This window comes from Acomys minous (genome assembly GCF_964271855.1).
Source record: "Acomys minous genome assembly, chromosome: 12".
Lineage (NCBI taxonomy): Eukaryota > Metazoa > Chordata > Mammalia > Rodentia > Muridae > Acomys > Acomys minous.
This window is the reverse complement of record NC_140493.1, coordinates 6,808,168-6,952,346: the sequence shown is the minus strand read 5'-3', so window position 1 is coordinate 6,952,346 and position 144,179 is coordinate 6,808,168. Positions and strand designations below refer to the sequence as shown.

Genomic DNA, 144,179 nt, shown 5'->3' with positions numbered 1-144,179 from the left:
GAAAACCCCCACAAATAACAGCATATCATTTTATTTATCATAAGAGTATATAATCTGTCATCTCATTAAATTATAGAATATGGACCTTAAACATTAAATGATTATACATTTTATTTTTAAACTAATGCGTGGGGTTGGGGAGGAGTTTGGCTCAGTCAGTAACTGTTTCTGAGAACACTTGAATTTAATCTCCAGACTCGCGTCACCAGGTGTAGTGGTGCACTGTGGAAATCCGTGTGCTGAGGAGGACAAGAATGCAGGGCCCGAGGCTCACAAGCTAGCTGACCTAGCCTAACTGGGGAGCTTCGGGCCGGAAGGAGGCATGTGAGGATGGCACCTGAGGTTGTGTGCTGGTCTCCACATGAGTGTGTGTACACCTTTCCCCATGCAAAGATGTGTAAACAGACACGTTAAAAAATCTGATGCCAGCCAAGGCTACACAGAGAGACCCTGTCTCGAAAAACCAAAAAATAAAAAATAAAAATTCGGATGCATGCCTAGCTTTTAAATTTGGTTTTGCTATTTCTTCAGATGAAAATTTTTGAGTGTAAGCACTTTGTATCTTAATGAGCATTCCATCAACATACCAATATATACTTTATAGCTTCATTATCACTAGTTACTAAATATCAGTACCAATAAGATTTTGATACTGAAATCCTGTGCAAATTTGGATTAAAAGAGACTTGATCTAAGGATTAAAGTAGTTACCTAATGTCGTTGGGGCTAGTGCTGTTTTACTTAAAGGGACATAAAATGGGTTTGTGTCTAAGTAGCTTAGTATATACCAAGCTGTAAAAGTTTTAAAACAGATAGTATAAGATTTTTTTTTTTTTAAGATCTTATTATAAGCAAAAAGCTTCTGGTTTCTCTTGTGACAAAATTCAGTTTTCAGTTTTAGGTAACTAAACTACTTATAAGGTCCCCATAATCAAAAGTATTTCATGAAAAGTTCTATTATGAAAGAAATTTGATGCAATCCAGCCATCTGCGTTCTGTACATGATATATCTTTTTTTTATATATATACAAAAGTTCTGTCTCGGGACCAGAGAGAAATGGCTCAGTGGTTAAGAGCACTGTCCTGAGTTCAATTCCCAGCGACCACGTGGTGTCTCATAACCATCTGTATTTGGTATCTGGTGCCCTCTTCTGGCCTGTAGATATACAGGCAGACATACAAGTATACATAAAAATATAGGTATACATATAAGTCTACATAATATACATAATTGAATCTTTTTTTTAAAAAAAATCTGTCTTTGCCGCCCACTGTGTACCTTGCTGCTTACTTACAAGCATCTCTTCTCCTTAGACACTTAATGGCCACTTATATGTGTTTTTATTTAATTATTCAACAGGGTTGGAAATATAACTCAGTTGGGAGAGCGCTTGCCTACCATGCACGGGAAGGTCTCAGATCTATCCCTAGCCCTGCATAGAGCTGCCAGGGGGAGCCCTCTCGTCCCTTGTGATTCTAACACTCAATAGGTTTGGGCAGAAGTTCAGGATCATCCTTGGCCACATAAAGAGTTGGAAGCCAACCTGGGCCATGAGATTCTGTTTACAAAAAAAAAAAAAACAAAAACAGAAAAGTTGGTTTGAAGAGTTAGCTCACTTGATTGTTCACAGTAAAATATATGTGCATGCATAAATATATAATGTTCATGTAAGCAATCTATACTGTCGCTAGAACAGGCTATTCCTATTTTCCATTGTTACATATTTTTTGAGTCAGGGACTATATCAGTTATTTTGAAGACAAATACACCTCGTCAATTGGCTCTTGTTCATGTTATTATTAAATAAAATATATACTTTCAAAATGCTAGGCCTAATGTTACATAAAGTTTTGTATAATGGATTATGAAATAATTTTTTTGAGGCAGGACCTCACAATATTGCATTGTCTATTCTGGGACTCATTAGAGACCAGTCTGGCCTTGAATTCAGAGAGATCCACTCACCCCTTTCTCCTGAGTGCTAGAATTAAAGGCGGGTACCCCATATCTTTCTTTATACGATACCTAATTAAAACTATATAAGAATTAGCTTTAAATTCCCTTTGCTTTCAAGGAAGACTTGTCAATTTTGAAGCATTTTTTAAAAATCACTTTGCACATTGATCACTTTATTTGACATATATTTACTAATCATATTCTGTGAGCTGAGATATTGAGAAAATATCCTGCTGAATTTCCATTCTATTGCAGGAAGACACAAAATTAAAGTAATTTGAAGTTTTGGCAAGTGTTGTGAAGAAAGAAAAGCAGGTTCATATGGCACAGCTTTAAGATACATTTGAGTCCGTGTTCACATTAGACAGTTCCCAATAAAAGTCTTTTCTCAGGAGGTAATAGCTGGTGATTTGGGGAAAGTTTAAATGATAATAGGGAAAACAGTATTTTGGATAAGAAGATTTCAGACTGAAGAAATAATACTACATTCAAATGCTCTAAAGCAGGAAGCAATCTAGCCTTGGGTGTGTACCATATGTCTATGGGGTAGCACCCGGGTAAGGCCAGGGAAGCAGCTTAGATACATGTGTCAAACGTGTGTAGTTGACTGCATTCTAACTAAGGTTATTCTAAAAAATATAGTCATCATGTAGCTGTATGCATTAAAGTTAAATTCTATTTACATAAATTGTTTTTCTTTACTGTATTAACTTTTCCCAAGCTCTTAGTTCAATTTTACCTCACATGTAGAAAAGCACATAAAGATACAGCTTAATAAATGCTCAGTCATGGGGAGGAAGAGGTGCTGTGAGTTCAAGGCCAGCCTGGTCTACAAAGTAAGTCCAGGACAGCCAAGGCTACACAGAGAAGCTCTGCCTCAAAAAACCAAACCAAAACCAAAACCAAAACAAAAAAAAAATGCTCAATCAGGAATGGCATCGTGTTGTTACCCAAATAGACAAACTTCTGAAGCCTGCTGTCCGTGCTCCTTTCTGTTGGTCTCTTTTGTCTTTCTTTTCTTTCTTTCTTTCTTTCTTTCTTTCTTTCTTTCTTTCTTTCTTTCTTCGAGACAGGGTTTCTCTGTCTAGCCTTGGCTATCTTTGGATTCACTTTGTAGACCAGGCTGGCCTCAAACTCACAGTGGTCTGTCTGCCTCTGCCTCCTGAGTGCTGGGATTAAAGGCGTGTACCACTACACCCGGCTCCGTTTGTCTCTTAACTGTCCTTTCTTGCTTTGTCAAAATTATGCCTGTGAAGAAAACTTCATGTTATTGCTTGTATTAGAATTTATTTCCACTGCTTTATATCCTTACACAAATCTATAGAAATGTCTTTTCTACTTCAAATAATAAATGAGTTATTGCAAGTTTGGAAACAATGAAGTCTATCCATAAGGACTCTCTGCTTATGTTCTGGTGCATGTTGATGACACGCCTGTGAGATGATTCGCTAGATTACAGTGGTGCTCTCTGTCTCTGTGTGTGCATGTGTTCAGCATTATTAGATTCTGTTAAACAGATTATCAGCATGGTTGTATGTTGGTCGTCCCCCCCCCCCCCAATCTCTCCCTCCCTCTCTCTCAGTTTTTCGAGATAGGGTAGGGTTTCTCTGTGTAGCTCTGGCTGTCCTGGAATTCACTCTTTAGTCCAGGCTGTCCTGGAACTCAGCAATCCGCCTGCCTCTGCCTCCCGAGTGCTGGGAGTAAAGGCGTGCGCCACCGCCCAGCTGGCGGTTGTATGATTTTTCAACAGCAATAACCTAGAGTTTCATTTGCTCATTGTTGTCACTTTCAAGTTGTTGGTCTCTTTGATTATGACCATTTCTCTGAATATATGGTGTCACTCTGTGTTTTAACTTCTATTTTCCCCCTAATGACTGATGAAAATTAAAATACCAGAAAAAAAAAAAAAAGAAAGAAAGAAAGAAAAAAGAAAAAGAAAAAAAAGAAAATTAAAATACCTTAGGCTATTTTGATACCTTGTTTGAGTTAATGCCCTTATTTTGTGTGTTTTTAAATTGCGATTATTAACATTACTGATTTTTAGAAGTCTGTGTATGTTTCCTGGTAAAGTTCTTTTTAAAATGTGTTTTAAAAATAATCTCTGTTGGTTTTCTTTCTTTAAAGATGTTCTTTGGTGGAAAGGTTTGCTGTTCTTTTATCTGGTTGTTGGTAGGTTGGTTGAGGCAGGGTCTGCTCTAAGCCAAGCTTTCTTAGAACTTACTGTAATATATCCTAGGCTGGCCTCAGACTTGGAGCAGCCTTCCTACCTCAGCCTCCCAAGTGGCTGGCAGTGTGTGAGCCTCTGCTATCAGCTGCACGTGGTGGCTCAGTCTGAATGTAGTCCAGCTTATCCACTTCCTGCTCTAAGCTAACCTTTGTGTGAGTCCTTTTTACAAAATTCTGCCTGCTTTTAGGTCACAATTACATTATATTTACATACATGTGTGTAATATATGCATATAGAACTATACAGACTGTATATGTAAATGTGAAGGTCAGACAGTTCACATTTACATATACAGTCTGTAGAGCATTTGTGTCTAAGTTAGGACTCATTTCATTTTCTTTTATTTGTTATACTTCTTATTTAATTGCAATTTCACCTTTTTCATGAGTTTGATGATTGTATATGTAGGGACTGTTTCTGGACCCTTCTATCCAGTTGGTTGGTTGGTTTGGTTAGAGGTTGGTGTGTCACTGGATTTCTCAGCTGGAGAGTTGGTTTCAAAGCTAAAAGTGCTTACTGCTCTTACAGAAAATCTGGTTTTGATTCCCAGCACCCGCATGGTGGCTCACAACCACCTGTGACTCCAGTTCCAGGAGATCTGAAGCCCTTTTTTAATTCCTCATGCACTAGGCACACACATGTTGAGCATACATAAAAGCAGATAAAAACATTCATATATCTAACAAGGTATATACGTGAATTAATTTAAAAAACAGATATTACTAATATATTTCTAAAATACTCATTTGTCTTTTATTATTCAGGGCCCATTGCTAAAGATATGCTCTCTAATTTCATGTTTCAAGTGTAATTTGAAGGCCAGGAAAGCAGGCTTTTCATCTGCTTGTTGGTCCCTATTTTTATGTGCATCTCTCCTTTTCCTTTTGAATCTATGTACCTTCCATGTTATAAAGAACACCCTGGAGGAAGGTGGTGGCGGTACATGCTTTTAATCCCAGCATTTGTGAGGCAGAGACAGGTGGACTATACAGAACACCGCCCCCCCCCAAAAAAAACCCCACCCTGAACTTGGCCTGTTGGTGGAGATACTGTATTCAAATAATAACTCATTTTGTCTTTATTTTACCAATATTATAGTCATAGAGTTGTTCTTTTATTGTTGCTCTCTTGCTTTCTTTCTTTTTTGTCTTTCTTTCTTGTATAATAACACAGATGATGTTGTTGGTTTGTGACCATTTGACAAGAAAACTTCTGGAATCCCATAATTGAAGTTTTGGTGTCTTTTTGTTGGTTTGTTTTAGGTCTGTTCTGCAGCCCTGGCTGACCTGGAGCTCCCTCCATAGACCAGGCTCAAAACTCATACAAATCAACCTGACTCTGCCTCCTGGGTACTGGGTTTAAAGGAATCCTATCTCTGCATTGGTTTTTGTTTGTTCCTTTTTATATTTTCTGCTTAAATCTTTTTCTAATTGTGTCTAATATGTCACTGAACTCAGTTGTTAAAATTTTATTTTAGCAATCACGTTTTAATTTCTAAGGTCTCTTTTGTACAATTAAGGTTTCTCTTTGTATTTTCTGCTTTTAATAATTTGAGCAGATCTTTCTTTCTTTCTTTCTTTTTTTCCGAGACAGGCTTTTTCTGTGTAGCCCTGGCTGTCCTAGACTCACTTTGTAAACCAGGCTGGCCTTGAAATCACAGCGATCTACCTGCCTCCACCTCCTGAGTGCTGGGATTAAAGGCATGTGCCACCACGCCCGGCTATTATTTCATATATTTTAAAAATATCTCTACATAAATGTATACACTTTAGGTGTAGCTTATGTAATACACATATATCTGGCATCTTAGTTACTGTTCTGTTGCTGTGAAGAAACACCATGACTGAAGCAACTGTTATGACAGAAAGCATTTAACGGGAGAGGCATGAGGTGCTTGCTTATGGGCAAGGAGCGTGGCAGCATTCAGGCAGACGCTGGAACAGCAGCTGAGAAGGACATCCTTGTAGACATACAGTTATTGTATAGTTTAAATGCTGATTTATGTACACCCCTCTCCCATGTCTGAGAATTTACTGTCTAAATGTTATGTAAACTCTACTCCCCAAATGTCCCTCTGATATGTCAATAAAGCAGTTTACAGCCAATCCATTAGCAGGGGAGAGAGTAGGGTTGGATTTCCTGCCAGCCATGGATAGAAAAGTTAGGAGAGGAAGTAGAGGATTCAGCCAGGGGATTGAGCCACAGGTAGAGGTCCAAGGAAGATCAGGAGGAAGGAGCTGCAGCCAAGGAAAGCTACAGAGTGCAAGTATTGCTGGGCTGTTTGCTGGAGTAAGACAGAACAGCACAGAGGGTTAAGAGCCGACTTAAGCTGCTCAAGATTGTGTTGTGAAGCCTTGTGTTATAGGAGTCTCAATTATTTGTGTGGTTGCCAGGTTAAGAAATAAGCTAAGAGAAACAAAAACTGTAATATAAATATAAATTAAACACATCCTAATCATCTGTAGGCAAAGAGAGCAACTCTGGGCTTGACATGGCCTTAATAACTTCAAAACTCACCCAGTGGCACAGTTCCTCCAATAGGACCGCACCTCCTAATCCTTCTAATCCTTTCCAATAGGGCCGCTCCCTGGTAATGTAAGCATTATGAGCCCACCAGGGCCTTTCTTACCACCACACCTGGAAACCCTAGTAAAAGCTGAGCTCCTGATGTTACTGAGCGACTCACAGGGTTGGTTCCTTGATTTTATCTCAGCTTTATCACTCTTGTTTTATTTGTTTTTGTACTTCATTTATTTGTGCTACCTTAATACATTTGCAAGACATTTAAAAACAAATGCTGTTCTGGTATTACTGTTTTGGTGCCCATTGGCTCAGGTAGTGGAAGCCAAGCCCGTGGACACTGCAGAGGAAACTGGTAGTGGACAACTTAGGTCGTGGGTTATAAACCTGGGCAGGGCAAATGTCTCCCCGTGATGGAGCTGCACTCCTGATTCTTGTTCTCAACTAAACAAAGATCCCAAAATGAAAACAGTAAGTTTGAAGTATAAAGAAACAGAAAGGCACAAGAACCAAGGCCCATTAAGAAACAGCACCTCGCCAGGCACAGGGGTGCACATCTTAATCCCAGCACTCAGGGAGGAAGAGGCAGGAGGATCTCTGTGCATCCTGTGAAGAATAAATCAAGATCCAACTACAAGTTATCAAAAAGAAACACTGAATTTGAGGAAGGAAAAACTATGATACAATATCATCAGCCATAAGAAAGCTGCTGTGGCTAACACAGAATCAGACAATGTCAAATTCAAGGCAAGAGAACTAAGCAGAAGTGCTAGGAAATATTTCATAATGAGACAAAGAACCCATCAGGAAAACACAGCGATTGCAAACATAGATGTGATTAATAAGAGAAGTTCAAATACATGAATCAAAACAGACAGAAATGAAAATAAATACAAACATTTATATCATAGTTGGCAATTTCATTCATTCATTTTTCATTGAATTTATTAATAGATGCCATGTTCAGTATAGCAACATAAAAACTCTCAAGGCTCATAGGAACCACTAATGAACAAAGACCATATACTGGACTGTAAAGCAAATCTTTATGAATTTTAAAAGGCCTGAATCATAAAAAACATACCCTCCAAAAACAATGGAATTTGACTAAATCAGTATTATTAATGATAACGAGAAAAGTTAGTAGGAAAATCTATTTTGTAGAAATTACAAGTGTAATCGTCTATGTAACTTAGGAGTTAAAAAAGACCAGAAAAAAGAAAGGGGGAAAAAAAAAAGACCAGAAACCCAGAAACTGTCTTAAGCTAAATAATAATGAAAGTGATTAAGAAAAAACAAAAAAAGAAGAGAGATGCGACTAGAGCAGCTTGTACAGTGAAGTGCAGAGTGTAGGAAGATATTAGATAACAGAAAGGCAAACTGATAACCTAAGAGAAAACGTTAACATATATAGTATGTAAATAACAATTGTACATAGAGACGGAATTGTTCTAGGATTCCTGATTTACCCGAGAAGTGGTAAAAACAATTTACTAAATGAGTTAATATGCAAATTGCTCTAGTATAAACAATGAGATAATAAAAAGGGTATACAACTTTAAATTATGAGTTAAACATTTGGACAATTAACAGTATTTAAAGGTGGATATGGTGCTGTATGCCTGTAATCCTGTCACTAAGGAGGTGATTCCAACAGCACACTAGGGAGGCTGAGGCAGTAGACTGGGTACAGTGTTAAGAGCCTGCTACAACAGACACACACCACGATCCATACTCAGTCCTAGGGTGACCCAAACACAACCAAAACACACTATAAATTTTAAAAACCTATCAGGAATGTGGTTCACTTAAACAACAACGTTATTTGGTTTCTAGAACCAAAAAAATCGTCTTCTAAATAAGCCAGAGCATCAAAATAGAAATGAAAAAGAATTGTAAGCTGAACTGTAATTAAAACAAGACATCACAAATATGTATCAAAAGGTAAAAATGTACACAGAGGGCATTTTGCTGCCATAAATGTATTATAATGTATTCATTAGAAAACCAAACATTAAGCCTTAACTTGTTAAAAAGGTGCAACATACTAAAGTCTAGGAAAACAGCAGAAAGAAAAAGGTATGAACAGTGGATATTCATGAAAAGAAAAACAACAGTGCAGTTTATCAAATCTCCAATACATTTAATGTTGTCCTGTTTGCATGGGATTAGTAATTACACTGCACTCCCACTGTGACTGTATGTATAAATGATTATTTTGTCTAACTTAAAATTTCAGCATCGACTTTCCTGAATTAAGGAAATTACCTAATTCTACAAGTAAAATGTCTGATGTGTGTGTGTGTGGGGGGGTGTTGTTGTTAGTTGTTAAATCTATCCCTTGAAATTTTAAGCTCGGGTATTGTTTTCTTAGTTCTAGAGTTTCCTTTAGTTTCCATTTCTTTGCCAAAATGTTCAATCTTTTATCTCTTCGGACCTGCTATCTATGATCATTTGACTTTCACATCACTATCTTTATTATTTACTGTACTTGTGGCTCTGATTTCATTGGCTATTGAATATTGTCTTTCTTTAATAACTTAATTTTTTTCTATTATTGCCAAATACCATAAGACTTTTTGTGTGTGCAGTAGACCCTTTGGCCCGGTGCAGCCTGGGAACCTTTGTTTTTACTAATAGCCCAAACTCAAAGGAACTTTGTCCCCAGAACTCAGTTATCTTGATGTGTGCCTCTCGTTTTATTAGTGGGAACCATGGGCCACTCCCACTGTTACACTCAAGCTGCAGTCACCGGCATTGACGAACTGGAGCTTTGTAAGCTACAGCGGTGTCAAGGCATTGTTAGATCTTACCCTGAAAAAGGCTTTTCTTTAAAGTTTGTAGGTTTTAACTCATATCTTTCTACTTACGGTTCAAAGACAGTTTGGAAATACTGGAAATCAACTTAAACATCTGCCCCACCAATGTACTCTTGTGTGTCAGAACGCCTGTAAAGAGGGATACTGTGATTATATACAGTTTATAGATGAAGTCAGTGCTCCCATAGTTTACATGTATTGATTTGCATAAGCCATAGGTTCCATAGTTGTAAGATAATCTGAAAACATGTGTGATTCCTGTGGGTGACAAATCACAGGAGCTTCCAGTCTCATAAGGTTTGCTATATAATACTTATAAGTAAAGAAACCACTTAATTTAGTGAATATAAAGATGTCATTTTCCCACCCAACTTCCCACAGTACCGTACAAGGTTCTGTGGACCCAGATTAAGAACCACTGGTTTAGCCGGGCATGGTGGCGCACGCCTTTAATCCCAGCACTCGGGAGGCAGAGACAGGCGGATCGCTGTGAGTTCGAGGCCAGCCTGGTCTACAAAGGGAGTCCAGGACAGCTAAGGCTACACAGAGAAACCCTGTCTCAAAAAACCAAAAAAAAAAAAAAAAAAAAAAAAAAAAAGAACCACTGGTCTATAAAAAGTTTATGTTAAGTTGTGTGAAAGGAAAGCGATTATGTCAGAGCTTTAAATTGGTAGATTGTAGCAGTATCCACAGGAAGTGAGAAAAACAGTATAGAAATTTATAGCTTTATGTAATGTATAATTATCAAAGTAATATAATATTTTTTTTAAGTCATCAGCATTTAAGTTATTTCTCATTGCAGTTTTGGAAAGACATTGTTGATGACACTGAAGTGCGTGACCTCATTTCTGACAGAAACAAGGCTCATGGTAAGTCAGCACAAGTCAGCTTATTGCCTGCTTTTAGAGTAACAGTAAGTGAAGTAGCAACTTAAGGGAAGTTTCTCTTTTCTGCTGCAGAAGATACATCAGGAGAATGGATTTGGGAGTCTTTATTTCACCCACCTCGAAAGCTGGGCATTAACGACATTGAAGGGCAGCGGGTTCTTCAGATTGCCGTGATTTTGCGGAACCTTTCCTTTGAGGAGAGCAACGTTAAGCTCTTGGCAGCTAACCGCACCTGTCTTCGTTTCCTCTTGCTCTCTGCACATAGCCATTTTATTTCATTAAGGCAATTAGGCCTCGACACGTTAGGAAATATTGCAGCTGAGGTGAGCATGTGGCACTTTCTTAACATGGCTTTTATTTTTACCCACATTTACTTTAAAAGTTTTAAGTGTTGCATCCTGTATCTGCCTGTATTTGCCAGATTTTAAGTGTGTGTGTGTGTGTGTGTGTGTGTGTGTGTGTGTGTGTGTGTGTGTGTCTTAAAGGTGATGTAGAAGCATATTTTTATGGGAAAAAAGCCAAACCAACCTACCTTTGAAATAATAGTTGAAATTTAGTGGTAACTGTCCCCAGATATACAACATTGTCTGGTTCACTTTTATTACATTTGAAACGCACAGTTTGGGAAGAAGCACAGCGCAGTGATGGTGTTCTTTCTTTCTTCCAGCTTTTATTGGACCCTGTTGATTTCAAAACTACTCATCTGATGTTTCATACTGTTACAAAATGCCTAATGTCAAGGGATAGATTTTTAAAGATGAGGGGTGAGAACACACATTTTTCATTTTTTCACATGAGCAAACTTTGTCATTTATTTCAGATAACAAAAAATGTGTATGTTTTTGCAGGCATGGAAATTTTGGGAAATCTTTGTAAAGCAGAGGATAATGGTGTTTTGATTTGTGAATATGTGGATCAAGATTCATATAGAGAGATAATTTGTCACCTCACCCTGCCTGATGTGCTGCTGGTCACCTCAACACTAGAGGTGCTGTACATGCTCACTGAGATGGGAGATGTTGCCTGCACAAAAATTGCAAAAGTAGAAAAGAGCATAGGTAAGACAGAATCAACACTTAAAAGTTTTTAAATTTCTATTTTATTTTTTTGAGACAGGGTCTCATGTAGCCCAGGCTGGCCTCAGATTTGCTATATAGCCAATGATAGTCCCCCTCCCATCATCTCCTGAGTGCAGGGGTTACAGATGCAAGTCACCCCGTTTGGTACAGTCCTGGGAATCCAACCCAGGCCTTTCTGCCAGATGAGCACGTTCTCCCAGCAGAGCTGTAGCTTCGGCCCAAGTGTTTTCCTGATGGAAGAAGACTAGTCCTGAACTGTGTGAGAACTTGGCTTTCTTGTGCAGTTTTGGAGAACTGTTACTCAATCAGACATGCCACTGGGCACCACCCTTCTCAATAAGGAGATCTGCTGTGTAACGCACGTGGCTTGTAGCTGTCAGCAGTCCGTGTTCTGCTCATATTTCTTGTTATATTTCAAATCTAAGCTAGCAGCACTACTAGACCTGACGCTCTCCTTCTCAAATGGTCAGAGTATCGAGGTTTAAGTGACTGAAGCTGAGGTGCTTCCTTTGGCTCTGCACACTGTTCCTGTGGGGGTGCCTGAAGCCATCACATCACCATGAAGCCTTGCAGTTTAGGTACACTCACTGAGGCATGTCTTGTTAGCATTTTCTTCAGGAACTAGAGTGATGCTTTTTTTTTTTTTAAAGATTTATTTATTATTATGTATACAGTGTACTGCCTGCATGTACACATGCAGGCCAGAAGAGGGCATCAGATCACATAATAGATGGCTGTGAGCTGCCATGTGATTGGTTGCTGGGAACTGAACTCAGGACCTCTGGAAGAGCATTCAGTGCCCTTAATCTCTGAGCCATTTCTCCAGCCCCCAATGATGCCTTTGTTAGGTAAAAACACTCCGGCCAAAAGTAACAAAGATTTAGCATGAAGTTTCTATTACTGGGAAATTAAAAGGTCACTTTCCATGTTGATGTTCCCCAAATCTGAATACATGTCAGAATTATCTTGAAAGCATTTAAACATAGAGACATTCAGACTCTACCTCAGAGATCTGGCTGCTTCTCTTCTAGTAGTTCTGATATACTGTGGTTCACAGACTGGCCAGATGTGCTGAGATGCCGGGCCGGCGCTGCTTTATAGTGCTGCTAACTAACCCTCTTCTTAACTTTTAGATATGCTAGTGTGTCTGGTTTCTATGGACATTCAGATGTTTGGCCCTGATGCATTAGCTGCCGTGAAACTTGTCGAACATCCGAGCTCCAGTCATCCAGTTCTATCTGAAATTAGGCCACAAGCTATAGAGCAGGTCCAAACCCAGACCCATCTACCATCTGGCCCAGGTTAGTGTTTCCATGTTGCTCTTTTTCAGTATGCTTATGGGTGTGTATAGAACTTAATGCTGAGGGTAATTCCAAATGTGCAGTACAAAGAAGTAATGTTTTACCAAGCAATTGGCTGAAGAAGACTTACATCACTCCTGTTTTCATAGCTAGCCTACATTGTAGATACAGCAAGATCAAGGTGAGCTCAGAGGAAGCACTAGGTAAGACAGGAATCAGGTTCAGAACAATTAAGGAAACATGAGAATGAACACACGATTAGTGCTTATTGTGTATGATCTAGTCACAGGATCTGTACCTCCCAGAGCAGGTAAATCATGCGTCACCTTCTCGTTCTCTTGAGTGATCAAGGTATATGTATTTGGTACCTTTAATATTCTGGGGGTGGTGGGGTTCTGTGTGTGTGAGTGTTTTGCATGCAGATGTGTCTGTGTACCAAAGGATTGTTAGAAGCTAGAAGAGAATTAGATCCTCTTTTTCTGGAGTTCAGATGATTGTAAGATATTGTGTGGTTGCTGGGAATTGAACCTGAGTCCTCCAGAGGAGCAGCTCATGGTGAGCCCTCTCTCTAGTCCCTCTCCCCTGCTGTTCGTACATTTCAGCTCTAAGATCATGGGATCAGACAGCTCAGGAATAGACGTGTGTGCAGCATGTGTACACCTGCACAGACGCACAGCATGCGTGTCTGTTTTGTGGCATTCTTCTTGGCGTTCCAGGGTTCAGTTCTGTTTAATTTGAATATATTTGATTATAGGGCAGACCTAATAACTAGCCTTTTCTTTTAGACTTCTGGCTAATTCTGAGTCATCATTTTTTATTTTAGCACATCCAGCTTTTGGTCAATTCTCTGTTTATTTGTCCTAACAAAGCATTTCATCTTTCACTTTCCCTGCCATATGTTGTCTCCAAGGTTACTGCTCCTTTCTTCCATTCTTTGAATGGAGGTGGCCATCTTCACAGTTAGTATGCAGGCTGTGTAGCATGACTTTTCTCCGTGTCTTCTTTGTTTATAAACTTAGTAGCACATCTGTTTATTGTTAGAGCTGCTAACTTCCGAATCTGTACTAGATAGCAGCTTTTCCCTTCTTGTTCTTTTATCTTCAGTTTCTTGTTCTTTTTTCCTCCTTTCCTGTACAAGTAAATTCAGGTCTTTCTCATCCTCCCTCATGATTCCCAAACAACAAAACAAAACAACAAAAATCTCATAGGACCGGATATGGTGGCAAGCAGATGTCTGTCTATGAGTTCAAGGACAGTCTGTTTACCAAGTGAGTTTCAGACCAGCCAAAGCTACATAGTGGGACCCTGTCCCCCACCCCGAAAACACTCCACTTCAGTGTTCTTCATGCTGTCACATGTTCGTTAAGCCATCTCTGTGCCTCCTCGTGCTGGTGGCTTGATGCTCTTCACATTCAGTCAAGGTTTCTGTCTCTTCATTGGAACTCCGAGTATTAAAATTGTTTTCTGTCTATCTGTGTGAAGTATGTAATTCCTGTCTCATGTTTTACTGTGTTCTCCTCAGGGTCTGGCAGTGTGGTAGTGTATGTGCATTGCACCTACCTGCCAGAACTGAACAAATATACTATAAAAAGCAAAACTAGGGAGTGTTGCTGTATCCATGGGGAGCAAATATTCAACAGCGGGGAGTTATCCAGGTGTATTGGCTTAACCTGTCATTCCAGCACTAAGGAGGCAGGGGCAGGAAGCTCTTGAAGCAAGGCCAGTTTGGGCTACTTAGTGAGACTGGTCTCTAAATACATAGGCCCATTATATGTAAATTGGAGAAAATTTTAATCAGTGTATAACCATTTATCAAAAGAAATAGAGAAACTGAAGATTAGATGAGGCCATGGAGAGGTGGTTTCTTACAAAGAGTAGCAGAGTTGGCAGATCCACAGTGAGTAATGTTATATTTAGCAGTCACTTTAATGTTGGGTACTATTTTTGCCTTTGAATAGCCTTTAATCTTAGTATTTCTTTTGGCCTCAGCAGATGAACCTCACCCTGATCTAAGCTTTGGTTCTCATTTGTCTAATGAGTACAGTTAAGCATTAAGAATCTGTAGGCTAGGGGCTAGAGAGATGGCTCAGAGGTTAAGAACACTGGCTGCTCTTCTAAAGGCCCTGAGTTCAATTCCCAGCAACCACATGGTGGCTCACAACTATCTATAATGAGATCTGATGCCCTCTTCTGACAGGCAGGCAGGACACTGTATATATAATAAATAAATAAGTCTTTTTGTTTTTTAAGCAAAATGTTAAAAAAAAAAATACTCTGTAGGCTGTTCATTTAGGTTGTAATTCATTAACAGAGGTAGATGACCTTGAGACACATCCAAAAGACTTAATTTTTGACCTGGAGAACATTCAATTAGTTATTCTTTGTAGTTGGACTTTTTTTCGTATTTCCACTTACTACTACTCTCTTAAGGAATAATCATCTTTAAACTCCATGGTTATGAAGCCTTTATATGTTTTTAGGTCAGCATTTAAATTTAAATTTCATCATAATTTAAATGGTTGCAGACATTATTATTGTTGTTGTTGCTATTATTTAGTGGCTGTTAAAATGACTTAAAAATAATACCATTTCTTTATAGTTGTTAGAAATTCGATGCCGTAATCCATTTTTTTCAAATGTGTGTGGACTAAGAGTGTGGGTCAGTGTTGAAGCACATCCGTAGCATACACAGCCCCGAGCACCACTACCACAAAGACAGAGACTCTTTAGCAGTGTCCGAAGCTGTATAAAGTCCTCCTCTACTTTGTAGGAGGTCACCCTAAGGTCACGCATTCATGCCTGAGCCCCTTTCCTCACCTCCTGCCGTCCCTTCTCTGTCGTAAAATAAATGTCCAAAGTTTGTTCCTTTATGAAGTTCTGTTTAGAAGTTTGTTCTATAATTACAAGTTTTAGTAATAAATAGTACATCACGCAAGAGTAAATACGGGTTTTTCTAAATAATCATTAAGTACAAAGTAAAGTAAAGTGCTTGGAAGTGTTTTCAGTGTCCAGAAGCCATGGGAGAGAGGGTGGGGAGAGGGAGGGAGAGAGAATGCATGCTATTTATTGCTAGAACATAACCAGCCTCAGTCCTGTTTTACCTCATTTTTAAAACTGAAGACAATTTCCAACATGTCTACAATGTATTCTTATTATTTGCTCTTCCCCTCATTTCTCTCCCTCCATCCCTTCACCCCTCTCATCAGCATCACCCGTGTTGGCACTGCAGCTACCTAGTGACCGTCTAAATCGTGTCAATAAGTGGACAAGAACAGAAGTTGTAACTGAACTTTTTTAACAACCATCCAAAAAGTATTAAGCTTATTTTGATTGCTCATCTGGCAACTAGAAATCTCTGCTGGTTTTGATTTTCTTTCCTCCTCTTCCTCCTTGTAGTCTTGTTGTTCTTCTTCTTCTTCTTTCTTTTTCTTCTCCTTTCTTCTAGTTAAAATCAAAGAATTATGAAATACTTGACTAGCTACTGCCTCTTAAGATAGGGTTGTTTCTGAAAAAGTGTTTTGCTGAAAACGATGCTTGTTACTTAGCACACTGGTTCACAGACTTGACAGTACACCACCATCGTCTGATGGCACGCATCCAGCACAGGTTCCTGAGTTTTATAGTCTGACTTTCTACTCAGGTTGGACTTGAGAGCTTTCATTCCAACAAGCTCTGTGAGTTGCTGATGCTGTTGCTCATGACCACTGGGCTAATACATCTAAAGTAGGATTTAACGTTTGAGCATATATTGCTTTCCATTAGTACACTGCTTCTGGTACTCATAAACTGCTTTGTATCATGTGTTTTTATTTCATTATTGTGAGAATCTAACAGTACAGATTTACTCATTTAATACATGAGACTGTCTGCCACAAAACTGAACTAATAAGGCGGGGGCAGTGGGGTTGTCCTCGGTGTGAGGAGTGGAGCACAGGCCTGGGAGGTGCCAACCTTGCAAAGCTGATTGTTATTATTTATATAAAATAAAATTCCTTTGCTTGTTTTTGGGACAGGCTCTTTTCCTCAAATTTCTTATCCTAGAAATGGCTATAGAATTAATATTGACCTTTCAAACTTAAAAATGAATTTATTGCTTCCAATGCATTATGTAAATAAGCTGACATGGTTATCGAGTTGGTGACCTTAGCCTGTTTGCGTGTTCATTTGTTTATTTGTTGGTTACAATGCTGGGGTTTAACGTAAGGCCCTGCACCTAGGTTAGGCAAGCATGCTGCCACTGAGCCTCCCTCCCGAAGCTCTGCTCCTTGCCTCGGATGAGGCTCTATTTCAATCATTTGATGGTTGATTTATTTTCCTTCTTTCCTTCCTTTCTTTTCTTTCTTTTGTTTTTTTGAGACAGGGTTTCTCTGTGTAGCCTTGGCTGTCCTGGATTCACTTTGTAGACCAGGCTGGCCTCAAACTCACAGCGATCTGCCTGCCCCTGCCTCTGCCTCCAGGAGTGCTGGGACTATAGGTGTGCACCACTGCGCCCAGCTTGTGGCTGATTTTTTTTTTTTTTACCTGTACCTACACAGCAAAGAATTGGGAAACAACAAATATGTAAAGTAGTCAATCAATTTGTAAAGATGGGGGAAATAGTTTATATTGTTAGTAGCTAAATCACCCATTTTATTGTTTTTTAAATTATTATGATGCTAAGCAAAAAAGGAAGACTCTAAATCACAGCACCTGGTCGCTTTGCTCTGTTTCTCTGGTGTATCTTCATGTGTTTCCATACTTTGTAGAAGGCATTCTTTACATAAGAACTGACTCGGTGTCCATGGCTGTAGCATGTAGTTACTGTTCTCTAAGTGGTGTAGCTAACGCATCTTTTTCCTCAGCTTGCAGAGCAGTTGTAGCCCAGCATGGCCTTCCACCTCCGGGCATCGTGGAGATAGACAGTGAGAAGTTTGCTTGTCAGTGGTAAGTCCTCGCTTCTCCTCAGGGTTTGCAGAAAAAGAAGCAGGTCCAGCAGCCACCTGCAGTGGTTAGCAGGGAGGACCAGAGGTGTACAGCAACTTATCTCACCTGTACTTTCCTGTGGTTTCAAAGAAAAGAATTCATCAAAACATTTTACATTAAAACAGCCTAATGGATGTCATTTAATTATGCCATTTAATGCCTCTGGAATAACATTTGTGTTAAAAAGTTATCTTTTGCTTTGTAGAAAGTCATGTTTGTCAGCTTTCAAAGTCTGTTCTTGCTGAATGATTTTGCTAAAACTGAATTGGACTAGTAATAAAGTAAAACCAGGATTTGTTGTTAAATATTATCTTTTCCATTTAAAAGAAAATGTGTTCTTTGTTTGGTTTTTTGTTTTTGTGTTTGAGACAAGTCCTTACTGTGTAGCCCAGGCTGACCTTGAACATAGCCTCTCACATACAGAGTACAGGCTGGCACCAGCACCCCTGGCTTAAAGCAAAACATTTTATTCAAAGGTATTCATCTTTCCATGACTGGTGAGGGGAAATTAATCAGGTGATAGAATAACCCAGGTATAGAGCTTGAGATAAACAACTTGACAATAGTACTGTTTCTTGAGAAGACTCTGCCATCTAATGTCAGCCACCTGAGCAAAGCACATGTACAGCTGCTGAGGTTCCATGCTGGGGAGTTGTTCAGGTGCGGCTCATGAGACCACCTGAAAATTCCTTGTCCATTTCCCAGCCTGGGCTCCTGCCTCTGTGTTCTCAGTTTGGTGTTTTCATGTCTGTTTTTGTGGGAGCTTCCTAGACTCCTGTGCTGTGCTCTGATCAGGGTTTTCTTTTAAGTGTCTTGATTTGCTTCTTCATCTTCTTAGGTTTTATACTTTAACCCTTTATCCTTGAGGATTCTCCTTCAAATGCTAGCTGGGTCTGTTAGCCTCCGCACTGCAACTTAAATGATGTGTTTTCTGTCTACTCTTGAGCTCTGAGACCATAGAGGATTGGGAAAATTGAAAAGAGCACAAACCACCACCACATTAAAACGTGGAGTGTGTGCATGTGCGGACTTCTTCACATCCTAATATGCTCCTGCCACTTGTGACAAGGAGGAAAGGAAACTGTTATATCATTACTACTGGGTTAAATGTATGAGAAATAGCCACGGTAGCCTGTTTTGCACAGTGAGTTGTAAAAAGAGATTTCACAAAGCTAAGTTGCTCTAAAAAGAAATATGTGTTAGTTTGGTAGGAAGTAGCAAACGGAAGTGTTCTGAGGTGAGAGTGGTGGGGTGTAGCATGTTATTGCTGTATGGCATAGGTGAAGACATTGGTAATTCTTGCCTGAAGGGATTTGATCAAAGAGCAAAGAAAGATTTAGTTCAGTTTTCCACTATTTCCTTGACTTTGGTTGATTATTATGTTTCCTATGATTAGGAGTTATTGCAAGACAGATCCGCCAGCAGGTAACCACTGGTGACACTGCTTCTTAAAGAACATTTGTTGCTAATAGACCATCCTTCCTCTATTTATAATACTGTAATAACTCTGATAAGTAATTGTTCTATTTCATTAAACCTGTCTAAAACCTACTGTGTATTTTTACTACTGACATACAAGGTAGTGAAACTTGATTAGTTGAAGTAATTATTAGTATAACATGTTATCTTTTAATATGGTTAAACAGTGTCCCATGGTATATAATGTCTGTATTTCTCTTTTTTAGGCTAAATGCTCATTTTGAAGTAAATCCAGATTGTTCAGTCTCTCGGGCAGAAATGTATTCCGAATATCTCTCAACCTGTAGCAAGTTAGCGCGCGGTGGCATCCTCACATCGACTGGGTTTTACAAGTGTCTTAGGTAACGTGCAAGGCTCTTCAGAGCGAAAGCCCTTGTTTTGGTTGCTCTTGTGTACTAGAGAAAACACCATTTCTACTTTTGCCTCTACTACTTGAATGCTCCCATATGCTGGCATTAGTGCAGTAGAAGCTTAGGGAAAGGTAATTGATTAATCTCTATGTTGAGGCATGATGAGGTTTATCGAAGAAATAAAAGTAAGATATCAAAGTCTCTTTTCCTTCTACCTACATGGGCATCTTGAATATGTTCTGTTTAAGTCTTAAATATTAATATGCAATTAATACACATCTGACTAAAGATGAGACTTTTTGGTACTTGATACTTGATAAATTTGTAAAATGAATGTTTTTAAATTGGTTATATATGAGATTCTTAACTCAATGTTATTAATAAATAATGTTCTTTTAATCTTGTACATATCTTTCTTGGCATTCCACTTTTGCAGAATATGACGTTGTGGAGCATATTGGTCGTGCATAAGCAGCAGTGGCCATGCTCTAAGCATTAGGAGAGGCAATGTTGTGTTCTTGTGTTGGTTTTCATAATTGAGTGTGTGTTATTTTACAGAACAGTTTTTCCAAATCATACAGTGAAGAGAGTGGAGGATTCCAATAACAGCGGGCAGGCACACATCCATGTAATAGGCGTGAAACGGAGGGCTCTTCCTCTCCCCATTCAAATGTACTACCAGCAACAGCCAATTGCCACTCCTGTTGTTCGCGTTGATTCTGTTGCTGATGTATCTCCAACTCCTTCACCTGCAGGTATTAATTTTAAATTTTTTGTTTGTTTGTTTGTTTTTGTTTTTCAAGACAGAGTCTCTCTGTGTTAGCCTTGGCCGTCCTGGACTAACTTTTGTAGACCAGGCTGGCCTCGAATTCACAGCAATCCTCCTGCCTCTGCCTCCCGAGTGCTGGGATTAAAGGCGTGCGCCACCACCGCCCAGCTTGGGCATTAATTTCTTTACACCCTTCCCCCTGTATTAAATAAGATAATAAGACATTTGTCATTTTACAGTCACTTGACTTAAAACTTTCCTTTCTCCCCATATATACAGGAATCCCTCATGGATCACAAGCTGTAGGAAATCATTTTCAGAGGACTTCTGTTACCAACCAAACTTCAAATGTGACTGCAACTCAAATGTCTTTTCCAGTACAAGGTGTTCATTCTGTGGCACAGACTGTTTCTAGAATTCCACCAAATCCTTCAGTTCATACCCACCAGCAACAAAATTCCCCCGTGACTGTCATTCAGAGTAAAGCTCCGATTCCTTGTGAAGTTGTTAAGGCAACAGTAATCCAGAATTCTCTGCCCCAGACAGCAGTTCCTGTCAGCATTGCTGTGGGAGGAGGACCTGCACAGAGCTCTGTGGTTCAGAATCATAGTTCAGGGCCACAGCCTGTGACAGTTGTGAATTCTCAGACGTTGCTTCACCATCCATCCGTGATGCCACAGCCAGCGTCATTACACACAGTCGTACCAGGACAGATCCCTTCAGGTACTCCTGTTACAGTGATTCAGCAAACTGTACCGCAGAGTCATATATTCGGACGAGTACAGAACATACCAGCATGTACGTCTACAGTTTCACAGGGTCAACAGCTAATCACCACATCACCACAGCCTATGCACACTTCATCTCAACAGGCAGCAGTTGGTAGCCAGCCCCAAGACACTGTTATCATAGCTCCGCCACAGTATGTGACAACTTCGGCGTCTAATATCGTCTCAGCAACGTCAGTACAGAACTTCCAGGTAGCTACGGGACAGGTAGTTACCATAGCTGGTGTTCCAAGTCCACAGCCCTCCAGGGTGGGATTCCAGAACATTGCCCCCAAGCCACTTCCTTCTCAGCAGGTTTCATCCACAGTGGTACAGCAGCCTATTCAACAGCCGCAGCAGCCAACCCAGCAAAGTGTAGTGATTGTCAGCCAGCCAGCGCAGCAAGGTCAGGCGTATGCACCAGCCATCCACCAGATCGTTCTTGCTAATCCGGCAGCTCTCCCAGCTGGTCAGACAGTTCAGCTAACTGGGCAACCAAACATAACTCCATCTTCTTCACCGTCCCCTGTCCCAGCTACCAATAACCAAGTCCCTACTGCCATGTCATCTTCTTCCACCCTTCAATCCCAGGGACCACCTCCTACTGTCAGTCAGATGTTATCTGTGAAGAGGCAGCAGCAGCAGCAGCATTCACCAGCACCTCCAGCACCTCCAGCCCAGCAGGTACAGGTACAAGTTCAGCAGCCACAGCAAGTGCAGATGCAAGTGCAGCCTCCGCCGACAAATGCAGGAGTAGGTCAGCCTGCTTCCAACGAGTCTAGTCTGATCAAACAGCTGCTGCTTCCAAAGCGGGGTCCTTCAACCCCAGGGGGGAAGCTCATCCTCCCGGCCCCACAGATTCCTCCCCCTAACAATGCAAGAGCTCCTAGCCCTCAGGTGGTCTATCAGGTGGCCAATAACCAAGCAGCTGGTTTTGGAGTGCAGGGGCAAACTCCAGCTCAGCAGCTATTGGTTGGGCAGCAAAATGTTCAGTTGGTCCAAAGTGCAATGCCACCCGCAGCGGGAGTGCAAACTGTGCCCATTTCGAACTTACAAATACTGCCGGGTCCACTGATCTCAAATAGCCCGGCAACCATTTTCCAAGGGACTTCTGGCAACCAGGTAACCATAACAGTTGTGCCAAATACCAGTTTTGCAACTGCGACTGTGAGTCAGGGAAATGCAGCTCAGCTCATTGCTCCAGCAGGAATTAGCATGAGCGGAGCGCAGGCAGGAGCTGGGCTTCAGGTGCAAACGCTTCCAGCCGGACAATCACCGTGTACCACTGCGACCCCCCCATTCAAAGGCGATAAGATAATCTGCCAAAAGGAGGAGGAAGCAAAGGAAGCAACAGGTTTACATGTTCATGAACGGAAAATTGAAGTCATGGAGAATCCGTCCTGCCGACGAGGAGCCACAAACACCAGCAATGGGGATACAAGTGAAAGTGAGATCCAGGTGGGGAGTCTGTTAAATGGGAGAAAGTACAGTGACTCAAGTCTACCTCCTTCAAACTCAGGGAAAACTCAACACGAGAGCAGTCAGTGCTCACCAGTCAGCAATGGACCATCGCTGGAATTAGGTGAGAACGGAGCGTCTGGGAAACAGAACTCAGAGCCAGTGGATATGCAGGATATCAAAAGTGATTTGAAAAAGACCCTCGTTAATGGAATCTGTGATTTTGATAAAGGAGATGGTTCTCATTTAAGCAAAAGCATTCCAAATCACAAAACTTCTAATCATGTAGGAAATGGTGAGATCTCTCCGGTAGAACCACAAGGGACTTCAGACGCCACTCAGCAAGACGCTGCCAAAGGTGATCAGTTAGAAAGAGTATCTAATGGACCTGTGTTAACTTTGGGTGGGTCACCGTCCACGAGCAGTATGCAGGAAGCTTCCAGTGCGGCAACACAGCAGTTCAGTGGTACTGCTCTGCCTAACGGACCTCTCGCTTCAAGTTTGAATTCAGATGTGCCTCAGCAACGCCCAAGTGTAGTTGTGTCACCGCATTCTACAGCCCCTGTCATACAGGGCCATCAAATCCTCGCAGTTCCCCACTCAGGATCCAGAGTGTCCCCCTCTGCGCTATCGACTGATGCTCGGTCTACAAATGGCACAGCTGAGTGCAAAACTGTAAAGAGGCCAGCAGAGGACAGTGATAGGGAAGCAGTCCCGGGAATTCCAAATAAAGTAGGAGTTAGAATTGTTACAATCAGTGACCCCAACAATGCTGGCTGCAGTGCAACGATGGTAGCGGTACCAGCAGGAGCGGATCCAAGCACTGTAGCTAAAGTAGCAATAGAAAGTGCTGCTCAGCAAAAACAGCAGCATCCGCCAGCCTACATACAGAGTGTGGTCCCACAGGTGAGTCCTTCTGTCCTGTTTGTTTCACTAAGATGGCATCTGCAAACATGAAGCCAAATGAATTCCTTATGTCTCAACTTAAGCAGCTATGGTGTCAGGTCAGGTCTCCTCAGGCGTCCCTGCTCCTTGTCTGTTAAACAGTTTTCAGTTCTTCACTCTAGCATTCAAGGTAAGGATTCTTTCAGCTTTGTATATGCAATGCCCAGTTACACATGTTGATATTTTCACTTAAATGATGTAATGTTGAATGCAAAGTAGATATTCAGTAAGTTAAATTTTTACATTTTTACTGTATGTGAACTTCTCAATTCATCTGGATTACATATGTCTGATTGATTTTCCTCTTGGAGTCTGTTAGAAATCTGAATAAGGGGGCTAAGAGCGCCTGAGGGCCCAGGTTCAATTCCTGCCATACACATGGCAGCCCACAGTTGTCTGTAACTCCAGGCTCTGACAGCCTCACACAAGCATGAGTGCAGGCAAAATACCAACACACATAAAATAAAAGAGCTGGGTGTGGTGCAGCACACCTTTAATCCCAGTATTCCAGAGGCAGGCGGATCTCTGTGAGTTTGAGGCCAGCCTGGTCTACAGAGTGAGTTTCAGGACAGCCAGGGCTACACAGAGAGACCCTGTCTTGAAGAACAAAACAAACAAACAGATATAAATAATGATCCTGAACCAAGCTAAATTAGAAGAGAACTCTAACGAATTATTCCATTTACCCTCATGTTTGAGTGTTCTTAATCTTCCATTGGGATGGTATTCAGTAGGACGGCTTCAGCACCAGGAAGAATAACAACGCTTGCTGGCGTTGGGACTTGGCCGAGGACTCTACACTGGCGCCTCCTCTCATGGGACCTTCACTAATCCTGTTAGCACAGCATTGTTAACCCTGTGCTGAAGGACTCAGGTGTTAGAGCTCCAGGGTTGTCATTAGTGAGGTGGTGAGGGGACTGCAGCCTGCTTCAATCTGAAGCCGCCTCCTACTTTAGGAGAGCTTGGCTCTCCTACTCTAAACAGTTTCTCTGTATGATTCTAGAACACCTTTTGTCTCACATTTTAATTATTTGAACTATTGTGCATAAGATATTAGTGTTACGAAATACTCAGCCTAGGGCACTAATACTAAAACTCTAAGCATATTATTCATATACAGGTGGCTTGGACCATTAAAATCATACGTTTTGTAGCCAATTTGGAAAAGTACTCTAAACTGTCACTAATTTTCTATGAGAACACAGTTCACTCTTTTAAAAAAGAGCCAGAGCATAACTGAGCGGTAGAATGGCTGGCTTCGCTGGTGTCAGTCCCTGGCTTCAATTCTCAGTCGTCCCCGGATCCCCAAAGCTGCATCCTTTATCTCCCAAGTTGAACTTACTTGAAGGAGAGATGTGACGTCTGCCAGAGGTCTATGGAAATGAAACAGCAGCTGGGTTCCTTGGCATGGTGGTGAGCATCAGCAGTGGTCCAGGCCTGCGGGAGCTCGGGGCCGGCTGTCCGGGGCAGACTTTTCTGACGCAGTCCTCGGGCTCTAGCTGTCCATCCTTAAGAGCCTGCTCACCCCTCCTCTGCTGCCGAGATCCTTCAGTCTATATGCATCCCCAGGCTGCAGTTTTAGGCCTTGGGTGGATGCCATTTTGTTCACAATTTGAATTTGTACCTTACAGGGGTCTAAGGTAGAGCATTTTCCCCTCTGGTTATTTATACATGATATTGAATTGGAAACATATAGAGAATTTTTTAAAATTATATCTGCTTTAAGGCAGATTTCTTTCTTTATAGCTGCTCATTTAAAATCCAATATTTTGCAAGTTCCGAGAGCAGTTTATAGAGTACCATTTCTAGGTGGCCCGCCCTCTGCACTTTCCAAGAGTTGATGTCTGTTAGATGCAAAACTAACAAAAAGCTACACTAACATATTTACAAGTAAAAATGACCTCAAGAAACTTAAAAATAAATGGAGGTTGGTTTTTTTCACATCATGCAAAACACATATTAAATGTTCTATAACTGTTAATCCTGCAATCTGATAACTTGTGTTTTGTTTGTTTGGGGTTTTGTTTGTTTGTTTGGGGTTTTGTTTGGTTTGGTTTGGTTGTTTGGTTGGTGTTCTTTCCAAGACAGGGAGGGTCTCACAATGTAGCCCTGGCTGACGTAGTACTCGCTGTCTAGACCAACTTGGCCTTAAACTCCTAGTAATTCCCTGCTTCTCCCTCCTGCTGGGGCAAAAGGTATGTGCCAACGTGCCCAGATTTTGGTAATTTGTTTGTAAAAATAGTTTACTTTAGGTTGTAGCTAACAGGTTTCAAGTGTGTGGTCCTGGTTTCCTGTTCTCACGGGACACATTCTTAGTGTATAGTGCAGTGTTTTTTACTTCTTTCCTTTTTGGTCCCTTCCTGGCTTGGCTTGGTTTGGCTCTGTGTGGTTTGCTTTGGTTTGGTTTGGTTTGGTTTAGTATGGTATGGTATGGTATGGTATGGTATGGTATGGTATGGTATGGTATGGTACGGTTTGGTATGGTATGAGGCAGTATCTTACTATGTATGTAACCTCAACTGGCCTCTAACTCACGACCTTTTTGCTTCAAGTTCCAAGTTTACAAATATGATCCACGAAGCTCAATTTGTTCCTCCCTTTGAAAAGGAGCTTAAGAAATTGCTTCAGCCTGTTAAAAGGGGAATATTTAGCCTTTAGGAGAGTACATTTAGTGTTATTATAGGAAATCATTTTAACAAGCCACAAGGGTGCCATTTCAGTGTTTGTTTTAAACTGTTGTTCAAATGTGTGGTGTATTTGCTTATTGCCATAACTAACAAAGGGTCTACCAGGAAGCTTAATTATTCTTTTTATTGTATTTCTACAGGTCCTTAAAAACAGGGCTGATAGATATTAGATGTTACACATATTCATACTTAATAAGAGTAAAACGTTTAGTATGCAAGGTGCTTTAAACCAAACATTCTCCAGAGTTCATGTTTTCTCTTTTTTAATTTTGAAATATTTTAAGAACATATGGGATATCCTGAGGATACAAACTAAATAAAAACACAAAATAAGTTTCCTTTTTATATATCATATATAAGCATATGTTACGTATATGTTTGTACAATGCGTTTCCTGACTGTTCTGCATGTGGTACGAAGGGGTCACAGGAGGTGATTTTCCCCTTGTCATGCCGGGTGCTGGGAAAGCTTCAAATTTTAGAACTTACGTTTCAGATTGTCTGATTCAGTATTTTTAACCTATAATTAAAGAAAAAGGGAATAGTGGAGCTGAAAGGAAGTTAGTGTGTAGTTTCCATCCTCACACACACAAAGAAATGCCTTTCCAGGGATTAATTTTACCCTCTCAGCTCTGCTCTGGAAAGAGCTGCACACTCAGACGCGGTGCAGTCATGGCTTCCATGCCTGGGCGGGTTGGGAGAGTCTGCCCAGCAGTGCTAGTTCCGCTGTCAGGTGCTCGCTTCGTGACCATCCTGCTCATCTATAATGCACATTAAATCAAAGCTCATATTAGAAAGGGATTTAAGAATGTCATTATCAGCTGGGCGTGGTGGCACACGCCTTTAATCCCAACACACAGGGAGGCAGAGGCAGGTGGACCTTCCGTGAGTTCGATGCCAGCTTGGTCTACAAAGCAAGTCCCAGGCAGCCAAGGGATACACAGAAAGACCCTGTCTCAAAAAAAAAAAATGATGACACAAAATTCCTCTTATTATTCCTGTGCCTGAGTGCTGGCTATGGCTAGCTTCCACGTTCACTGGAAATGATGATGAGGAAGAGGAAACCAGCTGTGTGTTCTTGTGCAAAAGGCCTTTTAAGTATGATTGTTATCTATTTTATGAATGTGTGTGTTTTGCTTGCATGTGTGTCCTTCTACCATGGCCATGCCTGATGCCTGTAGAAGCCATAAGAGGGCATTGGATCTCTTGGAAATGGATTTAGAATGGTTGTGAGCATCATTGTGGGTGCTAGGAATTGAACTCCAGTCTTCTGGAAGAGCATCTCTGTAGCCCCCAAGACTTAATTTTTAAAACTTTAATTTACTTATTATATATGCATGTTCTGCAAAGACAGAGCCAGTTGCCTTCATATCCTAGTTTTGCTATTTCGGTTCCTCTGTTCCCTTCTACCTGCCCCTCCCCTCCAAAACAAATACAAACATCATTTCATTTCACTGCATTTCAGTTTTCTTTTAAATAGATACATGAAACTGTAAAACCAACTTGTACTTAGTGGAAGTAGTGGTTTCTTTACACTCCCTCATATCTCTTTATTCCAGGTTCCCATAAAGTGTGTGTTGTTTATGTTTGAATTTGGTTACTATGTTTTTATTCATTCTTAATTCACAACTTAGACTAGCTTCAGTCATCTTTGTCATGTCCCTTGTTAACATTTGGGATTAAAATGTCACATGTTGCCTATTGCTCAGTTTTCTATGACCCAGTAAGACTTTCACAATCGTCAAAAAGATAAAAAGTCTTAGCATTTGTGAAAGTTAAATCTTTATACCTGGACGTTCAGTAAGGCTTACAATTTAAATGGCAATAACCAGATCAGGAAAACTTGTTAGCCTCGAGAGTTGCTTCATTCAACAGAATCTGTAATACACTGTAGTTTCTCACGCTTGAGCTTTGTACTTGCTTCTCTTACTTCTCAGTTACGGAATTCACTGTTTTCTATTCACAACCCATATTTCGAGGAGACGATTTGATACTTCACACCACCCACCATTGGTGTTCTTTCTCCCTGTCAGCGATGGGCATCTGCTTACATGGCTGATCTGCATGTACGGTATTGTCCTTTTGAGAGACATCTGTAGTAGGTTCATGTCACCCAATGAACTCAAAACCTGCTTTTCTTCTGGATTCCTCTGTTACAATAGTAATAGTAACATATGTCATGGAGTGAGATTCTGGGCACTTCGTGTATGATTTCATCTCATCAGTCAGATTGTATTACCTGTACTTAAAAAATGAGAAAACCAAGGATCAAAGAAAGTAATGTGGTGCCCAGGTCACAGAAACTGTTGAAAAAGGCTACACTGAGGGTTAAGGGCGGGCAAGATGGCTTAGCACATAAAACCATCTCCGAAACCCATGGTGGTAAAAGCAAGGGAGCCTACTCCCCAACGTTGTCCCCTGCACATGCGTGTCACGCAGTAGGTGAGAACAGGCTGATCTGTGAGCTGGAAAGTCCTTCTGTGACATCTATGTCACTGTGTTGCTCATACATTTATTCTCCTGTTGTTACATTTATTCTCCTGTTGTTACATTTCAGAGATGCTGACCAGTCAAAGTAACAACTCGAGCTGTGTTCCCAGAGTAGGCTTCCCACTGAGCTTAGAGCTCAGCGTTTCTGTTTCCTTTGTTGTTTTTAAGAACAAGTGCTCCTGTGTCCCGTGCTGGACTGGGACTCATAGCTGAAGGTGATCTGGAACTTCTGATCACCTGCCTCTCCTCCCAAGTTCTAGGGTTCCAGTACTGCTAGCACGGGGAAGACCCGGTTAGCCCCCCAGCATTGCAGAGGGGCAGACTGGCTTCCTGTATGAGGTCCATTCCAGGAGCGTGCACAGGAGGCAAGCACTCTGCCAACCCAGCCCCAGCCCCAGCCCTCCACTCAGGACTTCCCATTTCTGCTAAGACTTTTCCAACATTTTATTTTCTTACTTGTTTCTTTGCACTGTTAAAGCCTTGTATGTTTTTGTTTTGGCTTAGAAAAATAATTGTGGTTTTTAATCACAGGGACCCAGCACTTTTAGTATTTGCTATCCTGTGCTGATACTACCAGTAAATGAGCAAATATATTCTCTATGTGACCAAACTTTTAAACAGTTCTTGATATGCTAGTGTTTCTATAAGAAATTTAATATGTTTTCTTTTCAGGTATTTCAAGAAAATGTGTGACCTAAAAATTTTAAGGATACTTTATTAATGAATTTCAAAGAGACAGAATATAACCAAGGTTATATTTAGAAGTCTGTATGTCTACCTTAGGCTGTGTTACTATCAAAGCTGTAACTGTGCCAGGCATAGAGGCATCTGAAATGTGGCACCAGAAAGATTGTGTTCCAAGCTGTCTGGGGCTGCATGGCAGTTGAAGGCCAGCCAGCTTGAGCAACATAACAGGGCCCTGTCTCAAAAAACTAAAGGATTACGGTTGGAGGTCAGTCTTGGTGTCCTTGGCTAGAATGGGGAAAGTCTTGGCTTGGATCCCCAGAACTGCACCAGGGCAAACGAGCTGGAGATAACTCTTTCTGATACTCTCCTTACATGGCCATGTTCATCATTAGTAAGTCTCACCTGAGGCTTGCTTTGGTTCATGTTATAACACTGATGAAACCTAACAGGAAAGAATTTCTTAAAGCAGTATTTTGCAGCTGATCTGTTCTTCAAGAGACAAGTAAATCATATGGCTTCATTTTCATTTAAAACTATAATTGAGTTGCTTCCTAAATTTCTTAATTTGAGTAATATAGTCTGTTGTCCATGTTTGTCAGTTCTACATTCATGAATTTAATTAACTTGAGTTAAAAATATCAGAAAAAAATTGTTCTTTCGTGAACATGAATTAGAAATACAGTGGAGCAGCTATTTGTGTTCATGCATTTACATTGTCTGCATTATTGTATATAATGTAGGAAGGACCTAAAGTGTACAGGAAGACATGCACTTTTTTTATACAAGCACTTTGCCATTGGTATAAATGTATACAAAACTTGACGTCCATGGGAATTTTGGAACCAAGCCCTCACAGGTGTCAAGAGGTAGCACAGTGTATACTCTTCCTTCTGTGGTTCCGGATTTTAAAAGAAGCATACTAAATTTTTTAAAATAAAAATCATCTCTTTAAATGTAATCATTAACTTAAAATTACAAAATGTAAATTTTATGTTGGAAATGTGTAACTATTATTAATGAGTTTATAGACTATAAAATGCCGTTTCAGTGTGCTGTCACAAACTCTATTTGTGCTTTTCTGCAGAACACTCCTATGCCACCCTCACCAGCTGTACCCGTGCAGGGCCAGCCCAGCAGTTGTCAGCCTTCACCGCTCAGTGCATCCAGTCAGCATGCGGATCCAGTGCGGAAGCCTGGGCAGAACTTCATGTGTCTATGGCAGTCTTGTAAAAAGTAAATGGCTGTTTTATTTGTTATACAAAAGTGTGATTCCATATTTAAATATGTCTTATATCATTTATAACATTTCCTTTTCTGAAGCCAATAACTTTTAATGAAAAGTCTTTTATGTTGAGAAGTTACACTTTCATGGAACAAGAGGCATGCCTCAGCTGAGAGTCCGTGTCAGTGCTTGGAAGGACTTCGCTGTTGAGTGGCATTAAGGAATGTGTCTGAGCATTAGTTTGTAATCAGTTAAGAATCTGATTGTAAGCCAGGCATAGTGGTACAATTTCTATCTCAGCACTCATGAGCAGAAACAGGCAGATCTCTGCATTTGGTGCCAACCTGCTCTACATACGTAGCCAAGGGCCGGGCCAACCATAGCTGCATGAAAGGTGGGGAAGAGGCACCGTAGAGCGACATGTGTGAACAGTTGTGCCTGTAATCCTAGCGCTTGGTCCCTGAGGCAGTAGGATTGCCGTGGGTTTGAGGTCATCCTATGCTACAGTGTGAGATCTATCAAAGAAAAGTAAACCCCAATTTGATTATGTGTTTTTTTAAGATAACATAGAGACAGCTATAAAATTGCTAGAAAAGCAATGACTTTTTTTTTTTACTAATTTAGTAATTACTAAAATTACTTAGAAGCAATATCATTTAGAAAATGAATTTTTGTCTTTCATTGGAAATTATTTTTGAAGTCATTCCATTTCACAATTTAGTAACTAATATGAGCAGCAGATAGACCTGAACTTACTGTGTGTGAGTAGTGTGTGTGCGTGTGCTATATGCACGATGCTTGGTATGAACCAGGAACTGACCATATGGCTTAAGCTGGCTGGCCAGAGGGCTCCTGGGCTCCTACTGGCTTCTGAGTGCTGACGTCACAGATGCAGGCCTACGCCTGGCTTTTATGTGGGTCAGCGGCATCTCCTTGTGTGTGAGCAGTAAGAGCTTTGCACAGTGAGCCATCTTGTAGCCCCAGGACTGAACTCTCTTTTTTCTTTTTGTGATGCTGGGTCTGGATAGAACACCGGGCTTTGCATACACTGAGCAGGTGCTAGAGCTAAGCTTCTATAGTAAAGTGTTGCTAGACTTATGGAAAACTTTATGATGCTGGGTAAAATTCAAGGTTTCTTTCCATCAGCAGAGCTGAGCCAAGACCCTTTGTCGTGAGTCACGTGAGAACTTTAAGCCTTGGGCCCTTACTTGGATAAGCAAAGTGGTTCTCATTTCTTAGGGAACAGAGATTCCATTTTCATAACTTAAAAAATTATTAGCATTTTTTATTTTTTAGAGATAAATATATTTGGTTAATTTAATATACAGGGTTTTGGTATAACCGTGAACTTTCTTTATAGCCGGAGGAGTGTTAATAGCATGCAAAGCCTGTGCTTATCAAACTTAAAATCTCAAAGTATCAGTGCTGCATGGTATCAGCTTAGTGTGTCTTGACCAGTTGTTTTGTTTTTTGTTTCTTTTCGATTAAAAAAAAAAAAGATTCTTCATGTTAGTAAGGGTAAGCATTGCTTTCTATTTCTGCGAGTCATGGTACATGGGTAGTACTTGATCATAATGTAGATCCCAGAAAAACGCTTCAGTTGTTTCTCTTACTCATGGAAACTGGTCTTTGTGCTGTGGTACTGATGGCTCGGGCCTCACACGTGCTCAGCATGACACTGCTGATGGCTAAGCCCCCAGCCCTGCTGTAGTTACTCATGTGTGCTGTTGTTTTAGCTTGTGTGGTAGGTAATCTGATGCTTTGTTTGCTAGTGTCTACTCTCTATTTGTTGTCAGATTTGGTTTGTTTTTCTGTTTTCTAGTGGTTAAAAACAGCTGACACAGTAGGTAGTCTATTAAAGCTGTTTGTTGACTTTTTAAAAGTTTAAGAGTTGGATTGCGGATTTAGCTCAGGGGTAAAGCATTTTGGGCTGTGGGCTCAGTCCTTAATTTCAGGGGGATAAATGAAGTTTAAAAGTAACTGCTTTAGATGATGTTCTTAGACTGTGTCAACAAAAAATTGGGGAAGATTTAATGAGCCTATATATGGAACACCACTTTCCATCTAGATAATATGTTCCATGTTACATAATTTAATGATGTGCTACTGTTATTTCTGAATAAGATATATGCAGTAATACTTCTTAAAGCTTGTTATTTTTTTCCAGGCTAGTTAGTTAGTTAGTTTGTTTGTTGAGTTTTGGTTTTTTTCAAGACAGAGTTTCTCTGTGTAACCTTGGCTGCCTGGACTTATTATGTAGACCCAGCTGGGCGCGAACTCACAGCAATCCACCTGCCTCTGCAGTGCTGAGATTAAAGGTGTGCGCCACCATGCCCGGCTTTTTTTTTTTAATTCTCATTAATAATAAATTAAAACTGAATCTACAAATACTTATCAAATGTTTTCTTAGTGCACAGTTCATGTGGTAAAAACTACAGGTACTAAGATACTTCTATCCCTGGAAGGAAACAGCCCAAAACGAGTAAATTACAGTTTAATAAATAAGTGCTGTGAAGAGATCGCCACAGCACTGTTAGCGCACGGTGGGTGTTGGGAGAGTTTCCCTTCAGACCTCATGTTTGAGTCGGGTCTTGAAGAGTGGCGTTGGCCTTTGTCAGAGCGGCATGCCGTCCTCAGGAGTGAGAAAAGGCCCAGTAGACGGAGCGGAGCACCAGGGAAAAAGAAGAGCTGCTATTTCTTCAGATTCAAGTTCTGTTCCAAACGAAAAATTATATGTCATAGCCATTGTCCACTAAATGGTTAAGTGAGAGAATTAAATAATATTTTATCAAAATAGTATTTTCCAGAGTACGTACTCTGGTGCCTCATTTTTGACCATATCCTCTGGATGGGAAGACCTGGTGGCACTCAGAGGAAGGATAGCAGGCTACCAAGAAGAGACTTGATACCCTGTGAGCATATACAGGGGAGGAGGTCCCCCTCAGTCACAGTCATAGGGGAGGGGAATAGGGGGAAGAAGGAAGGGAGGGAAGATTGGGAGGATACAAGGGATGGGATAACCATTGAGATGTAATAAGAATAAATTAATAAAATTTTTAAAAAATAGTATTTTCTACTATATTTATAAACCAAAATTATTTAGTTCACTGGTTATTGTAAAATGCCTAGTATTTTTAGTTGAAATGTACTCACATCCTTTTATGGTATGAAAAGTGACTTTGAGTGTGCAATTGATTTGTGTGGCATCACCTCTCAGTAGCACACCTGAGTCACCCACTATCTCAACATATGTCAGCAAGGTGTAAGAATGTTTATAACAATTTGTTTTCTCTTCCATTTGCTTAGTATGACGTCCATCCTTTTATTTTCAGTCTCTCTAAAGAGAAGTACTATTTTTTTTGTTTTTGTTTGTAATTGTTTTAAGAATTCCATACAGTGTTTTTATCAGATTTAGCCCGTCTTTCCTACTCATAACTTTTGTCTCCTCCTCCCTCACCCCCGCACCCCCATCAAGTTCAGTTTGTGCTGCCCATATACTCTTGGACATGTGGCATTCCACCAGAGTGTGGTCAGCTTATCAGGGACAACGTTCTTGTTTAATTTTTTTTTTTTTTAACAGATGAGTGATTTGCCTGCATGCATGACATCTACCACATGTGTGCCTAGTAGCCAGAGAGAGCATCAGATGCTCTGGAAATGGAGTAAAGATGACTGTGAGCCACTATGTGGGTGCTGGGAATCAAACCCCAGTCCTCTGAAAGAGCAAGTAATGCTCTGACCCATCTCTCCACCCTCCTGGAATCAACATTCTTAAAGAAGACTGGCTCTGCATCTCCCAGCCATCGGTTGCCCGCACTCCTCAGCTAGAGGTGGAACTTGTGTTTCCCTCCCCTTTCCATGCTAGGATTTGGTCTTGCTTGAGTCCGCATGGGGCATCTGTACGCTGTCCGAGTCACTGTCAGCTCGTGTGTGCAGTTGCCCTGTGGTGTCTGGAGGGCACTGTTTCCTTGCCATCTTCCATCACCTTTGGCTCTTAGAGTCTCTTTGCCCCGTCTTCTGCAGTGTTTGCGGAGCCTTAGGAGGAACGGGTGTGATACAGATGTCCCAACTAGACCTGATCATTCCACGGCGTCTTATTTTGTGCGCCCTGGACAGCTGTGAGTCTCGATGTCAGTCCCCAGCTTCTGCAGATAGAAGCTTCTTTGATGAGTGTTGAGAGATGGGTGGGTGTGATAAGACATTTAGAAGTCAGTTAAACGCTATGTCGATGGTAGTAGTTTCTCCCTAGAGCTTATGACCTGCTTAGCCGCAGGCTCAGCCAAGAGTCGTACCAGGATAGCTTCCATCTTGTGGGGCAGCGCATAAATTCAAGCAGAAATGATTGGTTATTACTGGGACAGCCATGCCAGTGTTGCAGCAGTGGGCATATCCTGCGTGCACACGTTACTGTAGTTCATGGGGGCATGCCTTTCTTAATGCTAGGTAGAATCCACCAGTGACACCATCTTGTCTTGATTGTTTCTGCTTTGCAGAGTATTGATCTCATTTCTCTGGTAGTTTTAGGCCTGTTTCTCCTGTGACTTGTGGCCGATTGTCTTTCAAAGATAATTATTTGTCAGTTTGTGAGCATAGAAATATAATAACCTCTGTTATACTCTTTAATTTATTAAATTGATTTATTTGTGTGTGCACACATGTACACGTGCTGTGAAGCGAGTGTGGAGGCGAGAAGGTGTCTTCAACAAGAGCTGCTTCTCTCCATGTGGGTCTGGGGTGCAGAACTCAGGACATTTACCTACTGAGCCATAGAATCTGATGGTATATGCGTTGTGCTTCTGTTCTTTTTCATTCGTTGGAGAGTATTTTAGGATCCTGAATGTATTATAACTTGCGATGTCTCATGGGAGATAGGTAAGAATATCATTAGAGGAAATATTCTATAAATGTTAATTAGGTCCAAATGATTGGTGCTGCTGGCTGCTTCAGTTTTTGTTCTGCTTTTTCTATTTTGCTTTGTTTTCGTTTATTGATTTTTGCTTGTTTGATCTGTAGCTTACTGGTGTTAAAGTGCCCAGCTATGATATTTTATATGTCTGCTTCTCTAAATAGTTCTCATCTGTTTCTGCCTGACAAGCTTAGGTGTATACATTTTTCATTCAGAGTGAGTGTGTGTGTGTGTGTGTGTGTGTGTGTGTGTATTTCCCAGCACTTGGGAGGCAGAGGCAGGCCTATCTAAGTTTGAGGACAGCCTGGTCTACAAACTGAGTCCAGGACAACATGGGCTACACAGAGAAACCCTGTCTTGAAAGCCACCCCGCGCCCCCCCCCCAAATGATGCCACCATTTGCTCCCTTCACGTGACTTAGTCCTTTGCTCCTGTTTGTGTATTGCTATTAGGCAGTGTTGACTGTTAGTGCATAACTAAAATGTTTCAATAATGTGATTTTAAAGAAAGTGTGACCATTAAGAATTATGTCTTGTTATGCACAGTGGTTTTCATTAATGCTTTGCTTGAAGGTTTCTGTCGCCATAGAGGGTATTTGAAGGTCACTTCTCTAGGGTAGGTAACCCTGTAGGTCTTTTGCTACTCACTGCCAACACTTGAAAGTGTTTGAAGGAGACCCCCACACGGTGGGTTAGACACAACCACACCCAAACACCTGTTTTCACCAAGATATTTTATTAAACAGGGAGGACAAGTTAAAGTGGCTGTTTTTTGCCTGAGTCAGAAACAGCAGTAAATAACCTTGCAGGTGTCAGTTTTAGGAAGAGAAAAGGCCTATGTCTGTGTCAGAATGGGCTAGGGTACGCTTTGAGTGAGCACAATAATTAGGTGCACCAAAGAGGGCTTTTGATTGCTGGACTTAAGTATTTGGATGGCTGGTCCTTGGTAGTCAGCCTCAGGAGGAGGAAGTGGGCAAATACAGAATGGAGTTGGGGGCTGGGGCTAGGAATGTGGAAGTGAGGGTCCCTGGCCGCTTTGCTGATGCTTCGCTGATGACTAGAGCACAGGCACAACTGACCTCACACGAAGCTGCTATGGCAGCGCTAGCTTGGGAAGCTGGTGATGTGCACTGCCTGGCTGCCTGCCTGGTGATGTGCACTGCCTGGCTGGTGATGTGCACTGCCTGCCTGGTGATGTGCACTGCCTGCCTGGTGATGTGCACTGCCTGGCTGCCTGGCTGGTTTTTAACATGATGCCATTCTTACAACATTGAGCCCAATTACTTAGAGATTTACTAAATATCAAACTGTTCATATAGCATAAAGTTGATTGAGGTTAACATAGTTTTCAGTGTCAAATATTTAAAATGTTATAAATATCATTTCCTAGTTTGGTAATCTAGCCTGTAATTTACTAATATTTATTTCTTGGGAAATTATGCATAGAATACAGAGAATTGTCTTCAGAATTGCTGCCCGCATGAAAAGAAGTTATAGTATCAGAAACGCTGAATATAAAACTATGCCTTAGTTTATACCTAGTGATATGCCTCCGCATTTAAGGTATGTTAGGGGAGAAAAATCAGTCGTTAGTGTGAGACGTGTATGCCTGTATTCCTAGTTTGAAATCCCAGCTTTGGTACTTAGCTCTGATTCTGGAAAATGATGTTTGAAAGCCCATTTTAAAATATAAAGTGAGGTGTGACTGTGCATGTGCTGGTGTGTACTGAGCAACACTCAGATAGAGGCACTCTGTGCTGTGAGAAGCTTTCCAAGAACAGTGTGATGTGCTCAGTGCTAGATCTTTCTGGGAAACAAAGTTAGTATTCATGCTAAATTTTACTCAGATTGATTTAGATGTTTAATTTTTCCCATTAAGAATATGCACACAATTCTCTGCACCTAAGGCTCAGAGAACACTGCAGAAGAGGGGGCAGAAAGATCCAGGGGTTTGCTGTGAGATGTGTCTCTCTTTTTTTTTTTTTTTTTTTTTTTTTTTTTTTTTGGTTTTTCGAGAAAGGGTTTCTCTGTGTAGCCTTGGTTGTCCTGGCCTCTCTTTGTAGACCAGGCTGGCCTTAAATTCACAGCAATCCGCCTGCCTCTGCCTCCTGAGTGCTGGGATTAAAGGTGTGCACCACCAACACCCAGCTATGTCTCTTTATAATGTCAGGAGCTACAGCTATAAAATCTCAACAGTGTGACTCCTGAACGTGATGACACCAACAGACAGGCCGAGGTGGACAAGGATGAAGACCTGCGGGGCCTCCTCCTCCTCACACAAACTACTGTATTCAACTAAGGATTGCTGAGGTTGGAAGTCATACCGTATTTTTTGGACTGTTAAGACTCACCTGGCCATAAGATGCACCCAGTTTTTGCAGCAGTAAAACAAGAAAAACAGTAAAATCAGCAATCAGGCCAGAGAAGCACACCCTAATCCCCCCCTACACACACACACACACACACTTTTGAGTGGCAGGGGAGTGTGTCTTATGGCCCCAAAAATACGGCAGTTCTTCTCAGAGACGAGCACTCAGTTGGTTATCCAGTGCCAAATAGTCAGCCCCAAAAACATACATACATGAAACATTATATGAACTGAGCTGGTTATGTTTAGGAATGCATACGTGTATGTGTGCTGGGTGTTTCTTGATTCGGCCTCCCTCAGTGATGGGTGCTCACCTGGAAATGTAAGCTGAAATAAACCCTTTCCTCACTATGTTGCCTTGGTCATGGTGTTTTTTATTAAAGCAACAGAAACCCTAACAAGTGTAATGGGGTATTGCTGTGGCAGACGTGACCATTTTGTGAGGATTGTGGAAGGACTTTGGAACTACGGGCTAGAAAAGTCGTTGACATCGAGATCTCAGTGGCATGCTCTGTAGGCGCCTGGAAGATCCGGCTGTGCAGATGGTGGAGGCCCGGCTTGTGCCTGTCAGAGGGAAGCAAGGACTCCACCAGGCCTTCTGTGTGAAGACTGTGGTTCTGGTCAGCTGGAGCTGGCAAACCCGCAGTGATGAACAAGAGACCAGAACCACTAAAGTAAAACCTTTTTTTTTTACTTGGACAATTGATGCTGGTTAGTTGGGCCTGAGAAATTAGTGGCGGTAAAGAAGAGACCAACATTGTTGATGTGAAATCTTCTGGGAAGTGTTTCCTGAGAGCACACAGAAGCTGTGTTGCAGAGAAGCTCACGGGTTTTACCTCACTCTGGCCAGCCGGACTCGGTAGGGTAAGCGTCACCTAGGTGGTATGAAGGGGTCATGGAGAACAGCTGAGTCTTGGCACTGTGAGAGGCCAGGCGAGGCCTTTGGTGAAGGTTCAGCTGAAGGCCCAGGACTGACGGGGTCATGCAGAGAAGTTGAGGCTTGGCACCCGGGAGAGAATCTATTGGTGAAGGTGTAGCCCAGTTGCCCCAGAAGACCCCAGCATTTGGAGATGCCAGTGCCCTGGGGTGACCACCAAGGACAGCAGCAGCCGTGGCGTGGAGCCAGCCAGACAAGCTGTGTGCGCTGCAGAGGGCGGAGCTGGAGAGCTGACCCAAGCCCTTTGGAGGAAACCAGAAGATCAGGAGTGGATCCCAGACACCGGACATTGAGTTGTTTGCACTGTTGGGGTTTGGGTTTGCTTTCATCTGATTGTGACTGTGCCCTTGTTCTTCTCGCTTGAATTAAGAGTATATTTAACTTAATTTGATTTTTTTTTTTTTAAACAGAAACCCAGAGTTGAGAGATTTAGAACTTTTAAAACATATTTTGGATTTTTAAAGAGACTGGATATGTTGATGGGACTGAATTTTTAATGTGTTTGAATTTATGGAGACTATGGGAGGAAGGAACCTCAATTGATTAAATGCCTTCATGAGTTCAGACTGTAGGCAAGCCTGTAGAGCATTTTCTTAAATTAGTGATTGATTGGTGTCGGGGAGGGGCAGCCATGTGGGTGGTGTCATCCTGGGCTGGTGGTCCTAGATTCTATAAGAAAACAGGCTAAGCAGCCCCTTCCATGGCCTCTGCATCAGCTCCTGACTTGCTCAGTGATGGACCGGCACCTGGAAGTGTAAGCTGAAATTAATCCCTTTGCTCCAAGCTGCCTTGGTCATGGTCTTTTATCATGGCACTAGAAACCCTAAGTAAGAAAATATCCACAAACATGTAGACAAATAAAAATTATGAATGAAAAAAGAGACCATGAACTTGACTTTGAAGGAGGAGATAAGAGAAGATTTAGAGGGGGAAGAGGAAGAGGCAAAATTGCATCATAATAGTACAATCTCAAAAAAATAAAATAAACCATTTTTTAAAAGCATGCACGCAGATTTAACCCATAAATTATGCGAACTGTATGATAAGAATAAATTAGCACCTACATTGTAAACACCTTCTTCCAGTGGTACTTTCTCAGGTGTGGACTATTATTTTAACCTGCTGTTAATATTTTGTGGCAGTTATACATTTTTAAAGCATGTTTTAATATCTGTAAATGTTTGTTTGACACAGGTTTCACTACATACCTGTGATTGACCTAGAATTCACTAGAGCACTTGCAGAGAAATTTGCCTTTGTAGGGAGGATTTTGGTTTCTTTGTTTTTTGAGACAGAGTTTCTCTGTGTAGCTTTGGCTGTCCTAAACTCACTCTGTAGACCAGGCTGGCCTCAAACTCACAGAGAGCCACCTGCCTCTGCCTCCCTAAGTGCTGGGATTCCAGGCATGTGCCACCACATTCAGCTAGGGAGTTTCTTTTTAAAACACAGAAGTGTTACTGCAAATATGTTTTAATCCAAGGTGTGAGGGTAAAGGGCTGCTTTACATCAGGTGACTTTGATGGGCCTGATGCTCTAGCAGGGGTGTGTTTTTGCCAGCTGCAGAAAGTTTGAGATATGTAAATGTTAGGTTCTGTAGAGGCGGCTTCCCGTTGTTGGCAGTTGTTGCTGTGGGTTGTGGTTTGTCAAGGAGGTATATGCAAAGAAACAAGAAATTAGATACACTGACAGCGAAGATCAAACTCGCCCAAAGGAACTCAACTCCCACACCCAGCTGGGTGTCATCTTTGTTTGTTTTTTGAGACAGGGTTTCTCTATGTAGCCTCAGCTGGCCTGGACTCACTTTGTAGACCAGGCTAGCCTCAAATTTACAGAGATCCGCCTGCCTCTGCCTCCCCGAGTGCTGGCATTACAGGTGTGCGCCACCATGCCTGGCTCCAGCTAGAAGTCATCTAGCGATACCTTTGCCCTCTTTCCTTTCTATCCTTTTTTCTCTACTATCTAGAGTTAGTAAGGGTGGAGATTGGTGGGAGAGAGAAAAAGAAATCAAAGGCTGCCTACAACGGCATCCCTCATGGGTTGCTAGGTATAGGGTGACTTTCTTGGCCTTGCTAGGGGTTTAAATAACAACAGAGACTTTTATATAGTTTAAAGCTCAGCCCGTTTGCTGGGCCAGCCTCCCAGTTACCTTTTAAGCTTAGCCCGACTGTTCAGCCTCTGCCGCCATGTGGCCACTTCTGTGTTCCCTTCCGTATCTGCTGCTGGCTCTCCCGCTTTGCTCTCTTCTCCCAGCATCCCTATCTTAGAAGTTCTGCCTTCCACTTCCTGCCCCAGATCCTTGCCATCAGCTCTTTACTAAACACCTGACACATGTCTTAGATTGCCTGTATGCATGTAAGGAGGACAAACACCTGGGACAGGCTATGGAAACCACAGGGATGAACAACACCTCCACAGAATGCTTAATTACCCATCCATGTATAAGACTGTATTTGGGTATATGCACCCAAGTGCAAGTGCCTGCCAAAGGTAGGTGATTGTAAGCCATCTGCCATGGGTGCTGGGAATGGAAACTCTTGTCCTTTTAACCAATAAACAATCTCTCCAGCTCATAAATTGGTAACTTTAATAGTGAAATTAGGCTTGTTCATCTCTCTCTCATACGTCTGGAGAATTGTGTGTGTGTGCGTATATATTATATGTATTACATATATATATTAAACTGGCTAATCCTCTACCAATGTGGTTGATACTGCCTGGTTTTTAGCAGCTGGTTATAAAAATAATGCATATCTTTGATATTTCTTATGCCATAAGATAATATGTAAAACAAATAGATGTCAAGGGTTGAGGTAAAAGTTCAATTGTTTTACAGCAATAGTTCGGTATAGGTGTTTATGTATACTCTTAAATGGTTTTTCACATTTATGCATATGTGTTTTATGTTGGAATTTTACCACATAAGATTGCATGCATATTTCATGCAAATAAAGTGGGGGAGTCTGTTCTGCAGCAGGAGTGCTATTAAGACATGGGATGCTTTTAGGCCATTGAAAAAAGAAACTGCCAAGAACTAAGAAAACTTCAAATGAATCTAAGTTAAACTTGTTTTCAACCTTTTGATACATACCTTACCATTGCAGTGTTCCCTTTTAAATTGATCTTCTGAGTTTGGTGGTTTTGTTAAAATATAAGTAAGTGTGTATGTGTGTGCGCGCGCACACACACACACACACACACACACACACACACACACACCTTCTTGAATATACTGCAAGCTTTTAAAGGCGGATGAACTTGAGAAAACGGGAAATGTGCTTGTGCCCATGTGTTCTGGGCAGGCTTCTCATGAGAACAGTAGTGGTCTGAATCTTTGCACCAGAGATGGTCCTGGCTGTTTTGGTTTAGGTAGTTTTTAAATGCTTTTGTTTTGTTATTTGACTTTGTTGTTGGAGGATTTGTTTTTGTTTATTTGCTTGTTTTGTTTTTCTAATTTGAGTATTTTTCTAAGTGGCTATTAGGGCAGCTGGAATTAGGAAGCCTAGTGTTATGTTAATTACATTCACTAGAACCAAAAAGCCTATTGTGGATGAAAAAAAATCTTAACCAAAGGGAAACTACTCTGGAGAGGAGCCTGCCCAAGCTGTTCTCAGTTGCTTAGATGATGAGCAGAAGGTGAGGCGTTTCAACCTGTGTTGTCAGTGAAAAGAATGTGCACACTTGACAGTTGCCAGTAACTGATCAAAGTAGCAGATACACTAAAAATTATGAAATGTTAAATTTTATATTGCTTTGCCAAATATTAGTAAACTGTAATTCCTGTCCTTTGAGAGTGGCAGCTAGAGGAGGAAAGTGTGCTTCTATTGTTTAGGGTTTGGTGGGGGAGGGGGGAAGTCCACTCTGAATGTCTGCCATGCCACAGGAGAACAATTTGTGGGAGTCTTATTTTCTTCTTCCATCATGTGGGTCCTAGGACTTAAACATGGGTCATCGGGCTTAATGGCAAGGGCTTTCTGTACTCGCTGGCTCTAGCATCTGTGTTCTTAAACATTGTGCTAAGTAAGAAGGGAAAGACAGAAGGAGCAAAGAAGGTAATTATAACTTACAGAGATGGCACGGGAGCAGTGGCTCAGACCCAAGGGAAAGGGCAGGTGGTGACCACAGAATCTGGATATGGAAGCACAGAGCAGGTTCTGTCACTAATGTGTCCTATTTGTAGAGAAAGATAAAACTTAGGCGTTGTATCTGTGTTCAGATTCATAGTACATAGGAGAAAACAAAGGCTGGCGTTGTGTGAGATAACCAAGGTTGACTTTGCAGCAGTTCTGATGAGAGCTCTTGAGGATCACTGGTAACTTACCTAGGTATCAGTGTAGTGCATGGCAGTTTGGAATCTGAAACTATCTCAGAATTAAGAGCTGGCAAAACAGGCTGGGCATGGCATCTTATGTGTTTAATCCTAGCACTTGGGAGAGTTCAAGGCTAGCCACATCCTGTCTCAAAAATGAACAAACAAAATTTGGGCAGATGAGAAGAATATAAGAGAATTCTCTATCACCAAACATAATGGCTCAAATGATTATAGATCCCATTTATTTATGGCCACTTATCATGTAGTTTTATAAATAACATTAAAACTAGGTTTCTAGTGAGTGAAAATTTTCAGATTTTTTTTTTTTTTTTTTGCTCAGAGCAGTCACCTTGTAAGCCTCTCAGAGGGAACATGTCTACCCATGTGCTGGTTTTAACCATTTTCAGCAGAAAGCAGTGGGGTATGCTAAGGAAATAGTTTAACAATTTGAAAAAAGATGCCGCTTCAACTATTGTAGGAGTGGCGAGCTGTCCGCAACGTTCAGTCACAGCAATTCTACTTGGTTTCAAAGACACAACTACACAGAAGGGCACTGAGAGGAAGCCCACCACGCTGTTAGTGCTGCTGGGAGCTGGGCCACAGGAAATTGCTGTTTCGCTTTGATAGCTCTTTAGTTTTCAGGTTCATTAAGTCAGTGTGCTTCTATGTGACCCTTGGAGACAGAGAGTGAGGAGAGTGCACCCAGCCTCATCAGGTGTCCCTTCGTACCCCAGGAAATGCATACTCTGTAACACCCATGTATGTTTGCCTACTTATTCAGCTCTTCGTCTGGGGGAGGGGCTGAAGGGCATGTTGAGACAGCAACTTGCCAGGTAGCCTAGTTTGGTTACTCTGAACCTCAGCCTTCTGAACGCTAGGGTTACAAGCATGTGCCGCCTTGCCCCGCTCGCCCTCCAGTATTGTACTTGTAGAATTCAGCTTCTTTTATCATATTGGTTTGGAAGCCTTCACATCCATAGAATGACGGAAAGTAGCTGCACTCCCAGATACTATAGAACTTCATCCTGAGCTGCCACAGCCCACGAGTGGCTCGGATGGACAGAGTAGTCAAATAAAAAAGGAAAGAGACTTGTGAGGAAGGAAAAGAAGGAATGGACTGGAGAGAAGTAGCAGATACAGAGTAGGACAGGGAGAATGATGATTTAAGATGCTGCTTATGTGATGCACAAAGAAGAGGGCCGAGGAGCATGGCTCCGCATTTTAGAACATTTGCTGCGATTGCAGAACACCTGGGTTTGCTTCCGGCACCCACATGGCAGCTCTCAACCACATGTAACTTCAGTCCCAGGGCATCCAACCCCCTCCCCCAGACGCCAAGCACACAGAGGACACACATGCATATGTACAGGCAAAATGCTCACACACAGAAAAGTAAATCGGTCTTTAAAAATATGTTTTAATCGATTCAAATATAGACACAATTACATAATAGCCATAAAAATAGAATCCAGTACCATCTGCTGGAGTCTGCAGGTGCATGTGTGCATGTGCGCGCGTGTCCGCGCGCGCACACACACACACACACACACACACACACACACACACACACACACACACACGCACGCATGAGATCAAAAATAAAATCTTTTTAAAAATCCTGTAGCCAAGGCCAGGCATGGTGGCACATGCCTTTAATCCCAGCACTTGGGAGGCAGAGGCAGGCAGATCTCTGTGAGTTCGAGGCTAGCCTGGTCTGTAAAGTGAGTTCAGGATAGCCAAGGCTACACAGAGAAACCCTGTCTTGAAAAACCAATAGATAGATAGATAGATAGATAGATAGATAGATAGATAGATAGATTTTAAAAGCTGTAGCCAAGATTTCTTGTTTTTTTCTTAATCTATTATATCAACATGATTTACAGAATGTATTGAAGTATTAGAGAGACATTTTTGTCTTTTCTTTTTGTAGGTGGTTTCAGACACCCTCACAGGTGTTCTACCATGCAGCTACTGAACACGGAGGAAAAGATGTGTACCCAGGGCAGTGTCTTTGGGAAGGTTGTGAGCCTTTTCAGCGGCAGAGGTTCTCTTTCATTACCCACTTACAGGTATACTTTCTTGATGCTGTTTTGCTTAGTAACTCATCTGGTCATATTAAAGATTATGTATAACTTTTACTTCCTTTTCTCCTTAAGGATAAACACTGTTCAAAGGACGCTCTGCTTGCAGGACTAAAACAAGATGAACCAGGACAAGCAGCAAATCAAAAATCTTCTACCAAGTAAAGAAAATTAGTTTATTTACTATTGCGCATAAAGAATAAATAGTGCCTAAGATGGTCAGGGCCTGTCTCCCATTCCTGTCACTGAAAAACAGTAGAAAACTAGGCAAATCACAAGAACAATGAAAAGAAACTTAGCCAGGGAAACCCAAGACCCAGCTCCCATGACAAGCTGTGAGGTTCTGCTCAGACAACATAAATTGTCTTCATAGGTGTCAGTTTTCTCATAGCAGCTGCTATGAAAGTTAGGTAGCCCTAACTTTGGAGACAAGTCATTAGGCAGACAGATAATATTACAAGTACTACTAAGGTCTTTTTTAAAAAAACAGAGTAAGCCTGTATTTGACAATGGCAAAGAGATTTCATAAACACATACGTGTACACCTGTAAGCATACTCATACATACTGGATTACATTTGTTAGAGTGTGTCCATCTGTTCCCTCTCCACTCCTAGTGCAGTGGTATGGCTTGTCTGCTTGGCCAAAGAAACTGGCAGTAGTTTAAATGGGATTTATTACTATAGTATCTGGGTAGCCTTCCATCCCATCTTTCATAAGAACAGTGGGACTTTCCTTATGATGCCTTTCTGTACAAGAAATGAATGAAAGTCAGACTCCTTGGGAAAGCAGTGTGATTGCTGTCCGCAGCACAGGTTCCTGGTCTACATTGTGCTCAAAGATGAGAGCTGTACACGTTGTGCTGAGTGACTGCTACTGTTACTGCCTCCACACCCCGCATAGTAACTTAAGAGGGGGACCGTGCAGTGCGACATCCTGTGATGCCTGCAGGCAGGAGGGTGGACAGCTAAGACCCTGTTGAAATGAAAAGGGACAGGCAGGAAAACGCAAGCCTAAGTCAGAGAGCTGTTTGTGTGGCCTGGCAGGGCGGTGAGGGGGCACAGTTGTCTGTCTGTGCAGTTAACATTGTCTGTCTCTCATAATTTAGGCAGCCAGCTGTGGGGGGCCCAGGCTCAGCTCCTAGAGCACAGAAGGCCATTGCGAGCCACCCCAGTGCTGCCCTCATGGCTCTGAGGAGAGGCTCGAGGAACCTTGTCTTCCGGGACTTTACAGTAAGTGCCTCTTGAAACCCTTGTCCGTAAAGACGTAGCCCTGTGTGATTTAGATCTTTATTCTTTTTTTTTTATATTCTCCATTCTTTTTAAGGATGAAAAAGAGGGACCAATAACTAAACACATCCGACTAACAGCTGCCTTAATATTAAAAAATATTGGTAAATACTCAGAGTGCGGGCGCAGGTGAGTAGTCTGTCTCCATAACCAGAGCAAGCTTACTGTATTTGTCTATGTGAGGGAGGATCATTAATATCTCTGATTTGCTAGGTCATCATGAGCTCTTTAAAGCCAAAAATAAAGTTGAAACAACAGAAAACAAGCCTTTAATTCATTTTATTGTCAATTTTCTTCCTGGCCATAGCATTTACGGGAAGAAGAAAAAAAGTTCTGGGGGAGAAACCTGAGAGGTTATTGGGGAAAAGATGGAATTGACCATTTGCCTCAGTCGAATCAATTCAGTTCCATTTGACAGTGGTGGTGTGTAAGCCTGTCAAAACCATGAATATTAGCAGTCACTGTAAAGCTTTTGATATTTTATAATTCTTTCTAGTGAACTTAAGGAGCATAAGGGTGTGTGTGTGTGTGTGTGTGTGTGTGTGTGTGTGTGTGTGTGTGTGTGTGTGTGTGTAAATATATATTTTTAAACATTTATTATGTATACAATGCTCTGCCTGCATGTGTGACTGCCCACCAGGTCGTGAGCCACCATGTGGTTTCTGGGAATTGAACTCAGGACCTTTGGAAGAGCAGCCAGTGCTCTTAACTCTGAGCTCTCAAGATCTCTAGCCCCCTGTAGATATATATTTTTTTTTTAAGTAGTAATGACTTTTTCCTTAAGAGAATGTGTCCTGCTGCATCCTCTGCAGCAGCGGTTCTCAGCCTTACGACCTCTGCGCCCCTTGCTGCTGTTATGAGTCAGAATGTAAATAGTTTTGGATATGGAGATTTGCCAAGGGGGTCACGACCCACAGGTCTCACAACCTCCTGCGCTCTACAGGGTCTCCTCCCACATCCTCAGCTGATCAGCCTAGAAGCTGTCAGGTGCCTCTCTTACCTCAGTAGGCCCATCTTATACTATGCCTTCCGTCTACATTCAGTCCCGTTGTTTTAGCTATTATAACATTTAAAGTAGATTTTCAAAGCATAAAAAGGTGTGGAATTAATTACAAAAGAAGATAATTGTACTATATCAGCTTTTAAATTTTTATAGGTGATATTTTGAAATTAAAATAACTACATTTTTTCCCTTCCATTTCCTTTCCCAGTCTTTGCTCCCTCTTACATTCATAGCCTCATTTTCTTTCTTCCTTCCTTCCTTCCTTCCTTCCTTCCTTCCTTCCTTCCTTCCTTCTTTCTTTGAAACAGGGTTTCTCTGTGTAGTCTTGGCTATCCCAGAACTCGCTTGGTAGACCAGGCTAACCTCAAACTCAGATCCGCCTGCCTCTGCCTCCCAAGTGCTGCCATTAAAGCTGTGCACCACCAGTTGCTGTACACACACAAACACACATTGTGTTACATATACATACATGGTTTCAGCACTGTTGACTTGATACTAATGGCCACTTCAGGGCTTCATCCCAGGGAAGACTATTTTTTCCTCTTTCAGCAAGCAGTTGACAGTGGCTTGCAGTTGGTTCTCTGCCTGTGGTAGAACTCCCCACATGGCATGTCTTGCTGTTGTACTTGTTCTTAGTAAGTTGGGCGGCCATGTTGTTAGACTTCATGAATATAGTTTCCCTGTCATTTCTTAGAGACACAATCTCACAGCAAATGTCATGTTCCTTTGGCTCTTAAAATACTTCTGCTCTCCCTTCGGTGTTTCCTGAGTCTTAGATGCAGGGGCGTATGTATGTGTATCCATTGGGACTGGGTACCACACCATCACTTGTTCTCTACATTTGAATCAGTTGTGGTTTTGTGTAGTAGTCTCTATCTGTTCTAAAAATAAGTTTCCTGGATGAGAGGTTAAATCTACATTTACCTTTGAGTATGAGCATAAGTGTTTAGCATTCTAAATTTAGGAGTTAGAAATTATTATCATTTCATCAAGTTTCAGTAGTAGGTTCTCTTCTAAGATCTGTGGCCTCGCTGGCCTCAGGTAGACGGTGGTGATGTCTCCAGCACTAGGCGTGTTTTCCTTCTCTTGTAGGCCCTGTGTCTAGTTAGATAGCTGTCGGTCACTGCCACCGTATACGCCACTGTTGTGCCCTTAGGAATAAATGTCTTGCCAAGCTGGCTCATAGGCATCGCAGCCATGAGGACTATCGATTGCTTCCCTCCCTTGGCACCTTATATAGCACCTTCCAGCGCTGTGCAAGTCAGGCTTTCAGGGACGATCAAGTTCAGATCTTCAAGTCCAACCTAAATCCCCATGCCGTTCTTCACAGGAGAAAACAACAACAAAACACTATCCTAAAATTCATATCACAAAACTCCCTGGATAGCCAAAGCAAGCCTGAGCAGAAAGAGCAGGGCTAGAGGACTGTAACCGCAGGTTTCAGGATATGTCATAGAGCCATAGTAATACAACCAGGACCAGGGCATGGTGCTGACCGCGGGAGCAGAAGAGAAGACCCAAGCCACGAGTGCACGGAACCACAGACACCCAGCATGTTACAAATATGCGCCCAAAACACCAAACCGTGCACGTGAGACAAGAAAACACGTTTAACAACTGTTAGTGGGAGGCAGCATGTGGCGTGCAGAAGAATTGAATTAGACCTGTGTCCATCACCTTACAGCATCCTAACTCCGGTGAACAAGACCTGAGCCTAAGCCACCTACCATTGCAGTGATCTGCAAGATACGGGTTGACAAGGGCTTCCTCACTAGGCTCCACATGCTCAGGAATCTAAGCCAGCAGTTGAAATGTGGGTCTCACAGAGGCCAGAAGAGGGTGTTGGCTCTTCTGGAGCTGGAGACAAAGGTTGTGAGGTGCCATGTGGATGCTCTTCACACTGAGCCTGCTCTGCAGTGCCTGCAGCCGTCCTTGTGATGCGTTTGCATTCCCTGCTGAGTTTGGTGGTGTTCTGTGTCTCTAAGCTGTCTGCTCTGTAAGCAGCTTCAGTGCCTCTTTTTCTCTACTAAGCCATGTTGGGACTACTTCTCCCAGCATGCACACTAGAACACTGCCCGAACTCAGCCTAGGAGTGACTACTTCCATTCCTGTAGTCTTTTCAGGCCCTAACCTGCTCCAGCCAGATAACACTGCCCCCAGTACTGCATGTGAGCTCTTTGAAGGTAGAGACTGGGTGTTTATATAAACTGTTGCTTTTCAGTGCCAGACATACATGGGAAAGTGGTCACCACTCAGCACGAGTGTGACAGGCAGGAGGAAAGGGGACTGGCAAGTGCCTTTTCTGTTCAAGATCTATTTGAAGCTTGTGCAATGAATTAGGATCCCCAAATAATTTTTCCTTAGCACTGTTCCTCACATCCTGACTGCATGTTTGGGCTCAAATGGCAAAGCCTGTTTCCCTGGCTATGAGTCACTAAGAACTGGTCTCTGCCACACTAGTTCTCTTGCCGAATTCATTTTGAGGGCACACTCCCATCTTCCAGATGTCTTGGCCTATCAGTGCTTAGGGTGCTGGAACGGTGGGACCCCAAAATGCCAACCACTGTCAGGTAAGATATGCAGGGTACATCAGGGAGATTGCAGATTTGCAGTCAGCCTAGTATACATGGGGAAACCAGTGTGTTCCTCTGTGAACATTTCCTGTTTTGTTTGAAAATATTGAGCATCTGACAGACAGTATGGGAAGGAGAGTGTAAAAATCTTTTTTCTTTTTTTTTTTTTAAGCGGGGAAATTTGGTTTTTGTTTTTTTTGTTTTTGTTTTTTGTTTTTGTTTGTTTGTTGTTTTTGTTTTGTTGTTTTTTCAAGACAGGGTTTCTCTGTATAGCCTTGACTGTCCTGGACTCACTTTGCAGACCAGGCTGGCCTCAAATTCACAGCCATCCATCTGCCTCTGCCTCCCAAATGCTGGGGTTAAAGGCTTACGCCACCACTGCTCGGCTAGGAATCCTCTTTTTAATAAGAACATTAGCTTGAGAGCTCGTCTTTACATACGGTACCCTTCCTGCACCACAGAAAATGCCCAGGGTTTTGTGAGGTATTTTGTTTTAATGTGATGCATTTTATCCCTTCTGGTTGACTTTCAGCTCTGGAGAAGTCTCAAGGTGTGTCTGTTTTTGCTTTATTTATTTATTTATTTATTTATTTATTTATTTATTTTAAAAGATTATTTACTTTATATATATGAGTGCTCTGTTTTCATGCACACCAGAAGAGGGAATTATATTCCATTACAGATTGTTGTGAGCCACCATGTGGTTGTTGGGAATTGAACTCAGGACCTCTAGAAGAGCAGCGAGTGCTTTTAATCTCTGCGCCATCTCTCCAGCTCTGTGTCTCCTTTTGCTAACTGTCTAATACTTGGATCTGTTTTGAAAATCAACAAGTGCTTTTTAAACTTTTTGGTTTTGTTTGGTTTTAGAGACAGGTTTTCTCTGTGTAGCCTTGGCTGTCCTAGATTCACTTTGTAGACCAGGCTGATTAGAACTCGCTTCTGCCTCCCGAGTGCTGGGATTAAAGTTGCACAGCACCACACCTGGCTAACTTTTTAAATTGTGTATGTATGGGTGTTTTGCCTTCATATATGTATATGTGTTCAACGTGCATGCCTGGTGCCTGTGGAGGTCAAAAAAGAACATCAGATCCCCCGGACCTTGAGTAATAGATTGATGGTTGTGAGCTGCATGCCTGGCTGCTGGTGTTAAGCCCCACAGAGCAGAAGAGAGGCCCACAGTGAGCTGCTCCACCCAGCTGAGGGTCTTCAGTAAGGGTGCCAGCTTCCCAGGCTTGACGTCTCTCCAGCAAGTGATGTTGGGAAAACTAGACTTACAGCTGCAAGAGACCAAACAGCTGCTATTGCCTTGTATGTCGTAGCTCAAAATGGATCGATGACTTGTGCAAATGAGTTAAAACTACTAACCAGTTAGAAGGCACAGGCAGGGCTTCCTTCCTATCGTTGGTTTCTTGGTCTGCTGGCCCAGAAGCAGAGCCAACAGAATGCAGACAAACAACTTCCTCAGAACTAAAACTTGTATACAAAAAGACATTCAACAGTAAATGGCTACCCAGAGAAGGAGAGAAAATAATTTTTAAAAAATCACGTATTTGGTAAGGGATTCATATTGAGACTAAATACAGAAGTCCTAGCTGCTGTGGAAACCTGCATCAGCTAGCTCCGTGAGGAGAGAAAAAACTAGTATGCACTTACAATGGGGTGGTGCTGGGCCTTTAAGAAGGAGAGAGCGCTGATGTGAGCCCAGCTGTGAGCACTGAGGACAGCCTCTGAAGCAAGCCAGGTGCCCAGTTCCCTACAGGAACAGGTAGACCAATTCAGGCAGCGGTTCTCAACCTTTGGCAAACTTGTGTCCCCAAAACAAAGAAATTCCCATTCATAACAGCAGCAAAATTATAATTATGAAAGAGCAACAAAAATAATTCTGTGGGTGTTGGTCACCACAACATGAGGGACTGACAGGAGGTCACAGCATTAAGAAAGTTGAGAACCACTGAATTACTGGGAGGGAGGGGATCAGAAACTGTCGTTTCATGCATATAGAATGGTTTATTGTGCATAAAAGAGCTAGAGACAGTGACAGCGGCTGTACTGTAGAATCAGTGTACTTGATGTTATTGAATTGCTAAAGTTCATGTTGTGTTTTCATGAAAAAGTGAAAAAAGTTAAAACAAAAGAGTCTCTTGAATGGGAAGTGACAGCTAATGGGCTCGGGGTTTCTATTTGGGATGAAGGAAATACTCAAAAGTAATTGTAGCCATCTTGCACAATTACCAATGAGTTGTTTTAAGTGTGTAAGTTGTATGATGGTAAACTGCACCTCAGTGAATTTGAGGAAACCCTCCAGTCACACTGTAAAGCTTCCAGGAGTAACCCATGCCTCCCTCCTGCCTCTGCCTTGGTAGCACTCATACATTTAAGCAGGCTCTTCTGGGGGTTTTCTGTTGTTTAAGAATATACTTTTGTGGGCAGGAGAGATGGCTCAATGGTTAGGAGCACTGGCTGCTCCTTGAGAGGACCCAGGTTCCCAGCACCCACATGGTGGCTCACGCCCATCTGGACTCTAGGCCTAGGGGCTCTGTTGCCCTCTTCTGGCCTTCCGGACACCAGGTCGTTAGGCATTCACATAGCGCACAAATGTGCATGCAGTCAAAAGATGCATACACATAAAACTGTTTAACTATATGTGTGTGTGTGTGTGTGTGTACATACTTATATGTATGTATACGTACTTATCTATGCCTGTGTTCTTTTATCTAGACACAACATTCTGAATTGGAAAGAGCTTGTTTGCTGCTCTATCTTACCCAGCTGTTCTGTTAGGGTCCAGTGGCATAACTCTGATACCTTATATATTGTTTTAACTGTTACCAAAAAAATTATACATAATAATAGGGTATTCAGTGATGTCTTGGTACACACACACACACACACACAGACACACACACACACACACACGTCCTATATGTGTAAAGCCTGTTTTTGTCCTTCTGTTATTTCTTTATGGTAAAAGAGTTGCAATTCCTTTCTTCGGCTTCTCTGAAGTCTGTAGCTGTCACCTTACTTCCTGTGCAGTAGAACACCGGAACCTCTGGCTCAGTACCACTCATCAGCCTGCGTCCATTTCCCTCCCCCTGCCGTCCTCCTTGGATACCACTTGATTAAGCTCAGCCTTCGGCCTTCCCATGCATGAGAGAGGCCATGGAATACTTGTCTTTGTGTGCCTAGCTAATTTCATGTAGCAGAGAGAACGGAAGTGAACTCTAGACACACCTGGCAAGATCTGTTTGTTTTAATGGCTGATTAGCATTTCGTCTGTGTGTGTACCGTGTTGTCTTATTTGTTCGTTAGTTGATGGACACTACAGATGTTTCCAGTTCTTGCTGTTGCTAATGGTGCTGCTGTAAACATGGCACATCGATTTAATTTTGTTAGCTTTTCATTAGTGTGGATATACAGAACAAATGATAAGCCAGCATCAGGGCTAGATAAAGAGACCTTGGAGAAAGGGGAGGCAGGGGAGAAAAAGAAAAAGATTGCCTTTAGGATGCAGTGAGTGGGGCTGGAGAAATGGCTCTGCAGTTTAAGAGTACTCACTGCTCTTTTGGACGACCTGGGTTCAATTTCCAACACCCACATGGGAGCTCACAACTGTAACCCCAGTTCTAGTGGATCCAGCACCCTCACACAGACAATACTTGCAGGTAAAACACCAGTGGGAGCATGTGGCAGGCGTCTGGTCATCTCAGGGCCTTACTCTTCCTCCGGCTCGGAGGTGTGTGCACACACGCACACCAACAATGTATTGAGAGTATTGGTGCATTAGTGTGTACTCCATCAATAAAGTAAACACTGCTTTCCCAAAGCCCAGGCCCTCCACTGAAGTCTAGACCACAGCGGTTGCCTTGTTTACCAAGGAGAACTGCTGGGGTACATACATATATGGGGGTTCTGCTTTTACTTTTTTGAAGTATCTCTGTACTGTTTCTGTGGCGTGTGCTGATTTGTATTCCCACCAGCAGTTTGCATGGTGTTGTGTTTGATAATAAAATGAGCCATTATGGTCAGTGAAGCAGTTTCCTTTTGCACTTCTCAGGTGACTAAGGATGCTAGGCCTCTCAGCCATGTTTATATCTTCTTTTAGGAAATGTCTGTTTAAGTCAGTCACCCATTATTGACCCAAGTTGTTTGGATTTTGCTGGTGAGATTTTGAAATCCAAGATGCCCTGAATATTGTTAGCCCTCTGTCAGCTGTACATCCTACAGATAGCTTCTCCACCCTGATAATTGTTAACTTGGCTGTGCAGAAACTTGTTGGGTGGGTGGCTGGTTTCAGGTGCTTTTGTGAATTTGCCCCCAAAAGCATTGCCCATTCCCATGGCCCAGGAAACAGGGTCATATCTCACAGCTGAGTGGCATCCATTCTGAGTTTGTTTTGATTGTTGATAGATTATGTGTGGGCCATCGCTTGTTTTCTCCTGTGTGTGTACATCTTGTTTGGCTGTAGAAATGCACACATCACTTCAGTTGTCTTTTGTCCCTGTTTATGCTGTGCTGATCTGGGCTCCTTAGGTCTGTGCTTACTTCAGTTGAGTGAATGCATTTAGTATGTGATTTTTGGTTTTTTTGAGACAGGGTTTCCCTGTGTAGCCTTGGCTTTCCTGGATTCACTTTGTAGACCAGGCTGGTCTAGAACTCACAGCGATCCACCTGCCTCTGCCTCCTAGAGTGCTGGGATCATAAGCACACACCACCATGACCAGCTCATATGCTTTGATAATGGCAAGTTTTCATGTTTCTCTTCCTTTCTTTTGGCTTCAAAATTTTCCTAGTCTCTGCAGGAAATCTTTTACTTAATCGTGAGACCTGGTGGGCTTTTCCTTCTCCTTGAGGGCTTCTGCTGGTTTATGACATCCTGACAATTTGTTGAGTTTGGTGTCTTCTCATCTCTCTGAGGATGATAATTCTTGTTTTTTTGTTTTGTAAATAGTTTTCCCCCTGCTCTTTTGTATAGTTGCTCTTTCATCAAATGTTTGAATATTTTACCTAGTATGGTGGCACACACCTTTAGTCCCAGTACTGGGGAGGCAGAGGCAGGCAAATCTCTGTGAGTTCAAGGCCAGCCTGGTCTACAAAGCGAGTTCAGGGCAGCCAGGCTACACAGAGAAACCCTGTCTCAAAAAACCAAAAAGAAAAAAAAATAGTTTGATTAGGGTTTCCTCTATTTTTTAAAACTATAGCAGGACAGTAGAGGTGAACACCTTTAATCTCAACATTAGGGAGGCAGGGAGAGTTCCAAGCCAGCCTGGTCTACAAAGTAAGTTCATGACAGCCAGGGCTGCACAGAGAAACCCTATCTTAAAAAAATTGATGAATGACTGATGTAAAAAGGCATGATGGTAGACACCTATAACAGAAGGGTGGGTGTTTACACACAGTCTTCCAAGTCAGCTCTCTAGAGAAGGTTAGTGCTCGTTTCTGTTTTCTCCGTGGATTTTTGTAGGTAGGCAGTTTCAAGGACAGTTAACATGAGGGCTTGCATTCTGGAAATGGGATGGAGGCGGGTGGGGTCCTCATGTCTCTTAAGCCTGTTTTCCACCCTGACTGATTCTCCTCCCCTCTCCTGTACTGCCCATGTCTTTTTTTCTTTTCTTTTCTTTCTTTCTTTTTTCTTTAATTTTGTTTGTTTTGTTTTTTTGTTTCTGGGGTTTTTTTTGGGAGGGGGATTTCAAGACAGTTTCTCTGTGTAGCCCTGACTGCCCTGGAACAGGCTGGCCTCGAACTCACAGAAATCCACCTGCCTCTGCCTCCCTAGTGCTGGGATTAAAGGTGTGCGGCACCACGCCCGGCTCACTGCCCATTTCTAAAATCTAAGCCTTTATTATGTTTTGTTTCTAAAGGAAGTAATTTTTTTAAATCTCATTTTGGTGATTTTTGACAGGATTTTTTCCAACTGTTTATTTTCCTAGAAGATAAAACAGAAAGAAGTTATGTTTGTTCTAGCGAGAAGGCTCTGGATATAGCTAGGTTCAGAGGTTAAACTTGTGCAGGGCCTGTTACACTGCCCCTCCCAGAAGAAGTTATGAGAGTTTTCTTTGGTTTTGAGACAAGTCTCTCTATATAACCCTGGCTAGCTAGAACTCTGCATAGATCAGGCTAGCCTTGAACTTACAGAGGTCCATCTCTCTTTGCCTCCCAAGTGCTGGAACAAAAGGCACATGCCTCTCAGCTGAGCTGAGTTTGGTTTTTTGTTTGTTTTCCTTTGTAAAAAAAAAAAATCATGTAATTCTCATAGTTGATTTTGAAATTTGTTAAAATTTTGAGATGTCATGCATAAAAAGTCCACAAAGCAGAATGTTCACTGAGTTATTGAAAGGTAGTGACCCACAGAGGCAGCATGCCATAGGTCCCACAGAGCCCTGCTCGCCCCACCCCTGCCGCCACCATTGCCCTAATCAGTAATACTACAGGGTGTTTTGCCTGATGTTAACTTGATAGAAGACGTATCAAACAACAGGGCTTTTTCAACAGAAATTATGAGATTGATTTCTGTGGTTGCATGTAGCAGTTCTGTAGAGTAAGGTCATGCTTACGGGTTGTTCCTTTGGTGTCCACATTTTCTTCCCAGTCATGGAGTGCACCTACTGTGCGCAGGTGTCCCCGTCAATCCATCGCCAGCCTCCCATTGTAAACGCTGAGTTACATTTCTCTTATATGATTTACTGCTCTATAGTGTTTTTATTACAATTTTAGGAATGTCTTCCCCTTTTTCCCCCCTCCTGTTTTGTTCTTTTTCTAAAGTGTATTTATTTTATCCTCTGCATTTTACCTACATTTATGTATATGCACTGCCCACAAAGGTCAGAAAGTGTCAGATCCCCTCGTGCTGTGAACCGCCTGACATGAGTCCTTGGGAAGATCAGGCTCTTAGCCACTGCGCCATCTCTCCAGCTGTTTCTCTGGTTTCTTTTACCCAGGATTACTTTAATGAGGATAGGGAAGTTCTTGGGTAATCTCATTGTTGTATGACTTGTTTTCCAGATGTTAAAAAAGAAAGTGATGACACTTAAGCCTAACTTGAAGTAGCCGTAAAGCGAAGCTATACACCATTGCATAGCTCCTCGCGTTGACAGCTGGGTGTGCTTGCCTTAGCCTCCTGCCCGTCTGTGTTCGTTCTTCCATTTCCAGCCGCTTCTTAGTCCCTCAGCCGGGGCTGTCTTCACTAGAGATGCTCACGCTCACTGTCTCTGTATTTACAGCCACATCAATACTGTGACCTTTGTGGTAGAAAATTTCAAGTTCATAATTGTGTTTGCTGCTTACCAGCAATTTTATCATTTGTGAAATTTGTAAAATCTTGAATGAAGATACAGAAATATGATGTGTAGCATTCTGTGCATACAAACCCTGACCAGCTAGAAAGTAAACTGAGTCAGGGTGCCAGAAGTTGGCCTTAGTTTGCTCATCAGTAAGTTGTGCTAGGTCTGTGCTAGCCTCTTCCTACAAAGCTGTATTAACATTGGCTGGGAATGGGACTGTTTGATATTTCTATTTTAGCTGTTACGGTCTATGATAAGGAGTCTTAACTATAATCCTGAAGATTGACAATCTGTTTTGTTTTGTTTTCTAGATTGTTAAAGAGACATGAAAACAACTTATCAGTGCTAGCCATTAGTAACATGGAAGCTTCCTCTACCCTTGCCAAATGCCTTTATGAACTTAATTTTACAGTTCAGAGTAAAGAACAAGAAAAAGACTCGGAAATGCTGTAGTGAATCCGACCCCACTTACACAGTGGGGACGCAAGTCAGATACATTTCACACACTGTTACTGAAGAAAGCACCAAGTCTTAATGGAACAGAGACCATAGAATGAATTATTTTGTCCTCTCAAGATGCTGAGAGGAAGCTTCGTATTCTGATCTCTGAACGAATCCCTGTCTTTTCTGTTTAAAAAAAAAAAAATCTGAAAAAAAAAGAAAGAAAGAAAGAAAAACTGCTGTGGGATTGTCAACCAGCTTATCTGCAGGATGTCTCAGATCTGGCCAATCCTGATGGAAACTGGTGTGATCAGAATTCAGTACCATCCACATTGGAATATACATGGAATAGTGTAAAACCTACGTGAGCAGATGAAATAGAAGCATTAAATATTTTTATCTATATCCAAAAAGGAGCACATTTTTATATTTACGAAACCATTTAAGCTGGTTTGAATAACGACAGAGTGTGAGCACACTACCCCAGCTTCAGAGGGGCCACCAATACCTAGCTGTGGACTGTGTGTTTTGTTTAGAATCAGTAGCTTGGTTTTCTTACTTGAGCCAATATATTTTCACTTATTTATTATCATAAAAATTTACCAGTCTGAATAGATCTTGTAAATATTTGTGAATAGAATGAACACCGTTCATGCCACTGCGGCCACTGGAGGACGTTGTGTGGTGCCCTAGAAGCATTATTAGTAGGCTCTGACGTTTTCTAGACTTTCCTGTCAACTGTAAGTAATTGTGATATATTCTACGCAGTGGATGAATGTTCTTTAAATTTGTGTAAATACTTCTGCAAAGGTACTGATGCTGTAAAGTCAAAACAGTTTTGTGGAACTGTGATTTTTTTTTTCCCTTTTGTTTTTGGCTTTATTGCCCCCCCACCCCCCACCCCGGGTTTTTGTATTATACACCGTATAGAGCTCATTCTGCTGGCTGAAAGAGTATGGAATAATATATCTCATGTCATTTTTGTAGAAGAAAAACTATTTGAATTTTGTTTTTGTTTTTGTTTTTTGGTTTTCCCTAACATGTATCCACTGTAAGCGTTTGTCATGTACAAGCTCAGAGCTTGCACAGAATCTTTTGTACATTGGTTTAAATACATGGAACTTTATACAGGTTTTCTCCTGTGTTATATATGCATTATGTGCAGGTGTGATATTTTCTTCACTACTTTTTCTATCTTAATATAGTGTGGAATTTTATTGTATTATTCTTCCATTCTTAATACTGTACCACATTCCTGCTCAGAAACTGCTCACTTCCTTAAATTGTCTTTTCCCCTAAGCGTGAAATGTATCCACTCACTTATAACTGCCTATTGCCTGTTCTATTAGCATCCAAAAATGTGGAAGGCCTCCCAACCACCATTTCTGCTGTGTCCTTAGGATGTGCAGTTAAAAAAAATATATATATAGACCTGACAGTTTATGTTATAGAATGGCTTTATTTACTTTGGTGACTGTTTATAGTTTTTAAATAAAAGACTGAACATTTTCTTGAGTCCTTTATTTCTGAGTATGCTTAAGACATTCTAAAATTAAAGTATCCTAGGTTTAGCTGAAGGCAAGGTCCAACGGTCACCTACTTACTTTATAGTGATAATACCATAGAGAACAGAAAGGTACATCACGGGACACTCTGCTCACAGTAGGAGACAGAATTCCTGTCTATAACATAACAAACAGTAAGCCCAGAAAGTGACTGATAAACAGTCCAGTTTGCCTTACTGAGTATCATGCATCTGAGTGAAAGCTTTTCAGCATTTTTTGACTGTTGGTTCAGTTTAACTTAACTTCAGGGGCAGATTCTTTGAGATGAGCTTCAGTTTGGACATAAATTTTAAATATCTTGATTCACTTATTAGTACCAAAAAGTAATTTCTCCCCAAGGGGGATCCCTGTCTATGTACTTAACAATATCTGTAAGAGGTGTGTGATGGCGCCCACAGCTTTCTCAGGGTGGTGGTAGCGGTCCTCTCAAAGATTGCCAGATTTACAAGGTTCCTGAGGCCAGGCAGTTGGGAAAATTTCTATTTCACTGTGTTTATCTAAACATTTGCATTTTTCTGAGTTTTTTGTAACATCACTGTTTGCTTGTCTTCAAGGTACCTTTTTCCATTCAAAGCAGGAAATTACCATGGTGGTTACCGTTTAGGAGCAGAAAGGACAGGCTTAAGAAAATGACTTCCATAGTGGCCATCCTGTCACCTCACTGAATTGCATCCTGTAGCTGCAGACTTTGTGTTAAAATGTATGAATGTGTCTTAGTGCTCTTAAGCAATGGTCTCAACACAATTTTCTAAATGTATTTGACCTAATGAAACCAGTTTATAGCTTCCCTCTTAGGATTCCCTCACACAGCTTTCTCTGACTCTAATGGAATAACCCAGACTTGGCGGGGGATGGAATTGCAGTGCTCTCGCACGTCAGGTTCTGCATAACCCTCGCAGTCATGAAAAGGTGCTCCCTGCTAGACAGAAACTTGCTGACTTCCAGTGTTGTTATTTTTGTCTAAAGTTCTGTAAATACAAGCTTTAATGTTATCTTTGAGAAATCTATGTAAATAATAGTCAACATAGAGACTGTACAAATTCTGTGTTATATATGTGCCTAGTGCTGTTGGCACTTAATAAATTTTAAGTAACAAAACTGATGATCATATAGTGAAGGCATATTTTTCTTCCGACTTGAGACAGGATATGACTATATACTAATGAGACTCAATAAACCAAGCCACACATGAAAACTTGTCTCATTACTTTATAGCCATGCCATGTATGTTTTTTAAACCATAAAGTGACAATAAAACTGATTTTTTTGAAATGAGTGTTTTGGATAAGTGACTTCTGTCCTGATCTCACACCATAATTAAAGTACCGAAACTAAATGTGAGGCTGTTCTCCAACAGAGCAGCTGCTAAGAAGCAAGAGTGGGGGCTTCAAGCTCAGCCACATAGGGCACCTCACCCTCTGTTCTTGGTTATCTTACAATACAGAAAGGGAAGAGAAGGCAGTATTTATCGCCAGCTGATGTGCATGAATCACTTACTCATACTGTACAACTCTTGTCTGAACTCAGACACTCACATCCTTGCAATTAGCTTCCTTCCAAGGCCACAGAACAGAGGAGACTGCATCACTGGCTGGTACCATCACAACAGTAAACTTTCTCTAACAAAGATTCTCTTAACTTATTCCCTGCATTGGTTTTTTAAAAAATGCAAAGGCACAGTATCCAGTGTGTAGGTAAGTGAAGGAGGGAGAAATAAAAGAAGGGAGGGAATAAGAGAAGGGAGGGATAGTTTGCTCTGAAAATACTTGCAGTACAAGCAGTAACATCTGAGTTAGATGCCCAGAACCTGTTAACAAGATGGAAGATGGGGACTAACACCCTATACACAAACAAATGTCATGTGTGTACCTGCACTCATCACACACACACAATTAACTATGGTTTACAGCTACAATCAATATTTTAAACGAAGTAGGACACATCTAAAACCATAAAATACAGTTACTACTTTACAGCAGGTGACAGTCCTGTAGTGAGAATTCTGGAATTTTGCTTTCTTCAAAAACACAGAAATGTGTTGTCATTTTAATCGTAGGTGTAGGGATGTGAGGCAGCTTCAGCCTGCACAGCCGTCCACATTTGCCTCGTGCTCTAGAAGAAGCATAGTTTTACCAGCTGCAGAATTTTGCGATTGTGTGATATTTGGAATTCTGGGAACTTTTCAGAGGGTATATATTTTGTGAGCCGGGCGTGGTGGCACACGCCTTTAATCACAGCACTCAGTGAGGCAGGGGCAGGCGGATCTCTGTGAGTACAAGGCCAGCCTGGTCTACAAAGAAAGTCCAAGACAGCCAGGGCTACACAGAGAAACCCTGTCTTGAAAAACAAAGCTGGGGGCTGAAGAGATGGCTCAGAGGTTAAGAGCACTGTCTGCTCTTCCAAAGGTCCTGAGTTCAATTCCCAGCAACCACATGGTGGCTCACAACCATCTACAGTGAGATCTGGTGCCCTCTTCTGGCCTGCAGGTGTACATGAAGTGGGGTTGGAGGGGGGAAACAAAGAGTGGGAAAAAGAAAACCCACAAAGTAGCAAAGGCTACACAGTCTCCCAAAACTTCATATACCATCTCTGCCTCAACCTCACAGCACCAGCTGATTAGAAACACCCTGAATCGCTTGGCAGCTGAGGGATTTATCTCTAAATACCGTTGTATGATGCAGCACCCACCCAGCCAAATAGTTCCCGCCCTCATCCTTCTGTGTGCACGGGCTCCTGCTGCACTTGGGCATGGTCCAGTAACTTACCTCCATGGAGCAGTTTATGATAACTTCGAAGTCATAGTCCAAGCTGGCTTTTACGGTGTTATGATAGCTAATGGCAGAGCAGCCTTGACCCTCCTGAACAGACCCATTTCTTAATTAGAATTTTGTTTAAGTTCCTTTGGGAAGCTTATCATGGCACTGGAACCAGGTGTGGCGGCATAGGCCTTTAATCCCAGCACTCAGGAGACAGAGGCAAGCAGATCTGTCAGTTTGAGGTCAACGTAGACTACATAGTGAGTCCAGGACAGGCAAGGCTACAAAGATCCTGCCTCAAAAAAGGAATGGAAGGCTAGGCAGGAATTAGTGTCCTGGGACTCCTTTAGTAGAGTGGGAGGGTGGAAGCCAGAATACTCAAGACTAGTTCTGGGGGGAGAGCAGAAGCCATGATAGCTGTTGACAGTCTGCTCCACAGTTAAGGGAGGTTCCTTAGCCCCCTTCACAACCTAAGGCAGTGTAAACCAAGTGATAGACAGCTGTGTTCTGCCACCCTTGTGAGCTCTGGCTGTGTTTGACTGATAAGGAACCTACCTCTCAGGCTCCTAGTAAAATGAAATTCTCAGCACAGAGGCAGTAAGCACTCGGACAGGCAAGTAGGACATTGTTAAAGGATCTCAGTGGCTTTGATGGTGGGGGCAGCACTCCAGAAGCGAAGACATCAGCTACAGATCAAGTTCCAGGTCCGTATAGAACACGAGTCTAAGGGAAAAAAATGATTTCTGGGTATAATTTTAAAAGCAACGTTGCAATGATTTTAGAAGGTAAAAGTCCTTTAGACAAACATAAAATTTTTAATATACACACCCTACTAACTGGTTGGTTTCCACAGCAGTTCTGTTGAACCAGTTGTTCAAACACCCTGCAAAAAGTTTGCCTTTTTTTTTTTTTTTTACCATCTTCTTTTTAGTGCTTAGTGGGATCTAAATCCAGATAATTAGATTAGAATCTGAAGGTTCAATGTGTGTGTCCCAACTATCAGGTGTGTTGCTGCTTTGGGGGTAAGTCAGACAGGCTGCTGTCTGGTTCATCTGCAGAGGACCCAGTCAAGTGCCACATGGCTTTGCTCCTTGGATGCACACTGGGCTTGCTTTGCCTAAGTTTCAAAATACCCAGTCCAAAGGCAGATTTAAATTGATCTGGCTGGGGTGGGCTTAAGAACTGTATTCATAAACTTTTTTCCCCTAAATGACGCTAAATATCTACCTAGGTTACAAAGTTACATTTCCATGTTTGTGCAAGGGATAAGAAAAACAGTGGCGATTAAACAGAATGGAATTTCCAAGGAAGTGTCGAGACATGCCATTGTAGAACAGGTAAGCAGCTCACAGAGACAACTGGCTGGGAGGCTGGTTACACACTGCACTAGACATCAGGTTCTTAAAGAATCTTAAAGCCAAGATGCCCCCACTTGCCTCCACTTAATATGGTCTTAATAATCACAGGACTGCAATTGCTTAGGACTTGGAACCACTACTTGACTTCTAACAAGTTCCTCAACCACAAACCTGCTGAGACAACCATCAGCTGCTAGGTCCACCAGCAAGTCACGGGCACTAAAGGGAAGTGGTAGGAGTGGCCAGCTCCATAGACTGCTTCCTGTCCGTACTCCAGACAGTCCAAGCAATACAGCTGGTTCTTTGGAAGAGAATTAATTGTATTTTGATCATAATTTTTCCCACTAAGGTAAACATGGAAGCCAAGGAAAGGCATAAAGACTACAATCTGATACTACCAAGAAGTAACTTGTATTTATGGTTTGTAATGGAGTCTTCATGTTGTTTACACCTGTAATCCAGAAATGTATGAGACTAACGCAGTAAGATTGCTTAGTTGAGGCCAGATTGAGAGACCACGAAGTCCTGTCTCAAATAATATTGTGTATTGTTCGTACCCTTTCTCCATTTAATGTTACCAAAACACCAATCTGCCTTTTCTGCAAACGTTTAACATAGTCCCCAAATAGCTGAATACCAAAAGTGCATTTTTTGTCTTAACCCTCACCCCCAACTCCCCCACTAACTATAAAGGGATAGGTTCCGTAAGCCTTGTACCTCCCCATCATGATTGTGTTGCTGTTGCCAGAATTTAAGAATTGACTTCCCCACTTCTATTGAGCTACTTAGAGATGATTATTTCTGGTAGTTTCACCCCCAACCTCAGTGCTGGGAATCAAATCCAGAATGACTTCATGTCTGTGGGCAAGCCTACCACTGAGCTAAACCATCAGCTCGCTTTGCTCTCCTCAAGAGGGAAACCCCACTTAAAGCTTTATAAATCTCTACTGCAGCTACCTTAAGCTTGGATGGTTAAGGTATTTTTGGTGAGAAATTCTTCGCTACTCCAACTCATTCATTCTCACTGCCTGTCTTCTGGCTCTAACTAAAGTATTACTTGCAGGGACTTGCCCTGTCTTGCCCACTCTTAGTTCTATTAACCTACCAGGTCCAGTGAGAGAGGAGTGCGTGCGCGCGCACACACACACACACAAACTACTATGTACCTATTTACTTCCCAACACACCATCTAGTTTCTTGCTCAGTCTACTCCACTGTTTAATAAACACACACTTGGGCTGGAGAGATGGCTTAGAGGTTAAGAGCACTGACTGCTCTCCCAAAGGTCATGGGTTCAAATCCCAACAACCACAATGTTGGCTCACAACCACCTATAACTAGATCTGTATACATAACAAATCTTTTTAAAAAATAAAATAAGCACACACGTAACAACTGTAGTACTAGATCTCTATTCCACTGCTCAAGATGAACTGCACTATCAAAACACAGCACACGTAAGCCTTATGTGTCAAATGATCTGGAAATTAAAGGAGCTGTATTGTTGCAAAATCCAGACAGATACAGCTACTGTGAGAACTGAAGCCAGTTTCAATCACCTAAACCAAGTGGCCTATACACAAACTGTCAAGACCTGTACTGTCTGTGACCAAGAAACTGGTCCTTAATGTAGAGAGTTTTCCACTGCAGCTATGGAGACTGGTTAAGCAGAGGAAAATAAAACTATCTTGTATTGGGCCAAACACAAGGCAACAGTGACTTAGAATCTGGAGAAAGACACACACACACACACACACACACACACACACACACACAAATGCTTCGGCCACAAAGAAGCTTGAGTAGTTCCTTTCTTTCCCTTTCCATTCATAAAATGTTCCTGCTACCTGGTCATTAACAGATTTCCTCGAGTATTACAATACAGCCAACATGGTAGGGTATACCATGCAATGCTCTGTGGATTTCAGGGAGTCTTAACACAATATTTGTATTAAAAGTTTCATTTTTAATTATGTATGTATTCCTGGGGGGGTGAGCATATGAGGGCAGATGATTAAGACTGGAGGTGCTGGGTCCCCTGGAGCTAGAGTTACAGGCAGTTGTGAGCTTCATGATGTGAGCACTGGGATCTGTGTTAGAGCAGTTAAGAGCTCAGCCACCTCTCTAGTACCTCATATAAACTTTAAGGAAATCAAGAAGGAAAGACCAGGATGTGGCTTGTTAGTAAAGAACTTGCATAGCACACATGCTCAAAGCTCTGGATGAGATGTCCAACACGACCTAACAAAGAAAAGGTGAAGGGGCGCAATTAGACATGACAGACTCACCTTCACTCGCCTCTGCAAGATGAACGGCATCCTCTTCTCCCGCGTTCACTTGTTTCAGCTGGTCTTCCTTTTCCTCTCATCTTGATACTTACATACCAGTGAAGCATACACTTTGATGTCTACAAATCTGAATCTTGGCTCCATCACTAAGCAAGCATGAAATTAAATAGTGGTTCATTTTTATGCCCCTCAAACATTACACCCATCAAATGCTGGACTTGGTTGTAGAACAGTGTTAACTGAGAGCATGGCTGTTCTGGCAAGAGTGGCTAGAGATCACATCCAAAGACCTAGGTCTGTGTGATCCGGCTGGAATACAGACACGCCTTTAATCCAGGAGACAGAGGCAAACAGGTCTGAGTTCAACGCCAGCCTGGTACAGAGCAAGCGTCAGGTAAGAAAAGCTTGGGTCCAGGCATAGTAGTACTTGCCTATAATCCCCAACTAACATAAAGTTAGGTTTGTAGAAGGAAGCACCATGCTTGAAAATGATGTTTAGCCGGGCTTGGTGGCACAGGCCTTTAATCCCAGCACTCAGGAGGCAGCAGCAGGTGGACCTCTGTGAGTTCCAGGCCAGCCTGGTCTACAAAGAGAATTCTAGAAACCCTGTCTAGAAGAAAAAAAGGAAAAGGGGGGGGAAAAAAGTTAATTGAATGGCAGAAAAGGTGACAGAATAAGATACAGTTAACTCTCTTGAGAAGAGAGGAAAAGGGAAGCTACTTAAGAAGCAGTTTTACCAGGACAGTGAGAGAGAGAGAGAGGTTTCCAAGAGAGGGCTCAGGCCAGGAAATGAGAAGCCAGATTAGAGCAGATTGCTAAATTAGTTTGAGGCCAAGCAGAGCAATTCCGGACTGAGAAAGAAGCCAGATTGAGTTTGAGTCAGAACAGGTGAGTTGAAGCAGCCAGCCCAGAGCTCAGAAAGAACAATTAAGGGTGAGCTCATTAAGGAGTAAGTTTCATGGGCTGAAAACACTCTAGGCCTAGGTTAGCAGGAGGCAGTAGTTTCTTTTACAGTTGGCTTTATAAATTAAATGAGGTATACAAACATTGCAAGTTGACATAGTAAAGGCCAATAAATATACTGCATACTGTCCAAGATAAAACTTAATGACATTAAGAATCAAGGAAATTCTGAGACACAAGAGATGTGCATGTGATGAATGACCAAATATTCATGAAGACCTTATGAAGAAGACTTAATTATATTCAGTACGAACATTATAGTAGAACTAGAGACTGGAGAGATGGCTCAGAAGTTAACAGCGCTTGCTGCTTCCAGGACTGGGTTTGAGTTCCTAGAACCAACAGGCAGTTCATAACCACCAGTTCTGGAGAATATGATTCCCTCTTTCTGGTCTCCCTGAGCACCAGGCATGCACATGGTACATAAAGACAGACTATAAACACAAGCACAAGGTAGCTCCAAATAAACTAACTCTTCTCAGAGAATCAATTACCCAGGTTTAGAATATGAATATGCTGAAATTAAATGCACATGAGTACACAAAAATAGAAGGAACAGCGATCAGTGACAAAGGTGTTGATTAAGACAGTGAGAAACCAACAGCACAAGACCTAGCCTTGCTCTAACAGAGGACACACACACACAAACTGCAGTGAGGCAGCAGGCACAGAGCAACAACACAGTGCTCACACCAGGGCAAGGGATGGGAAACCCACCTTGCCATGGCCTTACAAAACTAGTTTGACAACAGAAACGGTTTCTCTGGTAGCTCTCTCCAGACAGAAAAGCTACAAGATGCACATACCAGTAATAACTGAAAATATATGAATTTACAGTTTTTGAATCTTTAGCAAAAACTAATCAATAGCCAGTTCTTCAAAAAAGTATTCATAAGTAACAACATAAAGTAGGTGTAAAGATGTGCCTACAAAAATGCTTTCCTATAAACAGCTTCGAGCTGTTTTTCCTCTTGTTTCTCAGAGTGTCTTTAACCCAGGCTGACCTCAAACTCAGCTGATGTCCCTGACCATTCTCCCGCTGCCTCCCAAATCCTGGATCAAAGCTGCATGCCCTACACCCTGACATAAGCTTCTTTAAGTTAGTTACACTTTGTACTCCACTAATTTTACTTATCTGTATTTGTAAAAACAACCTAAGCATGGTGGCACACATGTTTAATCCCAGAACTTTGGAGGCAAGACAGGATCTCTGTGAGTTTGAGGGCAGCCTCATCTACCTAAGTGAGTTCGAGGTAAGCCAGGACTACATGATGAGACCTTGTCACAAAACAAAACGCCCACCATAAAACATCAAACAAATATCCAATAGTAAGGGACTCTTCAAAGTACATCCTTGTAACAGAATACTATACAGTCACCAAAAGTCATGCTGTCAAATTAATTTTTATTAAAATGGAATATTCTCAATACATTAATTGAAAAGAATAGGTTATAACATAACAATGTGCATTGTAGCCAGCCTTGAAAGAAGTTAACTTTGGTAGAATTATAGATGATTTTTTTTCTTTTGCTTCCCAGTTTCTTCCATCTTAGAAATTACTAAATGTTTTAAATTTCCTATAGTGATTATATAACTATGAAAACTACTATTAAAATATATGCTTATAGCTATCTCTGACCTTGTTTTATTGCCTGGATATTAATGTAATCATGATGCTCATTACTTTGGTAAAAATCCAAGAAATAATTCGACACATTTGGAAATGGTTTAAATGATATAAAAGTCATCATTTCAGAAAACTTAATAAAATTTTAAAGACACTACTTTGTTTAGCAAAAAAAAAAAAATTTATTAGGCTATATTACAGACCACAATCTGGTTTTAGAGTGTTGTTTCAGCAGACAGCACTGCAATCCACACTGCAATGTCTCAAACTCAGGGCAGCCACTACACTTCTGAGGCCACAGTCGCTGAGTCAGAAGTCCACACCACGGCATTTGAAGGCAGGTAATGGAGAAGATGTGGTGGTCGCTCGCTACCAGAACAGCAGCGAACAATTACAAAACCCTTGGAATGTTAAAGTAATGAGTAACTACTGCTGGGCATTTCCACAGCCTGGAACATGGGTCAGCGTGGCTGGAGAGGTACAGGGCCCATGGTTCCAAAGGTCAAGTCAGTACCAAGTCAGGGTCAAGAGGAACCTGCAACTCCATAAACTGTCCTTACACGTGCAAAACTGATGGGAATTTCTGAGAAAAAAGAGGAAGCAAGAATGTAAGAGCAATGCTATTTCTTAACAGAACGCATGCATTTCTATCTCACTCTTTAGAAGCGTGTATTCTAATCCAGCTAGAATATACACTAATATTAGAATAGTTCACACTCATTAACTATTCTGAAGCGCTCTGACCAGTACCCTATCAGATATGGACCACACACCTGTTTAATTTCAAAAACAGTGGAGTTTTTCCAAATATATGGAATCTTAACACATGACCTACTTTTCTCCTAAATTTTAAAACTTGTTTTGCAAGAGCTAAATGGTATAAACAAGTTTTTAAATGCCGTTTACTCCCAGGTGTTGTTGAAAACAATGCCTGGAGAGCACATGCTCAGTACTAATGAGCACAGAAACGGCTCTGCCACAACACGGCCACGCGGGACCACTGTTTACACACTGTCGATGGGATCCTGAACTGAAAGGAACTTCTGCCATCATAACCTAAACACAAACTTCAATTTAAAATGTCTGTAAAATATTGAGTCATAAATGCCCAGAAATGTAGAAATGAAAATCAAAACTGTTTAGAAATACTTTGGGACTGTTTGGCTCTCGTTACGTTAGTGAATGGATTGGCCGCACTAAGTGTGTGTTCACCCTGATCCATCACCATACTATTGGAACATCTTTTTAACTATTTGATAGGTACTGAAAATTGTTAACTGGAATCAAAGTTCATCATAGAAAGAATTGTTCTTTCTAGATGCCTATGAAAATAAGTGCCATAGGGGGCTGGAGAGATGGCTCAGAAGAGCGCTGTGTGTTCTTCCAAAGGTCGTGGGTTCAATTCCCAGCAACCACGTGGTGGCTCACAACCATCTATAATGAGATCTGATGCCCTCTTCTGGCAGGCAGAATGCTGCTTAAATAAATCTAAAAGAAAAATAAAAAAGAAAAGTAAGTAAAAGTGCCATAAGCACTCTGAATTTACCTTTCATAAACATTAACATATCTCAGTGCTTAAAAAAAACAACTCTAGTCCCTAATAACCTAAGCAAAAATACCATTACTTAATTTTTCTCTCCTTCTGCTAGACATGTTTTTAGTAACTAGAATTCTGCAGCACGGCTATCAATCACCAAATTAACACTTTATTCACTGTAAACCACTGGGGAACTTCTGAAGTGTGAGAAGAATCAAGCTCTGACACAATGACAGATGAACAACCGCCTGAAGCCGGTGAATTAGGTCCTGTATTGTATCTTAGTTCCCAAAAAAGGTAGATCAAGACCTACTAGCAATTCTCTAACTGGCACAAATAATTTACCATCACTGATAAACGGAAGGCATAATGAAAGAATATGGTTTTTAAAAAGCTAGCTTTTACCCAAATTGGTCTTCTAAACTTAACAAAGCTTTAGACTGGCAAAGTTGTGATGCAGCAAATCAAACTGCTAGTATTATCTTTTTTCTAGATTGGGAGAGAAGAGGACAAACGCAGCACACAGTGTGACCTTTATCTGTGGTACCACAGGTGAGAAGCACCTGCGGGTGAAGCGGATTCTTACTCATGATGACCTGCTTTCTGTCTAAGCAGTTTACTCAGACACCTGCTTCAAAAGTGGGGACCTGCACCTGGCATGTTCTGCTACTACAGAAATATTTAATGGCAATACCTGGCTTGAATGTCTACAGTTAGAAGGGGAAGGTCACTCGGATCACACTGTTTCAGACTGACAGAGTAAATGTATTATACATAGATATAGATGTCTTCCAAAACCAGCCCGTCTAGAAGTTTCTGACTTATGTACTCCACTGTTCTCTTTAAAAGCTACACATCTTTCAGGATCCACATTAGGACACAATCCTGATAAAAACGCACATTCCATTACACCCTTGGTTTTTCCCTTCAATTTGTTTTATTGGGGGTGAAGGTTAGATATAGAAGTTGCAGTGCACAGCTATATTTAGAACAAAGCATTATATCCTACAATAAAAAAAATAATTTTATCAAAACCAGACTTCAATCACAGTTGTGTATTTTTCAGTAAGGGTACACGTTGAATTGCACTTTGCAGATATCTTGACAATGTCCTTTACAGCACTCCCATATCAGGCTATATTTTTTTCGGTAGACACAGGTTCTTCCAAAGTTTTCTTCTGGCTCCCCTTCCGTGAATATTTGTATTTGTCTACATAGGCTTTAACCAGATTTGCCACTTTAGTAGAATTTACTTCTCCACTCTTACTATGACAAACCTAAAAGAGGGAAGAAGGGGAAATGTTTTTCATGCCCAATGCCAAATAGACAGCACTATGAAAACCCCGAAGACAGCAGCTTGTTTTTATGAGCACACAAGACCTAACAGGCATCCTTCACTACAGCAGAGGTGGTTAAAATACTCCACACTGCAGTTATACTTACTTTGTCCACGGCTTTCCGCACAATCTCTTTGTACTCTTCCTTGGTGATATCTTTATTTTGGTAAAATGGCTTAATAGCCAGTTTCACCTCCTGTGCAGCTTTCTCTTGAATTTGTAATTTCTGATGAGAAGAAAATGTGGGATTATTATGTCAGTCTTACACCCTCCAAAACTTTCTAGAATTATGAAATTGCTAACAGTATGCTTTGACAATATAAGGAACGTTTCAAATGGCATAAGCAAAATGCATAGTTACTAATACATATATCAAACATTTCTAAAAGTGATTACACAATATTAGTGGCAACTCACCAAGAAACAACAGCATTACACAAAATTCTTTAGATAAGGTTTGAATTTCAAACTCTCAAGAATAAATCCCCTCCATCTCTCATAAAATCAAAGCTATAATTTGTTCATCTTTATTATATACAGAATTATTTAGGTTGCTCTCAACCTTGAACTTGCCTTGTCTGTCTTCGAGCTATCTGCGCTGGCTTCCACTGTAACACTTACTTTGCTTTCTGCCAATTTTACAGCAGCATTAGAGGCTTGGGCGTGACTTGATGACGAAGTATTACCAGAACTTGGCCCCTGACCTGATCCCGTGTTTCCCGGGGCTGCTGATGGAGCAGGCAGGACTTGTGCAGCCATGTTATTACTTACATGAGAAGCACTGGGGAGGCCCTGTTTTAAAGAGGTAATATTTGTCAATGATGTAATGTACTGAAAAAAAAAACACTTATGTATCAGGAATGACATTAAAAAACCCAAGAAGTACTCATTTTAGGAAATGTATACATAAAGGGCTAGTTGAAGAAAGGTGATTAGACTCTTAAATGTGGTCCTTATTTAAGCGTATCAAATGTTTCCTTTGTTTGTTTTTTCAGCACAGGGTTTTCTCTATGCAGCCCTGGCTGTCCTGGACTCACTTCGTAGACCAGGCTGGACTGAACCTCAAAGAGATCCAGCCGCCTCTGCCTCCTGAGTGCTGTGCACCACCACACCCGGCTCATCAAATGTCTCTTCAATAATGTAGGTGGAGATGGCAAGATGACCCAGTAAGGAAAAGTGCTTGCCGCACAAGCCTGAGGACCTGAGTTCAGTCACTGGAACCCACATGATAGGGTGAGAACTGGCTCCTCAAAGTTATCCTCCGACATCTACATGCCCACTGTGTGGTATGTCTTCGCTTTCTCCCTCTCTTTCTCTGCCTCTCCTCGCTGCCCCCCCCCAATAAAAACTAAGTACAGGCAAAACTATAAGCACCACAATGTTTGCAAAGTGTCTGCATTTTCTGTCTCCCACAGGGATTCATCTCTTCTTAGTGCAATAAACTCAAAATGAGATGAAAGCGGATGGTAATGGATACCATCTTTATCCACGGTTTACTCCAGCAAGACAGCAAGTGTTATAAAAGCATTCACTAGTTCCCAACCACCTTGCTCCTCAGAGGCTTTAAAATTTTAGGGAATTCTTTAAAAGTGAACTCAAACCTGACTCTAACTTGAATTCACTAATGTGACCAAGCCAAATGACATCGAAAAGAAATGTGTTTAGATATGAGTAACGTCGAGCATGTAGCTTGCACTTGATGATGTAAGTTCCTGGACAAGTTTCTTGTCTGGGGATGGCCAATGTTTATGAAGACTGTGGATTGAACTCAAGCTAAGAACATACCTGCACTTGCTTCCCATCCGGCTGTGAGGCAACATAGCTGACCTGCTGGGATGGCGGAGGAGGGGGTGGTGGCGGTGGTCCCTGAGGTATGCTGGCAGGGGCAGCTACCTGCATGAGAGGCACTCCTGTGTGGAGATGCATGGGCAGTGGAGGGTGCATGGGGAATGGGTTCCGCTGCATATTCATCAAAGGGGCGTGAACACCCACTGGGTATGGGAAGATACCCATAGGCTGGTGCTGGGCAGTCAATGGCGGCTGAATTACACTCATATGTGGCTGCATCATATTTACAGGTAACTGAGAACCATCAACTTGATTTGTTTGGTCTTTAACGTTAGAATCTGTCAAAAGAAAAAGGATTTGTTTAAAAAACAAAAAACCCACGAAGTTACCCTTACCATAAACACAGAAACAAATAGCAATAAACAATAAACCAAAGCTATTTATTTAATCTTGTCATTTTTAAATAACATGCAATCAATTTCTAACAAGAGAAAATGCTCAAAATTACTAATATAAGCTCAAATAACATACATCAAAATTAGCAAAGAAAGCTAGGAATGGTACCTCACTTTTTAATCCCAGCACTCAGGTGGACTACTCTGTTCTACTTTCAAATTCCAGCTAGGGTTACATAAGGAGACACTGTCTTTAAAATAAACAAAAATAAAAAATTAAGAATTGCTAATTCAAATGACTAGTTCAGAAAGATAACATCAGCCAGGCATGGTGGCACATGCCTTTAATCACAGCACTCAGGGAAGCAGAGGCAGGTGGATCTCTAAGTTCAAGGCCAGCCTGGCCTAGAATCTAGGAAAGGCTTAGCTGTTACACAGAGAAACCCTGTCTCAAAAACATCATATCAATTGCAGAAGTAATACCAGCTGAATATTTTTCAACAGCTTTTTCTTTTCCGTTTTGGAAATAAATGAAATACAAGTTAAATTATGTATAACAGCATTCCAAACGCCTCTAATGCAGCAAACAAGACAATATATTTAAATCTTTGGTAAGATTTGACACTAAAGAAATACTATTTTAGCAAGGTATGGTAGTGCATGGCTTAATTCTAGCACTCAAGAAGCAGAGGTAGGTGGATCTCTGTACATAAAGAACAGCCTGGTCTCTTGAGAGTCAGTTCCAGGCCAGCCAAGGTTACACAGTGAAACCCTGTCTAATAACAACAACAACAACAACAACAACAATAACAATAATACATGTTAACTTACTATGTATTTGTATAATTAAAAGTGACATATAACTACTGAGTTAAAGATCATTTTAGTTAAAGCTGTTAGACTCATAGACTCCTCCTTCAAGTTAAACATTAAGAACAAGCAAAGACTGTTACCCTGTTCAGGCGTTTCCTCCTCCTGTCTCATCCACCCAGACTGCGGACCTGAAGAATTCCTCCCACGCCGCGAATAATAGTTTTGCACATCTGCTGGCAGAGTCTTTCTTACTGCCCAACTGGATGCAGATGTCCACCCTGACCGGTCTGCTGGTGTGCCGAAGGGCAGCTCTTGTTCACTTTTCCGCTTAGAGGGCTGCTGCTCCACAGACTTGAAGGAGTCACTCCCTGAGAGCGGTGTGCGGCTTTGCCACCTGTTTTCGCTCTGGTCACTGTAGGCAAAATTACCTCTGTAGCCGCCTTTCCCACGGCTACCTCGACCTCGGCTGGACATCCAGCCCGGGCCAAAGTTTTTAGTCCAAGAATTCCCTGAATTTTCATTTCTATTGTCTTCCCAATGAGAATCTTTTAACTTTTCTGGATTTCTGGTCCTTGGATCTGGCCCAGAGTTTATTTTTTCTGTTACCCAACTGGGACAGTCATTTCTATGCTTATCTGTAGAATTTGGATCATTACCATCTGCAATGACATCATTTTTTTCTTTTCTTGTGTTTTCACTCTGTTTCTCTGAGTCATTCCTTCGGTGTCGGTCACTTCCTCGAGGACACCTCCAACCATCATTTGTCCATCTGTCCTTCCACCGAGGAGAGTAATTATCTCTTTCATTTCTACCAAATGATGAACTCTTACTCTTTGCTCTCATTCTTGATGGCGATCGGGAGCGAGATCTGGACCGAGACCACCTTCTGGCTCTCCTCTCTCTCTCTCTCTCTCTTCTCTGCCCGTCTCTACCACTTTCTCGTTCTCTGCTCCGGGACCTAGATTTTTCTCTTGAGGAAGAAGAATCTTTCACTCGGGACTGAGACCTCTGGTTCTCTCTAGAAGTGTCTCTTCTTGGGGATCCTGACTCAGACCTTTTGGCTTCCCTAGCATTCTCTCTCTTGGGAGACCGAGACTGCCTCCTTTCTCTTGCCACGTCTTTTTTTGGTGAGAGAGAACGAGATTTCCTTCGTCCTCTGGCAGACTCTCTCTTGGGTGATAGTGACTGAGAATTCTTGCTTTCTATTGCAGTCTCTCTCTTTGGTGATGGAGACTGAGCCCGTCTCTTTTCCTGCGCAGCGTCTTTGTTGGGACACCAAGTTGTAGATGGGGAATGGAATCTGGATCTTCGAGCGCGAGGCTTTGGGGCTTTACCTACGAGGCTTTCGGTTGGTTGAGATACAGTTTCAACCTTCTCAACTGCAGCTTCGGAAGATGGCTTGTTGTCACAACTGTGCACCACAGAATTTTCACTCAGTTGTTTAGAGTCGGTATTTGTGGATGATTCCATTTCAGACTCATTCTGGTCACTACAAAAGGAGTCACACTCCATAGGTACTGTCTCGTTATTATCTTCATTAAAGTGTTTCTCACTCTGTTCAACCTGTGTGTTAGGTAACTCTGTAGGTTTGGGGTGCTCAGTCAAAGATTCTGTCTTTTCTTCTAAGGATTTGTCCAATTGGGTGCTGTCAAGATTATGTTTTAGTAAACTGTCTTCACAATCTGGAACAGCACCAGAACTTTCATTTTCTGAAGTGTCACACGTTGAAAGTATTTCCTTATTTTCAGTTTGAACATGCTCAGGCAACTCAGTGTCTGAGCTGACTGTAACACAGTGTCCGTCCAGTGCATGTGTAATTTCACCCTCAGAAGATTCCATTTTGGGGCTCTCTACAAATGTTTCTATGTTTACTGCAGAGTCTTTCAAATCATTACTTTCTACTGTGAGACTCTCCTCTGTGTTTCCGTCATTAACCCCTGACTCTGTACTTTCAGGTGTCTCACCCATGGGACTGGACACTGGCTGGTGTGCTCTGGTGTCAGAAGGTGAAGAGGTAAGAAACTCATCAGGAGGGCTCCCTGTGCACACCAATGCCTGCACCTCTGACTCTGAACTTCCAGACACCTGCTCCTGATGTTCTAACACACCACTGCCTTTTACAGTAGTACCTGGAGGACTATTATGGTCTACACAGGACTCCTCAGTCTCTATGCCCATGTCCTCTCCAACAAGCACAGGAAGCTCCTGGGTGCAAGATTCAGAATTTAAAAATTCTACTCGTTCCTCTATCTCATCATTCTTGGCTTGTTCACTTTCTTCTGTTTGCTCACTGCAACTTTCCAAGCAATGAGCCAAATGATTTTCTCCATCTGTCTGAACAGAACAAATGTTACTGTTTTCTACACCTGACTGTTGCTCTTTCTCCAGCATGGGTGGTGTGTCAGAGTCCACTGTTTCGTCCTCTACTGAATCACTAGATGTTGTTTTTTCAGGGGGAGGTACAGATTTCCGAAGTTTCTTTTTCATTAAAGGTAGTTTTCTTCCTCTCCTTACAGACTTCCGTTTTGGAGCTTGTCTTGTTTGCTTTTCTGATTCAGCTGGAGGAGAAATACTTACAGAAGAATTACTGTTCCCTGGGGCATCACACTCAGAATTATTTGACACTGGGGACTTCGGGGGCTGGCTGACTGTCTCAGCTTTTGTGTTCCGTGTGGACCTCCTCGTAGGAGCAGTTGTTGCAGGTTTTCGTCTTGATCCTCTGGTATTTGATGTGCCAGAAGTCTGCTTTTTTTCTCCGCCTCCTTGGGTATGTGCTAACGCATATCCTTTATTCGAAGTACCTGACAATGTTGAAAATAAAAGTTTTCTTAATGTTTAAAAACATAACTTGACTATAGTTCGTTTAAGAATAGTAAGTATCTGAAATACAATGAAACAATATACTTGTGAATCAAACTGTTAAGTGTATCTCTAACAAATGAGTATAGGTGGTTTCATTAATATCTGGGGGACAAGAGATTGAGATAATCTTTCATATGGCAGGTTAGTCTTAAACTCACTATATAGTCAAGGATGACCTTGAACTCCTGGGTCCGCCTACCTCCACCTTCCCAAGTGCTGGATTACAGACATGTGCCATACCACAACCAGCTGGTCATCAGTATTTTTAATGCTACTGAAATAAGGGTATAGCCAGAAGTGTTTTCTCAGGTACAAACTGTTTATGAACTAAACTTTCTAGGCAAAGGACACTAGAAATGCTACCCGTAAGTGAGTGTGAAGACTACTTGTCTTGAATGAACTCACAGACGTTATTTCTAAAGAGCTATGAACTGAAAACACTTCTAATCATTTCTCTAAGTCTTAAAAATGTAAAACACAAATAGTCAAAACACTAAGAATGTAACATTTATATGATTCCTGATTGTGTCATGGCTCTTCTTGCTATAAGCAATCTATTGTATAAAGGTGTAATAATATAAATGCATATGAAAAAAATTTTAATGGAAAAATGTAGAACAGATTTTCTAGTTAGAAAATTAAAAAACTTTGTGAAGCTATATATATTTGCCATGTACAACATGCTTTAAAGTACAGTGAAATGATAAAATTTACCCAATTAACATAGACACCACTCCACACTGCTACCTTTGTGTGTATAGTGCGGACACTGCACCCTCACTCTGCATCTTCCAAGATGATGCTATTAACTGTAGTTGCCGTTTATAAACTAGATCCATGGCCTTTAGTCCTCACTCAGCCCACCTAACTCCACGTCACAGTAACTACCACAGTCACTGAAATTCCACATGGGTTTAAGTATGATTACTGTCATTTGTGCCAGGACTGTGAAACTCTGCACGATGCCCTCCACCTTCATCCATTACAACAGATGTGATTCCCCCTTTGAATGGCTCTATGACAGTCTGTTGTGCACATGTACTATAGTTGTAATGATTTTAAAGCCAGACACTAGCCAAGTATGTACAGAAGTATCCAAGAATCCCTCTAACTTACACAGCTATTCTAAATCAACACTCATGTGTTTATGAAGGCAAATGGAGCTAGTAGTTATTTTTATAACAACAACAACAAAAAAATCACAAACTTTACCAAAAATTTCTAATGACACAGTACTTGCTGGAAAAATAGTTGTTGGCAACACAGAGGAGATCAGAGGAAGGACTGCTGTTTCAACTCTCCAAGGTACACAGCCAACTCTGAAAATGTAAGCAAAGACTTTAGTTATGTAGTCTAAAAATTGAGCTAGGTATTAAAAACTACTACATTCTCCAAATTAGATTAGCAATATTAAAATACAGTACTTATGCTTTTCTTGCCAAATAACTAAACATCTAAGCTCAAGGTTATTCATTGCCCAAATATGGCAAACAAAAAAACTTTAAAGGCATATTTTTGTGCTAATATAACAGCAAGCAAGATGAAAGTAATTCAGAGTACAAACATTTCTCTTTTAAATAACGGAATCATTTTATTACAGATTTTGTTGGGGGGTGGTGCAGAGTGATGGCTTATGGTTAAGAGTGCTAGCTGGTGTTCCCAAGGGCTCTAGCTCAGCTCCCAGCATTCGTGCTATGTGGCTCATAGCTGCCTACAACTCCACCTCCTCAGGCCCCAAACACACCCACACAAATGTGCACATACTCACATGGACATATATACTTAGACAGAACAATACATCTTCAAAAAACAAAATGATTTAGTCTTTTAAAAAAAGATGTTGGCCAGGCAGTGGTGGCACACACCTTTAATCCCAGCTCTTTGGAGGCAAAGGCAGGTGGATCTCTGCAAATTCAAAGCCAACGTGGTCTACAGCCAGAGCTACACAGAGAAGCCCCGGATTAAAAAAAAAGGGGAGGTGGGCACTAAACATTTTGCCCTCTTCTGCTACTATAAATACTACCCACTCTGAAGCAAAGGTGATATAAAATATAAGTTCCTTTAGTTATATAATGTGATGACTTTTAACCAAGATGTGTGTGTGTGTGTGTGTGTATAGAGAGAACATTACATGTGTGTATGTGAGAGAGAGAGAGAGAGAGAGAGAGAGAGAGAGAGAGAGAGAGAGAGAGAGAGAGTAGATAGAGAGAGCATTCCCCCATCTTTTCAATAAGCCTCCTCTCGCTCTCTTGGCCCCTTCTCCCTCCCTCCATCAACTACTGAAGGAATCTTCTTTATACTACATTTACACTTTAAAGTCCTTACACTGAGAGTGAGGTCAGGAGTAGTATGGCCCAGATAAAGTCCCTAGATTTTCTGCATTCAAACAAAATCCCCTTTCTCAAGCATTTTCTAAATAAATTTAAATCTCCTAACAAAGACCACACCAGTCAGTATCAGGTGAGATTCTACAGGACAACACTTGAAAAGAATATACAACTTGTATAAGCACAAAAACAAGAAACTGTCAAAAAAAAAGTTCAAACTCTAAGTATCTGGACGTCAAAAATGCTACTTCTATTTATGTTCCACCATTTGTAGAGTATGGAAGCACTGCACACAGAACTCACCACAGAGAGAAAAGCTCCTTACAGAGAATGAAGCCCTGACCAGATGAGGCAGGAGCTCTGGTCAGTAGTCTGTACTTGGCACTGCACCCACTTTGGGACTCTCAGGGAGACCAGATCATCTCAAGTCCTGAAGGCCAGGGCAGAGCAGGCATTTGACCAAATCTTTACTTAGAAGAATGTATATGAAAGCACGAATACAGAAACAGTGCTTCTGCAGACAGCCCACAGGTAATCTTCCTTCAGCTTTGCAACACCAAAGTTTAATTTATACAGAATCTCTTTAAGTATAGGTGAAACCTATACTTAAGAATTAATAGTTTTATACTTGTATTAGCATATAAATTTTAGTGAACAATTTTACCTTCCAATTCCAGGTAATGTATTAGGAAACCATGACAACTCCAGTTCCTGTCGTTTCTGCCTGATCAATGCACTGATTTCACTGACTTCTATCGATTCTGTACTAAAAAATAAATAAATAAATAAACTTTCATTAAAATTTCAAAAATTAACAAGACAGAGTTATGACAAGAATAGCAATAGTTTCCACACCCAGTATCATAACACTTTCAAAATAAGCATATCCCTACAGTAAGTAGAATTTTTACACTACAAGATTGTTTTTGAATGCATATGACAAAGAATACTTGGAATTCTGCATTTAGTGGCAGGTGCTGTTTGCCTTGTAACAGTCTTACTAGATGCAAAGTCTAGGTTGGTCTCACACTTTAACTGCGTAGCCCAAACTGAGCTGCTGCCCTGTTAGTTACAGCAGTGCTCCATCATCTGCTAATTCTGACTAGGGCTGACAAGGATGCCAGGGCAAAGTGGTCATGTGACTGAAGAGTTATTGAGACAGCTGTCTATTCAGACACTAACGGCCAACTATGAGAGAAATTCTTACTCCGACATTCATGTCAGACATTAAAAATGGGTGTGGTTATCTTAACCAAAAATAGATTTAGCTCAGCTTTTCACCAAGGGATTCAGATATAGTTATTTCTTAAGTATTCTGCCAAGCCCTAAAATATCAAAATTCTGTTCTACTTTGTTGGTTCAATTAAATCCGTGTAATTTTTAAATCTCAATATTTAAATCACACAAATAGATACCCAACATCTACCTGTTAATCACTACATAGCCAAAGATGACACAATCAGCTCTAACACAGGTCTGGTTTTTGTTTGTTTTTGGTTTTTTGAGACAGGGTTTCTCTGTGTATCCTTGATTGTCCTGGACTGGCTTTGTAGACCAGGCTAGCCTGGAACTCACAGCAATCCACCTGCCTCTGCCTCCCAAGTGCTGGGATTAAAGGTTTGTGCCACAACCACCTGGCAAAACAGGTCTATTTTAATATTCATTTCACAGATACCTTCCCTCCCCCAGTATATGGTCAAAATTATACTCAATAATTTACTACTAACATAGGCAAGCATTGTAGAATACAGAATAATTAAAAAAAAAAATAAGGTTTGTAGAGGAATGCTGAGTGGATGTATCAACCAACAATAAAGTGCTATTTAGCCAATCAGCTGGGCAGGAGGAGAGGAAGTGGAAGGCGGGGCTTCCTGGAGGGGAGCTAGGAGAGGAGTCAGCTGGGAGGAGAGATGGTTGACTGGGGAGGAAGAGGAAGGGAAGGATGACCTGTGGAGCATCATAGTAGCAAATGCTTGGGGTATATGTACTATATATCAGTTTAGAGTAGTTTGTTTACCATAGTTTAGGGGAAGATTTGTATTAGTCTAGATTCTGCCCAGCACTGTGCTAGCAGCTTTAAAGTACAAGTCACACTCCGTGTCTTTATTTAGCATCTTAGGCTGAACCGATACGTTTTTTACTGTAACAAAGGTTCCTTTTTGATGGAACTAGTTTGTTTTCCTAAAGGAACAATAGCAAAATGAGGACCATCACTTTTACTCAGCCCAGTTTAAATGTCTACCAAAGTTAATTACAGGTAAAATAATGTGCCGGCGGCGCATGCCTTTCATCCCAGCACTCGGGAGGCAGAGGCAGGTGGATGGATCTCTGTGAGTACAAGGCCACCCTGGTCTACAGAGTGAGTTGCAGGACAGCCAAGGCTGCACGGAGAAACCCTATCTCAAAAAGCAAAAACAGCACAACACATGACAGGTAAAGACTGTAAGCTGAGGACAGAAAGCACTAACCAAGAAGCTCTATGGGTTCGAGGTTCCCCACTGTGGCTGCAACATGAAAACATACTGGACATGTCATTTCTGACACAAGGATCTGTACACTGACTTGATCTTTGAACCTAGAAATATAAAAAGTTGTTATGAAACCAGAATTCTTAAAAGTATTTGTATTCAACTTAAGCACCAAATCACTAAGTAACTATAAATATTATAAGAAGAGGGTATTTCTTTACTTCAACAAACCTTATTTATCTTTACTGTAGCATTTTCCTTTCCACCCATTTTATTGTTTGAAAAGTTTCCTATAAAACAAACAAGACAGAACCTGGTTACTTGCCTCAAATTTCATTTCAGAAGTCTGTATACCTTTACATTGATAAAGAAAGTCAAAGTGTCAAGAAGTGTTGCACCTCTAATATATTTGCATTAAAAAACTTCCCAAATATAAATTGCATCTTATCTTTTTAGACCACAGACAAAAGGAAAGAACATAAGGTTACAATAAATCTAACTGTTACACTCACAGCACTTTGAGTATTGTGATTCTAATCAACACTTTCTATCACCTTAACCAAATGTTTAAGTTGTAAAAAAATGTTACAAGTCTTTAAACTTAAAGTGCAAATTAATGTATCTAGGATTTTTTTGTTTTTGTTTTTGTTTTTTTAACTAGCTATTACTTAAGATAGTTAGCTACAAGCTGCCCAAGAGAAAGCGGGGCCTCCTGCAGAGCCACATCACCACCTTCAGCCACTAACTCTTCAGAGGCAAGTGCCCTGTTCTTCCTCAAACCTTAGTGAACATGACTGGCAGTGCTATTGTCATATTTGCCTCATCTGGAAGTTACTCTGTGTAATTTCAAACTAGGTAATGTAAAGCTTATACTTTTTGTTTAAAGAATTGTTTTGTCATTTTTAAATGTGTAAAATATTTAAATACATGGGTAGGATGCCTGTATATAGGTGTGCATATGTGAGGGCTGGTGCCCAGAGTCCAGGGGCATCGGAATTCCCATAGCTAGAGTTAAGGAGCTGTGAGTTGAATGCTGGGAACCAAACCTGAGTCCTCTGCAAGAACAGTACATGATCATAATCACTAAGCCATCTCTCTAGATCTTTATAAAACATATATTGCCCTAGAAAGAAACTTCTATTAACATCTTGTATGTGCGTGCATGCGTGCATGTGTGCGTGCATGTCCATAGTGATGCAGAGACTATGGAAGACATCAGGTATCTTCCTCTACCCTTCTCTTATCCCCTTTAATCAGGATCTCCCACTAAAGTGAAGCTTACCATTTCAGCTACGCTGTAGGGCCAGTAACTTCCCAGGACCTGTCAATATCCACTCCACAAAGGCAGGAGTGCAAGCTGCACTGCCAGAATCTTACATGGGTGCTGGGACTCAAACTCAGGTTTTTAGACTTGCACAACAAGTACTCTGACTCACTGGGCTATTTTCCCAGGCCATGCGACAGACAAATTAATCAATATATTTATGGTTCATCATAAACTGTTGCTGTAGATGTTCTAGAAAACATGCACAATCACCCAAAACTCAAGATTCTGGGGAACCAAGGCCTGACTGAACTTCAATGGCACCAAAGAAGACATAAATACACATGAAGTAAAACTAAAAATTATTAAAAAGCCCTAAATTGTAATTTCCTAAAAATAATTTCATGTGACCAGCAATCTAATATAAAAATTCTAAGAAGACAGTACTACCTACTTATCAAAAGCATCAAATCCTGTGTTTTCTGCAATGTTTATTTCACTATTTTCTTTTGCTTTGAGAAAATATCTCATTCTATATCCCAGGCTGATCCTGAACATAAAATATAGCCCCAATAGTCTAGAATGTATAGCAGGAGCCCTGCTTTGGTCTCCTAAATCCTTGGATTATAGCTAAAAATCACCTCAGGTTTATCTTCCTATTTCTAAAAAACATCTATATCGTGACTTCTGATGTTTCTATTTTTTTTTCCTGGTTCTTAAAAAATATATTTTTATTTTATGTGCACTGGTGTTTTGCCTGCATGTATGTCTGTGTGAGGGTGTCAGCTTACAGACAGTTGTGAGCTGCCATGTGGGTGCTGGGAATTAAACCCAGGTCCTTTGGAAGAATAGTCAGTGCTCTTAACTGCTGAGCCTCTCTCCAGCCCCTTGTTTCTATTTTTTAATCACGTAAATCATACATTTTTATTCCTCATGCTCCTTCCCACCGTTTTCCTTTGCTACTTTATCCCACCTGGTACAGCAACACTTGACTCTGCAGGACAAACTAACAATTATAGCCACACCAGGAGCTGGCTTAGAACTTGTAACATCAATTCTTTGCTCTTCTTAAGAATGATACTCTGCTTTCTCCTAATGAAGAACACACATTCTCAAAAAACAAAAAGCAAACAAAACAAAAACTGAGAACGGATGTGTAGAAATTAATATATAAGACCTAATGTATTTGATATGTCTTTATTTTTATTCCTGCCCTTGACTAAATATAGTATAATTTCCGAGATTACTAATTATTTTCCTCATAAATTTTCAGGCATAACTACTCCACCACTCTATTATTGATAATCTTACCCCTAACCTTGTTAAATTTTTATTGTTATGATTACTATTGTTGTTGTTTTGTTTTGTTTTGTTTTTTCAAGACAGGGCTTCTCTGTAGTCCTGGCTGTCTTAGTACTCACTTCATAGACCAGGCTAAACTCAAACTCAAGAGATCTGTCTGCCTCTGCCTCCTAAGTGCTGGCATTACAGGCATGAACCGCCACACCCAGCCACTCCTAACGTTTTATATATGACCTACTTTGCCTTTTTCTCCTCACTCAGATTTTATAAGACACTTGGTGGATGCCCTCATTCTAGGGCATGTATGTTTATGTGTGTTCATGCACATGTGTAGAAAATTTCCTTTTGACTAACTTAAAAATAAATTTCTGCCTTTTACTTTTCTAGAGTTACTCTCTGGAGTTTTATTGTCTAGCATTTAACTCCTATATAAATATCATTTTTGACTGTTGGTTCTATACTTTGTGAGATATTTAATATATCTTCTATTGGAAATTTAAATTTCTATAACATTTTAAATTTCTAACATACAAAAGACTGTTAAAGAACTCTTTCCCTAGGATTTGGGATTTAAGTCAGTAGTAGCTTATGTACCTAGCAGGTACAAAGCCCTGGCTTTGGTCTCCACCTTTTTTCTTGTAAGATTGGTGGCTTCATCTCTCAGGATATTAATTTCTAAAGTTGTTCCAACTCCCAACATTGAGTCTCTCCAATCACGTCTGTTCTGATCTGTGTACTGTTATTTCCCTCAAACATCTGGAAATCCTGTGGGACACTAAAACTTAGATGGACAATAGTGGTTGGGGCACAGGGGACTGGGGTCTAATGTGCTTCCCCCAAGGAAGAAGAGAGGTGGTGAACTCCCTGGTAGATTCCTAAATATCACCAACACTAAACAGTGTGTCAGCAGGTGCTTTCTATCTCTTATTTTAGGTTATATAACAAAAGTATCAATAATTTAAAAAATGATCACAGGTAGAAGACCAGATATCTCACCATTTGATTTAATTTTCCTCTTTGCCACTGTTTCCTCTGTACTCTTTTGACTAGAATTTTCCCTAATTTAATCTCCATTCCAGAGAAATGATGCAGTCTAAAATGGCTAATCCCTTTCCTCTCCTCTGTTCAGATAAGAATCTCCATGATGAGCTGTACCTTTAGAAACTGTTAAACAAGCAAAGCATCGATGTACACACCTGATACCAACACCTGGGAAGCAGAGGCAACTAAGTCTGTAAGTTCCAAACCAGAGAGTTCTACAAAGTGAGCTCAGGACAGCTAGGACTATCTAGTGAGACCGTCTTAAACATAAAAACTGTTTCTTATGCCTGAGGTAGGGGGTGGGGGAGAATGGCGCATGCCAAGCAGAGGCAGGCAGATCTTTGAGTTTAAGGCCAGCCTAGTCTACAGAATGAGTTTTAGGATAGCTAGGGCTGCACAGAAAAAACCAAAAACCAAAACAAACAAAAATCCTGTTTCTTGTTACTATACCTCATCTGTCTTTATATGTAACAAAAGCCTTCACACCTGTAAACTGACTCTCAATTGTTAACTCCACTCTCCCTATGAAAGGCTGAGGTTTCTACTAAGACCGTTGGCCATCCATCCTCTTAGGAAGTCACTTCAAGCTTCTATTTCAAGGTCACCTCTTCTGTGCTCCCTCCTTTCTCTAGTTATCAGTGTAGCACACACAGGTGTCCAACCTGCTATGGTACGCTGGGAGCATGGTTTTTCTGTATTCAATACCTCCCAACACACTTCAGTAAACACTAATCTCAAAGACATTTTACGGAAGCATCCTTCGGTGGACAAGGGATATAGCTCCATGGTACAGTTCTTGCCTAGACTATGGAATTTTTCTGGGTTCAATCCCAAGGACTTTGGGGAGACTACATAAAAACATCCTTTGGTACAATATAATCTAAGATAATAAAGACTCTGAGCTCAATGCTAAGCAGGCACTCCAAGTCTGACCGATTCCCAACAATGAATTCATAATTAACAGACAGCATGTGCTTAAGAAATGCCTGATAGAGCTGGGGCAGTGGCTCAGGCGGTAAGGTATATGCTTGCGAGCATGGGGACCTGCAGCTGGATCTCTAGAGCCCACACAGAAAGTGACCATGGGCGTGGATGCCTGTAATACCAGAGCAGAGGATCCCAAAGGACTAAGGACTAGCCAGTCTAACTGAACTGATGGTCAAGCTGCAGGTTTACTGAGACCCTGTCTCAAAAACTATGGTTTTAATAGTGATTGAAGAAGACACCCAACGCCAACCTTTAGCCTCCAAATGCAAGGACACATACATATGCACATACACACACACACACACGCGCGCGCGGCGCACACGCACGCACGCACGCACGCACGCACACATTAGTACAAAACCCCAACATTATTAGCATGACCCTCTCTGCATCAGAAACAAAAATAATCAAGCAACTATCATTTAAGTATAAAGTTCTTATTACTCACTGTATTACTAAGTTAACAGCTTGGGAAGTTTTGTTTTGTTTTGCCCTTTTATTTAAAAAGGTAATCCCAGCACTTGGGAGGCAGAGGCAGGCAGAACTGAGTTCAAGGCCAGCCTGGTCTACAAAGCGAGTGCTGGACAGCCAAGGCTACACAGAGAAACACTGTCTCAAAAAACTAAAAAATAAAAAATAAAAAGGTACTCTGACACACATTGCCCCCCCTCTCACACGCACACACACCTGTACATGCACATACACAATCACATCTGTAAATGCCATATACATACACCAAAAAGCAAGCAAACAAAACAATAACAAACAAAAAGCAAAAAAACCAAAACAAAACCCAAAAAACAAAAACAAAAAAACAGGAAAAGGGAGAAGCCTGAGAGACTTTTCTTGTAGAGTGAAAATAATGAACACAAACTAAAGTTCACCTCAAGGGACAAAATACAGATGAACATCCCTGAGGTGATACTCAGCTGACCCAGGCAAATACTCCAAACTCCATGTATCTGAGACCCACAAGCAATTTACCACCTCCCTAGATATGTGCCTTAGACTACGATGCAGGCTACTGAGCCCCAGATGATCAGGAAATGCTCTTTCTCTCAACATGTGCTTCCTTTCTTTCCTGCTCCCTCCAAGCTAAACAAAAAGAATGGAACCAATAGGGAACAGTATAAGCGCCGTCCATGATAGCAAAATAATGTAGAGCATACATTATTTTGTATATTTGGTATATTCTGGAACAATCTAAGAAGTTCCATTATCAACTATTTTCAAACTCAAAATATTACTAAGACATTTGGCACAAACACCAAGTTACAACACAAACAAAACAACAACAGCAAAAGCAGAGTTGCTTACTATACAACACCGTCAAGTCCTGAAGTCTTTCACATAATACATCTTCTCTTGTGGCATCTCTTTTTCTGTGGGTACAAATGGAAGGGTTTGGTTTTTTGTTTTTTTTTTAAATAAATCCCCAATTCTTTTTTTTTTTTTTTTGAAAATTTACTTATTACATATACAGTGCTTTGACTGCTTGTATGCTTGCAAGCCAGAAGAGGGTACTAGAACTCATTATAGATGGGTGTGAGCCACCAAATGGTTGCCGGGAATTGAACTGAGGACCTTTGGAAGAGCAGACATCTGAGCCATCTCTCCAGCTTGGTTTTTGGTTTTTTGAGGGAGGGTTTCTCTGTGCAGCTCAGGCTGCCTTGAACTCACAGTGATCTGCATGCCTCCCAAGTGCTGGGATTAAAGGCATGCACCACCACGCCTGGCTCCAAATGAAAGTTTAAAAGGATTAAAAGACTAAAATTTTGCTCACTTTTAATTCACTGCACATCACAATGAAATGTACTATGTACAAATTGTATTAATAATGCTGACAGTCACTATGAAGTTAAATATTCTCATACACTCAGATCAATCACTAATAAGCTAAGCTATATTTTAATAATACAACGAGTTATATTATTATTAAAACAATCTTACTGATTTTCATGACTGGTTACTCAACCATGTAGAATAAGATTTTGGAAATATCTAGCAAATAGCATGCACAATTGCAACTTGGCATTCTCCCATCATCCTCCCATCTGATGATATTAACTGGAGCTTTACATAGGCCAAAAATACTGCTGCAATTCTTTACTTAGCAGGAGTGGAGACAGGTAACAGAATAAGGGTAAATCTCACCCCAATATACTATCCATCTATACATCTATTTGAAGCTGCCCAAATTATTTCTTACTCATTTACTCATACTGAATCCCACCTGTAAAATTAATCACTAACCTTTTGTCGTTTTTGGAACTTTCATGATAAGAGAGTTGTTTCTTAAAAGACCTTTCATTTTCTTTGTCTTTTATTTGTCTCAACTGTCTTTTTACTTGAACCTATTTAAAAAAAAAAAAGCAAAATTACCTGTTAGAGAAGTATACCAACATTGCAAACAACTTTTCAATTTTCCCTTGTAATTACAAAATTAAAGAAATACAACTGTCACACTGAAAAGTGCAGTCATAGCCTGACACTATGGTGCACACCATTAATCCCAGCTCTAGAGACTAAAGAAGACAAAATGAAGAATTCATAACCAGCCTGGGCAGCAGCAACATAATTTTATAAATAAGGTTGAAAAACAGTGTGTCTTCCAGAGAATTGCTTTTGACTTTGATTATATTAGCACTTAAGTATTTGTTCTCTGGTATACGGTAATTTGCATAGGTGATAAGAATTTAAGCAATTACAACAAGCAGACCCTTTCACCTTGTGTTTATGTTTCTGTCCAAGTATGAGCATGCTTGTGGAGACCAGAAGAAAACCTCAGGTGTTTTCCTCAGGCACCACCACAATTTTGTTTGCAAGGTCAGCTTTAAGCTCATAGGCCTCGAGCTAGTCACTAAGTAAGCTACACTGCTGGCCAGCACGAGACAGGGCAGGGGTCACAGGTGCACACTGCCACTCCAATTATGTTTTACATTTAGGGATAAAATGCACGGACTCGTGCTTCTATGGCAAACACTTTGCTGACTGCTCCCCAGCCTTTATCATTTTTTATTTGCATTGCAATATTATGTACACTTTAAATCAAGACTCACAAATAAAAATACATCAAACAAGTTAAAACTGCCTACATTAAAAGCTAATGCTAAAATAGTTTTTCCTCCACCCTCCCCTCTAGTAGCCAAGCTACCATAGACGGCAGTGAGTTCCTCCCTTAATGTATCACATACATGCACATGTATGTGTTGTCTGTGGTTTTTCTTAAGCTAGTTGTCATTTACTTTCATGTATTTATTGTGTTACCGTATACCTTACTCACCACTGTCCTATACTATCTTTCTCTTCTCCTCATAAACTCAGGAATGTTTCTATTTATTTTCTTTTTTGTTTGGTTGTTTGATTGTTTGGTTTGGTTTTTCCAAGACAGGGCTTCTCTGTGTAACAGAGCCCTGGCTGTCCGGGCCTTACTCTGTATCCAGGCTGGCCTCAAACTCAGAGATCTGTTTGTCTCTGTTTCCCAAGAGTGCTGGGATTAAAGGTGTGTACCATCATGCCCAGCTATTTTCTTCTTTTGAGCAAGCCAAAAATCAACAATAAAAATATTAATCGGTTGTAAGAGCCAGAGAAATAGGATGTGTGCTGTGAGAGTAAGTCTCGCAGAAATGTCAGAGAAGCTACACCCATCAACATGGCTGCCTAAACAAGACCTGAACAATGAACATGCTAACGTGGAAATGGGAAATCTCACAGGCCTCACCCTAAATAAAGGACCACAGCCACCTAAGCAATTGTGTTCCCCAAGAAGCAGTGCCCCAACTGGTTATCCAACACTAAGGGGTGAGCCCTGAAATAATATACATACAACCAACATCATATGGACTAGGTAGACTGTGTGTGTGTGTGTGTGTGTGTGTGTGTGTAGCTATGTAACAACATTTTTTAAAATAATAGGCCAGAGGCTATAAACTTGAAAGCTAGCAAAGTGAGAGGAATATGTGGGAGAAGCTGGAGGAAGAAAAAGAGTAAAATTATCTAATTATATCTTAATCTGAAAAGCTTTAAAATAAATAAACAATAATTATAATCATGATTCATACTAAACAACACTAATGTCATTTAAGGACAAAAGATATAAATTATGCTAATTCCAAATTATGTTTTTATAATAACATCTTTTAGATATTTGGAACTTATGTGTTATGGAAGTTTATCTTTGAATCCAATACTCTAATTAAAACATTTTTAATGAAAAAAAATGTATTCAAAATGTAGTGAAATTTTAATCCAGCAACATGGCTACCGCTGGCTGAAATACAGAAAACCTTTAATCCCAGGAGACAGAGACAAGCAGATCATTGAATCTAAGGCCACCCTGGTATAGAGCAAGTTTCAAGTAAAGAAAAGCTTAAGTCCAGACAAGCAGTGGTCCACGCCTTTAATCCCAGCACTCAGGAGACAGAGACATGCAGATGCAGATGCTGAGTTCTAATCAGTTCTGTTCGGGCAGTTCAGTTGAGTCAGTGAGCTGAGAGGCAGTGCAGTTCATGGAATTCAGAGGTAGTCTTTACTGGAAGAGGATTTCAGAGAAAAGAGGAAGGGAGAGAACAAACTAGACACAGGAGAAGACAGAATGAGCCAGGGAATGAGAAGGAGCCAGAAGACTGTAATACATTGCTAAAGTTAGCTTGAGGCCAAGCAGAGTAATTCAGTGAGAGGTGGAGAGAGGAGCAAGATTGAATCAGTTTGGAGAGAAGTTTGAGCCAGAACAGCTGAGTTGGACCAGCCAGCCAGGGTTCAGAAAGAGGCAGCAAGGGTGAGCTTATTCAGCAGTAAGTCTCAGAGGCTGAAAACATTCTGGGCCTAGGTAAGATTGTACAGAAGCTAGAAGCTTCCAGGACTAGGCCTAGGTTAGCAGAGGGAGGCAGTAGGTTTCCAAGATGACAATTACTTCAGGCAAACAAATTACTTTTACCTGAAAAGCTATCCAACTAAAAGATGTCTTGAAATACAACAATCATAATGATGATATTTTGGAAATGTAAGTATTCTATAATTAAATATAAGACTTCTTTTAAAGCCTCTAATCGACTACATCTGTATACAATATCAGGTGACCACTGTGGTATGCCCACTCTAGAAGGCAAAGGAAGAAAGATTTACTATTTTATTAGTTAATGGCACTGAAAGCTGTGAACTTACCATACTAAAGAGAAATGATGACACAACGCATTAAAACTAAAGGTGAACAATTTTTAAAATGTATTAGCTAGCACTCTATCAAAGCAAAGCAACTCCAGTTAACATTAGGAAGTTCATACACTGAAAATGAAATCTAAGCCTTACCTCAGCACAACCTTCAAATGCACTGAGTTCAAACACCGCCTGAAAAGGTTTCCGGTCAATTGGACAAGAAGCCAATATCTGAGAAATGATTAAAAGATATGTATTTACAATTGTGTCTTTTCAAGACACAAGTCACAACTAAATTATACTAAATACAACTATAATTTTCCACTGTCACAGAAATATTATTTTTCTAATTTCAAAATGAAGGAGAGGAAATTCTCTCAGACTGAGCCATACCACAAAAGACCTTAAATTTCATTCATTCAAATGTTAACTAATACTGGCTGGGATACAGTGACATCCACTACTACAACCCCATTAAGATGTGATGCTCCAGTGAAAACTACTGATAACATCAAGGCTGAACTTCAAACCTAATGCTGTCGTGTAAAGCTGGCTGTAATGCGAACCTTGTGTAACTCTAAGCTATAGAAAAGAATGCCTTGAGCAAACCATTTACATATTTTAATAGTCTATGATTTAGCATTGTCAAATTAGTTACCTTAACTAAATATTTGTACTAGCAATGCTATGTTAAACTATGGAAGCATGATGCATTCGCCCAGGCTCCTTGTACCTGAATAAGCCCTCCAGAGGGACATCCTCACACACGCTCACAGCTACGACCCAGCACATGCTCTTCCTAATATTACAGCTCATTTGCTGAACTGCATCTCATTCTTTCTTCTAAATTAATGATCACACATTGGTTTACAGTAACTTAACAGCTGGTCTGTCACGTTGGCTTTAGTTTCATTTTCTTTAAGAAGGTGAGCATATTCTCTTAACATATTCAAAAGTTTATCTATCTATACTCCTTACCTAATTTATTAGGTTTCTCTCTTTTTCAAAAGAATTATAAGTATTCTTTGTTTTTAGGGAAATTTGGTTTTCAATTATTTTATAACTAGAAATCAACCTGATTTTGATGAATATATATATTCCTGTGCTTTCAAAAGTTTGTATGCATCAACTATAATTCTCTCTATTATTAAATGTATGTAGAAGGCTGTATTATATTATTAATTTAAGATGGACTATTTTGTACTAGTACAAGAGTAAAGACTACAATCAAATGATGACATTACTTTTTTGTTGTTGCTTTTTGAGACAGGGTTTCTCTGTGTAGCCTTGGCTGTCCTAGATTCACTTTGTAGACCAGGCTGGCTTTGAACTCACAGTGATCCACCTGCCTCTGCCTCCCGAGCGTTAGGATTAAAGGCGTGCGCCACCACGCCCTGCCATGACATTACTAATACATATAGTTTCACAAGTAAAAAAAAGAGTCCTGGCAACTTAATAGCAATTGTCCAAAAGATTAAAGGAGTTTGGGAATTTACACAACTAACATTATACTATTCCTTCAAGGAAAATGTAATTTTTGTCCATATTTACATGACTTACATGAGTCCATGCAGAACAAAGTATGTGTGGATCCTAACAACATTTCTACAAAACTCATGGAGTTATTAAAAAGCAACTAAGATATGAACTGAGTTATTTCCTATCTTGTGAGTAAAATATGAACTTTTTAAATTGTTAGTAAGTAAGCTCTGTTCTACTTTCACCACCCTGAAAAAAGAAACCGTGGCCTTGCTAAAATCAGTCCTGACAAGCTGACACCTTAAGCACATTGGTACTTCCAAATTATCAGGATTTAGGATGCTATTAATTTGTTACCAAAAATGTGTCTTAAAGGTAGCAACAATCTACTCTGTGTCTTACTAATAATGCACTGTAAATAGCCATTTTAATTTAATGAATTGGATGGGCTAACAATGCAAATGCTTGTCAGACAGCATGAACTATAAAATTTGTTGGAGGCTTTTTAAAAGATTTATGTATTTATTTAACATATATGAATGAGTGCTTTATCTGCATGTGCACCTGCAGGCCAGAAGAAGGCATCAGATCACATTTATGGATGGTTGTGAGCCACCGAACTAAACTCAGGACCTCTCGAAGAGCTGGTGGTGCTCTTAACCACTGAGGATCTCTCCAGCCCAGAAGTTATATTCTTACATTTATATTGAAATATCTAAAGTACAATCTGTCCAGTGCTTTCCATTTTTCCAAAGTTTTCTAATATTTTTATTAACATTTTTAAGATTAATTTTTAAAATTTTAAACAGTAAATAAAAATGTGTTTTTCAATGTTTGCTGAAAACTAAGATGCATAGAAGCTCTATATTTACTGTCTTTCATATCTTCTGCCTTTGGGCTTCAAGTACCTAACTTGTGAAAAGAATAATAATTAACTGTTAATAATTCTTACAGAAGTATATTGTAATGGAAGTTCTGGCTTCTTTGTGAACTCAGTTATGTTATATAAATATGTTTTTGTTTTAATCCCAAGTGTGGGGTTTTAGTTTGGGCTTTAGTTTGTCCACAGCTGATATCTGTCTCCTGCAGAGTGCCGACTTTGCCAGCTAGTAACGCCCTGCCTCATGCAGCACGGTGTCTAGGACTCTGAGAAAGTGGTATGTGGTGGTGGCGTGAGCCGTGTGGCAATTTGGAGAGATCAGAGGTCATTATGGCAGATGGAGGGAAATGTCTCAACACAGCAGCTCAGAGGAGACTGCTTGCTGTATTTGCTGTTGATGGTGAACTATATCGGCAAAAACAAAGACAAAACAAAACAAACAAAAATAATGACCCTAAACAGCCAGGAGAAGTTAAGGGGCCTGTGCCCCCTAACACTCTTTTTTAAGATTTATTTATTATTACATATTCAGTGTTCTGCCTGCATGTACACCTGCAGGCCAAAAGAGAGCATCAGATCACATTATAGATGGTTGTGAGCCACCATATGGTTGCTGGGAATTGAACTCAGGACCTCTGGATGAAGAGTCAGTGTCCTTAACCTCTGAGCCATCTCTACAGTCCCTAACATTCTCTCTTAATCCCAGGGTTAAGGGGCTAGTGGAAGTGAGGTAGAAGTGTCAATACCCCAAATAGAATAAGAGTTTTAAAAACAAACATCAACTGTATGTGGTATATACTAGGTTCCTACATAAGATCTAGTTTAACTACACTAACAAAAACTTACAGCAACAATTTGTAATGTGATTATTTATTTTATTGGTCTTATTTCTACTAAATTTATGGCCTAAAGATTTGTATATCATGTCAGCCAGTAGCTGAAATTATAGTCTCATTGTTTTCCTTATTAAATTTCCTCTTGACATCAGCTAACCACTACTCCTTTCCTTTGCAGTTTTTTAAATTAATTTATTTTTATTTTCTGTACATGGTGTTTTGCCTACACACACGTCTGTGGAGGGTGTCAGGTCTCCTGGAACTAGAATTACAGTTATCAGCTGCCGTGTGGGTGCTGGGAATTGAACCTGGGTCCTCCAGAAGAGCAGCCAGGGGAATTGAACCTGGGTCCTCCAGAAGAGCAGCCAGGGGAATTGAACCTGGGTCCTTCAGAAGAGCAGCCAGTCCTTTGAGCTACTGTGCCATCTCTCCAGCCTCCTGTGCAACTTTTAAAGCATCAAGATTTTACCCTGATCCATCCTGCTTTGACCTGTTCCACATATGTGAGTTCTTCATTCTCTATTCCACTAAGACCAACTGCTCTGAATCTGACTAAACTCATCTGAATAAAGATCTCCACTACCACAAAACACACAAACAAAGGAACACAGGAGAAAAGTAGCAGTAATGAGAAACTCCACCTTGTATTATAATCTGGACACACTTAACTCTCCTAAAGATAATTTAATTAACATTAGAAAATAAGCTAATTCGCTTTGCCCCCATCTTAGAAAATAGGGAAGAAAAATACCTTAAAATTGTACTATTTTCTCCAGGTATGAAAAGTTTAAGTAAAGAAGTAAGCCTAGGAAGGTAGACAAAATGCCAGGGCTACGAAACAATGCTGCCCATATGTAATCTTAAAAATATGTATGTTATAGAAAAGTATTTCAGAGAGGAACCAGAAATCTAGTACTTACTCTCTATTTTCACAGAACACATAAATAAAGCAATTAGTCAATAGAAAAAAATTCAAAACAGGTTTTTGAAATTAAGAAATGTAGGGCTGAAGAGATGGCTCAGAGGTTAAGAGCACCAGCTGCTCTTCCAGAGGACCTGAGTTCAATTCCCAGCAACCACATGATGGCTCACCCATCTATAATGAGATCTGGTGCCCTCTTCTGGCCTGCAAGCATACATGCAGGCAGAACACTGTATACATAATAAATCTTTTTTTAAAAAAAGGAATTAAGAAATGTAATTTTCTTTAATGTACCCTTTACTCATCAAAACTTATTAATGTGTACAAGTCCTCAATCCAAACATCCAAAACATTTTTGTTTTTAAATGGCTTAGACTGGCTATTTTAAGGCATTTTTCAAGGGATTGTCATTCCTACATTTAGCAGATAATGAGAAAATCTGAAGACACTTTGGTCTTCAAAGCATAGTATTCAATGTAAAATTTGTCTGGCTAGAAATACTGAATTTTTAAGCTGCTAAGTTTTAAAAGCTCCTATTTAAGGCTATTGTAGATAAAAATTAGTATTTTAAACGAGTTTAACTTTAAAGACTATCAAACATTTTATATCCAAAATTTTTAATGTTCACCATTCTGATTACTTATCATACAAGAGATATATCATCATTTACCTGTTTAATATGTGACTTTAAATGATTTTTAAAATACTGAATTAGTTCCATAATCAAAGTATCTAAGAATACCATTCAAGTTTATGATACAACTACAAAGTTAATAGAAACTTTCTTTCTGTTTTACAGTGTAATGTATATTAAAAGCAGAGCACATATCTTACAGTAAATGCTCTGTAGTACTATTATATAAAGAGGCAATTTTGATAGAAAAAATAATCTTTCCTAATGATTTCAGTAAAACATACCCTAGTATTCTGAAGCGTTGTAAATTCTCAGCTCAGACAAACTCATATTTAAATGTAAACACAGGAAACTTTCCTTATTTGGGAATTCAGCATTCTTGGTTTCTAATATTTCTTGCTTCCTGATGCTGCTCTATCCTCAATCACATAGGCTGCCTATAGATAGCCCCTCCTAGAGAGAGAGAAGCAAGTGTTAAAGGAAGTGCTTAAAGACTGAGTCTCAACACCTATGCTTACAGGTAGGTTTTCCTGTTCATGGGTATCTACAACACCTATCTCTGCCACTACGAAATAAAGCATATTACGTACAAAATTACAGTTCAAAATCAAAGATGATGTCAGGATATATACCATTAGAGGTTGGTGCTTACTTTAAACTGTTGACTGTAAGCATAAGGTTACTATGTAATTCAAATGTTGATTTCTGTACCCTCCCCCCCCCACACATCTGGTTGCAATTTTTCTTCTGAGATCCTCTTGTCTCAATATTGTACCAACACTGCCCCCCAACTGACCCCTGATATGCCAATAAAGAAGCTTACAGCCAATCACTGAGCAGGGTAGAGAATAGAGCTGGACTTCCTGCGAGCCAGGGGAGGAAGAGTAGGGGATTCAGCCATGGGGGAGGATCAGGAAACATCAGGAGAGACAGAGAGAGAGTGCTCAAACAGGGAAAGCTACAAAGTGCAGGTATCTCTGAGCTGTAAGCTAGGAGGAAGCCAAATTAGCTTAGAGGGTTAAGAATAAAGTAACAACTGCTCAGCTCTTGTGCTGTGAAGCTTGTTATTAAATATAAAAGACTCAATGACTGATATGATAGCCAGGTTAAGAAAGAAACTGAGAGACAGTTTTATAAAAATAACTTTAACAGTTGGCCATGATCTCTGCCTCAGTGATAGCTCCAACGCAGCTGGCTATGGCCTCCAAAGTGCTCACTTGCAGTCAAGCTACGTGTTTCCTATCCCATCTACTCATTCATCCAAAATAGCTTCTGTCTATGCACATTTGGTTCTTTACAGCAGCTTTCAGAAGCATATCCACAAAATTAACACTAAATGCACTCAGTATGCCCACACAAATGCAATTTTTTTTCACATTTTCCAAGATACACTGTAACACTAGGGTAGAATTATACTTTCCCTTGGTGTCTTTTGACATCTAATAATTAAGGCTCTTTTCTTAGCATATGAACAAAAATTTCAGAAAATTGCCTGTATAAATAATTTTAAATATTCTGACATTTACAACTAGCCTATGTAGAAATACAATCTAAATATTAATTTATGTAACTGATGAAAAGAATATTAGACCATTCTCACAAATATTCTTACAACCTTTAGGTAACAAGTGTCGATGCTCTAAGATCTTGACCTTTGCTGTTTTAACTGTCTAAAAACACACTTACACCTCTTTGTACTCAACACTGCCCTTCAGGTGTTCTGGGTCACCTGTGAGCATCTTCATTTCTGTTCTCAGGAGACTGCCCCTACCAACCGTCCAGTCTGACTTCACTCACCTTTCACTCTCAGACTGAAGCTGCCAGTATTCCACAGACATAGAGGACTGAGTTAAGTAAGTTCAACTATTCCCTTATGTAAAGAAACTAATTACATTTTTTTAAAAACACTACTTAAAAGGAGTATGTAAGATATAACAGAAAGAACCTGAGTAGTATCAAGACTATACTAGATACAAACCCCATAACTATCTCATGTCCTTGTAATGTAGCACATCTAGCTGAGTGCACAGCGTGTTTAGCGTGCTCAATACAAGGTCTTGGTTCAAACACCAGCACCACAGCCAGTAAGAACTATTTAATCTTTTAAACACGCAATGCGTCTAAGCTGTCAAACCATAGCTCTCCAAACACCAAAACCTTAACTACCTTCTGGTGACTGTGCTAAACCTATCTTCTTACTCAGAACACAGGTGGAGAGTCTTCTCTGTATAGGATCACAAACATGACCAGCTGTCACTGCTTCTACTGATGCCTCAGACTTTTCTAGCCTTCACCTTTGTATTTTAAATGTGCAATCTCAGGTATGGTTAAAATTCTGTATCCAAAGCTTTACATAAAAAAAAAATTCATTCACGTGTGTATGCGTTTGTGTGTATCTGAGAGTATATCTGTGCACCATGTACGTGCAGGAGCCCAGAGAAGACATAAAATGGTGTCAGATGCCCTGGAGCTGGAATCACAGTCACCATGTGAATGCTGGCACCTGACACAGGTCCTCTGCAACAAGAACCAGAGTTCACAACCCCTGAGCCATCTGTCACGCTCAGAGATGCAGAGTACGGGAGATTTTAAAAATCCCTTAGCTAGAGTGGTAAACTTCAGTACACTGCCTCTGGCATACTTATCAGTATAAAGGCCTTCTCTCAATTTCAAGATTCTTAGCTCCAATAGTGATGGTTAATAAAAATGTCAACAAGGGTATTCTTGCCAATTACATTTTTGTTAAATATTCTCTTTCTTCTATTCCCCTTTCTATTATTTAACACAGAATCATGGTATATGGGCCTGCATAGGGTCTCTAGACATATGCATTTATTTCTAGTACTGAATCTGAAACAATCTGCATACCTATTTAATCAGGAAGTTGAAAAAATGAGAGGAAAGGCCTTTAATGATGACAATGAAAAAGATGAGTTTGAAATCTGATTCTATTTGCCAAAGCATTTACATACTTTAAAAACATCTAATTGTTATCACAAAACTGAATAAAATTTGGATGTCTAAGTAACTCAGTAAGCATTTACTTATTCATAATTTATAATAAACAATATACAGTATGATTGTCCTATTGTTAATGGTCAACTTAATGCTGAGGTTCTCACCCTTCCTAATGCTGAGACCCTTTAACACAATTAGTGCTGAAGTGACACATGACCATAAGATACATTTTGCTGCTACTTCCTAACTGTAATTCTGCTCCTGTTTTAAATCCTAATGTAGATATCTCTGTTTTCTGATGGTCTCAGGAAACACCTGTGAAAAGGCTCTTTGACACCCCTCTACAGGGGTTGTGACCGATAGGGTTGAGAACCGCTCACTTAATGCCTTACTGGAAGCTGCAATCTCCACTAGGAAAAATAAAACAGTTGAGAACATTATCTCCTCTCCCGTTTTCAGGTTAAACAACAGCACAAGTCCACAATACCCTGTAGTCACAGCAAACGACAACAGGACAGCAGTACGCAGAACTTGCTTTTGAAAAGCAATTTCACTTCAATAGGTGTGTATTTTCAGAACATTAGGAGCTAAAGAGATGGCTGCGTAGTTAGGAACATGTACTGCTCTCTTGAAGAAGTCTCTGCTCTCTCATTTGGTTCCAAGCACCCATGTTGGCAGCTCACAACTACCTGCTACTCCAACTACCAAGGGCTCAGGCATCCTCTTCTGACCTTTGTAGGCTCATATTCTCGTTCTCTCTCTTTCTCATATATTCTAACCCCCCTCCCCCTCCCTCTCTCCCTCATACACACACACACACACACACACACACACACACACACACACACTTAAAAATAAATATTTTTTTTACAAAGTAGCAAAAACCAAGGAATACATATATTAAAAAAAGGTGTTGATTTCTATTTGTGTGTGTGTTTGTGTGTGTATGTATGTATGTATTGCCAAGTATTTTCAAATTCAAACTATAGGAGTTAAAATATAGTTAGATTTATCACTGTTTAGTGTATTGAATATGGGCAGTCTACAACCTAACAATCACAACTTCTCAATACATATCCCAGAGAAAACTATAACATGTACATCATGATAAAGCTTATATTGAAAGATGCACTTGAGGTGGTAAAGGAAGAATTATATCTACACATTCTAACTGTCTTAAAGAAAAGCACACATTTTGTTTGAAGTTCATAATTATGTAGTCACTGAACACAATCAGGAAAAATTCATGCAGTAACAAAGTTTCTCAATTCCCACCCAGCCAAATACATATATATCACAGATGCACTAAATTCAATACAGTTTACATCTTTGTTGAGTCATAAAGAAAAGTACTGCAGTTAATTATGAAGATTTACAAACAACATTCTGCCCAAATTCCTAGTATTTTTCTCAAAACACATTTTTAGCTATCCTTAGTCTCTTGTTAAAGACTAGTCAGGTTTTTAATCTAAATTAAAAGTTTCTTCATTAATTCAACTAGTATAACACATCTCTTGCAGAAGTTAACCAGAAAAGACAACATTCACTAGAAAGTCAGTTCTTTCAACAGTAGTAAGGAACATAGTTTAAGAAAAAAGAAAAAAAAGGAACATAGTACAGGAAAAAACAATTTTGAGATACACCTAAATCCTTACTAATTTTTATACACTAACAAAACACTAAATCAGAAAACATGATATAAAAAGCAGTGAATATTGATATTATAAATTATAACAATAGCACCTAAGATTAATATACAATTCAATTTATTTGGCCCAAATTGATTCACTATAATATAATCAAAGCCCAAAATGTCTTGTTTCTTATTTTTATACAGAAGCTTAAGGAAGCTTGTGCATGCCTTTAATCCCAGCACTCAGGAAGGCAGAGACAGGAGGATCGCTGAGTTCAAAGCAGCCTGATGTACAAAGTCTAGGAGAGGGGAGGGGGGAGCATCTTAAGTAAAATCTCTAGCACAGACTCTGAAATTAGTTTACACTAAATTAAAAACAACTGTAAAAGGTAACACTAACAGCCAATGCCCACTCAAGCTGTGAGATCTGGGCCAAACTGTAGAGCATAACATGCAAGATCCCAAGGTGAAAAAACACTGTCTGTTCTGATTATTCCAAAGGCTGACATAAAGAAATCAAATAACATGTGAGAAAATGCTCTGAAAAACAAAACAAGAAGCAGACAGGGCTGTGATTAGTAGCAAGCAGGTAACACCTGCTAAGAGTCAGAAAGCTATTCGGCCTGCTCTTCAGTTTTCTCCAAAGTTTAAATTAAAATTCTTAAATTATAAGAGAATAAAAAGGCTGAGTAAAGAAACAATTAGAAGGAAATACACAGACAGAATTTAAACAAATAGGGAAATTTGTCTAAAGTAGTAGGAAAATTCCTCAGAATGAAATAACTTATGAAAGGGAGTAGCAACATTTTAAGTAAAATAAAATCATGATAATAAATTAAATGCGGTAATTTATTAACTATGGTTAATGCTTATTCTCAGACTTACCTCTGCCCATTTAAGGATACAGGCCATACAGAAGACATGACTACAATTTTCTGGAAACCCAACTTCCTTCCCTAATAGGCAACTAAGACATATTGGACACCTGTCCACTTCACTGTACAGTAAGCCAGAGGTATCAGCATTATTTCTGTTTTCTTCACCTGTAAAGAAAAGGAGTCATGTTTTCAAAAGCCCCAAGACCAATAATTTATACTTATAAGCAATATGGTTGCTTGCATGATTAAAGGGCCAGCCCTGCTACTTGGCAATAAAATTTTAGATAAATGACAAATATACTCTTTTAGTTAAAAAACAACATTCACTTTCTTGTGGTGTGGTGTGGTGTGGTGTGGTGTGGTGTGTGGTGTGTGTGTGTGTGTGTGTGTGTGTAGAGGAGGAGGGGTGGTGGTGGTAGTAGTAATAGTAGGTAAGTTGGTTCTAGAAAATGTAATGTTCACCTTGTATATACTAAGCACATGCCCATCACTTCATTACATTCTCAATAAACTTCTTATGTATTTCAGTAAGGGTAGGGGGACATAAATGAACCATAATTTCAAAGTATTATTTCCCTGGTTCAAAATTTTTTAGGTAAAATTGACTGTAGTGAGAATTTTGGTGTCTTAAAAAAAAACAAAACAATTATCTATGTAAATATGTTTTGGTTTTAGTCCCAGGTGTGGGATATGAGGCTGCTTCAGACTGTCCACGGCAGCAGGCTACTTGTCTGGTGCAGGCTCCAACAGGGGCGTGACTCTGACAGCTGGAGATAGGGTATAAAAAGACCAGAGCCCCAAGAGAGGCGGCTCAGCTGCCCCTCCCGCTGTTTCCTGCTGCTGCTGTTGCTGGTTTGTCAAGTGGTCATGAGAAATGGGGCAATAAGAAGAAATTGGAGATATCCTGACGACACAAAGACTGGACTTGCCTCAAGGAACTCAACGCCCCTCATAGTAGGAAGTAGTCTAAGAAGATTCCAACCAATCTTCTCTCTGTCCTACAAGATGTTGGGGTGTTGGAAGGGATTTGGGGTGGAGGAAGGAGTTAGAGATATAGGAACCTAAATAAAATAAAAAGTTTTGTTTTTGTTTTTTGAGACAGGGTTTCTCTGTGTAACAGTCCTGGCTGTCCTGGACTCATTTTTGTAGACCAGGCTGGCCTCGAACTCACAGTGATCCACCGGGCTCTGCCTCTGGAGTGCTGGGATTAAAGGCGTGTGCCACCACACCCAGCTTAGTTTTTTTTTTTTTTAAGCCTACAAATTACTATAGTGACAAACCTACTCATACACCCATCAACTTCCACCAAATCCAACAATAACTTTTAAGTTTCTTTTGTTATCCCATTTTTGTTTGTTTCAAGATATGGTTTCTCTGTGTAGCCTTGGCTGTCCTGGACTCTCTTCATAGACCCGGCTGGCCTCAAACTCAGAGATCCACCTGCCTCTGTCTCCTTGAGTGCTAGATAACAGACAAACGCCACCGGGCCCAGCTCCAGTATTTTTAATGCATAGAAAAGCACTTCCTTCCTCAACCTCTCTCAGTTAAAACAGGGTTTCTCAGCCAGGTGATGATGGTGCAGGCCTTTAATACCAGCAAAGTATTTGGGAGACAGAGGCAGGTGGAATTCACTCAGTTCAAGACCAGCCTAGTCTATAGAGTTCAATCCAGAACAGCCAGGGCTACACAAAGTTTCGGCTGGAGAGATGGCTCAGAGGTTAAGAACGTTGATTGTTCTTCCAGAGATCCTGAGTTCAATTCCCAGCAACCACATGGTGTCTCGCAACCACCTATACTGTGATCTGATACCCTCTTCTGGTCTACAGGTGTACATACAGGTAGAGCACTGTATACATAATAATAAATAAATTAAAAAATAAAAGTTTCAGCCAGGCATGGTGGCACATGCCTTTAATCCCAGCACTCGGGAGGCAGAGGCAGGTGGATTGCTGTGAGTTCGAGGCCAGCCTGGTCTACAAAACGAGTCCTGGACAGGCAAGGCTACACAGAGAAACCTTGTCTTGAAAAACCAAAAAATAATAAATAAATAAATAAATAGGTTCCTCAATACGAAGGCTGGCTTCAAACTCAGGATACTCCTATCTCAGCCTACGAGGCACTGTCATCACGGGGGTGAGCCAACAAGCCAGGATAAACACCCTAACATACATTTTTCCTATTTCTCTTCTTTCTTCACACAAACACCGGAACACTATACATACTCATCTACTTTTAAAAGCAACTTACTAATGGATATTCATTCGTTTTCAGCCATTGGGTATGATAAACAATGCTGAGGATAGACCCCAGAATGCCACATGTTAGGCAAGTACTCTACAATGAGCACAACAATCATCTCACATTTCAAAAATTCTATCTACAGATCAATTCTTATAAAATGGAATTACTAGCCAGGCAATGATGGCACATGCCTTTTTAATTCCAGCACTGAGAAGGCAGAGGCAAGACAGCCAGGACTAGACAGAGAAACCCTATCTTGAAAAACAATCCAAAACAACAAAAAAGAAATTACTGGGTCAACATATACATTATAGATATATCAAATCTGCCTCTGTGGGATCTGTACCAATTTAAGTTCCTAAGAGTAATCAACTTATAAAAAGGCATGTACACTGGGTCAAAGCAGGCAATAGGAACTGTACAATTCAATACAACCCAGAGCCTCCCCAGCCAGCAGAACACACTAATCTGAAAGATCAGTATTAAGCTAAGACACTCAAATGAAGCTCACATTGTTCCAAGAAGTAGGAAATACAAATTCTATAAAGAATACCTGAATTAGGCATTTAGGATTTCAGATTAAACTTAACAAATACAAACTAATATTAGGGACACAAATGGTACACAGATACAGAGGAAAAATACCTATACACATAAAATAAGCAAATAAATAGATTAACTTCAGAAAGAAAAGAAAATATTGACGCTAAATATTACAACTTTAAAAAAGAAGAGTAGTCAGATAGCTCAGTCAATAACGTGCTTGCCAATTCCCAGAAAACTTTTTTGTTTTGTTTTGTTTTTTCCCGAGACAGAGTTTCTCTGTATAGCCGTGGCTGTCCTGGACTTGCCTTGTAGACCAGGCTGGTCTCGAACTCACAGCATCCACCTGCCTCTGCCTCCCAAGTGTTAGGATTAAAGGCGTGCGCCACCACACTTGGCCAGAAAACCCATTTTAAAAGCTTTTGCTGGCCAAGTAAATAAAGCATGCCTGTAATCCCAGTGCGGAGAGGCAGAGACAAGCCAATTGCTGGGCTTGCTGGTCAGCCAACTTGGAAAGTCCCAGGCCAATGAGAGACTTGTCTCAAAAACAAAAAAAGGGAATGGTGCCCAAGAAACACCCCAAACACCCAAGCTTGTCCTCAGGCCTTCGCACACACATGTACATGTACACATGTGCCTGGAAAGGAACAAACACACAAAAACTCCAATTCAACTAAAAGTCCTCACTCAATGAAAACATGAGAAGGAAAAGTATGTAATCCTTCTGTAGTTTGTTTCAGAATATAAAACAGACCTTAATTTTAAAGTCTAATGACACTATCTGAGTTTCAACACACGGGCTTTATAAAACAGTTACCTTCCACATCTTCACACTCCTGATCACCCACACTCTGACTATATACAGATTTCTTCTTCATCTCTCCTTGTGAAGAAGTTTCCTATAGGATAAATAAATCATAAGAAAATGGTTTATGTTTGCCATTTCCCAATCCTATCAATTTTAAAAGTTTAACTGTAAGAAATCATTTTACACATAAAGAACAAGCCAAAGCAATCATCTGTGGACAACCCAGTACTCTTGCTAAAACTACTGATTTGCCTATTATTACGTGTGGAGAGGTACATGTCACAGTTCATGTGTGGCTGGCGGAGAACTGCAGAGTTGTTTTCTCCTCCCACCTGTCAGGTGGGTGGGGTGGAATTCAGGTGCCAGGCTGCGCTGCTGCAAGTGCCTTGACTCAATAATCTTGTGCTCTTTTATAGAACAAAGAGTTGTTAACTGACAGGCCCTGGGATCAGGTTGCAGACAAATCTCTAGCTATGGCTGACAGGGATTATTTAGATGACGAGAACCCTAAGTAAGTGTGGGCAGCAGCACCCTCTGGATGCATGAAAAATGATGCACTGACTCCTGCTTCCTGACTTTGGCATCGATGTGACCAGCTGGCCTCCTGCCACTTAACCTTCCCCCACCATGATGGTATTTATCCTCTTAAATTCTAAGGAAAAATAAGCCCTTCCTTCAATTCCTTCTTCTCACAAAAACAAACAAAAAACTAACATAAGAAGTTTTATATAACAATTAATTAGCAAAGGGTTAAATAAGTTCCATAATACAGACCTAAGTAGCCTAAGCCTATGGAAAAGAGACCAACTTAAAATGGAATTATCTGGTAAACTGAGGCTATATCTGGAGCATAGGATATTCAAGAGCCAAAATATGAAGAGATTAAAAATAGGGTCACAGAAAATCTACACAAAAAATCCCCATATAGCATCTGTAACCAGACAACCTATCATCATCCCACAGCAGAATAGTGTATTTGTTCAAATCAATAAACCTTGCTTGACACTGTATTATCACTCAAAGTCCATAGCTTCGATAGAATGCACACACTCCAAGGTTTGACAACCGTAAGACAGCTACTAACGTGTACAACTGTGGTGTCTAAGTAGGTTCCCTGCCCTACAGCTCATCTGTGTTCTGCCTGTTCTTTCCTTCCTACTCTAAACCCCTGAAGATTATTGATCTTTTTAACTATAGTTCTGCTTTTGCTAGAACAGTATCTGGCTAGAATCATAGCGTACATCCTTTTGTCAACCGTTTCTCTTAGTAATACTGAGGTTCTCTTTTGCCCAGCATATATTAGTTGTATAAAATAGTGAGTTTCAATGCGGTATTTTCCTAAATGCTTATTCCACACTGTGATTATGATCATATTCAACCCCGTCCATTCTGTCCTTTATTGTCTCACTAATCCCCGTCCTCTTAACAGTCCCCTTCTGGTTTAAACCTCCTCCCACCTTTTCTAACTCCACATGAGTGAAAACATGTGACACCTGCCTGAACCTGGCTTTTCTCACTTAACATGATTTCCAGTTCCATCCATTTTCCTGAAAATGTCATAATTTCATTTTCTGTTATCACCACTAACTTAAATGACAAAGTCAAACCTAAAGCCCGTAAATTTTACTTTTTAAATCAGTAATTCCATAATGTTTGTTATGTCACCTAAAAAGAAATACTACATTATAGTGAAAATTTTACATTTAGCAGTTTAAGTATTATGTCTATTAGAGACAAAATGGGTAACTACACGTCTGTCTTATTTCACTTTCCACCAAAGTACTTGACATTGTGTTCTCCATAAACAATTGAAGCCTATCTATTTCTCACAGTACTGTGCTGGCAGGGTATTTGGTAAAGGACCATTTCCTGCTTCTAAAATGGTGCTTTATTGTAGTGGCCTCGCATGGCATAATGGACTGATGGACAAAAGTCGCCCAGCTAGCCAGGCCCCTCCCGGCCTTTAAGAAGAGGTGACTAATCCCACCCAAAGAGTCAGGGCACACATGGCCTAACCACCCCTGAGTCTCCACTCTACACCACTACACTAGGAACCAAAAGATGCAACATGAAAACTGTCGGGGACACACGTACTTAAACTACAAGTAAATCCAAGAGTTCAAGATTAAAATTAATGAAAACAAATGATCAAATCAAATGATTATTATAATGGATGAGACTAGACTTCATCTCCAATAAAGGGGGAAAAATGTTGTTTCTGAATTGTACTTTATTCTTTTTAAACCAAACTTTTAAATCTTTTGAGTTTTAATTCCAGAACTAGTCTCTTATTTTAAGCAAATAGTTCTTTTTAAAAGGTTTCTTCACACATGATCACCTTCTTTGTAGCAATTCCTTACATAGTGGTACATACACATTGCTACAATGAATAAACTTTAGAAAAAGTCATTTTACATTGCAAATAAGACTTCCTGGGCTGAAGAGATGGCTCAGAAGTTAAGAGCACTGGCTGCTCTTCCAAAAGTTCTGAGTTCAATTCCCACCAACCACATGGTGGCTCAAAACCATCTATAATGAGATCTGCTGCCTTCTTCTGGCATGCAAGCGTAAATGCAGGCAGAACACTATATACATAATAAATAAAATCTAAGAGAGAGAAAAAGAAAAACAGACACAAATGGAAAGAAAAATATTTTTTAAAAAAGACTTCTTCTTTATAGGCTATGTTAATTCCTTAAATTCCTCTTCCTAGTTATCTCAAAATAGATTTATTTTATTATATTCATTAAATAAATGTGTCCTTAAATCAGTACCTCACATTTCTTAAATAAGTATTTGACAATTGTACTGCTATGAAATACAATTATTCTAAGCCAGATATATCAAATACTACATAAATAAAGAACTTAATATATTAGTACTAGGCATATATAAATACTAAATTTTTCAACTCAGTATACTCTTTTTAAAAATGTTACACACAAGTGTCTCTGACCTATATTTCTGGATACGATTTTCCTATTACTTTTAGCTGCCACTTTCTAGCTAGTCATAAATCATCTCAATGACCCCCTTTAATACCCTGTCAAGAAGGCATCTCCATTTTACATGAAATTAAGTAACTAACAGAGCAGATACTGGTACCATGTCTTTGAACAACCAAAGTTGTGAGTTAAATAAATGTCTTTCATTAAGTATCCAGCTCAGGTATTTCATTATGTTGCAAAAAACTGACTAATGAACATCCAACAACACAGAATAACAGCTCCTTAAGCACCTATATTAAACACCATTTTACATAAGCACACTGCATAAGATTACTACAATGATGATAAATAATAATAGCTGACTCTAGTCTCCCAACCCATTCCCTTTTTGTTATTGTTGGCTTTCAAACTCTTTTAAAAAAATAATCTGAAAACACAGTAACTGAATCAAAACAGTCCTTTTCCGCCAAATTCTAGCATACCTCAAGTATTTTTGTCCCTCAAAATACAACAGGAAAAACTAAACCAATAATGGTGAGATATCAGCTACTCGGCTAGGATGCAGTTAAGCGGTCTACTCTACTAGGCATCTGCCTAGCATGTAGAGAGAACACAGAGGGAGGTTAAGTGAGAAAGAAAAAGCTTAGTCTGCAGCTGGGCGGTGGTGATGCACACCTTTAATGCCAGCACTTGGAAGGCAGAGGCAGGTGAATCTCTGAGTTAGAGGCCAGCTTAGTCTATGGGTCAAGCTCCAGGACAGAAAAGGCTACACAGAGAAACCCTGTCTTGAAAGACAAAACAACAACAAAACAAGCTTAGTTTGCATAGAAATCTTTGACATAGAAAAAATTTAAATTAAAAAAAAAAAAAAAAAGCCAAACTTGGTGAAATGTGTCTATAGTCCCAGCACTGGGAGACAGAATGAGAGAGACCAGTGCAAGGCCAACAGAGGCGATGGGGAGGGAAGGAAGGGAAGGGAAGGGAGGTGAAAGAGGTCCTAGGCTCTGATTTAGAAGGCGTGCTGCAGGTCTAATAAGGTCTGGCATGCTTTAATCCTCTCTCCTAGCACTGGCTCAGTGATTTATAAATTAACAAAATGAAAAAACTACTTTTACATATAGCAAAAGCAAGAAAGGAAGGTGGGACTTCCTGGGCAAAGACAGGAACTCTGGGAAAGAATCAGAGGCGCAAGGAGTTGCCAGCCAGACACGGAGGAAGAAACAGATGCCAGGGCAGAGAGACTGAGGAAAGATGGCAGAATGCAGAGTAGTATAAATGAGACTATTTAAGTTAAGAGCCAGTTGGGCAAGGATTGCTCTGAAAAGGCCTCCAACAGCACTAGAAATAATCCCAAAAGTTGATAAGCACGATCACATGAAAGTAAGAAGCACAGCACGGGAAACAATCAATAGAATGAGAAGACCCCCTCCAGAATATGGGGGTGGGGGGAGTCTGCCAACTACATTGAGGACTATATCTAGGATCTATAAAGAACCACTGAGTTTAGCACCATAAAATTGAAACCATCCAATTACCTAATGGGGCAATGAACTAAACAGACAGTTCTCAAAAGGAACCCAAGTAACCAACAAACACTTGAGGAAAAGTGTCTCCCATCCTTGGGGGGAGGGGGGAAGTCATTCAGGAAACAAATGACAACAAGCTCTGGCCAGAATTTAGAAAAAGCAAAATCCTTGTTTGTTAATGCTAGGAATGTAAATGTGTGCAGCTACTATGGAACTCTGTATGGAAGGTCATCAAAATAGAACCACCCAACCACCCATACATACATAGACTCACCATACAATCAAGTAACACTACTCTCAAGTACATCCCAAGGACTCCTAAATCAACATGCCAAAGAGAGACTTACTCGTCCACGTTCACAGGTACAGTTCTCACATTAGTGAAGAACAGAACAGCTATTACTGTTCGTCAACACGACAACTGAAAAAGTACAGTACAAATAGAGTGGAATTGTGTGCGGCCATGCATTAAGAAAGATGAAATGACTTCTGAAGGAAAATGGGTGCAAGTGGAAATCGTTATGTTAAATAATGTAAATGAGTCTTAGACAAACAGCATGGAACGTAAAGTTAGGTGACTGAAAGTGTGTGTCTGTCTACATGTGTTGTCACAGGTCATCAAACTAAAAAGGTAATCAAAACATCAAAAGAAGAGATCCAAAGGAAGCAGGGAATACGGTAATGGAATGGATACACTAGGAAAACAGAAAGAACTAATGAGAAGAAAAGGAACCAGATGAAGGAGAAGGAGAAATGGGGAGAGTAGTTAGGAAGAGGAATTGGTGAGAACAAAGAATACGACAAACACACGCCGCCACGAGAAAGCTTTAAAATATTGTTTCCAAGACCAATAACTATATAAAATAAAAAGGATTATGTCCCTACAAGTTTAAAAGCATTTCTATCATCCTAAAAGAGAAACTACTCCCCTCAAGAAGTACATCAGCTTAGCAGTCTCCCTACTGCTCTCTCCTGCCCACCTCCCTGAAGGTGTCAGCATCAGGCTCCTCTCATCTCCCCACTCCCCCATCTGTCTCAAAGAAGAAAAAGACGAGGACAAAGCCTGAGATTCTCCTCTAACTTATATATGCACACTGTGAAATATATATGCCAATAACACAGGGGGGGGACAAGCAGAAAAGAGCTGAACTGTATACCTACCTTTCTAAAACGTTCACTTTATGTACAAAGACATAAAAGTACAGGTCTCTTTCTCTATAATATAGAAAAACATGCCACACAAACAATCAGGAAAGCTAGAAAAGCTATGTAATTAACATGAAATGTGCTTTAAACATAATTTATATTGGTTAATTATACTGGTGTCCCTAATAGTTTCAACTTTATTACTTCTGTGGAAGTTTTAAGATTTTTTTTTATATGTATGGATGCTTTGTCCCGTTTAAGTTTGTGTACCCCTCATGTGTCTGATGCCCAGAGGCCAAAAGTCAGCAACTCTGAATTTGGAGTTCCAGCTGGTTGTGAGCCAACATGTGGGTGCTGGGAATTGAACCCAGGTCCTCTGAAAAAGCAGCCAGTGCTCTTAAGAGCTCACTCATCTCTCCTGCCCTCTGTATCAGTCTTAAAGCAAAAAAGACAATTATTTGTTTCGTATAACTTTCTACAGAAACAGTATATTGCATTGAAGTAGTCCTACTTGAAAAGTCCTTTCACTATAAGGCTTTCAAATAATAGCTTATAAATTTTCTTGACATTATTGTTACTTACTCTCCATTAGAACACTAGTGTTACAAGAATGTTTTCTTAAGGTTATCAGGCATACAAAATAGTGCTGCAACTGTATTCACAACAAAATACCCTATATAATTTGTAAGATTTATTGCTCTGGGAATTTTCAAAACAACATGTTGTCTCGATTACTTTTTAATGTTTTCATTTACTTTGTACTTCTGAGTAACCAACTGTGTTAGTCAGGGTGTTGAGCCTGACACTGAAATATAAGGGCAATGTAGATTAAGACACTGTACCCTTTTCCTGTACATGGAATTAGAGAAACAGGATATAGAAAGTGAACAAAACTGCATATACAACATGCCAAATGTTTGATACAGGTAAGGAGTTTTTAAGATTCAGAAGTAAAAACTAACTAATTACAGTGAAGAAAAAAAAGTATTTAAAAACATTTTCTGGGCTAATTCAGTCAAATTTCCTTAAGAAAACAGCAAGTCCAGCACTCCCCACCACCAGCAATTGAGATACGAGGAAAAGTGCTGGCTTTGAGATTAACGCAGCGGCAAAAAGGACAAATTATTCAACGGTATGAATCATGCTTTATCCTAGACCTAACAGTCAATAAAAATCGAATCAACAGTAATCATTAAAAGACTAATGCAAGGCTGGCAAAGTGGTGCACGCCTTTAATCCCAGCACTCGGGGAAGCAGAGGCAGGAAGAGCTCTGTGACTTCAAGGCTAGCCTGGTCTACAAAGCGAATCCAGGACAGGTAAACCCTGTCAAACAAACAAAACAACAACAAACACTAATGCAGTGGTTTGTAGCTGACCTTTGCTACTTTGTGGGTTCTTTTTCCACCCTTTACCACCACCCCTCCCCAGGTTTCACCCCCCAACACTAGACAGGAAAGAAACAAGGATAGAGGGGAAAGAGGAAATAGGAAAATCCCTCAATCTAATTCCTTTTGTTTCTTCTTTGATCGCCCCTACTAACAAACCACAACCAACCTCCCTAAACAACCAACAACCTCCAACCACGACTATCTGCATTTATGTACCCTCTGAAAAATTCCCAGAATTCCAAGTCACACAATCAAAGAAACTATCTGCCTCTGGCAAAGCCATGCTTCTGCTAGAACTCAAGGCAATCCATAGTCAGCTGCCGCGGACAGTCCAAAGCAGCCCCACATCGCTACACCTGGGATTAAAATGAAAGTATATTCTAGTATATCTATATTTTTAAAATATAAACCAAAGTTCCAGAATTCTCACTATGTTGGTTCTCAAACACTGAGACCCTTTGGTACAGTTCATGATGTGGTAACCCCCATAAAATTATTTCGTTGTACTCCGTAACTATAATTTTGCTACTGTTATTAACTGTACTGTAAACATCTAATATACAGGATACCTGTGACCCCCAAAGGGGTCATTACCCAAGGCTGAGAAGCGCTGCGCGGAGGGCTCAGGACACGGCCTAACTGTCACAGCGTTTGCCTTACAACACAGGATGCGAGTCTGATTCTCAGAGTTGTGTGATGAGGGAGAATTAAGCAAGGACTGTTTTGAAGGTTTCTGAGGATTCGTCCTCGACACCCTTCCCCATGTTCTAAGTCCTATGTTTTGTTTGCTCACAGCTGAATGTTGAGAACATAGACAACAAAGCCCTTTTTAAGTAAAGGACAATAAAAGTATATAACCTCACTGTTGGGGGGGGATAGTTGTAGAGCTAGTTCCTGGTATGCAAGATCCTCAGCTTTTTCTTCTTTTTCTCACACTCCCCCACCCACCCCACCCCACTGCCAAAAGCCTTCAACATATTCAAAGCAACTGAAAAGACAGGCTATCAGAAACTGCACTAAAGGACTTTCACTGACCAAATCTGAACAATTGAAGATAAATAAACATCAAGTTTGATAACAAATGGGCTTTTAGTCTCAAAATACTTTCCTACAATGTATCTATCAGTTACTAAAAAGAGTTGAGGATTTTTCTGGGTTAGGAGTCTAAAAAGACATTATAGTGAAATGTAAACTAGAATGTCTTCATTACAAAAATTAATTACAGCCAAGCTCAGTGGCACATCCCTTTAATTCCAGCACTTGGGAGGCAGAGGCCAGCCTGGTCTAAACAGTGAGTCTAGCACAGCCAGGGCTGTTACACAGACAAACCTTGGCTCAATAAAACAAAACCAAACAAACAAACAAGCAAAAATAACAAAATTAGTAAGGAAATTGGCAAAACTATGAGGTCTGAGGTTAGATGCTGGTAATATACCAAGATTATTTGACCTTGATATTTACTTTATAGTTATATAACAGAGCTGGAAGCCTTTAATCCTAACACTTGGAAGGTGGGGTATCTGTGAGTTTGAAGGCAGCTTGGTCTACACAGTGAGTTCTAGGTTCTAGGATAGCCAAAGCTACATAGTGAGAACACGTCTTTTTTAAAAAGTAACAATAATAATACAACAGAAACCTCTTGTCCTTGTATTGACTTAAAATAATTAAGACTTTCATCTGTAACTGAATCTCAAGTGGTTCAGAGTTTTGTTTTTTTTTTTTTTAAAGCCTAAACTAGACTTAATAACTCTTCCGAAAGTTTGTGATTATTTAACCTACAAAACTTACAGCATCTGAAAGTCATATGTAATCAAAGCAGTATGTTTAGGGCAGTGGTTCTCAACCTGTGGGTTGTGCGCCTTTGGTGAACCCTATCTCAAAACAAAAAAACATAACGGTGGCAACAAAAATAATTTTATGGTTGGGGGTCATCACAACGTGAGGAATTGAAGGGTCAAAGCATCAGGAAGGTTGAGAACCATTGTTTGTTTTAGAGTAAACAAACATTCTCACTTTTTTGTTTTGTTTTGTTTTGACCTAGAGATAGAATCCTTGTACCTGTTCAGCAGGTGTTCTACCACTGAACTAAATCACTAACTCCTACTTTTTACAAGACTGTTTTCGTATTTAGGAGAGTCCCAATGTCTAATCTATAACCACCAGATTCAGTCAGGTAATCACACTGTCCAGTTCCCCAATTACACTGGCCAGAAATCTTGTTGCTATCAACTACTATAGCAGGCAATGGAGACACACAGTATTGACAGGCCAGAAATGCCTTCTGGACAGCAGTGACCCGCAGGCTGGAAGGATGGCTGACACAATGACTCCCTATACAATGACTCCCTATACAATGACTCCCTATATGCCTACGTTAGATGGTCCTACATGGACATGGGGCAGACACTCTACTGCTCAAGTCATTTCATCTCTCTACAGACTCCAAAGTCATTTCTGTGAGACAGACCGATACACTTAATATTACAAAGCTGCCAAATGGAATTTACACCTAAAAGGTAAAATATCTACATCGGATTGACTAACAGCAGTTATTTTATTGACATTAGGTGTCGTCTATAGTGTGGGTAAATAATTCTTTTTTACAAGACAGGGTTTCTCTATTCGCTCTGCAGACCAGGCTGGCCTGGAAGGAACTCACAAAGATCTATCTGCTTCTGCCTTCCGAGTGCTGGGATTAAAGGAGTGTGCCACCTCCCAGCTTGTACATAATTTCTTAAATGGATTTCAGTATTTTTAGAACTAGTTGAGCAACTACATAAACACCAATTTGGAAAAACAAAAACAAAAAACTTAAAAAGTCCTACTTGCTCAGTAAGCCAGTGAGTTTCATACTGTTATACCCAACAAAATTGCAACTGTATCCAAAGCTCATGGCATCGAGCTTACTGACTACACAGCCCTGGACACTGGCTCTCGAAACAACACAGTCAGCCCTTCTCTGACCTTCACAGTGTTCTCTGGGAGTCACATTCTTCCAGTAAACCTTTTAAGGCACAGAGTTTCCATTCTACGGTATCTGTCTTCTCTTCCTAGTTATAGTCCCTCCCCTGGCAATTTCACCCATACCTATTGTTTCAATTACCTATCTTCCTCACTCCTGCTAAAAAGCCTCCAGATTTAGCTCCCATACCCACTCCTGCTGCCTCTCCTTCCTTTCAAGACATACCACCTTAACACCAGTTCTGCCCATCTTACCAACCTACCAAAATACAGCCAACACAGCTTCTAAAGAAACTTTTATTTTTTTAAAATACAAGGACAGTTACACCACTTTGCTTTTAGCTAAGTACTATGTTTTGACAAATGACAAGATTCAAGGTCATAAACTGCCACTCTTCATTTTAAAAACATTTCTGGGCTAAAAGACAGCTCAGCAGTAAAGAGCACGGATTGTTCAATGAGGACCAGAGTTCAGATCCCAGCACCCATGCCAAAAGGCTCACAAACACTTATAACTGAAGTGTTAGCCTCGGAAGGCACCCAAACACACTTGTGACCACTCAGAGACACATGCATGTATATACACACATTAAAAAAAAGATGACTCTGAACATGGTCTATAAATAATTTGGTAAATTATCCAAGAGTTGAGACTTAAAGAAGTTTAAGAACCATAAAACAAGTTTAACAGTTAAAGCAGAAAGCATCTGAATCTACTAAATATCATCTTCCCACTACAATGTTGAGCACTATTGCCATTTTAGGAGTAAAACTGACAAAATGACAAACATGGGCCAGTGAGATGGCTCAGAAGGTAAAGGCACCGGATACAAAGTCCGGTCATTTCGTTTGACCCTGAAGGGCCATAAGAGAACTCCCTCTCCCGCGCTGCCCTCTGACACGCATTCATGGGCCGTATGTGCACGTACACATGCAATATATATAAATGTAGTAAGAAAAAACTAAGGAAAACCTGTTCTCATGGAAGTTGCATTAGACTGAAGAAACACAATAAATTTGTAAGTTAAAAACAGTATATTAGAAAGAGATAAAATGCCATGGGGAAGTGGCATACAATGGGATGGGAAACATGGGGAGTTGCTTCCTACGGAACAGTCAGGGAAGAGAACACTCAACAGCACTGGAGAAGAGGTGAAACGGTGAAATTAGCGAAGAGAACCAAGCAACTTCAGAGTTATGTCAAAGCCACAGTGAGAACAATGGATTTACTGGGACTAAGAAAGAAAGCCATTTGAGAAGGTAAGTAACATAATCCAATACAAAAGGCTCATTCTGGCTGCTAACTGTTAAAGACTGTGAACTAACAAAGGTAAGTAGTGGTGGTGTCTTTTTTTTTTTTTTTAAGTTATTTCTCAAGCAAGAGATAATGGTGTTTTTAAATCCTTTCGCTGAAATTTTACTGTGCTGTTACATTTAAAAAAAAAAAAAGACAAAATTCAAAGGTAATTCTTATGAATAAAATTCAAGTGATACTGGATTTGTTTTTTCAATTTACTATTTGTGCTGAGGAGGAGCACACATGCTGAGGCCAGAGGAAAACTTTCGTCTTCATGTGAATTCCAAGGATTGAACTCAGGTGGCGCCTACCCAGTGAGCCCACAAAAGCGCCTACTACCAGGCCATCATTCTGGCTATTTTAACTCCCGGCTCTACATCTCATGACAAACAGGCACCACTGCTCAGATGTGAAACAAAGTGCAAAGTGAGGAAGAGAATATTGATCATTTGGGTTTGGGGACCAGAAAGATGGCTCAGCAGTTCCAGAGGATCAGAATTCAGTTCCCAATTCTCACATCTGGTGGTTCACACCTGTCTGTAACTCCAGGAGACCCCACACTTTCTCTGGCCTCCATGGATATACATAAATAAATAAAATAAACAAATAAAATAAAAAAGCAAAAGATCTGGGTTTTAAAGCTGGTACAACTCCAATCCCAGCACTCTGGGAGGCAGAGGCAGGAGGATCAGCAGTTCAAGGCCAACATGCGCCATATAAAACTTTACGTGATTGTCAGCAGGCAAGGTAAGGCAAAGACAATTTATATCACGGAAAGACAAGAGCAGATGCTGGGATACACCGCGTACATTATTTTATAACTAGTCTACTACTGGGTGGTTTTCTAACAATCCTGCTACGCTAGGCGGATGGGTAGCTACCATCAGACTTCATTACTAAAGGCACTGTTGATAACCAGCCAGCAACAGCATGTTAGGTGTGCTTTATCTTATTTTCCTAGCTAAGAGAACAAGTTTTTCACGAAAACTGCTTGTAAGCTGATTAGTACTCTAGGATGATGGAAAACCTGAGTACACCTGAATAGGAGGCCCATAACTATATGAAGGAATTGAGGAAGAAAACTCTAAAAATATTCTCCATACTACATTTTTTAGTAACATAGTAATTTTACATTTTCTTTTGTATTTTGTTTTCTCCTTTGTCATACTGGAGAATGCCTTTTCAGTATAAGCATATTTACAGAAAGGCAAGATTCAAGTTTTACCCAACTAAAAGTTTAATATGTACTTCAATTTGAAAGACCACTATAATGAAAAGGAATGATTGTTTAGTTATTTAGGGGGGGGGGGCGGCACACCCTACAGCTAAAGTGAAGCTACAGTAAGAACTGCTAATCTTTGAAAAGTTGATTGCAAGCAGGGGCAGTGGTGGCATAGCCCTTTAATCCCAACACGCAGGAAGGAGAGGCAGTTGGATCGCTAAATTAAGAGGCCAGCCTGGTCTACAGAGCTAGTTCCAGCACAGCCAGGGCTACACAGAGAGACCCTGTCTCGAAAAAGGGGGTGGAGGGAAGACTCCATAAATAAAAGGCAAATTAACTCATGTTATCTCTTGATAGGCTAGAATACAACAAATCCAAAGACACTTTCAAAATTTCACTTTTCCTGTCTAATCACGTGAAACAGTAACAAAAGGATTATCAATGTTTCCTTTCCAGTTTTAAAATACTAGAAAAATGGTAAAGCCAAGGGCCAAGGCAAGGGGCGGGGAAAGTATGGCATGGGGAGGCAGGATTAGATTAAAATTTTACTAAGATTACTGATAAAATACAAAGGGCAAGAATCTATTGCCTTCACTGTGCTGCTCTTGCAGCAAATACTAGTCATACATGAGCTATCCTTTCCTTCAAAGTGAGAAGACATTTATTATGCTTTTCCCAAAATTCAGAGAAATGGGGGGGGGGGGTAGGATTTAATACTAGCATCTATTGGTCAAGACATACTAAAAACTTTTTCATCAGTTAATGCCTAAATATCTTAGTTCACTGTAATGAATGAAACAAGCTGTGGCCAGTCACTCTAAGACGGTAGTTTTACGTCATACAGTTTGTATGTAAAACTTACAACGTGTGTTGTTTACTATAACATACGAAAACGATTATCATATACTATACGCTACAATATATACTATACAATGTAATGTACGGCATGGCACGTAACTCACCACTGTAATTCACCATTTCAGTCTGGGAATGTTTCCCTCAATTACAACCAGTTGTCTTTCCATTTTTCGAGATACGCGCAAGATGACCCTATGCGTGTGCGCGACCTTTTCACCGGCACAAAACGCCTAGGTCTAAGGCGGGGGTGAGTGATTAGCCATAGTTTCGACCTCCTGGGCCGGTTACTCCGTTGTCAACCCCGGGAGCAGGTTTTAAAAAATTAGGCGGGGGGGGGGGGGGGGGAGGGTGCAGGCGGCGGCCGAGGGCAGCTGAGGGGGGGAATGGCCGAGTCTAGGCGCCGGCTCTTCCTCATTCAGGCACCGGAGAGGTCACCGCGCGTAGTGAAGTTTGGTTTCACTAGCGGGGCTGGGAGGCTCAGCGATAAACGCGAACTCCAGGGTGAAGCCGCCAGCCTGGGAGCGCCCGGAAGCCCAGCCGACACGTTTCCACTGGTGGGGGGGTGGAGTTGGGGGGGGGGGGTGAGAGCGGCCGCGGCCCTGGCCCGGAGCCCCTTCCTGCCTCGGCCGAGGCCCCGCAGCCCGCGCCGCCCCGAGCCTAGGCCCCTGCGCCGAAGCGGGACCTCCAGCCCGCACCGCCCGGGGGGGCCCGCGGCTCCAACTTTGCTCGCAGCGCAGGACGGCCTCCCCAGCCCCGCGCGCGAGCCCCCAAACTTTGCCCGCCCCGCGCCCGCGCCCCCGCCCCCGCGCCGCGCTGCGCCCCGGCCCGTCCACTTCCCCCACGGCCGGCCGGCCCGGCGGTGTTTACCTGAGGCCGAGGTCCAGGCGTCGCTCGGGCGGCCGCGCCAGCGCAGGAGGCCCCGGGGGCCCCGTCAGTCAGTCCGCCGCCGCTGAGTTCCGCACCATGGACTCCTCCCGCCGCTCGGAAGCGCGCGCGCGCGGGGCGGCGGGGCTCGGACGGCCCCGGTCGGGAGCACGCAGCCAACGCAGCAGAGGAGCCGAGGCAGCGCTGCTCCGCGCCGCTTGCGCCACCGCCGCTCCCCTCCCCCGCCGTGTCTGGCGGCGTCCCTCCCTCCCCCCCTCCCTCCCTTTCTCCCTCCCACCGCGGGGCTCAGCCGCGCCGCCACAGGTCGGCGCGCTGTGGTGACGACGCGGCGGGCGGGCGGACGGGCGGCGGGACCTTCCGCACGCCGCCAGCACGCGGGCGCCGCACTGCCCAGCCGGACCTCCAGGCGGCGCCGGTAAACTACTGAGACGACCGACGGACGGACGGACGGACCGACGGACCAGGTGGGCGGGGCGCGCCGCGCCGCCGCCGGAGAGCGGGAGCTCGGGCAGCTGCCAATGGTGGAGGCTTCTGGGAAACATGCTTCCCGCCCCGCCCTCCTGGCCGCTCGGTGCGCTGTGCGCATGCGCCGTCCGCGGGCCACCTCGGCCGCGCTCTCCTCCGCGCCATCCTGCGAGGCTGGGTCCGTAGGTTGAGGGGGAGGACAATAAAGATGAGTTTGGGAGATCGCGGTAGTAGATCCTGAGGAGAGCTCGCGCGCTGTTGGCGCGGATGGAGTGTGAGGCGGGGATGCTAGGCGCACCTGCTCTGCCTGTGCGCGGCGGGCCCGCCAGCCCAGGCCACCCTCCCGCGTCCTAAGCGCAGGTCACGGGAGCTAAACGATCATGGCTGGCTTTAAGCGCTTCCACTCGTGGTGGTGGATTTCAGTCACAACAACACAACGTACTGCACTGGAGCGTTCTCGGATCTTTTTTTTTTTTTTTCTCCCACCTCGGAGGTGTTTTTGCAGGCTTTTCATCACTTGCTGGCTCTTTCACCCCCTGCCCCACGCTCTCGCCTTTCCTCATGGTCCTCTTGCTGTCCACGCGCGCTGCTGTCGCCCGTCTACCCCTAGTCCGAGCTATCCTCCCCCCTCCCCACTTCGAGCGCCGCCGATCACGCCGCGTTCTCCCAGAATGCTGGCTACCATGTCCCCCTGCTGCTCTCCGATCTTGCTGCTTCCCTGACACCGTCATCCAGTGCTGCTTGGCTGCTCAGTGCCGGTCGCGTCACGCTGAAGGTGGGGATGGTGTCTCACCAAGCTCTTACCAGAGCCGAGCTCCTACAGGGGACTGGGTAAATAACTGCTTTAGGAATACGTGGATGGCAGCCTTGCCTCTCCCTAAATCTGCAGCTTTGGTATTTTGCAATGATCTACAGGTATTAAAAAAGATAATAAAAAAAAATAAAAAAACACTTTGCAGTGAGGAAACAAAACCACCTGAAGGATCTTTCCTTTGTTAGTGAAGACGATTGAGGTTGATTAGGAGACTAAAAACCCGTTGAAACAGCTGTGTGACAGAACCAAACCAAAGGCTCTGTTAGCCATCCAGCAGAGATGAAGTTTAGCTTTCCTGTCGGGGTCTTGAATTCACCATAGAGACTCTTTATGTTAAGAGTAGCTCCTGGTAAAGATGTACAATGAAATACTGTTTTGTATGTGTTTTCTATATTTTAATCAGTGCTGGTCACTCGTGGCACCAGCTCCTTTCACACCGAGTAGACATTATAGCCCAGCATGCCGATGGCATTTTTTTTTAAAGGCAGAATCTCACTATACAGACCAGTCCATCCTCAAACTTTGGATTTCCTGCTTCAAATTTATGTGTGTGTGTGTGTTCAGAACATCTAAAATCTACTTTGTAACTATCGTGTTGTGTAACAGAGCACCAGAAACAACTCTTGCCTAACTAAAAATATCCTTTGACCATTCACCCTTCCCCCTCCACCTCCAACCCACACAACACTCTGAATAGAAAAGAGGGTACATTGTAACAGACTGTCGCTTGCTCCCCAGAAGAGAGACTCTATCTATTTCTATACATAGTATTCTCTCTGCTGTGTTTGAATGATAAAAATGTGTTGTTTTGTTTCAATTTTTTAAATTTATAAAAAAAAAAAAGGGTAAGGAGCCCCTGTGGTGGCCCACGCCTTTAATCCGAGCACTCGGAAGCAGAGGCAAACGGATCACTGTCAGTTCGAGGCCAGCCTGGTCTACAAAGTGAGTCCAGGACGGCCAAGATTACTTAGAGAAACCCTGTCTCGAAAAAACAAAAACAAAACAAAACAAGAAGAGGGTCAGCGTTTTACAAAATAAACTATAAAAATAGACGAATAGAGTAGATGTGCTAGGCATACTTGTTAAGGTTTTAGTCTTAATAACAATCATCATAAAAAAAACAAGCAAGAGCTGGGGAGATAGCCAGTTAAGAAAAGTGCTTACCGCACAAGAGTGAGGACCTGAGGTCGCATCCCAGGACCCATGTAAAGCAGGGCACCACAGCAGGTGTCTGTAATCCCAGTGTTCCCCAGTGAGAGGAGAGATGCTAACAAGAGAGTGCTCACAGGAGGTGGTGGTCCACGCCTTTAATCCCAGCACTCGGGAGGCAGAGGCAGGTAGATCTGTGAGTTCGAGGCCAGCCTGGTCTACAGAGTGAGTTCCAAGACAGCCAAGGCTACACAGAGAAACCTTGTCTCGAAAAACCAAAAAAAAAAAAAAGAGAGAGAGAGAGAGAGAGAGAACGCTCTTATTTTGTGGTTCCTTCCTCAGTATTAGCTGTTCTATCCCCCAGTCCACAGACTGCCATTTTTCATTAGTTTTGGTTCTATCCGTGGTTGATGAACCATCAGTAAACCACGTGTTAGTGAAATGTGACCATTCCCTTGGTCCCCACAGTTCAATAGGTGCCTCTTTGGTGGTGGGGGGTGAGGGGGCAGATTATAGGCAACTGACCTATTTCCTCAGTGCTGGAAAGAACAGACCCCTTTGCTACCGCATACTGGTCATGAAGGAATTCAGACAGGCAAGCCTGAGAAGGACTCTGCCTTTGAATCACCATTGTAAGGGGGGCCCTTATGACCATTCGGTGGTTGGCAGTGACTGAACATAAAGTCCTCTGTGCCTCACAAAAAATATCCAGATGTTTCTCTAAGAAAGAATATTTATTCTCCATATATGGAAAGCTTTTGCAATAGAAGCCAACAGGCAAATGTTGGTGGACTTTTTTTTTTTTTTTTTTTTTTTTTTTTTTTGGCTTTTTGAGACAGGGTTTCTCTGTGTAGCCTTGGCTGTCCTAGACTCGCTTTGTAAACCAGGCTGACCTCGAACTCACAGCGATCTGCCTGCCTCTGCCTCCCGAGTGCTGGGATTAAAGGCATGCACCACCACGCCCAGCTTTTTTTTTCTTTTTTTATGAAGAGTCCCCAGTTGCCAGTTCATCAACAAAAATGACATCCATAGTTACCGGCATCATCTGGTTCAGCATTGGTCAGGGTAGCACGCGCAGAGATGAGCTTGCCAGCATTCACCAAAGCTGCTCTTTATTCCTGTCCCCATTGGAAATCAGCTGCCTCTCTAGTAACCCTGTAGAGGGTTTTATAGCAATCTGCAAATATGGTGTGTGATTTCTCTAGTGTGCAAACATACCAACTAGGAGCTGTATCTGAGTTTTGTCCCTGGGTGATGGGATTAAAAGCATGTGCCACCGCCTTGTTCACTGTAACTCTAGAATTTAGAAAACAACTCATTTATAGAGATCGGTCTGTCTCGGCTGGGATTTAATGGCCTGGTCTACCACCACCCCGCTCAAATATTTTATGTTAGCTTTAAATCACTCCAACTCTTAGAGATTTAGAAAGCAGGTTTGAACTGTAGTAACCCTTTGAATTTACTTAAAATATTTTAAATCTCTTAACTGTATATTTAATACCAAACAACAAAAATGTCATTTTTTTTTACTTAAGAAAACTGAAGAGCTGACATCCAAGATGGCGTGGGCCAAGTGGCAATCTACAGTCTTAACATTCTAACATGGAATTAAGACCCATGGTTTAAGAAAACCCACTTTTCATTTCATTGCCAGTAAGGCAAGTGTACCTTTGGTAAATTATCATTTGAAACATTATAGGCACACCTTGCCTACAATCCCTTTTCAAATGGCTCACCACAATTAAAACATCTGACATTTTGATTTTTCTGAAAACTTTCAGAACTTACTTCTGCTATCAAAGTAGCCTCATGAACGTGAGTTCCCGTATCACTTGTATGTCTGCCCTGTCCATCCCATCCTCTGCTGTAGAGGCTTCATCACCCTTTTGCATTCTGAAGTAGCATTTTCAAAAGTCAATGATTCGATTAATATTTATCTGACTTCTGAATCTAATACTAATCTATATTTATGGCTGAAGTCAATCTTTTGAAGGAAAAAAATACGGAAAAATAGTGAAGGCTTCTCTGGGGCCTTGTATAATTATAGTGAGTGACTCAGACCACTTTCCCCGACTCTTCAGCCTTGTCAAAAGCACTTGAAGTTGTTTAAACAACATAGTGCCAAGGTGTGACGTCAGATTCAAACTGCCTTTGTAACTCAGTATACTGACCTTCACTCAGCAACTGTTCTTGAGAAATAGTAACACTGTTAGGATTTAGAAATAAACAGAGTGACACTCGACAGATCTGATATGGAGAGATTTATTATAGAAGCATAGGGAGAGAAAAGAGAGGAGTTAGGCCTGAGTGGGCTGTAGGGTAGAAGGAGAGAGAGAAAAAAAAGGGAGAAGGGGCATCTCTTATAGAAAGGGGGGGGTGGCAGGTTGGCCCTTTATGTCTGGTGCCTCTTCACACACCTGGTGGTGGTGGCAGATGTGTCAGAGGTTGCTAGGCAACCTAGAGGCAGGCTGCTTATATGCCAACAAATACCTCCAGCCCTAGTTCCTTGTTCTATGTCCCTAGCTTCCTCTTTCCACCATGTTCTCCGTTATAACTGAGGACCAGCTTCCAATATTGCTGTTGCCAAATCTTTCCAGTCTTGGGGGACAATTTTGTTCTGAGTTGCCCATGAATTTAATATCAGCTTCACATAGGATGAATGCACATCATATGAAACTATCACTTCCTTAATTTTCCTCAAATTTAATATTTCTACAGGATTCCGTTTAGTTTCTCCATAGCCTTGGGGGTGCCTATCGCTTGCTGGCAAGTTTGTTATAGTAACTAGATAAACTAAAGTTGGTTTTCTAACCATCTTGGGCCGCCCCTCTTCAGTCTCATCATGCAGTGGTGTGGTGGGTTCTTATCTAAATTCCTCTGTCTGTGACTGAGCATCTTTCTTATTTTCATTTGTAAGTCTTCCTAAGGCTTGGATCTTATCAATCCACTTTTCACATGTGTCACACACACACAAACACTATAGAGGAATTTTAATTCAGAACATGGCCGCTCTGACAAGTGATCACATCCAAACGTCTAAGTCTGTGTGATCCTGCTGGAATATAGACACACCTTTAATTCCAGGAGAGAGAGGCAGGCAGATCACTGAGTTCAAGGCCAGCCTGGTATAGAATAAGCTTCAGGTTAAAAAAAAAAAAAAAGCTTAGGTCCAGGCATGGTGGTCCATGGCTTTAATCCCAGCACTCAGGAGACAGAGGCATGCAGATCTCTGAGTTCTGTGCAGTTCTGTTCAGGCAGTTAGTTCAGTTGAGTCAGTGAGCTGAGAGGCAGTGCAGTCCATGGAATTCAGAGGTAGTCTTAACTGGGAGAGGTTTACAGAGAGGCAGAGAGAGAGAGAACAAACTCAATGGCTCAGTCTTGGGCAGGATCTATGCAAGCACCCATAGCTGTTGGGGATCCATCATACCAGGTACTAAGTGAGCACTTCGCACCTGGCTCTTAGATTCTTTCTGCCCCCCCCCCCACACACACCCACAGTGTTCACTAAACCTTTCAGGGGTGATATGGGCATCTCAGCACCATGACCACCCATGCATCACTAAAGGGGGCGGGACCCGGGAGAACGGGACCTATAAACAAGGTGGACTGAAGTCTCGTCCAATAGCCGGCTTTATTTAAGCATCAGACAGTTTATACTCTGAGGGTTAAGCAAGGTCATATGAGCAAAGCTCACCCAAGTTCAGGCTTCATATAATTCAACAGGCCTTGCCTGGAAACATTATCTGAATATTCACGTTGGATATTCAATATTGAATAATAATATTCAATAAAGACAGAGCCAAGACAGACACACAGAGACAGAGTCACAAGATAGCCTTCAGGCAGGCACATTTTCATGCAATGGGCACATGGAAGACTGGAGACACAGGGTACATAAAGAGAATTCAAATCTGCACCCACTCTTAGTTGAATGACTCTGTTGTAGTCAGGTTTGTATTGCTGTGCTGAAACACCATGACCAAAAGCAAGTTGTGGAAGAAAGGGTTTATTTGGCTTACACTTCCACATAGTGGTCCATTATTAAAGGAAGTCAGGATAGGAACTCAAACAGGGCAGGAACCTGGACACAGGAGCTGATGCAGACACCATGGATGGGTGCTGCTTACTTGCTTGCTCTCCATGGCTTCCTCAGCCTGCTTGCTTTTCTTTCTTCCTTCCTTCCTTCCTTTCTTTTTTCTTTTTTGTTTTGTTTTGTTTTTTTGAGACAGGGTTTCTCTGTGTAGCCTTCACTGCCCTGGACTCACTTTTTAGACCAGGCTGGCCTTGAACTCACAGAGATCCACCTGCCTCTGTTTCCCACGTGCTGGGATTACAGGTGTGCCCCACTATGCCTGGCTTCTCAGCCTGTTTTCTTATAGAGCCCAGGACCCCCAGCCCAAGGATGGAACCAACCACAAAGGGCTGGACCCTCTCCCATCCATCACTAATTAAGAAAATGCCCTGCAGCCAGATCTTACAGAGACATTTTCTCAGCTGAGGTTCTCTCCTTTCAGACAACTCTGGTTGACCTCAGATTAGCCAGCACCCCAAGGGGAAGTGCTTTTATTTCTTTCCTTAATATGGCACTGATACATTATTGGTGATTTGGAGTTAATCCCTGTCTTAGGGTTTCTATTGCTGTGAAGAGACACCATGAAAGCAGCAATTCTTATAAAGGACACAATTTAATTGAGGCTGATGTACAGTTTCAGAGCTTTAGGCCATTATCATCATGAAGGGAAGCATGGCAGCATGCAGACAGACATGGTGCTGGAGAAGGAGCAGGAGACAGGAAGAGAGAATGACCACTGGGCTTGATTTGAGCATTTGAAGTTCCAAAGCCTACCCGCAGTGACACACTTCCTTCAAGGCCACACCCACTCCCACAAGGCCACACCTCCTAATTGTGCCACTCCCTATAGGCTTTGGGTTATTCTCATTTTTTAATACCTTAAGGTGATCTCTGTAATTTCTTAACGTAGGCACTTCCAGCTATAAATCTCCTGGTTAAGACATGTCTTTATAAGCCGGGTGTGGTGATGTACGCCTTTAATCCCAGCACTCGGGAGGCAGAGGCAGGCGGATCACTGTGAGTTCAAGGCCAGCCTGGTCTACAAAGTGAGTCGAGGACTGCCAGGGCTACAGAGAAACGCTGTCTCAAAAAACAAAAACAAAAAACAAAACAACAACAAAAAAAGACTTGTCTTTATTGCATCCCATGGGATCTGGTATGTCATATTTTCATTTTTATTTCATTCTAGAAATTTTTATTTATACTTTTTACTTATTCAGTGAATCCATTCATCAGTCAACAGTGCATTGTCTTTTTGTTTGGTTTGGTTTTGTTTGGTTTGATTTTTTGTTTGTTTGTTTGTTTTTGGTTTTTGGTTTTTTGAGACAGGGTTTCTCTGTATACCCTTGGCTGTCCTGGTCTCCCTTTGTAGACCAGGCTGGCCTTGAACTCAGGTCGATCCACCTGCCTCTGCCTCCTGAGTGCTGGGATTAAAGGTGTGCACCACCACGCCCAGCAACAGTGCCTTGTTTAATCTCCATAACTGTGTATTTTCTGTGGTTTCTCTTGCTGCTGACATTGCTTTTTGTTTGTATGTTTGTTTCATTTTGTTTTTGTTTTTGTTTTTGTTTTGTTTTGTTTTGTTTTTTTCAAGACAGGGTTTCTCTATGTAGCCTTGGCTGTCCAGGACTTGCTTTGTAGACCAGGCTGGCCTTGAACTCACAGAGATCTGCCTGCCTCCGCCCGATATATAGTGTTAGTCCATTGTGGTTAGATAAAATTCCTTCTCTGCTTGTTGAGTGTTCCAACGTGTGATTTCTTTTGGAGTAAGCACTGTAGACTTCAGAGGGGAAAAAAATGCATGGTGGAATGTTCTGTAAATAGAAGGTAGGTCTCTTTCATGTACGAGGCCATCTGATTGCAATGTTTCTTTGTTTACTTCTTATCCCACTACTTAGAATGTTCTGTAGTTTAGTGACGTTCACGACGCACTCACGCCAAGCAGAAGAAGAGCAGGGAGCTCTTCCCCTGCTGACCTCATTGCTGACATTCATGCAAGATGACGTCACAAGAAGACATCCTTATGGAGAATGGTTTCCACTCAGAAGGGAAATAACTAATGACACCATTTAGCTAGGCACAGCACTATGGTGCCTCGTCATTCAGCTAGATGACTCGAAAGGTAGCTCTCGCCATTCGTTTGGGTGTTATGGTTTTTGTGACTAAATGTATCACATCAGATCACCTCTAGAATTACTACTGCTGTGCGCACCCTAACCTGAATGTGGAATGATGCCTGTTTCCCCTCAGTGTTGCCAAGACTAAAGCAGAAATATCAAATTTATTGGCATTACTTGTTATCTAATGGTTGTTTTAGAGATTTTCTTAAAGGTGTGTGTATGAGTGAGTTCTCTCTGTGAGTATGTGCACACGAGTGCAGGTACCCACAGAGACCAAAGGACAGCATCGCCTCCCTTGGAAGGAGAGTTGCAGATGGTTGTGAACCGTGGGATACAGGTGTGGGAACCGAACTCAGGTGCCATGCAAGAGCAGCACATGTTCTTAAGAACTGAGCCATCTCTCCAGCCCCATTACCACTGTTTTAATCAGCATCTTCAAGACAATTCCTGTGGTTGAATTCTTTTCAAGTAATTTTACAATGTTCCCTAGCCTTTTCCATGTCTTTATGCTGAGTTTAATAGTATACTTTTCTGATCTTCTTGTGTGGATCCCTTTTTCGTTAGAGTTGCTAAATTCTGGTATTGCCTGTGCATAAGTACTATTTATTTTCCTCAACATCTTTTTTTTTTTTTTACCTTGGCCATGGTAGCTATTGTCATAAAAGGTATTAAAGGACTTCTGGGTAAGACAGCAGTCTAGAAGTTGCCTGCATGATGTTCAGTGATGCAGAAAGATTAAGATGAAAAACCTCAAGCCAAAGCCAAACAAAAACTGTACCCCAAAGAGATAGAGTGGAAATGCATTGGAAATTTACAAGGGTGGTGATAAACTACCTAAAAATACAGAGCCAAGAGCAGGTTGACACACGAAAAAGAAGCCAACCTGAACACAGCTCCAGACATACAGTTCCGCACTGGGGACTGAGGAAGAAGCAGCCCCATTTAAAGGTAAATCAGAAGGCTAGAGAAAAGCACTGCCGTTCACGCACACTCTCAGAAAAAGCCACAGTCCCCACAGCCTCAAACTTAGTTGCAGGCTTTGGTAAGACTGTGACTTCTTTGGTAAACAGGTTAAGAATGGGGAAGAACCTCATTTTGTCACTTAGTATTAGTGAGAGGCAAGAAGTCAGGCACCATCTTGGAAGAGAACATATTGCTTAAAACTGAGCTAATCCGGGAGCCTTAGAAGAGGGGACAATCAGAGGTTAGGGAGCCTGAATTTGGCCTGTCTCTGGGGGTGAGGAGCCTCAAGAAATTAAACACTAACAAGCCAAATAACCCAATTAAGAATGGACACATTCTTTTTAATAAGCCGCCTTTCACCTGGGGATGAGCAGCTATTAACCCCTATGTTCCCTCATTGTCTCCCAGTCCCGCATCCCAGGCCATTTGCTCTAATTGTTTCTATCTGGGCTACTTCTCCTCCAAAATGATATAAATACTTGCTCTTGCTTTCCATCTGGGCTGTTTCTCCCCAGGCTCACTGATCCTCAGAGCATGCTCTTCCCGGCTATGTGCGTCTTTCCACCCTAATCCATGGTGGTCCCGCTTCCTTCTTCTCCTCTTCTGGACCTGTCTCTCCCCTTCCCGTGATCCTTCTGTCCTCTAAGCCCATGAACCTTGGCCATGCCTGCCTCACTTTGCCCTGCCCAGGTGTAGCCAGTCAGGGATAAATTTGGAGACAAGGTTACACAGCATTACTTGAGTAAAAGACAGCAAGCAGACCTCAGGGAGCAAAATAATTAACAATTAAATACAAAGCACCAGACCATGCTGTAGCAGAATTCTCAGCTGCTGAAGGTAGCAGGTTGTTGGCTGCTGTAGAGCCCGGGCCCCTGAATCTTGAGCGGTCTACTTGACATCAATAGCTCTATCCTTTCAGTAGGATTATTAGTGCCTCAGTGGAGGGCCATAAAGATGGGCCCTCCAGCCGTGAAGATGTCAGTGCTACAGTTGTTTCCCATATTCTCCGCACACCAAGAAAATACTCAGAGCAGGACACAAACCAAGGAACAGCAAGAACCTGCCCAGCTCACAGACTGCAAAGCTAAGTGTGGTCAGCAGGAGTCCTCTGTATATGGAGGGCAGAGGTTACTAAAGAAGAAAACAAACAAACAAACAAACAAACAAACACAGCCCTAGCAGACATCTGGTACAGCGTAGCCACACCACACACCAAAGGGAAAGCGAGAGTCTGAAAGTTCAAACCATCACAGCCACTACCACCACTTCCATCACCCCAACACACCATCTTAAACTTCAGGCCAAGTTATCCTGTCAACAGATAAAGCAAACCTCAAGCCAAAATTAGAAAAAGAATGTCTGCCACATATTAATAAAGGTAATAACTCATCAATAAGATTATCTTAAATACATATATGTACCAGACATTGGAGCTCCCTATTTCATAAAACAAAGTCTAATGGACATAAAAGCTAAATTCTGATGTAATAATGGTAGGTGATTTTTTTTTGGTAGGCCCCCATTGTGATTCTCAACTTGACGGGTATAGACGCACTCTGGGGTTGTGTATAAGAGAGTTTCTAAGTGGGCTAACTGAGGAAGGAAGTCTCCCTAATGGTATGAAGCACTGTTTCATGGGCTGGGGTCCTAGACTGAATAAAAAGGAGAAAGCAGGAAGAGTGACAGTTTTCATGTCTCTGCTCTCAGTCTGATGATGTAATGTGCCAGCTGTCTACCATGAACTGAACCTCTTTCAACAATATTCCTAAATAAGCCTGTTTTTCCTAAAGTTCCTCTTGCCCTGATTTGATAATGGTAATGCTATTGTCTGAAAGATAACTGATTTACCTACCCATGCTGTACGTATGTCATCCAACTGAGTTTTGGTACCTTCTAAAAATCAACACTACAGTGTTAAAACTATACCGTTGAAGTCAAATGGACTTAACAAATATATACAGAATAGTCAACAAATATGGGATAAATACTTTTTGCAACAGGCCATAGAAGTTTCTCTAAAACTGGCCACACTCTAACCAGAATAGGGGATCCGAAGGAAACTTTGAGGTAAACATGGTTCGGTCTAAAGTGAGAAGGCCAAATCTCATCTCCAGACACAGCTTTTCACTGAGCCAAAACAGCATATGACAATATATTTTTAATATTATTTGTACCCAAACAGCATTTGTTTCTCAATAACTGAAAAGTAGAAGCAAAGGCTTGGTTTGGCAGAAACAAAGGCAGGACACAGGTATAGCACAAGGTAGTCCCAAGAATAGAAAGAATGTCCTATCTCAGTCAGAGGAAGTGGGCATGGAGACACAACGGAAAGGACCCTGCATACCTCTTATCTTCAGTTTCCTGCCCAGGCTGTGCAACAAAGGGATTTTCCTGTACAGAAAAACTGGACAAAAACCCTTCAGCCACTCTGAGGTGGGTCTCTGTACTCACTAGTTGGTAAGGCTGCTGGATTACATGGGGTCTTGCCAGAGATTTAATAAAAAAAGGGGCGAGGGAGGGGCTGCTCCACTTCTGCCTACATTGCAGCTTTTACTCTGGTGGCACCCACAACCACCATGTGCCCTTTACCACAGGTTATCCTGCCTGTCTGGAACTGTTTTCTTTCAGAGAATTAACTGGGTAGGGGTGGCACACTCCTTTAATCCCAGCACTTGGGAGGCATAAGCAGGTGGATTTCTGAGTTCAAAGCCAGCCTGGTGTACAGAGTGTTTTCCAGGACAGCTGAGAGTACACAGAGAAACTCTGTCTCTAAACAAAACAAAAACAAACAACAACAACAAAATCCTTTATGGCTCACTCCCAACCAGATGGAGGAGCCCTTTGGGAAAAGGGGGTCAGGAATTGACTAGGTTCGGGCTCTATGAGAGACCATCAGCAGGAGCTGAGCAGCAGGGAGGAAAGGGCTTGAGATGAGACTCTGAAGAGTGGAGAGCTAAGAAGAAACAGGAAGAAATGTAATAGAAGTTTAGTTTCTTTGTAAACTTAGTTATATTAATGTAAATATGTTTTTGTTTTAATCGCAAGTGTGGGATTTTAGTTTGGGCTTTAGTTTGTCTACAGATGATAACTGTCTCTTGTGGGGGTGTGGTCTTTGCCAGCTGGTCACCACACGGAGAGGGGCATGGTCTAGGATGCTGAGGGAGATAAATAGGAGAGCCCGGAGAGAGAGAGAGAGAAAGTGTGGCATGCAGCGTGAGACAGCTTGGACATAGGTGGAGAGAAACATCTTAATCCAGTGGCTCAGAGGAGACGCTTGCTGTGCTTGCTGTTGATGGAAATGGGTATTGCCCCTCAAAAGAACCCATTGACCCTAAACAGCCAGGAGAAGTAAAGGGGTCTGCACCCCGACTCTCCACTAACCACCTTTCTCTTACCCAGGGTTAAGGGATTGGTGGAAGGAAGGTAGAGGCTTCAATACACCAAATAAAATAGATTTTAAACACAAGCATCAACAAAGAAATGACTGGGAAGGAGGGACGTGGAGCCTGGGAGGGAAATGGAAGAGGCAGCTGGTCAGTCTGTAGATGAAAGACAAACTGAAAGCCAGGTAGAATCAGTGGTTGGGGTTTACTGGAATTGTCAGTGTAATCCCAGAAAGGGATTAGCACCACTCATGGAACACAGGCAGCAAGGTCAGTGGGTCTCTCCCTAAAGCGTGAGGCACACACCCTGGATTGGCTTCCGGTGAATACTAAGTCAAAAAGAGCTTGGAGAACAGACTAGCTCTGTCCTCGAAACAAGATAAGACCAAGACACCAATAACAACAAACCCCCCACCCCAAAACAAACAAAACTATAATACTCTCCTGGCAGACTCTGTCCAGAACGCATTCATCACTCACACAGTTGGGCCGCCCAGACACTCAAAACCTTGGCCTCCTACACGTGCACAGGAGGCACAACCGGTTACATGCCAGTGTATCGTGAGAAGGCTCCTTGCCAGGCATTTCCATTCCAGACCTTAAGTGGGCTTCTCAAGACACCTATCTGTAAAAGTAACTGTTATTCTTCTGGCTTGATTGTTGTCTGGGAGGCTTACTGCCTTCTTCTGCTAACCTAGGCCTAGGCCTGGAAGCTTCTATCCTCTGTACAATCTAATCTAGGCCTAGAATGTTTCAGCCTCTGAGACTTACTGCTGAATAAGCTCACCCTTGCTTGTTCTTTCTGAGCTCTGGGCTGGCTGGTTCAACTCAGTTGTTTTCGCTCAAACTCTTCTCCCAGCTGGTTTATTCAGTCTGGCTTCTCTCTCAGCCTGGAATTGCTCTGCTTGGCCTCAAAGTAACTCAGCAATCTGCTCTTATCTTTTGGCTCCTTCTCATTGTCTGGCTCATTCCTTCTTCACCTGAGTTCTCTCTCTCTGCAACCCATCTCTCTATTACTGTCCTGGTAAAACTGCCTCTTCTTTCTGTAAAACTACCTCTTAAGTAGCTTCCCTTTCCTCTCTCTTCTCAGGAGAGTGGGTGTGTCCTATTCTACCAAATCTCTGGCTCATCATCTTTTCTGCCACTCATTTAGACATCACTTTCAAACATGAGTGCTTCCTTCTACCAACTAATTTTACTTTCATTTGGGATTAAAGGCATGTACCACCATGTCTGGATCTAAGCTTTTCTTTACCTGATACTTGCTCTATACCAGGCTGGCCTTGAACTCACATCTGTTTGCCTCTGTCTCTGGATTAAAGGCGTGTTTGCATTCCAGGCAGATCACACAGATCTTTGGATGTGATCTCTTGGCAGAACAGCCATGTTCTGAACTAACATTCTTCTACACCTATCTTTAATCCTTAAGAAGGTACTTCCTCAAGAGGCCAGCCCCTCTTAACAAGAAATGAATTCAGTAGACAGACTTAGCTCCTAGGAGTGTCAGAAGGACCCAATCCATTTTGGTGTTCAGGATACAGGATTCTAGTCCTCTTGGGCTCAGTGGTAGGCATGGGGTCCTAGAACATGTCCAGGGGGCATTTCCCTTGCAATCCTCCCATGTATGTGTGGGATGGAAGAGGTCATGTTAAAAGCTATCAGACTCCATTTTGTTAGAAACATCCCAAAGACCACCAATTCTGGTGACTGACCTTATACTAAGCTACACTCTGTCTGAACCCTTGTTATCTGTGATGCAATGGTGTCATAATTCACACTTTGCTACCTACATACTTGGCTACACTTTGGATGTACCCTAAGCACTGCCAGGCACACTTTCAAGGTTAGCTAGGACTTCTTGTTAGCAAAATAACTTGAGTCAGAGCTGACCACCCTGTTCCACCCCCTTGTATGACCCAATTGAAGTACTTACCTATAAATGTGCAATACAACTTCCCCTCAAGGACACGGTTTAGATCCCGGACTGGCCGCCTCCCTGAGCTCAGAAAATAAAACTATCCTATTAAGTTTCTGCGTCTGAAATGAGTTTTCTCAGCTTCTACCCTGAACCCAACAGGATAATCTCACTGGGGCCTCAATGTATCCAGGTAAGAAAGTTACAGACTAGCACACATACAAGGTCAAACTAGGGTCTCTTATTTAAGCCAGTGACTAAGAGTGCTATCATCTCAAAAACTGTTGGCATCTAAATTGATAGTTACAGTGTATATAAAGGCAAGAACCACAAAACCATAGTGCCAGGTGTAGGGGAGGGGAACCTGGTAACCTTTGTTCCGACTATACAGTCAGCAGGTGTTTTGTCTTTGTGTCCAGTCAGGGTCAGGGAAAGCCCTGAATTTGTTTCCAAGGTGGAAAAGCACCTGAGCGGACACAAATGGAGTCAGGGCGGGATCAGGCCAAAGTAACATTCCCTCAGTGTGGTGACTGGAATAGGTATGGCCCCCATAGACTAATGTATTTGAACGGTTAGCCCATCAGAAGTGGCACTATTAGGATGTGTGGCCTTGTTGGAGGAAGTGTGTCACTGTGGGGGCGTGCTTGAGATCATATATGTTCCAGCTAGACCCAGTGTGACACACAGTTTCCTTCTGCTGCCTGTGGATCAAGATGCAGAACTCTCAGCTCCTTCTCCAGCACCATGTCTGCCCACGTGCTGCCATGCTTCCCACCATGATGATTATGGACTAAAGCTCTGAACTGTAAGACAGCCCCAATTAAATGCTTCCTTTATAAGAGCTGCCGTGGCCATGGTGTCGCTTCACAGCAATGGAACCATGATTAAGACACTCAGTAACTTTAGCATCTATTCTTCTTAAAAACTGTAGTGACATTTTTGAGAAACCCTGTATCAAAAAAACAGAACAAAACAAAAACCAAAAAAAGAGACATATTTTAAGAATATATTTTCATTTTAATCCCCAGTGTGGGATGTGGGGCTGCTTCAGACTGTCCACAGCCGCTGACTATGATTTGCCTTGTACTCTGGCAAAAGCAAGGTTTTGCCCCCTGGAAAGAATTTCCACAATTGTGTGACTTGGAATTTGGGGAACTTTTCAGAAGGTACATAAATGTGAGGGCCCGAGAGGCAGGGTCGGGGTTGGTGGTGGTTTAGGGAGGTCGTTTGCAGTTTGTTAGTAGCCATGGTCACAGAAGAAACAAAAGGAAAGAAATTAGATTCAGGGATTTTCCTATTTCCTCTTTCCCCTCTATCCTTGATTCTCTCCTGTTTAGGGTTAGGGGATGAAACTGGGAGGATAAGGGGTGGAAAAAGAACCTACAAAGTAGCAAAGACCAGCCACAAAACAAACAAACAAACAAACAAACAAACACAAGTGCCTTTTAAAATTTATTCACTTTCTAGATCAATCCATTTTCCTGAAAATTACATGGTTTCTTTTTTTTTTTCTTTTTCTTTCTTTCTTTCTTTTTTTTTTTTTTTTACAGTTAAGTAAAATGTTATTGTGCGTTTCACTTGGTGAAGCTAACTCAGAATGAAGTAGACTGTGTGATGATTCCTTCACAGACTGTTGTTAAGGTGAAATCCCATATTTTAAGTTATTCTATTTGTAAGGAATGTGCTCATCTGGAGGTCTTTGTGTATTAATTTTAGGGACGTTAGAACCCTGTCACGTGAGGGCATTGTAAGAAGTCTGGGTAATATTGTACAAATCAGCCTGTAACAGTTGCTTTTCATGTTCCGTCACCCTGTGCATCTTTAGTTTTCTTTCTGAAACACATTTAATTAATTTTTCATAGTTTAGAATCTACCATGCTTGGCAGTTGCTCTATTCTGATGTGTCTGAAAAAGATGATGTTCAAGATATGGAGCAAGACATGAAATAACCTGCACAAGACCAAAAATGCAAACATAACAGGACGATTCTCCTTTTGTGAGACTAATTCTGAAGCTACAGGCCCAGGGCAGGATGTTACTTTTGGAAGAATAGACACACTGATAAATTGGTACAGGACAGAGAAATGAGAGAGACCAACACAAATGCAGCAAATTGAGTTTTCACAAAGATACAAAGTCAATTCAATGGAGAAAGAATAGGATTTAAAAAAAATTAATCAGACATTAACATTTCATCAATGAGTAAATGAATATTAGACAGGATTCTCTAGAAACAAAACTTAGAGAATGAAATATCTCTCTCTCTCTCTCTCTCTCTCTCTCTCTCTGTGTGTGTGTGTGTGTGTGTGTGTGTGTGTGTGTGTGTGTGTGTGTGTGTATTCTCAGATGTAAGAATGAATGAGGTAGTGATACATGTTATGGCATGGGTGAACCTTGACACTACTGTGATAAGTGAAATATATAAATATATATGTATAATATGTATATTATATATATAGAAGGTCTCTAAGAGTCTATATAAGAATCCAGTAGTTGTTCAGTCTACAAGGCTGGAGGTCTCAGCTGGTCTTCAGGACATGCCAGAGTCCTGAAGAAGTGGGCTTTAGTGCCAGTAAAGGAATGGAGTGGCTAGTGAGGGCGAGAGCGAGCAGACAAAGACAAGTTTCTTTATTCCGTGCCCTTGACACATGCTGCCAACAGAAGCTGTGGCCCAGATTAAAGGTGCATCTTCACAAATCAAAGATTCAGATTACAGGTGGGTCTTCCCACTTAAAATGATTTAATTAAGAAAAAAAATCAGGCACAGGTGTGCCCAGCCACTTGGGTTTTAGTTAATTTGAGATGTAGTCAGGTTAGCAGTCAAGAACAGCCATCACAGTGGATTGAGATGACATCGTCATCAGCTTAGATGAAGCAAAAACTGTCAGTAGGAAGTAATGATACACGCCATGGCAGGGATGAGCCTTGACAATACTGCGCTAAGTGAAAAGGCGTAACATGGAGGCCTCCCATGGTACTGATTTTGTCTGTGGTAAAAGATACAGGTCTACTTTCAGTCTTCTAAGTGTGGGGGATCCAGCTGTCCCACCACTTTATGAAGAGGCATCTTTTCTCCAATGAATGTTTCTGATTCTCTTGTCAAAAACCGATGGCTGTACAACACACTTTGGTGGGGCACAGGTTTAATCTCAGCGCTCGAGGCAGAGGCAGGTGAATATGAGTTCCAGGCCCTCTTGGGCCTTAGTTTGGATCCCCAACACTAACACAGGGAGTCCAATACTGAGGAGACAGAGAAAGCAGGGTCCCTGGGGCTTGCTGACACCCAGCCTAGCTGAACCAATGAGTTCCAAGTTCAGTGACAGGACTGTGTCAAAAATGAGGTGGAGAGCAGCGGAGGAAGACGCCCAATGTCAACACCTGCATGTGCACAGTTGGGGCAGTAGCTGGGAGTGCTATGTCTAGGGCTTGCTTCTGTCTCAGTGCACGTGTGATTTTTGTGCTGACACTATGGCTCTGCAGTACAGTTTGAGAACAGGTCTTGCGATGCTTCCCTCATTAATGGTATTGCTAAGAATAGCCTTGGTTCTTGGGGATCCTTTTATGCTTCCATATGAACTTTAGAATTTCCTTCTCTAGCTCTGTGAGGAAAAAAAAAATGTCATTGGAATTGTGATAGAGATTGTGTTGAATCTGCAGATGGCTTTCAGTACTGCAGCTATACCCACAATTTTACTTCTGCCAGCCCAGGAGTATGCAAGGTCTTTCCATCTCTAATGCTTTCTTCAGTTTCTTTCTTCAGCACCTTGAAGATTTCACTGCGGAGTTCTTTCACCTTCTTGGTGATGGGGAGTCCTAGGTATTTTAATTAATTAATTAGTTAATCAATTAATTTTATTATGAATATGATTCATAACCCTGATTTTTTGGCAAGTTTATTATTGGTATTCAGAAATGCTACTGCATATTTATGAATTCTGCTGTAATAGTCTACTTTAATGCTGAGAGTGTTTATCAGGGCTAATAACATTCTGGTTTAGTCTTTTGACCATCAAGTATAGAATGGTGCAGCCTGTAAGTCAGAGATTATGTGACTTCTCTTCATATTTCCACTCTTTTTCTTTCTTTCTCTTGTTTTATTGCTCTAGCTAAGTCTTTGAGTATAATATGGAGACTGGGCACTCTTACTCTTGCCTTCTTCTAGATTTTGAAGACAATTCTCTCAGGATTTCAACATTTATAAGGCCATTGGCTACAGATACTTTATACATAACCTTTATCTTTTAAATATTTATCTATTTATATGAGTGCTGTACCTGAATGCTAGTAGAGGGCATCAGATCTCATTATAGATGGCTGTGAGCCACCATGTGGTTGCTGGGAATTGAACTCAGGTCCTCTGGAAGAGCAGCCAGAGCTCTTAACCACTGAGCCATCTCTCCAGGGCCTATACATAGCCATTATTGTGATGAGGTATGCCTTTCTTTTCCAAGTTTCCCTAGAGAAGGGATGATAAACCCGTAGCTACACTCCTGGAGCTTTAGCATTCTTAGGTTCTATCGGTGAGCAGTGCTGAGTTGATTGACCCACTGGCCTTAGGGTTGGGGCTCTCTGCCTCTATGTAATTGTCAGCTGGTCAGATATGTTCCGGCTGGCAGAGGGCCGGATCTCCTCACGCCCTTGCGCGACTGGAGCCTTCTGCTGGTCATACCTTAGGCCTGTCAGTGTTTGGCTCTCCCCGGTGCCCTCTGCCTTCCCTCACACAGGAGCTGTGGGGAGCTAAACTGAGCTTTGCCTTGTGGTTGTTCCATGATCTCAGATCCCCAGGATAGCTAAGACTATCCCAGTAGCTTCTCTCCCAGGATGAACCCTGGGCCTCACAGCCATAAGGGCTGATCTTCACTGCTGACCTGTCTGTGAGAAGAATCACTGTCTCACCACAAAACGTGTGTCTTAGTTTGGGTTCCACTGCCGTGAAGAGACACCGTGACCATGACAACATTTCATTGGGGCTGGCTTATGCAGGCAGACATGGTGCTGGAGGAGGAGCTGAGAATTCTACGTCTTGATCCACAAGCAGTGGAAGGGAACTGTGTGTGTTTCACACTGGGCGGCCTCCACACCTCCTCCAATAAGGCCACACCTCCTAACAGTGCCACTCCTTAGGGCCAAACATTCAAAGACATGAGTCTATGGGGGCCACCTATTCAAACTGCCCCACTAAGAGTGGCTCAAGGCTTGTAGGCTTGTCCTGAGGGCTTCCTGTTGGCAAGCAGCTGTCTCTTGCCTTCCTGACAGAGAACAGCAAGGTTAAAGAAGGGTTTTTTCCTACTGCCCTGTGTTTGCTCTGCTCTTCTCAGGGGGTCTTTCACTTCTCCTGTGAGTTTTGAATCACTTCCTCTGTTTCTCTCTTTGGAGTAGAGCATTTGTTTTTCTGTTTGTTTTTACTTTACTTTCTCTGACTCTCTTCTCTTCACTGACTTTCAAGGTGGCAGCCTCGAGGAGTCTACTTCACTTGTAAGTTGCAAGTTTAACACTTTTTAAATTTTATTTATTTATTTATTTATTTATTTATTTTTGGTTTTTCGAGACAAGGTTTAGCCTTGGCTGTGCTAGACTTGCTTTGTAGACCAGATTGGCCTCTAACTAACAGTGATCCACCTGCCTCTGCCTCCATAGTGCTGGGATTAAAGGCATGTGCTACCACGCCCAGCTGATACTCTCTTAAAAAGAAAAGAATGTTATAAAAAAGAACGCTGAGTGTAACCTCGCCATGTGATGCAGCAACTGTGTTTCTAAGTATGTAGCATCCTAATTTGAAAACTTATAGCCACACAAGGCCTAAAAACTAATTCATAGCACTTTTATTCATAACTTTCAAGCACAGTAATCAATAAATGTCCTTCATAGGGATGCACAACCAGACTTACAGCTCATCCATGTGCTGGAAAAGTCTTTAGCCAACAGAATGAATGTGCTATCACCTACAAAAACAAAACAAAACCTGGCAAAATTTAAGTGTCTATTACCAAGAAAAAGCAGCTGATTTTAAAAATACTACATAATGTGTAATTCATCTGCCTGCCATTCTGAAAAAGTAAATCTGTACAGACGTCAGTGGTTGCCACCGGTTTTAGAGGAGTTAGGGCTGAGTAGGTGGAAACTAAGGGGTTTTAAAAGTGGTAATGATGTCAGGCGGTAGTGACGCACGTCTTTAAGGCCAGCACTCAGGAGGCAGAAGCAGGTGGATCTCTGTAAGTTCGAGGCCAGCCTGGTCTACAAAGTGAGTCCAGGACAGCCAAGGCTCCACAGAGCAACCCTGTCTCAGAGGGGGGGAAAGTGGTAATGACCATATGCGCAACAATAGCTGAATATATGATTTTATGTCCTTGTTAAGATGAACAGACCTTGGGGCTGGAGCTATGGCTGAGAGGCTCGAAATGCATGCTGCTCTTTCAGAGACCAGAGTTCCAGTTTGGATTACTGGAAACTCTTCCTCTTAGATCCACTATTCCTTGCCATATTCCATTAAGGTTTTTTGTTTTTTGTTTTTTGTTTTTTGTTTTTTTTAAGGACCACCTTACCTTCTGGCACCACAAGATGCTGCAAGAACAATGCATGTGGCCCTGGCCTCAGTTCTAGAATCAACCATTTCTACAAGGAATCCTGGCTCCTTTTTACCAGAGAAGATATTAGAACTGAGATCCGCTGTCGGCTTGCTGCTGCTAGTTTTCTTCCCTTCTAGGCCTTCTCTGTTGACTGGGTGAGGGAAGATATGGGTGTGTCCCAACCTGTTTCCGAGAACATATTTAGGAATATTTACATAGACGCCCACTGTGTGTGCATTAGTTAAAGCATGAGCCCGTACAGGTGCCCCTAACTCTAATTGTTGATGGTGTGGACCGTCTAGTCTTGCTTCTTTGCTGCCTGAACCGCCCTCTTCAGCAGTCAGAAACCTGCTTTCCAGTGCCCGAAACCCATTTACTTAGTTTCAGTATATATTTGTATCAATATCGGGGTTGCTGACATACCACCGTGAGACAAAGTTACCAACTTGGATATCTCTAGTCTCGGTCTTCACTCCTTTCACAGTCAGGGCAACACCTCCTTTCTCGCTGGTTCCCCAAATCCACTTCATTCTTTTCTTACCGCCTGCCTTCTGACACAGGCCTTTCTTCTCTACAACGCCTTTAACTGATCTTAAAAATTCTTTCCTTTAGTTTTTGAGATTATAATTATTTCCCCTTCCCTTTTCTCCATCCAAATTCCCATATACCCCTCTTTGCTCTTTCAAATTCATGGCCTTTGTTTTTTCCATTAACTGTTGTTACATACGCATATGTGTGCATATATCTGTATGTTCCTAAATATAACCTGATTACTCTGTATTATGTCACTGTATGTATGTTTTCACCTCTGAGCACTTGATATTGGATAGCTAATTGGTGTGTTCTTCTCTGGGGAAGAGTATATGATTTTTTTTTTTTAATTACTACACTAACATTCACTCTTTCTTTTTTTGTTTTGTTTTGTTTGTTTGTTTGTTTGTTTGTTTCTCTGTGCAGCCTTGGCTGTCCTGGACTCGCTTTGTAGACCAGGCTGGCCTCGAACTCACAGAGATCCACCTGTCTCTGCCTCCCAAGTGCTGGGATTAAAGGTGTGTGCCACCACCACCCGGCTCTAACATTCACTCTTTGTGCCATCTTTAAGAACTGTTTTTATGTGTGTGAATGTGGTGGTGATGGTCAAGGTGGGCCATGGAGGCCAGAAGAAGGTTTTAGATCCCGTGGAGATGGAGATACAGGCAGAGTAAAATAAATAGCATAGTATTGGATTATCACGCAAAGGGTAAACAAATGTCCATGAATTCATGCCAGTATTAAAAGGCGGATAGTTAGGTAACTAGGGGAGAATATACACATTTCTTGTGCAAAAGCACCACCATAATTTACACAGATGCCCCACTGCTTCAGAGGTGAAACGACAGTGAACAATGGGTCCTTCTGTGGATACAGTGTGGTCTTACAGGCAAGACATATGAAAAAATCCATGAAGCAATCTAAGTCCGCACCACAGAGACACTGGCACACCGATATTAATGCAACATTGTTCAGGTATGACATGTCTGTCAACCGATGAATGGATGAAGAAAATGGGGCATGTATACGCAATGGAGTTTCAGTCGACCACAAAGAAGAGTGAAATGATATCATTTGCAGGAAAGTAGACTATCATCATGTTAAGTGAAATAAGCTACAATGAGACAAGTTTCAAATGATTCCTCTCATATGCAGAATTTAATATACACCTATGTTATAGACTATTATATAATTATTATATCATACACATATCTTTTGCGCAAGAACTATATAATATAATTATGTTAGTTAATATATTTTTTATAAAATATATGTTTTATATAATACATTATTATAATAAACTATTATATACACTAACTATAAAATTATATCAATACTCAACCACCAGTTACTACAAAATGCAATATGCAAATATAGAATGTTAGTGAAAGGGGAAGCTGGTGACAAAAAAAAAAGTGTGGAAACGTACTGATTTGCAAACGTTCTAAAAATCTAAAACTGTGCTAAATAAGGCTGTTTTTGAAGGTGTCACTTACTTACCTCATAGGCACGTTTGTGGCAGCATAGGTGAGGAAGATAGAGCCTTTTGCTGCCTCTGTGAACCTGGGCTAAGGTTCAAGTGAGCTGCTGGCCACTGGGTGAGAGGCGTGTGTCTACAGGGCTTTAGGTTTAGAGACACAAACAGGAAACAGCTGCGACCATCGGTGCCCAAAGGCATTTGCATGGGCTTGCTCACAAGCCATTCAGCCCCCTGTAGCTTTCTCTTTGGATTTCTCTTAGATCTTCACAAAATGCCCCACTCCCTCACTCCCATCTTTCTGTGGGTTTTTTTTTTTTTTTCAAGATTTAGTTTACAGTGTTCTGGCATGCATGCATACCAGAAGAGGGCACCAGATCTCGTAGATGGTTGTGACCTTTGGAAGAGCAGTCAGTGCTGTTAACCTCTGAGCCTTCACTCCAGCACGCCCTCTGCCTCACTTTCTGTGGCTTTTAAAGTCCTTGTCTTTGCTGCCTGTTCCCCCTTCTTCCTGCCCCTCTCCCCACCGTTCTTTTTCTCTCTCCCACTTCATACTTCCTGTATCTTCCTGCATCTTTGTCCACACAGATAGTTAGCGAGTACAGCGGCTCAGACTTACATGTTAGAAATAACAGACTCTCCTACCCCGCATCTCTGCCATTGAATTGGGTCTCTACAATGCTCTCTAGGTAGCTTCAAATATTATGTAATTTTCACTTCCCTGATCTACAATAATAACCTCTCCCTAGAACTTTCCCAGTTGCAATTCCTCAGATGGAGACTCCTTGGCTCAAGGGGTGACACACAGTCTTAGGAACATCCCCAGCTCCCTTGTCTGGGCTTCTTTTCTCCCACTGCCCAACAGCTACCCCATGGCCACCTCTCAATCCTAAAGATGTGTAAGCTGGAGGAAGAAGGCATGCTAAGAACCCAGACATACTCTCAGCAAAACAGATGAAGCGAAAAGACAAGAACAGGCCCTGGGGGATGCCTCACCGGGTGTGGTAGAAGTGGCCCACATAGGCCCATAGGGAGTTGCCACTATTAAGATGTAGTCTTG

General features: G+C 41.4%; 2 protein-coding genes across 5 annotated transcripts in view; one reads left to right on the top strand and one right to left on the bottom strand.

Moving 5' to 3' along the window:
- The window catches only part of ARID2 (AT-rich interaction domain 2), a 128,866-nt gene extending 68,412 nt beyond the window's left edge, over positions 1-60,454 (top strand). The window contains exons 7-21 of the mRNA XM_084748937.1: positions 10,326-10,392; positions 10,483-10,733; positions 11,078-11,174; positions 11,259-11,468; positions 12,623-12,790; positions 17,632-17,713; positions 19,438-19,572; positions 20,140-20,336; positions 20,630-23,481; positions 30,468-30,616; positions 45,055-45,193; positions 45,281-45,366; positions 46,313-46,436; positions 46,531-46,622; positions 57,658-60,454. Of these exons, the coding sequence (XP_084605063.1) occupies positions 10,326-10,392; positions 10,483-10,733; positions 11,078-11,174; positions 11,259-11,468; positions 12,623-12,790; positions 17,632-17,713; positions 19,438-19,572; positions 20,140-20,336; positions 20,630-23,481; positions 30,468-30,616; positions 45,055-45,193; positions 45,281-45,366; positions 46,313-46,436; positions 46,531-46,622; positions 57,658-57,799 (4,791 nt within the window). The 3' untranslated portion in view covers positions 57,800-60,454. The remainder of the gene's footprint in view (positions 1-10,325; positions 10,393-10,482; positions 10,734-11,077; positions 11,175-11,258; positions 11,469-12,622; positions 12,791-17,631; positions 17,714-19,437; positions 19,573-20,139; positions 20,337-20,629; positions 23,482-30,467; positions 30,617-45,054; positions 45,194-45,280; positions 45,367-46,312; positions 46,437-46,530; positions 46,623-57,657) is intronic.
- A 10,342-nt stretch (positions 60,455-70,796) lies between these two features.
- Positions 70,797-119,864, bottom strand: SCAF11 (SR-related CTD associated factor 11). 4 transcript variants are annotated; one of them, XM_084748941.1, is made up of 15 exons: positions 119,647-119,864; positions 105,442-105,523; positions 101,848-102,005; positions 91,774-91,851; positions 88,720-88,820; positions 87,784-87,848; positions 82,104-82,162; positions 81,873-81,979; positions 80,069-80,170; positions 78,290-78,396; positions 74,356-77,016; positions 73,005-73,345; positions 71,793-72,011; positions 71,326-71,445; positions 70,797-71,159 (listed from the first exon to the last, which is right to left on the bottom strand). In XM_084748941.1, exons 2-15 carry the CDS (start codon positions 105,500-105,502, stop codon positions 71,013-71,015), a joined length of 4,326 nt encoding a protein of 1,441 aa, XP_084605067.1. In that variant the 5' UTR covers positions 105,503-105,523; positions 119,647-119,864; the 3' UTR covers positions 70,797-71,012. The 4 variants fall into 4 exon arrangements, with proteins under 4 accessions (XP_084605067.1, XP_084605064.1, XP_084605065.1 ...); XM_084748938.1 differs by having other exon boundaries at positions 71,841-72,011; XM_084748939.1 differs by having other exon boundaries at positions 71,841-72,011; positions 78,314-78,396.
- Between the last annotated feature and the right edge of the window lie 24,315 nt (positions 119,865-144,179).

What these genes read in the sequence shown, in the direction of transcription:
- SCAF11 (XM_084748941.1), bottom strand. Translation starts at nt 105,502, where the DNA reads ATGAAGAAGAAATCTGTATATAGTCAGAGTGTGGGTGATCAGGAGTGT. An exon ending in CATTTGAAGGTTGTGCTGAG is followed by an intron (nt 88,821 to 91,773) that starts GTAAGGCTTAGA and finishes TTTTTTAAATAG; the next exon opens with GTTCAAGTAAAAAGACAGTT. An exon ending in TGCGGAAAGCCGTGGACAAA is followed by an intron (nt 71,160 to 71,325) that starts GTAAGTATAACT and finishes TCCCTCTTTTAG; the next exon opens with GTTTGTCATAGTAAGAGTGG.